The 144,179-nt window shown below is 44.2% G+C and overlaps 1 protein-coding gene across 1 annotated transcript; it reads right to left on the reverse strand.

The window, feature by feature from the left end:
- Positions 1-49,425: 49,425 nt before the first annotated feature.
- On the reverse strand, positions 49,426-115,099 carry Wif1 (WNT inhibitory factor 1). The gene is made up of 10 exons (XM_028869649.2): positions 114,566-115,099; positions 113,991-114,130; positions 73,726-73,834; positions 66,769-66,909; positions 65,265-65,360; positions 64,003-64,098; positions 58,475-58,570; positions 53,587-53,682; positions 52,942-53,037; positions 49,426-50,258 (listed from the first exon to the last, which is right to left on the reverse strand). Exons 1-10 carry the CDS (start codon positions 114,708-114,710, stop codon positions 50,137-50,139), a joined length of 1,137 nt encoding a protein of 378 aa, XP_028725482.1. The 5' UTR covers positions 114,711-115,099; the 3' UTR covers positions 49,426-50,136.
- Positions 115,100-144,179: the final 29,080 nt, after the last annotated feature.

Here is a 144,179-nt window from a genome sequence, read left to right on the forward strand (position 1 = left end):
GGAGTCGTGACTTTTAAGTTAAATGGATTCTAAGCAAACATTTACTTACAATTCTGGGTTTGCTTTTTACGAACGGGGTGACAGTCTAAGCAGGAAACTTAGAAGACGTTTTCAGCTCACTGTGCATGCCACGTTTCTGCAAGCAAGCATCAAAGCCCTTGGCACGTGATATTAGCAGAGAAAACTGTGCTAGCCGCCCTGTGACTGTAGCCATGCAAACAGCAACATTGTATAATCTCTGTCTTTGAAAACAATCTTGGGCTGCTAAAATCTTGCATGCGATCTAAAGTGTACAATGTTTCCAAATGAGCTGAAGGAAGCTGTCCCGGATAATCCCGGGGTCTGATCGTTTCTTTGCCCTGGTTTAGCTGCAGAGAGGGAAGCTCTCCAAATACACTTTGGGCACTTTCTGATCCTGAGATACTCTGGGAGGAACTATAAGGATCACTACCTCAAGGTGGAATCGGCCACACAATCTGCTGTCTGTTGTTCCTGATGTGGGCCAGGGGCTCCCACTGCCTGCTACACGACACACGAACGCTTGTCTGGTTTCTTGGCGTGGCTGCTTGTCTGGCCCTCCCAGATCCTCTCTGACATGCCTCTGGCCATTCTCACACATACAGAGCGATCTTTCCCAAATGACAATCGGATTATGTTTGTTAGTTGGGTCCTCTGAGGACAGGCCATGACAGGGCTAGATAGAAATGGGACTTCTTTGTTTATGTTTTTGCTTGAGAAGTTTCGACTCACCACTTTTTATTATTTTAATTAGCATACAAAACAATGGGCTTCATTTCAGCTTTTCTCATAGGCCTATGTCACCATGCTTTGTTGTTTACTTCCCTCCCCACTGCCCCCCCCCGCCCGCTCTCCCTTTTTTTTTGCTGTCCCCCCTCTCTTCTGCACGCACGTTCACCCTTCTGCTCTCATGCCACATGTACTTGAATCATTGCTCGGCCTGGCCCTGTGATATCTTTTATTTCTTTATTTATCATGGTCTTCTTTGTTGCCTTTGAACATACGAGAGGAAGACATGGGTAGAACACCCATGATACAGGCAAAGGCAAGGGCCTCTCGTCTGAAATGGACTCCAGTGGCCCAGGAATTAACCCCAAGAATTGACCAATGAGATTACATTTGTCAGTTAAAAAGCTTTCTGCAAAGCAAAGGAAACGATCAGTAGGCTGAAGAGATAGCCACAGAACGGAGGGGATCCTTGCCTACTGCTCGTCAGATAAGATTGGTATCTAGAACACACAAATGATGACAAGAATTAAATACCCAACCCACCCAAATCATCCCATTGATAAATGGGTTTGTGAACTGAATAGGCAGTTCTCACAGGAAGAAATATAAATGGCCAAGAAATGCTGACTTTGCACACTCCGTCTCACCCTAGGGTCGCACCATGCTATAATGAATTTGCAGCTCTTTCCTTGTACCATGCCATATTGAATTTGCAGCTCGCTCTTTTCAATGCGCAGAAACATGGCTCCCTTTAAGACTCACGTGGGAACTTTAAAAATTCTGGTGTCTAGCCCACACTCCAATTAAATTAAATCAGATACTCTGGGGGACGTGCTCAGACCACAGCGGCTTTATTACACTTATTTACTCACTTATGTGTGTATGTGTGTGGGCATACCCATGCCCCAGTGCACCATGGAGGTGAGAGAACAACCTTTGGGAGTCAGTTCCCGTCTTCCGCCAGGAAATGCACTCAAGTCATCAGATTTGGTGGCAAGTGCCTTTTTCCCACGGAGCCACCTTACCAGCCCCTCTGCTGTAGAATTTAAAGTTCATTGGGTCTATTGTGAAGAAAAGAACAATTCAAATGAATATATGCCCCTACCACATTGCTCCAGGAGCTTAGGGATTACACCAGTTGGCTGGTGTAGGCTGTGATTGGGAAAGTTCTGCTGAGTCCCTGAAATTGAACGCGTGGGAAAGGATTGATGGCTTTGGAATAATCGAGCACCGAAATGGGATGTGTACTTTATAAAGCATCTGCATGTGCAGAAAATATTGTCTGTGCAGTGTTCAGTCACATATGGGACATCTATATTACTTCCTCCCCAAGACTCAAGGACCACTGATGAAGAGGAGATGGAAAATTAAGAGCCGGAGGTTGGAGAGGACTGGAATGAAAGTGTCTTCCAGACATGACATGATGCCTGCCTGCACTCTGGTCTCACATCAGCTGTGTTCGCCTCAACCAGACCTACACAAGGTCAAGACCATCGACATTCCAGAATGGAGGAGGGAGGGGCTCATGGACCCCCACCCCTAACTGAGTGAGGAGCTGTGGACAGTTGATGACTTCTGGGAAGAGGGAGAGTCAGATTTCTTTCAGGATGTGTCTCCTTGTGGGTCAACCACACTCCAGGGGGATGGCTCCATGCCCATCAGTGCATGGACCGTATGATGTGGACTTGGTGGGATGTATGTATCTGGAAGACACAAAGTTGGGAGGTGGTGGAGTAGGTAGCAAATATGATCAAAATACATTCTATGTGTGTGTGTGAAATTCCCAAGGAATTAATAAAAGTATCACATTTAAAGGGTATTCAATAAATATTGAGGAAGTTAATCATTAGTCCAAGCCATATTTAGAAAAACTTCCTCTCCCAATTCTGTGTTAGTTGGTTGTGTGTTGGTTAAATGTAATAATTAGTAAAAGTAGGCAGTATGCTGTTATTATGTCAGGCACTGTTCTATGCTCTTCACCAGAATTACTTCATTTATTTCTCACATAAACCATGTAAGGTAAGGAACCCGAGGCAGAAAGTGATTTGTTAGTTTGTCCAATTCATCACTGCTAGGAAGAGATAGAGTCAAGATTTGATTTAGAGATCTTGGGCCATAGCTCATTCCTCTAACATTCTCGCTAGACAAGCCTGAGACTCTGCCTATAGTCTGCAGGACCATGTAAAAATTCTGGGCTTCTAATGCAGCACCAGGGAGGCAGAGACAGAGGATCCCTGAGGCTCATTGGCTGGACAGTTTAGCCCAACCGGTGAACTCCAGGCCTAGACCCTGTCTTGAAGGAGGTGGATGATGTTTCTGAGGATGGCCTCTTGGCTAAGGTTGTCCTCCTGGCCTCCACACATGTGCGCACACACACACACACACACACACACACATACAAATGTGTACATATACAAACACGGAGGGAGACACACACATACACACACACACACACACACACACACACACAGAGAGAGAGAGAGAGAGAGAGAGAGAGAGAGAAGATCTGACTTAGAAAGTCCAACTTTCAAGTCCAGATGGAATCGCTCAAGATGCTAAATGTCAATCCATCATACTATATGTATGACTCATGGTAAGCACTCAGAAAATATTTCTTCCTTTTTTTCCATTCTTTTTCTTTCTCATCTCTTTCTTCTCTTCTCTGTCTTCCTCGCCACTCCTTCCCAGGGCTCTTCTCTTTACTTCAGATGGAAATTGCATGCTCCACGGTGGCAACCCCACTTCTGGAACTGTGGTTGGGAAAGATGTGGAAAACTGGGTGCTCCTTTCCCATTTTCTCTGGCTGTATCACGCAGAAGGAAGGTGTGCTGCCGGGCCTAAAGCAGGGGTCCTCAGCCTGTGGGTCGCGTGACCCCTTCACAGGGGTTGCCTAAGATAGTCAGAAAACACAGATATTTATGTTACAATTCGTAACAGCAGCACAATCACAGTGAGGACGTAGAAACTGTGTTCAAGGGGCGCAGCATTAGCGTGGTTGAGAACCACTGCCCTAAATGCTTCGGATGCTTAATCTATCCTAAGCCAAAACGAGGTAGTGTGAGCTCAGTGACTCATGGATCGATTCCTTCAGTTTGAAGCCATCTCCTGAGGACGTGAGAGGGACATGGACCACCGATGAGCCTCCATCCTCGCTCTGCCGGCTCTCACGTTGAAGAGAGAGAAGAAGGAAGTTTAGCGGCAGAGTAGAAAAGTAGTTTAAACAGGCCACAAGATTTTGGTCCAGGAAATTTACAAATCTTCAACAAGTTATGTAAAGCAGAAGAAAGGAAATGTTGTCTGACCTGCACATATTGGACTGATTGAGAGGCGAAGCCAAACCTCGTGTCAGAGCGTTTAATAAAACTTCCTTTATTGCAGTAACTTTTGCAGGAGAGTGTAGGGCTCCCCTTTCTCTAGGTAGCAAAACTTTGCCAAGAAGCAGTTACGCTGTCTGCCCTGGCCCAGACAGCTTCCTGACGGTCAACAACCGCTGGATTTCACATTTGGTTGGATGGAATCTAGAAAGGAGAAGCCATACAATGCTGTGTTTGCCAGTGTGATGGCAGGACTTTGGGTCTGTCTGTAGCCACTGAAGTTGTTGACTTGGGTTATCTGTTAATTCCTTTGGCTGAACACAAAGTCTGGAAAACCATCAAATACAAAAGGGAAGGGTCTGGACTACAGCATAAAAATAAATAGTAAAGGGGAAGTTGGACAGACATGTGGCAAAGCTCTCCAGAGCCGTGGATGCTGCCTCGGTGAGCAGCCAAGTCCGGCCTGTAAAATCCAGTAATCAATTGTAAGCGACTTGCAGGAAATGCCAGACTAAGGATTCATCAATGCCATGTGTGGAGCACCACGCACCACTCATCAGTCTGGGAACTGCGTGAAGCCACCTTTTGTGACTAAAACTCCTTTCAAGTTCAAGGTGGATTAAAAGGATGGAAGACCCCGCTTGGCATTTTCCTTGCGGTGACAGCCCCGAGAGGCTGTGAAGTAAACGAATTTGGAAGATGGGAGATTTTTATGGCTCGTGGACTTCCCACCAGCTACCCCCCAAGATAAAACATGTCACTCCGTGAGCAACAGAATCCCAGAGACACAAAGGCTTTCTGGCAGGGACAACTTCTAGACTTTTCTGAAGTTTCCGGAGATCGTGAGCGGGAGGTACCACGAGGGAGGAGTCGAGCCATCCAAGGACAAGTTCAGCATGAAAGAAAATCAGTATCAGGGATGGCAGAAGGGGAAGAAACTCCAGAATTGCCAACTGCTCATTCAACAGAAACTGGCTCCAGAATCTAGTGATTCCAAAGAGGGTGAGCTAGGAGCCCAGACTGTACGGTTATTCTAGAGCCACTGTGGATAGAAATCATGACATCAAGTCGGAGTTCACAGTCTTTTCTATACGGCAGCTTTCTAGCTACTGGGGAGAATAACGGAGCGACCTGTGACTTCTGCCATGGGCATGGGCATTATTCTGTCTTTCTGTGATAAGATGTAAATGCCTTTTATTTGGAGGGTGGTGTTTCTCATCGTTTATTATGAAAAAATATTCCTCAATTTAAGTATACAATCATATCATCTGCAATTAGGGATAATTTCACATTTTCCTTTCCAATTTTTGTCACCTTTATTTTTTTTCTGTTGCCTTATTGCTCTAGCTAAGGCTTCCAAGTCCTATGCTGGATAACAGCGTAGACAATGGGAACCTTGTTTCATTCCTGACTTGAAAGGAAAAGTTGTAACTTCTCCCCATTCATATAATGTTGGCAATAGGCGTGTCAAGTATAACTTTGATCATATTGATACATGTTACTTCTGTTCCTAGTTTTATGGAGACTTCTGTTTTGAAGGGGTGTTGCGACGGTGTGGTATACACACACATGTGTTCTGATGCATGCATAGAGACCAAAGGAGCCTGTTTGGGGTCCTGCTCTGTCTGCATTGAATTCCTTCGAGACACACTTAGAACTAGGTTGGTGACCAGCTCTAACTGAGTCCCCGGGATCCTGAGTCCCCAGCCCCAAGTGCTGGGGTACAGGCACACCCTACTACATCCACCCTTTTACATGGGTCCTGGAAATTTGATCTGAGATTTTGAATGTTTGCACAGCCAGTGTTCTTACTTACAGAGCCACGCCCCTCCCCCCAAGTCTGTTTTGGGGCTGCATTGCCTTTATTGATATGCGTGTGTTGAACCATACCCTGTTTCTGGAATGAAACTACTTGATCATGGTGCATGATCATTTTAATATGTTGCTGAATTTGACTTGCTAATATTTTACTGAGAATTTTTATGTCTGTTTATTTTTTAGAGATCGGTCAATAGGTTTTTTTGTTTGTTTGTTTTATTGTGTCTCTATTTGGTCTTGATCTCAGAGCAGCACTGGCATCACAGAATTAGTTTGGTACCATTCCTTCTTTTCTATTTTTAAAATTAAAAAATTATTCTTTGAGTATTTCATATATGTGTGCAATCAAATATGACCACATCTATCCCATCTCTCCCTGCTGGTGCTACCCCAGTTTGCCCCCCACCTTCATTCCCCCCCACTCTTGCTGATAATTCACTAAGCCCAGTTAGTGCTGCCCATACATGCATGGGTGTGCAGCCATCCGCTGGTGCCCGAGTGCATGGGTGTGCAGCCATCCACTGGTGCCCGAGTGCATGGGTGTGCAGCCATCCACCGGTGCATGAGTGCATGGGTGTGCAGCCATCCACTGGTGCCTGAGTGCATGGGTGTGCTGCCATCCACCGGTGCATGAGTGCGTGGGTGTGCAGCCATCCACCGGTGCATGAGTGCGTGGGTGTGCAGCCATCCACTGGTGCCTGAGTGCATGGGTGTGCAGCCATCCACTGGTGCCCGAGTGCATGGGTGTGCAGCCATCCACCAGTGCATGAGTGCATGGGTGTGCAGCCATCCACTGGTGCCCGAGTGCATGGGTGTGCAGCCATCCACCAGTGCATGAGTGCATGGGTGTGCAGCCATCCACCGGTGCATGAGTGCATGGGTGTGCAGCCATCCACTGGTGCCCGAGTGCATGGGTGTGCAGCCATCCACCAGTGCATGAGTGCATGGGTGTGCAGCCATCCACTGGTGCCCGAGTGCATGGGTGTGCAGCCATCCACTGGTGCATGAGTGCATGGGTGTGCAGCCATCTACTGGTGCATGAGTGCATGGGTGTGCAGCCATCCACTGGTGCATGAGTGCGTGGGTGTGCAGCTGTCTGCTGGTGCATGAGTGCATGGGTGTGCAGCCATCCACTGGTGCATGAGTGCATGGGTGTGCAGCCATCTACTGGTGCATGAGTGCATGGGTGTGCAGACATCCACTGGTGCATGAGTGCATGGGTGTGCAGCCATCCACTGGTGCCCGAGTGCATGGGTGTGCAGCTGTCTGCTGGTACCCGAGTGCATGGGTGTGCAGCCATCCACTGGTGCCCGAGTGCATGGGTGTGCAGCCATCCGCTGGCGCATGAGTCTCTGTCTAGCCTATGGAATAGTTTGAAGAACATTAGTTGTTAGTTCTTTAAAGGCCTGGTAGGATTTGGATGTAAATCTGTCAGGTCTTGGAATTTTCTCTGTTAGGAGATTTTTTTTTAAAATCACATATTGTTTAGTCTCTTTTCCTCTCTCTCGGTCATCTATCATATCATCTATCTATCTATCTATCTATCTATCTATCTATCATCTATCTATCTATCTATCTATCTATCTATCTATCTATCTATCTATAATCTATCCGCCTGTCTGTCTATCCATCTATCTGTCTATCAGTCTGTCTGTCTATCTATCTATCTATCTATCTATCTATCTATCTATCTATCTATCTATCTATCATCTGTCTATCGTCTATCTATCATCTACATATCATCTATGTATCTATCTATCTTCATCATCTATCTATCTATCTATCTATCTTTCTATCATCTATCTATCTATCTATCTATCTATCTATCTATCTATCTATCTACCTATCTATCTATTCATTTAAGGAGATGGGGCATATGCATGTCAAGACACGCATGTGGAAATCAGGACAGTTTGCAGAAGTTGGCTTTCCCTGTTCATTATGCAGACTCTGGGGCTTGAACTCAGGTCCTCAGGCTTGGCAGCAAGCACCTTTGCCTGCTGAGCCATCTTGCTGGTCTCAATAGATTCTTCTTTATTTTTATTTATTCTTCTCTTCATATGATGCATCCTGACCGCAGCCTCCCCTCCCTTCACGCTTCCCAGTCCCCCCCCCTCCCCCAGATCCACTGCTCCTCCATTTCCCTTGAGAAAAGAGCAGGTGTTCCAGGGATATCAACAGTATAGCAAGTTGCAAAAAGACTCGGCACAAACTCTCATACCAAGGCTGGGTGAGGCATTCTAGCTATAGATTATGATACATTGAATATAATGATTGTCTTAGTCAGGGTTACTATTGCTGTGATGAGATACTATGACAAAAAGCAAACTGGGGTTTATTTGGCTCATACTTCCATATCACTGTTCATCATTGAAGGAAATCAGGACAGGATCTCAAGCAGGGCAGGAACCTGGAGGCAGGAGCTGCTGCAGAGGCCATGGAGGGGTGCTGCTTACTGGCTTGCTCTTTGGTTTGCTCAGCCTGCTTTCTTATAGAACCCAGGACCACCAGCCCAGGGATGGCCCCACCCACCATGGGCTGGGCCCTCCCCCATCAATCACTAATTAAGAAAATGGCCTAACAGGCTTGCCTACAGCCTGATTTTACTGAGGCATTTCCTAAATTGATGTTCCTTCTTCTCAGATGACTAGCTTGTGTCAAGTTGACATAAAACTACCCAGCACAATGATATGTAAATATATTCTGAGATTTTTCTGTTTCTCTTGTATAGATTCTTTGTAGTACAAATATCTCCTTTTAAACAACACTGCAAAACTGGGGAGTTTAAGACCATTTAAAAGCTAACAGTGCCAGGCGGTGGTGGCACACGCCTTTAATCCCAGCACTTGGGAGGCAGAGACAGGCGAATCTCTGTGAGTTCAAGGCCAGCCTGGGCTACCAAGTGAGTTCCAGGAAAGACGCAAAGCTACACAAAGAAACCCTGTCTCAAAAAACAAAACAAAACAAAACAAAACAAAACAAGCTAACAGTGTAGGGGAATGCTATCTGACCAATACAATGACAGCAATTTGTGTTATTTCCTTTCTAAGTGTCTGCAACTTTGATAACCCAAGAAGAATACTAACAACCATTAGTTGATTCCCTTTTATATGTATTAAAATTGAGTTGTTCATAATTTGATTTTAAATGAAAGTTTGTTATCTATATTTTTATCAAACAATGTCTTTTGTGCTTATTAAGGACATTTAAGCTCTGTGACCTATAAGCATTTTCTCCAGTGGTCCATGCTTTTTGTTACTATTGCTTTTGTTGATGTTTTAACTAGATAAAGCCTTACTTCTAGCATGTCTGTGTGTGCACACAGATGTGTAGAGTGTGTGTGTGTGTGTGTGTGTGTGCGTGCATGTGTGTCTGTGTATGTAGTGTGTGTGCTCCTTGTGTGAATTTATGGACAGAGATTGGGGTTGTGGGTGTCTTCCTCCCTTTCTTTCCCCCTTATTTTTATTCTGTTGTTTTCATTTACCATTTATCTGTGTGCTCATTGATATCTTAATATCAACACTCAAGGCTATGGCCTCCTTTGTAGAACTGTCTTGGATGTTTCCCCAAAGTTCTAAGTTGTCCTTTCATTTCTATTTGACTCTGGGGATTTAAATTTTCAAGTTCTCCAGTGACATGTTTAGCATTTAAGAGCGCATCCTTTCATCTCTATGGATGTGTTCAGTTTATGCTGTCTCTGCTGCTGGCTTCTAGTTTTATTCCACTATAATCTTTTTTTTTTTTTTAAAAAGACATTATTCTTATATTTTAAAACTTAATCGATGTGCTTATTATTATCTACTTAGCAGAAGTTCAGAGCTTAGAAGAATGTGTCCTCTATAGCTCTATAATGGAGAAGTCTATGGATACTATAAAGTTCTGTTGACCTACAGTGCAGTTTTTTTTAAGAATTATTTATTTATTTATTTATTTATTTATTTATTTATTTATTTATTTATTTATTTATTATCTATACAGAAGAGGGCGCCAGATCTCATTACGGATGGTTGTGAGCCACCATGTGGTTGCTGGGAATTGAACTCAGGACCTCTGGAAGAGCAGTCGGTGCTCTTAACCTCTGAGCCAGCTCTCCAGCCCCCTACAGTGCAGTTTTTAACTCAGAAGTCTCTTTGTCAATTTTTTTTTCTGTCTTTGTCTAAATGATCTATCTGTCGGTGAGATTAAGTATTGACATCACCCATTACTACCCAGTCTGGACTAATCTGCCCAGCAGTGTTTATCTCAGGAAAATTGGTGCATTAACATTTGGTGCATATATGTTTACAATTGTTACATATTCTTAAAGGAGTGCTCTCCTTGGGAACAATTACCTTCTTTATCTCTTCCTCCCAATTAAAATTTTTTTCTTTTTATTTCTTTAATTATGCGCATATGTGTGTCTGTGTGTGGGTACGTGCATGTGAGTGCAATGCCCCTGGAGGAGGTCAGAAGAGGGTGTCAGACCCCCTGGAGCTGGAGTCACAGGCAGTTATGAGCAACCTGATATGGATTCTAGGAACTGAACTCAGGTCATCTGGAAGAGCAGCAAGTGCTATTTATGAGTCCTTTCTCCAACCCCTCTTCAGCCTGATTCAGCTGAGTTTTGCCTAACATTGCTAGGTGTATCGTTTGCATCCTGGTGTTTTCAGTCTGTGAGTGTCTGTACAAATGAGTGCATTTATTGTGGACAAGAAATAGTGGGATCTCATTTTTCAATCCGGTCAGCTAGTATTATTTGATTGGAGAAACTAGACCACCAACATTTATGATCATTTTTGAGAGGTGGTGACTACTTCCCATCATTTGTTGTCTCATGTTCCCGATCAGCTATAGTGTTTTCACATTTCTTTGGACCCCGCTTTGTTTTAGGGACTTGCTGGTTTATTGAGTTGGCCATGATTAGTTCCTTCTCAGTTCATCCTTGTGCCTCTGTCCCCCACTCTGCCCTCTTCCTCCGTGGGTAGATTCCCATAAGTATCTCCTGCAATGCTGCCTTGATAATTACGGATTGCATTTGTGCTCGTCTGGAATGCTTTGATTTATCCATCGATTTAAGAAGACAATGCTACTGGATGGAGTTTCTTGGTTGGTATTTATTTACTTTCAGGGCTGGAAACACATCGTTAGACCTTCCCTTGTCTTTTAAGGTTTCTGCTGAGAATCCAAGTTGTTATCATGGGGTTGCCTTTCTATGTGAGTTAGGATTTTTGTTGTTGTTTTTTGCTCACATCTTTTAATATTGTTTCTTTGTTTCATGGCCTCAGCATTATAATGTGCTACGAAGAGATTCTTGTCATGTATGTGTGGGGTCCTAACTGCTTCTTCCTATTCTTGGATAGAGAATTTCCAGATTAGGGAAGATCTCTCCTTTAATTTCATTGAATAGATTTCTCTACGCCCTCAGCTTCCTTTCTTTTTTATTAAAAGAGCCTTCAACACCCACGGTTTCTTGCTGTTTTTTTTGTTTGTTTGTTTTTGTTTTTTCTCACGGTCACGTCTCAGAGTTCTTAGAAACTGTGGTTATTGCTTTTCTTTTTTCTTTACTAATGCCGGAATATAGTAGTACTTCAGATTTCCATACCTGATACTCTTTCTTATGTTTGGTCTAATCTGTTGGTGAGGATTTCCATTACTTTTGTTTATATGTTTGTTTGAGTCAAGTTTTTTATTTCCAATATTTTTGTCCCTTTTTGCTCCCAATCTCACTTTGTTTTTCTCTGACTTCATCATTGGTGTTGTAGACTGCCTCTTCTATGTTGCCGACTTTCTCATGGCATCTTGAATTAATTTCCTTATTTCTTTCATGTACCCCTTTCCTTTTTGAAATCATCAACCATTTTTTATTAATTAAATTTGTTCTTTGATAATTTCACTCGTGTGTGTGTATAATGTGTTATGATTGCTCTCTCTCTCTCTCTCTCTCTCTCTCACACACACACACACACACACACACACACACACACACACACACACACGCACACACCCCGCTTCTCTAAACTCCCTCCCTATTAGTCTCGTTCATTCATTTCTTCTTGTTTGATTTGTGCCTCTGTGAATTTTGCTGGGCTGTCTATGTGGTGGGATTGGAACTATCTGCTGGAGCTTGGTGGGTTCACCAGTAGATATGCAATTGGAAACAATGGCTTCCCCGCCCCCAGAGTCCATACCAGCAGCCATAGTTCATCAGTAAGGGGAAGGGCCCCATGAACACCTCCCTGGTCTCTGCGAAGTCATTAGTCATTTTGAGAAGTAGACTTTCTCATTCAGCATTTCAAAGATCTCAGTATCTTTGGATTTGGTCATTGAGGAGTTCTGCTCGTTAGGGGGTCTTTGTGTTTTCATGTTTCTGTATTACAGTTTGTTCATATGCTGATTTATGTCTCTCCTGGTTTATTTGGGGTCTTCTTAGAGTGGAACTTACTCTTAAGTGTTCAATCTTTGTGCTGTTCAGAGAAGAGAAAAGAAACTCCTTTAACAGCAATAGTACCCGTATAAACTGATCACAGGACCTCTCCATGGTGTGGTTAACAGGAAGGTTTTTTATTGTAGATAAGAGAGAGAGAATAGCCAGAGACATCTGAAAGAGTCCAGACCGAGAGAGAAAGTAGTAGACTGAACTTGGTGTACAGACTGGACCTGGGCAGGAGCAAAGCAGAGAGAGAGAAAGGAAGACAAAGAACGGGCACATAGACAAAATAGCAGGGTTATAAGGAGAAGGAGCAGGTGCAGGGAGGGAAGCCCATGAGCTGGAGAAGCTTAAGGTAGGGGAGAAGGTGGGAAGGGCTAGGATGTTAACATGAACTCTGAGATGTGTAATAGGTACTTGTGATACTGTGTGGTCCTGGGTGCCAGTACGTGCTTTGGTATACTAACAGACTCCACAGAGAGGCCTTAGCTCCTTCTATCAGTGATAAGGGAAATGGCTCCTTTTGGCAGATGGGAACCAGCTTCACGAGTTCCTGAGGAATGTTGGCTTTTGTCTAACCATCAGATTTTGGGGAAATAGAGTTTCCTCTGAACCTGACACTACCAAGCTTAGTAAGATGCAAACGATGATATTCAACTAACAAGCCACAAATGACCATAGAATGAAAAACCACAAAAATATCATAGAGTGTGGGATGCTGTTAAACATTATTTACAGCAAGTTAGAAATCGTCAATGAGCGACTAGAGGAAGAAAGAAAACAGAGATGAAGCAAGGGTAAGTCAAAGAAAGGAAATAGAAGATCGTAGAAGACTCTTATGAGGAGAGAGGAATGGATCAAGAGGGAAATATGCATTATGAGTAATGAGTGTAGGGGGGCTGCAGAGATGGATCAGCGGTTAAGATCGCTGGCTGTTCCCATAGAGGACCACAGTTCAGTTCCCGGTACCCACATAATGGCTCACAACAGTCAGTAACTCCAGTTCCAGGGGACCTGACACCTTCTTCTGCCCTCTGTGGGTACCAGCCACACAGGCAGTGCACATTCAAATGTGTAGGCAAAATACTAACATAATTTTTTTTAAAAAGAATAAGTATGTAGACAAAAATAGGAAGTGAAGTATCAGAATAAGAATGAAAGAATACACATGCATTTTTTTAAGTGCAGTAAAATCGAACTATTACTGGAAATGTATAAAAAAGAAAAAAGGGGAAGTATTAGGGTAAGAACAACAAGAAACCCGTGACTGGATCAGCTTCTAAAAGTGGACGGGGTGGGTCAGCTGCAGCTAAAACCTCTTGTTCCTCCTACGGGTTAGAGTGGCGTGGAACCTGGCCTGCTCTGGCTGCCTTCACTTTAGGGGCTCCGGGTTCCCTGGGCCGGAAGGATTCTCCCCCGCTCCTGAGTCTACACACCCTGGAGTAGTTAATCATTTATCTAGGCAGCAGCATCCATGTGTGTTGGGAGACATTGTGCTGAGAGCCGTGCAGGAGGACCAGTCTCTGCGCCTTGGAAACCTGCTCAGCATGAACCGCTTTGAGGCTGGGTGAGGCTGAGGAACCAAGTGCCTTTGATTGGCACGTCAGAGTTCTCCCAGAGTCAGTGAACCTAGTGGCGGATAGGTGGCTCCAGAGGGGGCCATCTGCGACTTCGGGCTCAAGGCTGTCATCTATCCATCTATCTAACTCCCACCCCCTCTCTCCCTACCTGTCTATCTATCCATCTATCTTTCTATCATCTATCTATCTATCTATCTATCTATCTATCTATCTATCTACCTACCTATCTACCTACCTACCTATCTACCTATCTACCTACCTATCATCTATCTATCCATTTTTCTATCATCTGTCTATTCATCCATCTATCTTTCTATCATCTATCTACCTATCTATCATCTATTTATCATCTATCTATGTATCTATTTATCATCTACCTAAAATATTACAAGATCACAAATGTTAGTGCAGAGAAAGGTATTGCAGAGGAAATAAGGGGCTGGAGGGCAGGTTGCAGGGTTTTTTTTTAAGATTTATTTATTTATTATGTACACAGAAGAGTGCTGCGGCGAGCTCCTCGGCCAGCGAGGAAGAACGACCACCATGCGAGGATCCGTCTCAGAACACACTTTATTGGAGCGCCTCTTGATTATGGGAGAGCGGGAGGTGAGGGGCCCTGAGGACTAAACTGCAGCTGCTTATAAAGGGAATCAGGCAAACGTGCCGTACTGTGATTGGGTCCCGCCAGAATGCTAGCACGGGGAGCCACGGGATAGGCTGAGGACATAAGGCCAATTACCATACTCGTGCATCATAGCCAAATATGGAGTTGTTTACAGCTAGGCTACCAGGAAGCCAGCGCCATCTTAGAATAGCGGCTCCCTACATCTCCCCCCTCTTTATTAATTAAGCCGCAGGAGAGAGTATAGGTCTGATTTCTGCAGCACAAGTATTTCATCCGATCAGGCCCCACCTCATGATGTGTTGACCGATCGAGGATGAGTTAACTGTGCATAATTGCCTGCATACCTTCCCGTGTGCAATGGACTAACCAGTCCAGGGGTGCAAAGGCTATGCGTGTGACAATGGTCCACATACCTTCCCAAGTGCAATGGACTAACCAGTCCTGAGGGTGCAAAGGCTATGTGACTCCATATTCAGTCAGACTTGCTCTCCTTGAAGGAAGGAAAATGTCCTACACTTCAAGTGCAGTGCATGAGCCTGGCATCCTGTGCTTAATTGTCCACACACCTTCCGGAGTGCAATGGACTAACCAGTCCTGGGGGTGCAAAGGCTGTGTGGATATTAGGTATCTGGGGGGAGGAGCCACACTCCAAAGCGGCCAATGCTTGAGTGATAATGCCCTTGTCCTTTTTATACGTGCTCGCAAACGGCAGACCAACCACAGACAACATGCATCCTCCAAGGCAGCATGCCAAAATTAAATTCTATCTCCCTTAAACCATCCATACCCAGCCTTAGTCAGGGGGATACAATCCCAGACTGATCTAACTGGAAACATAAAGATCCTCTCTCGGGAAAGATATGGTTTTCTCCTAAGGTCGCTTATACCATATCCAAATTCAACAAAAAGGAAGATTAATTGCACTATTGGGAGTAAAGTATCTGGGAAAGACTTTTGCGTTATGTTGTATCGGCATCGGCTTTGGGAACACAGACAGTATCCCCATCTCTGTTCCATCATCCCTGGCTGCAGGCTCAGCAGAAGCATCAGCAGGCTCAACCACGGAGGCATCCTTGATGACTCGCGTCAATCGACTCGGTACCCAAATTGGATCCTCCTTGTCCTGTGGAAGAACACAAACAGCTCCCCTGGATCTCGATATTACGGATCCGGTCCATGCCATTTGTTATTTAACACATCTTTCCACATCACTTTTTCCTCCTGACAAGGAGGTGCCACAGTGTATCTGTCAGCCGCTGAATCGCCAGCATCATTCAAGATTAAAAATTGAGAGTAAGAGTGCGAGAGATATTTTCTCTCTGGGAGAAGCATGCTCTGCTATCCCCCATTTTTGTTTTTGAATCAGTTCTTTAATGCTTCTGTTGGCTCTTTCAACAACGCCTTGGCCTGAGGATTATAGGGCAGGCCTAACGTGTGCACTACTTGGAGTTGTGCACAGAAGGCACGGAATCCGCGAGATGTATACGCGGGGCCATTGTCTGTTTTTCATACGCTGAGGCTTTCCCCAGGCTGCCCATGCTTCTAGGCAATGAGTCTTGACATGAGTTACCTTTTCTCCCGTTAAGGGTGTGGCATGAATGACTCCAGAATAAGTGTCAACGGATACATGAAGATATTTTAACCTTCCGAATTCAGGAATATGAGTAACATCCATTTGCCATAATGCATTCGGTTTGAGTCCTTTAGGATTCACACCCACATGAGGTGGATGAAGGAAAGTAACACAGGAAGAACAGGATTTTACAATATCTCTTGCCAGATGTCTGGGAATGGAAAATTTCTGTCTTAACGTATTTGCTGGCACATGATAAAGTTTATGGAATTCTCTAGCAGACTCTACGGCATCCGTCACCACCAAGGCCAAGGATCGAGTAGCACGATCAACCAGATCATTAGCCTGGGACATAGGCCCTGGAGCAAGGTATGAGCTCGAATGTGCCCAATGAAGAATGGATGCTCCCTATGCAATATACAAGTCTGTATCTGGTGAAGGATGTTAGACACCGTGCTAGTATGCTTAATAGATGCTGCTACCTCAAGGGAAGCAACTGCATTCACCACATACTGCGAGTCTGAAAACAAATTAAAAGGTTCTGGGAATCTATTAAAGACTTCCAAGACAGTCTGGCACTCAGTAATTTGCGGGGCATCAGGCCGAAAATGAAAAATAACAGGTTTTTGTCCTTGAACAACAAAAGCACCTTTACCAGTCTTAGATCCATCAGTAAATATTGTTAATGCAGAAATTATTGGCACCTTGGAGGTGATCTTTGGAAAATAAACTACATTATTATTAACAAAAGTAATCAACTCATGTTTTGGGAGATGGTTATCAATAACATTAGGGAAGGCACAAGTAAGTATTGCCCAATCATCTACTGTACCAGCCAAAATTTCCACTTGATCCTTTGTATAAGGAATAACTAATTTATCAGGCATTTTGGAAAAATGTGTTAAGCTATATTTCAGACCAGTCAATGCCTGAGTAGTGAGCCTAGTCAATAATGTTAAGGTATAACTGGCCGTTACTCCATAGGCTCGAGCAGCCTCAACCAGGTCTTTTAATTGTTTATATGGCACAGGTTCATGATATCTGTTGTTTGTTTGCGGATCTTCAAAGACTGGAAATGCGGACGCTAGCTGCGTCCAGGTGTCTCTCCTGATAAAACGACAACTTTCACCTGTTTGCAGGCACGAAGGTGTTGCTGAGGGTGGATGTGGTCCCGAAGGCGCCGTTGGTTCCACATTCACCCCAGCAGAAACATTATAAGGAGGAGGTCGCTGCCGCCCATATCTCTCTTTTTTATATTCAGCGGCAGCCTCCTCTAAATTTTCCTCCTCATCTGGATCCAATTCATTGTCAGCCTCTTTAGGCCTACTTAAGTTCTCCCCTTTAAAGTCTAATTCTGATAGACTATCCTGGTGCTTAATTAATGCCTTGTGTCCCTTTTTACTGATTTCCACATTGCGTTCTTCCTTGAGACATGCATATATGAAACAGCAAAGAAGAGCAACAATTGTCATAGGAATGAACACAAAAGCAAGCACAAATGGATTTATCCCAACCATCAGCATACCTGGAGAACTCACCGACGCCCTCGCCGTTCCTGGCGAACTTACCTACGTCCTCGCCATTCCTGGAGAACTCACCGACGTCACCGTTCCTGGAGAACTCACCGACGTCACCGCTCCGTGTGCTGAGTTCTGAATCCTCCTCGACCCCTCACCTGGTGTCTGAAGTTTCCTTCCCTTCCCGGGTTTCGGCACCAGTTGCGGCGAGCTCCTCGGCCAGCGAGGAAGAACGACCACCATGTGAGGATCTGTCTCAGAACACACTTTATTGGAGCGCCTCTTGATTATGGGAGAGTGGGAGGTGAGGGGCCCTGAGGACTAAACTGCAGCTGCTTATAAAGGGAATCAGGCAAACGTGCCGTACTGTGATTGGGTCCCGCCAGAATGCTAGCACGGGGAGCCACGGGATAGGCTGAGGACATAAGGCCAATTACCATACTCGTGCATCATAGCCAAATATGGAGTTGTTTACAGCTAGGCTACCAGGAAGCCAGCGCCATCTTAGAATAGCGGCTCCCTACAGAGTGCGCCAGATCCCATTACAGATGGTGTGAGCCACCATGTGGGTGCTGGGAATTGAACTCAGGATCTCTGGAAGAGCAGCCAGTGCTCTTAACCTCTGAGCCTTCTCTTCAGCCCAAGTTGCAGGTCAGGGTAGGAGTCATTTAGGAGATGAGATTATGAAAAGGATTGAAGAGGTACCCAAGCTGGCCATTTGAACATGTGGGAATGTGTGTTCCAGGTGCAGGCACTAGCAATGGTTAAGGTCAGCATGGATGGAGGAGATAGAGAATAGGAGAGCTATAGGAAGTGAGCATGAGAAGCTGTAGTGGGGATCATGGTTTCTATTTTTTTTCCTGGGCTTGAGGATTGAACCTAGAGCCTTGCATAAACTAGTTAAACACTGAACTATGCCTGTGGTAGTTTAAATGTAATTGACCCCCATCATCTCACAGGGAATGGCATTATTAGGAGGTGTGGCTTTGTTGGAGTGAGTGTGGCCTTGTCAGAGGAAGTGTGTCATTGTAGGGGCGGGCTTTGAGGTTTTCTGTGCTCAGGAAGCAGCCCAGTGTGTCAGTTGACTTCCTGTTGCCTGCAAGATGTAGGACTCTCAGCTACCTCTCCAGCACCATGTCTGCCTGCATGCTGCCCTGCTCTCTGCTATGATAATGGACTGAAGCTCTGAAACTGTAACCGAGCCAACCCAATTAAGCATTTTCTTTATAAGAGTTGCCAAGATCATGGTGTGTCTTCACAGCAATAAAAACCCTAACTAAGATGATGCCTCAGCCCTGTAAAGATATTTCAGAGACGTTTTCCCATCAGAGCTTTAGCTATTTTGATCAAGGTGTATTCAATGATGCCTTTTACCCCTGGTATTGAAGACATTCAACTGATTTAATTTTTTTGTTGATTTTTTTTAGATTATAATAACATCATTTTCTCCTTTCCCTTTCCTCCCTCTAAACCCTCCACATACCACCCTTGTCCTCTCTCAAATTCATAGCCCTTTTTCTTTCTTTGTTACATATGTACACATTTGGGCATTTATACACACACACACACACACACACACACACATACACACACATACACACTTACACACACACCACACACACACACATACACACACATACACACACATATGCACAGTTTGTACTATACTGTTTGACTGTGTTTTGTATATATGTTTTCAGGTCTGACTATTGGGTTTGGCATTAGATAACCAATGGGTACTCTTTCCTGGGGAAAAGCATTTCTGCTGCTCTCGGCGTTCCTCAGCTGCCTGTAGTTCTCAGTCTAGGGCTGAAGCTTCATGAGCTTGCCTCTTCCACATTAGCGTGTCTATAGGTGTTATCCTTATTCATATCCTGTTTAGGCAGCCGTGTTGGTGAGACTCATGGGTGTAGCTTCTTTGACAATTCTAGGAGACAGTCTCACAGCAAACTTCCTGTTCCTCTGGTTCTTAACCATCTTTCCACTCTTTATTCTGCAATGATCCTGGAGCCTTAGCTGCAGGAGTTGTGTTGTAAATGTATTCCTTGGGACAAGATTCCACAATTCTGTATTTTGATCAGTTCTGGCTTCTGTAATGGTCTGTATCTGTTGGAAAGAGAAGTTCCTTGATAAGGGGTGAGGACTAGACTTATCTGTGGGTATAAGAAAAAATATTTAGAATGTAGTTAGGGGTTATGCTGGGTTTAGTAAATAGCTCTAAGATCTGTGGCTTGACTAGACCTCAGCTGGCTGGGTTTCCAGTACTAGGTATGATTTCCTCTTTGAGCAGGCCTTATATCCTGCTCAAAGAGGAAATTAGAGAGCTGTTGGTTACCATCAAGGTGTGTGCCTCTATTGCATTCTTCAAGTTATCATGCTAGTCATTGTGGTTCATAGGCATTGTAGCTAGGTAGGGCTACTGGTTAGTTCCCTCATTTGGAAGCTTGTATACCTTCTAGTACCATGAAAGCTAGACATCAGGCAGGAAGCTTTCAGGTCAGATCCAGCTCAGATCCTTCAGGTCCTGTGTCTGAAGTACACAGTGCAAGAGAACACATGTGCATGTATATCCACATACATGTGTACCCACAAATATGGATATGCATGCACACACACACACACACACACACACACACACACACACACACACACACTATAACATATCTACCAGTGAGTTTATGCAGCATTGGAGAGTAGTTCAGACAAGTACCTGGAATGAGTTTCCAGAGTGACCATTAGTTACTGCTACCATTTAACCTTAATGTTAAATAAGAATGCCATTCATTTGTTTAGACAATAGCATCTGTTACCCAGAAGCCCCTGCGCTTTGGGGCTGAGTGCGGTGGTCAACCCTGCAGAGATTTTTCTCTGCAGGAACATGAGAGACAAAAGGGTCCCACCTTCCACCTCTGGGCGGCAATCAAGGAGGCGGCATAAACAGCCTCTAATGTTTTGGGAGTTGCTTGGATAACCTTGACCAACAACTCAATAGAGGGCTTCTCACGCCTGGTGTTGGGATTTTCGTTAGCTCTTGCAGGGAGACAATGTCAGCCCATGTTGGAAAATTTCACTTAAATTATATATGTATATATCTACACAGACTTGCATATTTTATAAGTATTTTAGGTAGGTAATAGGTAGGATGAGTCTTTATGACTGTTTTAGACATCCTCGTGCTATTTTATTCTCCTTCTGTATCAATTTATCTTTATTCCCCCCTCCCTAATTAAGGATCCCACGCCACTTATTCTACAATCTCTCTGAATGTACCCAATTGTGTCTGATTCATTTCTGAAAAAAAACTTAAAAGTATTAGGGTCTGGCGAGATGTCACAGTGGGGAAAGGTGCCTGAGGACCCACTTGATAAAAGAAGACTAATCCTCACAAGTTGTCCTCTGACCTCCCCCGGTACCTCAGCCAGTGCACACAAAACAAGCAAGAAACAGAAGTTGAAGCAAACAGACAAAAACCACTTGGGGGGTTATTTTTTTAAGCATGAGTCTGCCAAGTGATAAGGTGGGACAAGAAAAAAATCCCTTTGCCACTCTGACTTCCTGAAGTCGATCTTCATCCTCGATTGTGGCGTTGCTAGTTTGCGTTTGGGTCTATGCGTAGTCTGTTGGCAGAGTATCAGTCAGTTAGGTTGGGGAGGTTGACTTGAAGCCTGTGTTCCAGGAGAGAAAAATCTCACAGGGCCAATCCCTGGTACGTGAGCAGGCTTTCTGGATCCCATTACCTGTGGTCGAACACCTTGCTCACCCCTGATAAAGTGGGGAGGGGCTTGGTCCTGCCTCAACTGAATGTACTAGGCCTAGTTGTCCCCCCATGGGAGAACCTACCCTATTGGAGGAGGGAATAAGGAGTGGGATGGGGGGAGGTGGGGAGGAGCAGGAGGAGGCATGAGAGGGGAATCTGTGACTGGTATGTAAAATGAATAAAAAAAAAATCAAAGATGCCATGAAAAAAAAAATCTCTGCAGGGTTGACCACCGAATTCAGCCCCAAAGTGCAGGGGCTTCTGGGTAACAAATGCTATTGTCTAAATGAATGAATGCCATTCTTATTTAACACTAAGGTTAAGTATGTAACAGTAATTAATGGTCACTCTGGAAACTCATTCCAGGTGCTTGTCTGAACTACCCCCCCCCCCAATGCTGCATAAACTCACTGGTAGATACTTTCTAGCATGTGTGTGTGTGTGTGTGTGTGTGTGTGTGTGTGTGTGTGTGTGTATGTGTATGCACGTCCATATTTGTGGGTACTTATGTATGTGAATATACACACACATGTGTTCTTTTGCATGTAGAAGCCGGAGGCCATCTTTTACGGTCATTTCCTCAGGCACTGCCTTTTTTTTTTTTTTTTTTTTAAAGGCAGAGTGTTATGGGTGACCAGCAAACCCTGGGGAATCCACCTGTCTCTGCCTCAGCCGTGCAGAGATTACAAATGCATATCACCATGCAGGGCCAACCTGAGTTCTGGGGGTCAGACTCAGGTCTCTGTTCTTCCAAGGAAGGGATTTCACCAACCGAGCCACACCCCTAGGCAAATACTTTACGTCTTTGCAGCTGGCTTCTCTTCCTAGCACATCTGATGAGGAAAAACTGAGCGGGGACCACTTGCCCAGTTACTATCATGTTCGTCCCCTGGGCCACATCTTAGAACGTTATTCATGTCGAGCTTGTTTTCCTAAGCTCTGGGTAAGAAGCCAGCTGACCGCCTGAGCAGTTACCTCCTGTCCGCAAAACTCCAGCATCTCACAGAGCATGTTGAACAGTGAGGAGTTTGCCCTTCCGTGTTTGTTAGAGACCAGCTTTGTGCGAGAGCATGTTCTGTCTAGTGTAATCCACTCGGAAGGTGGATTAATGAAATTGCGAAGCCTTCTAAACATGATACACCTCTTGGGGCAATCTCACACGTGTTAAAATTGTTACAGACATTTCCTCATCCCCACAGTTCCACACTCCCGTGTGTGTGTGTGTGTGTGTGTGTGTGTGTGTGTGTGTGTGTGTGTAAGGGAAAGGCATTCTGAAATCAAAGTAAGCCTCTCTTGGCGTCTGTCAAGTCCATGGCATGCACAATAGATCTACATCAAGCTGCATTTTGCAGGACAAGGGTTTGCCCCACACCAGCACCGCCTGGGCTCCTTGTATAACTGCACTGTACATCAGCACACAGTCCCAAAGGCTCCCACTGGGCAGTTAGTTTGTTTGTGTCTTGCTGAGCACTTTTAAGGTTGTATTTGGAGTCGTTTGCCTTTCCATCTCCTTGAATGCCATGAAGCAGTTTACTGGAGCAGAACTGCTTTCATGTGCCTGCCACTCTCCTTTCCTGGCTGCGTCTTTGGTAGTGTGGCTCTTGGCGTGTGCCGGGAGGCTCCGGTAACTGGGCAAGCCATTAGGAGAGCCAGACAAATCTCTGTCTCTCCAGCCAGGATTCCCTGGCTCCTCCACACAGGACCGGCTGAACAAGGAGGATCGTGGAAGAAGAACAGTCGGCCACTTCTTTCTTTAAAACAACTTAGAGCGGTACTTAAGCTGCTGCCATTTTAGTGCCAAAGGCAAGATGCTTCAAAGAGCCAATGCCGGGAAGAGAGAGAGAAAGAGAGAGAGAGAGAGAGAGAGAGAGAGAGAGAGAGAGAGAGAGAGAGGTCAAAATGGGGTGTGTCCCTCCTCAGGAACTGTCCATCTTGCTTCATGTTAGGATTTTTATTTTTAAAATTATGTTTTATTTATTTGTTTAGTGTGTGTGTGTGTGTGTGTGTGTGTGTGTGTGTGTGTGTGTGTGTGTGTATCACACGGGTTCACGCGCCGCAGCGTGCCTGTGGAAGTCCAAGTCCAATGTTCTGGAGTTGGTCTTCTCTTTCCACCTTTACATGGGTTCCAGGGATCAGACTCTGTTCCTCGGGCCTGACAGCAGGCACTGTCGCCTGACGGGCCATTCTCGCCAGCCACTACCTCTCTGTAAGTCAGGCTCTCAGGTTATCCGGAACTTTCTGGGCTATAGGTTGTCTGCCTAGTGGGCCCTGGGAGTCCTTCTCTGGTGCTGGGAATACAAACAGCCACCGCCACTCCCGGCTTGTTATCCAAATTCTGGGTGCTGGACACAGGTCCCCATGCTTGCCCAGAAAGCACGTTCCTGAGGGAGCCCTCCCCCAGCCTCCACAGGGGTCACTTTGGGAAGGATGTCGTCGACCTGCCGTCCTCACCGGACACGTCGTCACCTTCCTAACCCCTCGTCCTCCCTACTCTGCTTCTGCCTGACAGCTCAGGAGCACATATCCAGGCTCCAGAGTGAGACACGGCCCACTGTAGAAGCTTCTAGAAATCTCCACTTATGTTCCAAGGGGCTGGTTTTTTGGGGGGAGGGTAGAAACTGAGACAGACACCTCTTCAGACATCTTGGAAACAAATGACAGGTCGAGCTGGAGTTCTAATGAGAGTCTGGGATGAAATTTCTTCCATCCTGGAAAACTAAACCAGTGAGGGGAAAGTGAAAAAAAATATCTAAATATAGTTTATGGACACAAAAAAGAAGATCTGAACTAGCAGGACTAGGCAAGAGCTCAAAGGCAAATTGGAGCATGGATTCAGCAGGCACAGGATCAGATGAAATACACTTTTAAAGCTTCTCAAACCTCTGGATTTTGTTGCTCTTGAACGCAATTGAAGAAATGGAAAAGGCAGGGCTGCAAGTTTTCTTGAAGCCAGGGGAGCAGACACTCTCGCGTCTGGCAAGCTAAACTCACCTCCGAAATGGAAATGTAAGAGAAAAGGAGAACTGTGTCCACACATCACACCCAGGGGCCAGACAGCGGCCTAGCTTCACCCTTCATCTCTGGAGACACCATGTGGGGTCAGTCGTGGGGATGATGCTAAGCCCTTGGTGGTGGTGGTGATATGTTCCCCTTGAGAGCTTCCAGGCTTCATGTGGGATTGAGGTGGAGTATGAAGGTGGAGTAGGGGGAGGGGGAGAGAGGGATCCCTGGGGATGAAAGAGGGTACTGCATATCAAACAAACCACAAGAAGACAAAAAAGTTTGGATTCCTTAGAGACGTTTCAACATTTTCAAAACAAGTGAGGGAGGGAGGGGAAGCTCACCAAATGTACCGCCCTTAATTTAAGGTAGTAAAGATGCTGTTTCCTTTGTATTGTGCTTTCTGAAGGCCGGACTAATGGAGGCTGATGGAGGCTTTTGCAAATAACACTGTACTTAATTTCTCAACTTGCTGGGGCTTGCCGCTTCCACGGGACGTTTAGGAGGAAGTTGATATGTTTGCTTTTCGGGTTCATAAGAACAATCAGGAGGGCAAGGAAGACCGTAAGGAGGACTAACAACGTGGCTGCTTGGCAGTGACCACATGTATGAATGTTGACAGATGATACCTCTGGACGTACTTCCTGGTCTGTACAAGGAGTGTGTAGTATTTTCTGGTGATGAGATGTGTGACAAAGGGGACTGAAAGAGAGAAAGTCTTACTTTGCTCCTAGGGTAAGGGTCCAGTCCACCATGATGGAAAAGCCTCAACCGTTGGCCACACGTGTCCAGTCAGGATGCCCAGAGAGAAGGATGCCGGGGCTCAGCTCACTTTCTCCTTTTGATTTAGCCCAGGAACCCAGTCCGTGGAAGGTTTAGGATCAATCTTTCCATGTCAGTTAATCTGGTCTAGAAATTTCTTTCCAGACATGCCCTGAGGTTTGTTCCCATGTTGATTATAAATCACATCATGTCATCAAGATTTACCATTGTATCGCTGGATCCACTGAACTTTGGGTTCTGGGAACTCAGATTGAACATTCTGGAGTTTCAAATGATCTTATTGCTCCCCGCTGGTAAACAAAACCAAAAATTCTTACTTAGTCATTTCTAGTAAATTTCACAAATTCTCTTTAAAAGAATATATCTCCATCTATCTATCTTTTTATCTACCTACCTACCTATCTACCTACCTACCTATCATCTATCTATCTATCTATCTACCTACCTATCTATCATCTATCTATCTGTCCATCTGCCCGTCCATCCATCCATCCATCCATCTATCCATCCATCCATCCATCCACCCATCCATCCATCCATCCATCCATCATCTATCCATCATATCTTGTTTTTCACGGTTAAAGGCCTGTAACACATATTATATCCATGTGGGTCCTCTTCCCATCCCCGACTTTCTCCTGGTATTATCTCACCTTCTTTTCCCTCTGCTCTGCATATGATTGCCAGTAAGATACAACTGGGCGGTGGTAGCGCACGCCTTTAGTCCCAGCACTCAGGAGGCAGAGGCAGGCAGATCTCTGTGAGTTCGGGGCTGGGCTGGCCTCCAAAGCGAGTTCCAGGAAAGGCACAAAGCTACACAGAGAAACCTTGTCTCAAAAAACCAAAAAAAGAAAAAAAAAGATACAGCTGAAACCCTTGGGAGCAGTAAAAGTGTGATAGGAAAAAAGGAAGGAAAGAAAATAGAAGACCAGCAAGAGGGACACAGGATGAGGAAAGGTTGATGAAGGGTGGAATTAGAACCACCAGGGGCCTTCGGGATCATGGAGAAGGGCTCTACCCTCATGGGCTCATCGGAGCTCCGGGGCCTCAGACTACAAAAGGAAGGGGCGATGCTTCAGCTGGCTTAGCCGCGAACCCATCTGTTTCTTCTTGAACCCTGCGGAGATTTGTGTGACGCAAACACAAGAGTGGTTCCATCTGAGAGCTTCCACCGCGGGAGTGGGGTCTACTGATGTAAGGAGCCACAGCACCATGGGACCTTCCAGAGGTCTTCCTGAAGGCCTCCCATGAAAGACTCGGCGGAGACTGGACTTCCAAGAAACACGTAAGTTCAGAATGCTGTTTAGATCCGTGGCTAAATCTCACTCCACCACGGCTCCGCTCACGCTTCTATTTCAAACAACACTCACGCAGGGTTGACATAAGAGAGCTGCAACACACAGCTTCTAACAGGAGTGGGTGGGATCGCCAGGCGCCCCCTGCTGGCAACCGTCTTCAGCAGCGCCTGCTCAATCGTGGACTGGCTGCCAAGTCCACCACCCCTGTTTGTTAACCAGGGTCTTAGCACTGCAGAGAAGCCAATCCGGATGACCTGCGCATGGCGGCCACCTGAGAGCCTTGCGATCCTGTGAGTACACAGTTCTGCACCAAATAGCATTCACTGAAAGCTGACCAGGTTGAAACTTCATGTAGCTCGTACTTGCCTAGCGTGAGCAAGGCTGAAGTTTGATTTCCCCAACGCCGTAGACACAGACAGAAGAAAAAGTGGGACATTTTTTTGGCAAAGCGAAGCCTTGTTTAATGTCATGTGGGTGTCAGCCTTGGCTAGGGGCTTGGAAGGAGCAAGGGGACTTCTACGAGCTGGACATACTCTTCCTTGATTTCAGTGTTGGCATCCTCAGCCTATGGAGATGATAAAAATTCGCCAAGTAGTATGATTATGATTTTATGCCTATGAGCATATGTAACAGTTCAATTAAAATGTTTTTCCTTAAAAAAGTGCCTGCCTTAGGGTCAGAGTCCATCCTTCAGCACAGTGTTCATATCATGGTAATTGTCTCACCATGGTTTCCGGTAGGTGCTTCCCAAAGGCTGACCGTCCAGTTCATAGGCAGTCACAGCATGGCTACGTCCTCACAAGGAGCCTAGGAGAAGAGCTTTGCACACACTCTTCTGTGAGGGTCTGAATCCTGGTCACCAGGACTCCATTGTCATGACCTCGTCACCTCTGAAAGGCTTCGCCTCCGACACCCGCACACTGGAGGGTGATGGACTTAGGAAAAGACACTCACCGCATCATGGTAGGTATCTATAGTCACGAAAAGAACTGCTCTGCTTTGGGATCCTCGCTCCAACCACCCATCTGTCCTCATCCTTCAGAAACACTGGCTTCTAGATGAGACGCCGCTGAACATGCATGGTTCACGGACGTCAGCTGGTGACAGGTCAGTCGTGTTGCTGTGTCCCCCTGGCAAGGAAACTCGGTGGACAGGTGCTTGGCCTTTTAGTTCCATTAAGCACAGGATAAAAATCTAAGTCTTAAGGAAGCCATTGCTAAGGACAAATGCACACCTTCTGGGTTGTTGAACGCCATTGTTGCAGGAAAAGAAAGAAACCCTAGAATCAAGGGCCAAGGCCCAGGGGCTCTGAGAAGGCTAAAGGAACTTCTCGACTGGTGCTTTCTCACTCACCGGAGAGAACGGATGAACCTGAGATTTCCAGGAGAGCCCACTTCCCCGGATTCTATTGTCACTATACAATTTACTAGTTCTTATGTCTAAAGTGGACTTAAGATGTTTTTTTTTTTTTTTCCAAACAAAAGCACATTTAAAGAAAAGTGATAGTTGTGATGTAACTTTTTGGAGGACTCTCTAAGGGTAAGTTGCTGACTCAGTGTTGTATAAAACTGAGGACATGACTGCTTTGTGGTTGGGTTGGAGTGAAAGTTTTTATTGTAGATATGAGAGAGAGAGGGAGAGAGAGAGAGAGAGAGAGAGAGAGAGAGAGAGAGAGAGAGAATGGGAGAGCAGAGAGAGGGGGAGGAGGAAGACAGAGACAGAGAGAGAGAGGAGGAAGAGAGAGAGATAGAGATATAGATAGATAGATAGATAGATAGATAGATAGATAGATAGAGAGAATGGGAGAGAAGAGAGAGGGGGAGGAGGAAGACAGAGACAGAGAGACAGAGACAGAGAGAGAGAGACTGAACAAGAAAGATAAAAGAGTGACCATAGCCAAAATAGCAGGGTTATAAGGAGAATGAGTCACTGGGGTGGGGGGAGCCCATGAGCTGGAGGGATTTTAGGGTAGGGGAGGAGGTGAGAAGGGCTAGGACGTTAGCATGGACTCTGAAATGTGTACAGGTACTTGTGACACTGAGGGAGCCTGGAGGCCAGCATGCTTTGTGACAGCCATCGTGTCTTTGGCCAGCGAGAAGGGAACTGACCCCTCGGTAGAGCTTCTCAGGTTCCTGAGGCTTGCTGGAATTTGTGGGAAACCTGACAAACGTCACCCCTCCCTGAACACATTGCCTGCAGCAAAGCATTCCCTCGCTCGCTCGCAGGGTCACTGTGCACTGCCAGATCCAGGAAGTTTACGGGGACGCGTCATGACCGGTGGGGGTTGGGAGGGCGACACCTCAGGCTCCCTTGTGTTCCACCAACTGTCCCAGTAAAGCCCTTTCCCACAAAAGGTACAGCTGAGAACCTTGCTTCACCTCATCCTCCTCCAGAAGCCTGGAGTCTTTTCCTGGGCTTTCCCACTTGCAAAGGTCACAGGCCGATTGCTCAGAACAAGGTCCCTCCACGTGAGCTTCTCTGATGTGGTGGTAATAACCTAATATGTCCTCAAAAGCTTATGACAGGTCTGGGTGTCGGCTGACGGACTTGAGGGGAATCATATACTAATACGTTTCTCACTGTGATGAAACACCCAGCAAGAACCAACACAAGGGAGGTGGGACTTATATGGCTGACAGGTGAACGAGACGCTGTGACCCATCATTTTGGGAAAGGCATGGTGGCGGGGGTGGGGGTGGGGGGTGGTCATCTTGTCACAACACATTAGCAGTCAAGACGCAGAGTCAACCGGAAGTAGAACCAGGCTCCAGAACCTCTCGGCCCACCTGCAATAACACACTCGTCCCAGCAAGGCTTCATCTCAAACAGTGTCTCCGGCCAGAGACCAGGTATTCAAACGCAGCCCATGGGTGACATTTCACTTTCAGGCCACAACAGGAAGTGAGTGGGTCCCGGGCAGGATGGTAGAGAATGAGGTGGGCCTGGCTGGAGGCAATAGGGGGGTGCCCTGAAAAGATGCCTTGTTTCTTGTCTGTTTTATGTGTAGCTCTCCACTCTGTGGTTGCCACGGGCCGATGAACTCTGCTCTGTCAAGCTCTCCTCACCCTAGTGCTCTGTCCCACGCCAGGTCCATTGGAGCCAGACAACCAAACACTGAAAATCTCTGGAACCGAGACGAAGATCTTCCATCTTCTCGAGTTGTTCCAGGAACTGGCTATCAGGGTAACAGAAAAACAAAAGCTGTTTTCTCATGAATGAATTTTGAGCGATGATTTTTTTTATTGTTATTAATTAAGTGACTGCAGAAGCAAGACACATCTCTCTCCTCACATGCTCTCCGCTGCCACCAGATGCTAATGTGTGATATGACTCACCAGAGGTCACTTAGTCAATGCGTGACCTGGCTTCTTCCCTCCATCGGTGTTAACTTTATAATCATAGTCATGTGGGAAGAAGATAATTTGAATCTTTGTAAATGTCACACTCATCATCACTTATCAATTTATTAATTTGTAAAGCAACTCTGTGTAGACTGTGGTTCCCTTCTCCTGCGTCGGAAGTGGATTATAATTCATTGCCGTCCTTCTTCACATGCTTTAATCATCACCATAGTTGATCTCAGTCGTCAGTTTACCTGGGCAGAGAGAGAGCTGGGAAGCTGGGAAGATACATGTGTGTTTGGAAAGGTGTTTCCAGTGCAGGTTATCATGTAGGTTAGCAAACAGAGGGGAAGTCCTCCTCTCAATGTGGGTGGTGCATCCATGGACTGGAGGGTGAAATCACACTAAAAGCTGAAGGAAGTGGGGGGGGGGCTCCGATACGAGCTGGATTCCTCTTGAGGTGACGCTGTTTGTTACTGCCACTGATGCCAGAGACACCGTCCAGATTATTTAGTCTTTGAACCTGGACTCCAGGAGTGACTCTCCATGGCATTTGGTACCATCGGCCTTGAGCTGGCATTCCATCTTTGGTCTTTCCTACTCTGAGGCTTCTGGATTCTTGGACCGAACAGCCACTGATTTCCCTGGCTTTCTGGCTACGGATGGCCCGCTCCTCAGCCTCTGATCATGGATGCCAATCTAACGGATCCCTTCGTACAATCACATGTATAGGCCGCATTCCTCTAGACCATCGGTTCTCAACTTGTGGGTCGCAACCCCTTTCACACCGGGGTCACCGGAGACCAGTGGAGAACACAGATATTTACATTATTCATAACGGTAGCAAAATTACAGAGCAGCAAAAAGAATGTTATGGCTGGAGGTCACTACAACCTGAGGAACAGTATTAAAGGGCCGAAGCATTAGGAAGGTTGAGAACCACTGTCCTAGACCATGTAACCAATATAACTGCCTTCTAGTTTGGTGAGTAGATCCACTCCGGGATGAATAGAATCCTATTTCTCTGTCCTTATCACTCTTGGAGTACAACCTTATTTTTTTCCAGTGGGAGTTAACTGTTTCTCCAAGGGGGCCACGGGTCCACATCCACCCACATCTCCATCTTAATTCTCCATCTTGCTTTATATGGAAAACGTCAAGTTTCTAGATGACCTCTGATTCTAGCCAGACGCCAGCTAATATGAGAGGGTTCATAATAATGGTAACTCTGTTCCTCATAGCTTATGATGTTCTGTTTCGGTGCCCCCTTGGTACGTTTATTTATTTGTTTTTGAGACCGAATCTCAAACTGTAGCTCAGGCTTGCCTGAAACTCACTAGGCCCCAAACTCGGGGTAATCCTCCTGCCCCAGCATCCTACTGCCGTGACACTGGCTTAAAAACAGCAACACAAGAAAACAAACAAAACACTAGTTATAGGAGATTGAACACCAGACTGTATCTTTCCTTAATAATCGAGGAACAGCTATGCTTCAAGCCAGTAAGGAGAAATACCTGATTCCCTTTTCTACTAGTTTCAGAAAAACACTTACCATAGAGGTTTCATTTCACCCTGGCTGAGGGCAGTAGAAAATATAGGTAACAATTCCGTGACAGTAGCCGAAAGTTTGGGGCTTTGATTGTAATTTTCAGCCAGGGAGGATGACTGAGGATCAACTTGTCAGCCTTTATCCTACCTAAAGGGTGCTGGTCACATTTAAGATCCTGTCTGCTTTGCTGCTGGTGGAGGGTGGAGGGGGGAAGGAGTGGATTCTGTGCCCACTGACAACTCCAGGGAGGGCTGGAGGACGCTTCAGGGGCGGCTTCCTATACGGAACACAGCATCGCTCCCTGAGTTTCCGGCCGTTTTTCACCTTTCTCTATGTCAGAAAGACCCTACTCACTTGAGGGCTGTTCTCAGGAGTTGGGGCACTTATCACCATCACCCTGCAGGAACTCCACGAATCTAAAAACTTTCCAGAAGGTCCCAGCTTCTACATATTCCACTGCGTCCCCGGAAAGCCAGCCTGAAGACATAGCCTGTAACACAGGAGCCTTTGGGGGCAACATCCACACATACGCCTTGTGAGCTGTGTGGAGGAAGGCTTCCACCACAAAGAATATCGACTTTGACTTCAATAAAAATGAAAATTTAACTTCAATTGTCTCTAAATGTGTAGGGTTTATTTTGTCATTACAGCAGCTAATTATTTCCCGGTACTTCTTTTGTGATCCAGCAGGTGGATGGGTAAGCGAGAGGACATTTGCTTTGTGGATTTTATAATCCTGTTTCACTCTATCCCTCACTGTCTCCTCCTCTACCCCCTCATTTCTTTCTTCTTGTAATCACATTTGAACATTCCTTGTATTTTGGAGGGAACTAGGGGAGGAAATGGGGAGTCCTATTCGAGTCCTGTTCAAGTTTCCAAGGCCAACCAAGACCTCTACTAGACTATCAGGGAACTGCATGCCGTGGGATTTCGAGAAGTTCATCTAGTATTTCCCGAGAGTTTGGCTTCCTTGGAAACTGTGGTGAGGAATGTGGTGATCAAACTGGATAATTTCTGGATCTCTATTCTGTGATCATAATATCCAAAGACTCAACTTCCATCTCTGCAAGAAGAAACTCTCACTGCGTCCCTTTTCAAAACATTGAATTTCGTATAAAAGCTTAATACTAACTCTTTCAATGAACCATGACAATAGGAAATCTTTGGAAAAAAAACCTGTTAGATGATTCAACTTGCTAAAAACTCAGATAAAGACCTAAGGAGCCAATGGAGGGAGGGGAAACTCTGGATGGGCTGTAATATATGAGAAAAGAATAAAAAATAAAATAAAATAACCAATCAGTCCTTTTGTCAAAAGGCCATAAATGTCGGAAAAGTTAAAAATTGCTGTAGATAGAAGAATCTAGCATATTCAAAGTAGGATCTTTTTTCTTTATTAAAGATTTATTTTTAATTTTAATTATGTAAAGAAGATGCGGTCCTCAGCGGTCAGCCTCAAAGGAATGTCATACATAAAGTTCATGGGTAAATGTGCCTGATGCTCACGGTTGGGGGGAAGCCGCTTTAGTATTTAGTATTGAGCTTATCTGTGGAATGTGTTCCTGGGATGCTGTCACGATTGTTCCTGATGCCTTTTCTTCACCTTGCGGGTCTTTGGGAGTTAAATTATATCTTTTCTGCAGAAGGCAGGTTTAACCGCCTTTCCTTAGTTCTATTCAGGCCAGAATGAGGTATCTCATTCCATGTGCCCCACAGTACTTCCTACCGGCGTGCGTCACAGCGAACGTTCCCAAATGACCCACCCTCCCTCCTTCACTGTGTTTCTTTATATTACTTGGTTGTGAGTCTTGCCTTTATAGCCGAGCCACCTCTCCAGCCCTTGTTTCTTTAAAATAACTTGAGTTATGTGTATATTTGTGCATGTATGTGCAGGTGCTGAAGCTGCAGGTGTGGGATTCCCCTGCAATTGGAGTTACAGGGGCCTGTGAACTACCTGGCGTGGGTGTTGGAATATGTGTGGTTCTCTGCAAGAGCGGTATGCTTCCTTGGTGGCTGGACCATTATCACCCCAGCTCCCAAGGGTTTGCCTTTTGATGCAGGGACTCCATCTACAAGGTTGGCGTGTGGTACAGGACTAGATGAACACACAGATACTCACTTCAGCAGCCTCTCTGGCTTGATCCAGATGCTTGTATTGGAAGATCGAGTTGTACAAAGATTTCCTTTGGCTCCTTAGAAAAGGGTGGACTCTTTGGGGGAGGAAGGGTGTGTTTTCTGGGAGACTGTCATATATTTTGTGGAAATCTTTCTTTTGGGACCCTGAAAAACTTTCACTTTGTTGTTGGCCATTGATCTGTATACCCCACCACCACCACGACCACCACCCCCCCACCCCCCCACCCCGCCACCCCCCCTCCCCGCCACCACCACCACCACCACCACCACCACCACCACCACCACCCCCGCCACCACCCCCACCCCGCCACCCCCGGCAACTCAGATGTTCTTGGCTACTGATGGCAGAAATCCTGCTACAAGTTGAGTCCTATAGGAACTTAAAAGGAAACGTGTCTCTTGGGAAACTGTTTTCTGCCATTCCCAAGTGGGCCTCAAGCAACTGAGGACATCAGGTCCCGACACCAGAATGAAATTAACAAGGATTGCCCAGGAGGAGGACGGGGCATCTAAGCGCAGGCGACTGGGTCCAATGTGGGTGCTAATGAGCTGTTTTACACGATTCTGGCAAACTTAGCGAGCACTCCGAATTTTCTCTCAAGGTGTCATTAAAATCAAATGATTGTGTCATTTTGAGTACCCATTGACGCTGCAATTATCCCCGTCTTTTGTAGTGACTTTTGTGGTTAGATTAGGCAATTCTTCTCCTGCCTGGGTAGATAATGTAATGACTTTTTAATCATTTGTTTTCTACCAGCCGAATTGTTTCCATGATCCCATCAGCAATTCTTCTGTAGTGACTCCAGTGGGTTTATTGAGCTCCTGGGTGATTAGCCATATGGACGAGCTGCAGGCTGCTCACTACAAATCCAGCCAGGGAATAGCAAATACCTTGTATTTCCCCTGGAACCCAGAAAGAAACTAATAATTATGATGGGACAACTTAGTGCCTTACATTCGTCATAGAAAACATGAAGAATACAATGTGGTTATGATAATTTTTTAGAGAAATTGCATTTACTGTTTTATTCCCATATAAAAGTAATACATTGCTTTTACAGAAAATTTAGAAATACACAAAAAATAGGAAAAAAAACCCAATCAAATACACTTGTAACTTAGCAGCTTACTTAAAATCATTTGTGTGTGTGGTGGTATTCCCTTATGGTTTTCATTTATTTTTTCTATTGTCTATCTAGCAATCATCAGTCTATTATTTGTATACTATCTATCTATCATGGCTTTATGATCTACTTATCATCTCTCTCAATTGGTTGAATTTTCTCTCTGTATAACATTAGGGTCATACGTTACATCTAATTTTTTCTTTTGTTAGCTGGAGATTTTCACCTGACTTGTGTGATGCATACGAGGGCTTCTTGGAAGTCACGGCTGTTAGTGATTCCATAATTGTCCATTATTTTCCTTTCTTCTCCAAACACTTTCTGAGAGTCTACTACGATCAAGTGCAGGGCGTGGTGTGACTTGCTTATGTATTTCTCTGTCGTTCGCGCATCTCAATCCCTTAAAAGTATCCCTTGCTCTTCATTTCAATCCCTGCACCTGAGAGTCTAAGCTTGTGTCCTTTATGGTGCCCTTGGAGGCTTGTCCCCAGCCGTCCTCTGGGGCTTCATCTCCTCCTCCCTCCCTCTTGCTCTGGTCATCCCAGCCCACACTGATCTTTGACCGTTTCTCTAATTGTCACCCGGGCTTGTGCCCTGGGCTTTGGAACCAGCTCTTCCCCATCACCACCCAAAAAGCCAAGCAGCCCACTTTTCAAGTGTCCTATCTCCTTCAGTGAAGCGGCTTCTTCCACCTCTTGCCTCTGATCTCTTCACCTCACATAACCATCCTTTATTTGTGGTGAAACTCGTTTTGAAATTATTTGATCACTAATACACCCAGATGTTCAAATATTTGTCACAATAAGCAGCCATTAGTGATTTAATTAAAACCACGTTGTATGCCTCCAACTCCTTTGCTCAAAGCCTTTATGTGCTTCTTATGTGTCTCCAAATAGAGTAGGGTGTAATTTTTGCCTCTTTTGAAAATGGAAACACACTGTTTAGACTCCTCTTTACTGTCTATAATGCTGCGTTTCTAAGATTGATCAACATTTCCATAGTACTTTGTATTTTCACTGCTGCACAGTAGTCTCTCATGTGCATATATCTTATTTATATATCCAGTGCCCCAGCCAGCGGGGTCTTCAATGGGGACCTGAAGGGAGGTCTGGGAAATGAGAGGGACAAGAGACACAAAGAATGAGAGCAAGACAGGATGTCTGATCAAGCTCCAAAATTTTATTTTCCTCTTAAGGCATATATAGGCGGGGTGGGGGTGGGGCAAAGGAGGGTGCAAGCAGGGAGGGGACTTTAATCATGGGTTGTTCAGCCAACAGGGAATGTTGCTATGGGGATTATCTATCTATTCTTGCCTAATTGCCTAACTGCAGCTCATTCACCTGATATCTGAGAAGAGGTTCTGGTGCTATGGAGAGTTAAGCAAGGCCTAGATCTAGGAAAAGAGGAGAGAAGCCCAAATATGGCGGCATGTGTGTCAAGGGTCGCTTAGGCTTATGGCGCCCGTCATCCAGTGTTGTGCAGATGGACAATTACTGGTTTAAACAAAAATGCCACTTCCCTTCCGTATGATTCTGGAAGCATCATACACCCCACCTCTCTATGGTATTTGCCTGGGAGGAATTGTGGGGTGACAGAGCATGTTCAGGGTCATGTGACACTCCTCTTCAAACTGGCTGTATCAATTTACGTTCACATTAGCCATGCAGGGGATTGTAAGGGGTGCAGTTCATGAGTCACATTTTGAACTATGCCAGAATGACCAAAAAAGCCAAAAAACCAAAACCAAAACAAGGATCTCGTTGTCAGTTGAATTTGTCTTTAACCGACACTAACTAAAGACATGAAGGGCTCTTCCAAATGATTATTGACTGTGCATCTTCCCACTTATTTTCTTTGTACCTAGAGACAGAATGACAGCCACCATTCCCACAGTTCTTGGTGGACACTCACTGCATTCTGTGTTCCAGCCATCTACAGGTCATGCTATCCCTCATCAACCTTATTAAGAAGTTACCTCTGCATTTTAGGGGCCCAGGTTTAGGTTATTAATAGAGCATGTGTTACAATCTGACTTCCCCTAGGTGATGGCTTTCATATCGTCATAACACATGACCTGCAGTCTGAGATAAATCTGGAGCGCTGCTAAGCTGCAGTTTAGTGGCAGGTATCTAGTCACTAAAGTCTGTCTTAAGGCCCTTTTAGAAGATGTCACCAGTTGTTCTCTGAGAGAAAAAGTCCCAGAGTTTGTCTCTGGTGCCACCTTAGCTAGCAAAATAAGACTATGGTGTTTCTACTTCTGCTTAGAAATTATCAGAAAAGATGATTCATTAAACACAAAACATTGCCATTGTCTCATATGGAACACACAAATGCTTGCTGAACTGGTTCACTGAATTGGTTCAAACTCTGGAAAGTTCTTTCAGACAACTGGCAACAAGAGACTCTAAACCTCTGAAAGGTCTGTCAGCTTTTCTGAGAGACTGCTGTAGGAGATGTCTCGAGACTGACCCATGGAAAGGCACCAGCTGATGGTCATTGGGTTGACGCCGCTGTTTGGCTATCATGAACAACAGTGCTATGAATATTTATGTGCAAGTCTTTCTGTGAACATATGCTGAGCCCTCTACGGCTCCTGGGACTTGATCTGACTGGGGGTCATAAGGGGGGATGAAGAAAAGACTGGGTTCTCTAACAGAGAGGCTGTCTGGGAGTGCAGTGTGTTTGTTGTATCCAGTTGAGCGGGGAGGTGGGGTTATGGTACACAGATAAACAAGTAGGCGGAGTTATCTAATCTCTGTAGGGAAGAAGCCTCCACGCTGTAAACATCCCTGGTAGGGAGAACGCTGGGGTGGACATTTTCTACATACACTATCAATATCCACACAAGACCGTGGCTTTGCTATCCCTCTGAGCCTCACCCTGGTGGGAAGCCTTCATCATTTCCCATGGGTCTAAGACTAGGTCCTTGATGTGGTCATGCCCATATCAACCATACACATGTGCTCAAGACGTCCTTTACTTAGGACTTCCTCTGCTCCCCAGAAAGATAAGTTCAGTTAAGAGTGGAATTGCTGGGTCATATGGTCGGTCTACGTCTAACTTCTTTGAGAAAGTGTCACGATGTTTTCCAATGTGGTATATCATTTTATCTTTCTAGTGAATGACTTCTTGCTAGGAATTCTATCTTGGTATGAGTTTTATCTCCCTCTATAGGCTGGAGGCTTCTTGATGACAGAAATCCTGCCTGAGACCTAACTGTCAACCTGAAATAGGTTCCTGCTTGCTGAGGATGTGAGCTATTGTGGACTAAGTGGTGGTTCCAAATATGTGTTCCTAGTGTGATTCTTGGAACCTGAGACTATGGACCTATATGACAAAAGACATAATTAGAGATCTTGAAGAGGCTATTTTGGAATTTAAAGTGGGTCTTAAATGCCACCACAAATATTATTAGAAGAGGACACATTAGAGATTTGTAGTGGGTAGCCATTCCAGCTTTGATCTGGAAGTTCCAACCCCCATTGAGGCTTCAGTAACTGTCACACCTACAAAGCGAGGCCAAGAGAGGACTCTGAAGACCCGAGATCCAGATGCGCCGCCTCTCTCTGTTCCTGGATCCTGGACGGTGGAGGTGGACCGAGCAGAGTTCTCCAGAGAACACCGTCGGACTGCGACACACCTTCCCCAGACCCTGCAACCTACCTATCCCTTCATTTGTAAGTTACGCCACTAAATAAACCTCCCTTTTAACTACGTGGAGTGGCCTTAATAATTTCACCAATAGGGATTGAACATGGACACACAGAAAAGAGACCGTGCAAAGAGAGCAGAGAAAGGTGGGTCCACTGTCGTCGGCTGCCAGAAAACGAAGGAGAAAAGGGACACGTTCTCCCCAAAGACCCTCCAGGCAGATGCAACAACACCTTGATTTCTGCTCATTGAAACTCCATCTGTACTTCTGTCCTCCAGAGCTATGAGGAGAAATGCGTGTGCTTGGAGCTCTGAGTTCGTGGTCAACTGCTATAAAACCCAATGCAGTTGCTAAAAGTGGCAGAAAGGATGGAGCAGATCTGAGAGCTAAATCATGGTGCTGACTGGGGCGGGGGCGGGGTGGGGGCAGGGTGGGAGGGGGCAAGGGGGCGTGTAGAGGTCACAGGGACAGAATCCCTAGCTTCAGGGTTAGCCTTGCTGAGGAATGAAATGCATCCATTTACCCATTAGCCATTCACCCTCACCCTCTGGAGCTGTGGTTTCTGCCTTTTACTGCTATTACTTGACTGTAGACTCTGGTACCTGGTACTGATATATACAAATATATATATATATGTGTGTGTGTGTGTGTGTGTGTGTGTATGACATAGATCGTAAAATAATTGGAAAGAAATTAGCCTTGATTAGTTGTTACTTTCAAAAATAATTTATGAGATTATATTTGTAGAAATTCTAATGACTGAGCTCAACAACTAGCTCATTCATTTCCCTACAACTTTCAACTGTTAACTGTCTTTCTTGAACTGATGGACGTGGACTCCAGCTCACTTACTCTGTATTATGAACTGTGAGCAAAGCCTTGTCACCCTTAGGTTAAGCAGAGTGCATTAATTATACCGTTACCATGCTATTTCAACTAGTGAGCTCTAATTTATCAATGTTAAAAGTAGATATTTTTCCTTATTATCTATCAAGCCTCAGCACCAATGTAGAAACCCCCTGTCTAGTCCCCAAAGAAGACTGATTGCTGTTAGAAGATCCAGCTCTAAGGACATGAGCACTCAAGTTGGGAACAATATGAAGGGAAGGTTGCCATCTCCATCAGAGTGCTCATGTGACCAACTATTTAGTGCTTGGGAGGAAACTGTTACAGATACAAAGCCCAGCCAGGGGGACATGATGGCCACATCTAGCTTAAGGTGTACCGCTCTGAGACTTTAGGAGAAGACCCCACAGGGAGAGAATGTCGGACTGAAATGTAAGAATGAAAGAGAGAATGTAGAATCGCCTTTCTCCTGGCACACCATCCTCTTTACTGTTTTTTGAATGGTGGCCTTTTGTTCTCTGCCCACCTTTCCACCCTCAATTTAAAGCTGAATAATCTTAAAAAAAATCCTGTGGAGATGAAGGATTGGAGAAATCTCCGGAAGCACATTCCTGAGTTAAAGAAGCATTTTGTCAGGAGTCCACGGGACTCTTTACAGGATGGACGTCCCTCCTGCACTGTTGAGGTCTGGACATGAAGTGTCCTCTCGAGAGCTTTATCTTGAAGGCTTGGTCCCTAGATGGCAGTACTATTGGTGGATGAGTGTACCTCGCTAATGAATCAGTGGACCATTAGGAGGTACCCTAATTAGGAAATTATTATAGAGTCATGCCTTTAGGGGTGTATCTTTGTCTCAAGAACCTTTCTCTCTTTCTCTCTCTCTCCCTCCCTCACCAAACCCTGATTCTTCCCTTCCTGGATGCTGTAAGCTGTATTGTTTTCCTCTATGACATTCCAGCTTTACCTCAGGCCCACAGCAATGGAGTTAGCCAACCATGACTAAAGCCTGTCTTCAAAACACGAGCCAAAAATTAATCTTCCTTCCTTTCATTTTTTTTTCTTTTTTCTTCTGCTATTTTTTCATGCTGACAGAAATGTCAGGCCCAAAACATGCCCTGAAAATGAATGCATTATAAGGATCTGTTTATCCTTGTTTGGATAAAATGAATTTTTAAATTAAATTAATAAATTAAAATTTTTTAATCTAAGTTTTAAAGTGCTTACAAGCAACACATGGGGGCATGACTCTTTTAGACCCAGCACTTGGGAGGCAGAGGCAGGTGGATTTCTGTGAGTTCCAGGCCAGCCTGGACTACATAACAAGCTCCAGGCTAGTCAGCTACACAGTGAGACCCTGTCTGAGGAAAAAAAGTACTTATGAGAGTTAGTTTTCCAGTGTTCCTTTACCTATACAAATCTGGAATAAACCAATCAATTTCTCTTAAAATACACGGGGGGGGGGGGGGGGAAGCAAATTGCCTAGAACCAACTGATTTACAATTCAAACCAGAAGTTTCTTTGTGTTGTGAATTACAAGGTTCACTTCTCTTGGAGTTAGCTTCAAACGAAAATACTAGAGGAAAAAGTGTACTAACAACTCAGTCTCAGGGACTTCAAACTACTCAACTCGGGGAGTGCTCCCCAGGGAGTGCTCCCCAGGGAGTGCTCCCCAGGGTGCACTCCCCAGGGTGTGCTCCCCAGGGTGTGCTGCATGGGATTTTGTTCCCGGAAAATGCTTTTGGGGGAGAAAAAGGCATTTTTGATCAAGTAAGTTAGGAACCCAGCCCGCTGGTCCTCTTTGTAGATACACAGCACAGAGCCCTAAGATACGGACCCTGGAAGGGGCCGCTGCATAGACACCCTCCAGCCTTATCTGCTAGACATTTTTGACCCCAGAATCCTGTTTCCATCTAATTCCTATGAACATTTGAGAAACTGGCATTCTGAGGAACAGAATTTTGGTGTCTCCACATTAGTGTCTTCGGCTTCTACACTATTTCATCATCTCTAACAAACCCTAGCTCTCGGCTTGTCTTAGGATGTCTTAGTCCTCCTCACAGAGCAGTGTGGATCCACATTTCCATAGTCTCTTAAAGGTCCAAGATGCTCCTTCTGTGCTGGAATAACACAGGCAAGCTGAAAGTCCCCTTATCAATTCCTCTCTTCCTCTATTTTACCAGGAGTCTCAGTCACGCATGTGGCTAGAATGCCAAGCCCTGGTTTATGTCCCTGTAAAACCATCAATCGATAACGTGGCAAAAGCCAGGGAAGCTCCAACTTGCTTCAGTTTCAACCTGATCATATGCTTTCAAGGTCACTGTTTTCTTTAAAAGCACAACTGTCAACGATCATTTTCCCTGGTACATTTTAAAGTCGCTTACATGGAGGCCAGTTGTCACGGAATAGCCTGTGTTCCCATCCTGATTTCAGGGGTGGCTTACATGTGGAGCCAGGATGGCTCACCTCAGCCTGATGCTCTGGAGCTGTTCCTTCAGTCTGGTTTTGGTTTAGGAGAAAGGCAGTATGTAAGCCAAATAAACAAGCCAGGGCAGAATGTCTAAATGACCAAAAGCAACACAGCTTTGGAATTTTAGCGGAACACTGGCAGTTCAGTTCCTTCAACGTGAGCCCAGCGTTCACTGTTCAAGAGGGTGCCCAGTGGATGAAGACGCTCATGGTGGCCTTGTGTCTGAAGAGCCGGAGTTTGAGTCTTTCCAAAGCATGCTCCACCTTAGCCTCAAGTTCAAACTCTTAGCTACTAATTATCTTTAGAGAGAGAGAGTGTGTGTAGGGAGGGGTAGGGAGGGGGCAACTCATTTTTCTTTTTTCTTTTTAGTTTTGGGTGTTTTCTTAATTTGGGGCAAGACTAATTGGGGCTTTGGGGACATTTGTTATGAGGTTTCTGGAGAGTGTCATGTGGTTCTTCACTGAATTAAGTTTCTGTGGCTGGGATGAACTCATTGTCAAAAGGCATGGGATCCCAGTTCGGCCAGGTTTCCATGTTCCTGTGTTCTAATAGAGAACAGCAGCCAGAAGCTGGAATAGTCCAAACTGATCTTATTTGGTTATAATGGATTGTTCACAGAATTATGTAAAGTATCCCCCCTCCCATGAGCTGTAAATTCAAAACTACAAGTTTTCTTTTTCTTCCTTGAGCAGGAACCAAAGTTCAAAGACTTTCACTGACATGAAACCAAAGTCAATGAGTTTGGGCCCCTTAACTTGCCCTCTCTCTTCCTTCTGGTGTTTGGTCTTTGTGACGTTAATCCAAAAGACGTTTGCAACGGCCATTGACATGACTAGCTTGATGGATAATGAGTCTTCTGTTTTCAAGGCCTGGTGCTTACTGTCTGCCACGAAACTGAAGGTACAGTCATCCGGCCAGTGCCTAGGCAGAGGAAGGAAACTCCTTCAGACAGGTGCAATGCAATGACCCAAAATACTTGGGACCAGAAGTATTCCAGACTTGCAAACTTTAAAAAAAAAAAAAAAAAATTTTTTTTTTTTTTGAGCACACGTGATATGAGATCTTAGTGTTTGGAAATCAAGTTTAAACATTAAAAAAAGTTTCTTTGTGTGTGTATGTATATATGTGTGTGTATACATACATATACATACACACACACACACACACACACACACACACACACACACACACACACATACACACACACACACAGGCTGGCCTTGAGCTCATTATGCTCCTTAGTGACAGGATCCTGAGTACTGGGATGACAGACATTGTGCCCAGCTGGAAGATAATTCTGTATAATTTTTTCTGTATACCTTGATCATGGTGTGTCACGTGGAGTCTGTTGTGAGGTCTTTCCACTTGTGCCGTCATGGTGACTCTCCAAAAGTTTCAGATTTTGGATCTTTGAATGAGGAATGTTCAAACTATACACGGACTTAAGACCTTGCTGTGGATAGGGCCAGCTTCCTTTGGGATGAACTGTGCGTCTGTCTCCACAGGGTCCTGTGCTAAGCAGGACCCAGCATTAACTGTGTTGTGGTCTGCTGCGTCCATCATGAAACTGTTCATCCTGTTTGAACAAGGAGATCCACGGTTTCCTTTTGCTTTGGACCTCTCCAATGATGTAGCTCGTCTTCCTCCTGGGTTATAGCTGTCTAGAGCTCTGCTTCATTGTTCTGGTCTCCACCCCGACAGCCATAACATCAGGTCCAGCCTCAGGACCCAGCCCGGTGATGGACCTGGAGCAGAGAGCTGAGTATTTAGTCTGAACTGAGTCCATTTTCAGTGACTCTCTGCTGGATTTTGTGAGCTTCTCAACATCTGGGTAGCTTTTCTTGTCGCTCTTGGATATCTAGTTGGTTTGGACTTTGAAGAAACGTCAGGTAATTTTAATAGCTGAACATGATTAGGAAGACAGATCCATTGCTCAGGGGAAATACTGAAATTCCTGTGCTTATTGAAATATTTTTCATTTGTAACTTTTATATACTTATCAATTATAAGTCAGTAAGCAGGTGAAGAATCAATTTACATTTGGCATTTACATTAGTATCCGTAAAAATCAAGAAATAAGACGCTTATGGAACACCTGAGTATTTTGTTTTATGGTGTCAGTTTCCTGTATGGGGTTTCTATTTTTTTTTAATCTTGAGCCATATGGAGGACATTTGCTCAACGTGCTTATTAAATTTTTATATTTGCACCAGTTGTACAAACTGCCCAGGAATTATTACAACAGAACTCCAAAGACAGGAGTCTTCGGGCAGGCATTTGTTTCTTTCTTTCTTTCTTTTATTGCTTTCAGAAAAATCTTTTGAAAGGGGACATCTCTCATAGCCCACTTGAAAACTTGTTCACTCCACTGTATACCCTTCCGTTACCATTCAAGGTAGAAATGCTCTCACTAAATTGTACCCTACTGTGAACACTTGTGACTTCTGGAAGGATATGAAAAGAAAGAGCCCTGTGACTGTTCTATGTACAGGTTATTTGGAATGTCATGTAATACATGGCATTCTGGCCTTTTTCTGAGAACCTGTAGGGAATGGCTGGGGATCTAGTTCAGTGGTAGAGAATTTGGATAACACATGAAAGGCCTTGAGGTGAGCCACGGGAACCATGAGAACCCACAGGAGACATTTCTCTCTTCTCTCATTCAGAGAAAACTTAAGACCAATGTATCCAGGACCATTCTGTCACAAGGATAACTGGGGATGACTTGAGATGGGGAAGACGCCTCATTACCAATCCTCCTCTCAAGAAGCATGCTGAACGTGATTGAGAAGAACAGAGACCACTCGGTGTGGTGGTGGTGGTGGTGGTGGTGGTGGTGGTGGTGGTGGTGGTGGTGGTACGAATTAAAGAATGTGTTCAAAACCAAAACACTTAGTAAATTCTCCTTGGGGTAGTTGGCTGGACTTTACTGGAGACTGTGGTAGAGATAGTCTTGGAATAATGACTGGGAAGCAGAACCCTGAAGGAAACCTTCTTTCTCACCTCTTCTTCATACAGTTCCTCTGGAAGTGAACATGGAGGAGGACGTGTTTCCTTCAAAGGGTAGCAAGAGGCAGCTTTGCCACAACACGCACAGTCCCTCTCCCTTTTCCTATTTATTTATTTATTTATTTATTTATTTATCAAATATTTATTTTTGTTTCGTGTGTATGGGTGTGTCTGTCTGCCTGCATGTCTGTCTGTCTGTCTGTCTGTCTGTATGTATGTATGTATGTGTATCGTGTGCATACCTGGTGCCCTCAGAGGCTAGAAGAGGGCACTAGGTCCCCTAGATCTGGAGTTACAAGTGGTTGTGAGGTGCCTGACGTGGTTGCTGGCAACTGAACTCTGGTCCTCTGCAAGAGCAGCAAGTGCTCTAAACATGGGGCCATCTTTCCAGCCCCAGACCTGCATCCCGTAATCTCTCTTTCCTTTGTGGAAATGCTTTCTGTGGTTTACCGTCTGAGCAATGACTCTACCTTGTATTTGTGCTCATTGGGACTTCCAGCCTAGTCAGCTGTGGTTTTCTCTCGGAGGTGGATGGAACAGCTTAGAGGCAGGGGCTCATGCCTACCTTCGGACTAGCCTCACTCTTTGCCTCATTTTGTGGTGTAAACTTCATTTTATTTCCTCATTTTTCCCTTCATATTTCATCATGTGTGGTGGTATTGCGTTCCCCTAAATATTGTGCACCCTAATAAACTTATCTGGGGTCAGAGACAGAACAGCCACAATATTAAACATAGAGGATGGGCAGTGGTAGCACGCGCCTTTAATCACAGCACTTGGGAGGCAGAAATTCGTGTGTTCAAGGATACAGCCAAGCATGGTGACTCACGCCTTTAATCCAAGAAAGCAAGCCTTTGATCCCAGGACGTGATGGGAGAGGCAAAAAGACATACATAAGGCATGAGGACCAGGAACTAGAAGCATCTGGCCTGGTTAAGCATTTGGCCTGGTTAAGCATTCAGGCTTTTGAGCAGCAGTTCAGCTGAGACCCATTCTAGATGAGGACTCAGAGGCTTCCAGTCTGAGGAAACAAGACCAGCTGAGGATCCGGCGAGGTGAGGTTAGCTGTGGCTTGTTCTGATTCTCTGATCTTCCAGTTCACCCCAAAACCTGCCTCAGGTTTGATTTTATTAATAAGAACTTTTAAGATTCCTGCTACAATCATGCGTGCAGTCATGTCTTTTCAGACCTCTTCAGAGTTTCTTGCCCCCTTGATGCCTTAACTTTCCATCATTTTTACATTTTTTTTTCTAGTGAGGAGGGACTCATACCCCTAGCAAACATGTAGAGCTCAGAGGACAATTTACAGGGTTGGTTCTTACCTTAGTCACTGTTCTATTGCCGTGAAGAAACACCAAGACAACTTATAGAAGAAAGAATTTATTGGGGGCTGGCTTACAGTTTCAGAGGGTGAGTCCATGACCATTGTGGTGGGGAGCATGGCAGCAGGCAGGCATGTTCCTGGAACAGTAGCTGAGAGCTTACATTGGATACACAAGTATTACACACACACACACACACACACACACACACACACACACACACAGAGAGAGAGAGAGAGAGAGAGAGAGAGAGAGAGAGAGAGAGAGAGAGAGAGAAAGCACTGGGACTAGCATAAGCTTTTGAAAACTCAAAAACCATCCAGCGACACACCTCCTCCAACAGAGGCCACACCTCCTAATCCTTCCCAAACAGTTCCCACCAAATGAGAACAAAGCATTCAAAAATATGAGCCTCTGGAGGCCATTCTCATTCAAACAAGCCAAGTCCTCTTCTCCTACCTTGTGGCTTCCGGGGACTGAACTTAGGCTGTCTGTTAGCAAGAGCCTTTACTGGCTGAGCCATTTTCCTAGTCTTTAACTCTTAAATATTTATAGAGGTGTGTTATGCAATGACGTCCTTCTCCTCCTTCCCTGCCTTCCTACTTCCTGTATGAGTAACTTCATATGAACAAAACCAATTATTTTAGATCCTATACAGTAACAATCATTAGTCTTCATTCTAAAGCTGGTTTCTAGTGTTGTGGCTCTGCACATATTGACAAGGTAACCAAAGGTATTATTTTTGGATGAAGAATCATAATACACCTGGTAGCCAGGAACCCTCAACACTCAACTAAATAATAAAGGCCACGTATACATAAGTATCAAAGAATGCCGATTACATATAGAATCTAAAACCACCAGGGAATAAAACCACACCGAGCTAGACCATAGGCTCAGCCCGAGACCTGCACTCTCTCTCTCTCTCTCTCTCTCTCTCTCTCTCTCTCTCTCTCTGTGTGTGTGTGTGTATCTAAAGTGTTCAATATATAATGAGTATGATTCACTTATAATATGGTTAGTAATGAGCTAGTCATTGGCCTTGAGTACCTGCTTGTATTTGTATTTCCAAGTACCTACCAGGCATTTCCAATAAGACAATCCAATGGAACTTTAAACCAAACACCTCTGGAAACACTCCTGCCCCAGGGGTGTTCTTCTTGTGCCCTGTTTCAGTCATTGACACTGACGTTCCGGTGTCTCCCTATTGGGAACCCTATCTTTAGCTGGTCATCCAGCTCCTGCCTAGGTCTGAAACCTCTTTTGAGTCACTGACTCTAAAGTTATTTCAGGTATTTCTCTAGTTATGTGATGTGTCCTTTGGGATGTGTGTGTGCATATATATGCATAAGTGTGTGTATATATGCATATGTGTGCATATATATAAAACGATTTGGGGTTTGTGACTTGGATATTGAATATTATAGTTCATCTTTATTTTTATATTTTTTTTCTGCCCTTTAAACATTTCTGGCTTTTATGGTGCTCATATTACTCGCTTCCTCTTTGAGAAAGAGACAGGCCTCAAACTCAGTATGTGAGGTTAGACAGATGACTCACTTGTTACACATGCTTGCTGCTCTTATAAAAAGATTTCGGCTCCCAATACCTATGTCAGATGGTTCACAACAACCTGCTAACACAGCTCCAGGGGATCTGATACCCTATTCTGGCCTCCTAGTGTACCGTCCCCCTGCACATACTCAAACACATCTTTCATTTTGTACCCAAGGATGACTTGGAACTTCTGATTCCCTTGCCGCCGTTCTTGAGTGCCGAGAATACAGATGTGTGCCACCATGCCCAGTTTTCTGTGGTGCTGATGACTGAGCCCAGCACTTCACGTACACCCGACAAACAGTCTACCAACGGAGCCACATCCCCAGCCACCGTACCCACGGATTTCTAGTGGAGTCCATAATTAAAAGGGGCTGCAGATGGTCAGTGTAGATTACTTCAGTCTGTAATTTTGCGTGTCATCTGGCTTCTTTTCCTGTCCCTCATGTCCTACACCAAACAGCTGGCCATGCCACTCCCTCGCAGGAAGAAACCCTGTTTGATCCAGGTGATTTGTGAGATAAAGCCTACCCCCCCTCCCCCAGAGAAAGAGGATGAGCAGCATGCGTTGGGAAGCCGCTCTTTAGGGTTTTGGGGTTTCGCGGTGTGTGCAGGAAGGTGGAAAGCAGCCTGTTCTCACCTTGGGGTCAGACGGCACAGGTTAAACTCTGTGCCTATCATTGGTGACCTAGGGTAAATTTCTTACTGTCTCCATACTTGGACTTCCTCCCTACAGTAAAGGACACAGTAATAGTTGCTTTACAGGATAGTAAAATAACACGTTGGGTGCTTGGGGTCAGTAGGTTAAATGATGAATTAGTGGTGCTTTACACTTGTGAAATTCTGAAACCTTTAACCAGCCTTGGACGGCCTCCCACTGGTGGGGTATTGCTATGGTTTGTGGTGATCCCCCAAAGTTCTAACGTTGGTAGTGTAATTCCCAACACAACTGTCGGAGGGAGGGAGGGGGCCCTTAGTATGGTAGCCCGCAACGGTTTCCTGGTGAGATCTGAGCTTGCTTTACACAGTAGGGCTGCATTAGAGGATGGCTTGACCGTGTGCATGGTCACCAGGTGTTTGGGATGGTCTGCACTTGGCTGTGCTGGGGGGGTGGGGCGGTCTTTCACCCCACCCCTTGACATTTCCTTTTAAAGCCCTTTAGTAGAGCCAGAAGGGGCCGGTGAGTTTTGACTCAGGCCCTCCCGAGGCTGTCCTGTGTTTCTAACTGTCTCTCTCCTCTATATTTCTGTCTATATATTTCTCACTTTTCCCTCCTCAAGAGTACCCTGGGGGAAAAAGAGGGAGCCGGTCTCCCTCAACTTGGTAACCAGTGATTGCCTCCTGAGCCTCCCACCCTTTGCAAGTCATCGGTGAAGGTTCTTGCCCAGAACTGCTGTTTTGGCGTTTGGTTGTTGCGAACACAAGTTCAGCTCCCTCTTGCTCTTGTGTCTTCGTTTTTTTTTTTTTTTTTTTTTTTTTTTTTTTGGTTTTTCGAGACAGGGTTTCTCTGTGTAGCTTTGCGCCTTTTCCTGGAACTCACTTGGTAGCCCAGGCTGGCGTGTCTTCGTTTTTTGTCCTTGCGCCTTCCACCGTGACCTGCGGTAGCACGAAGGCTTGGACGTCGCAGCCGCATGCCTGCCGTCCCTACTTCCTAATCCATGACCCAGTCTCAGCTACATTAATAAAACAGAAAGCACAAGTGGAAACGTGCTTAGTACATCTCAGGCCCGGCAGATTTCTTGAAAGAAATGACAAGCTGAGATGCAACCTGAGTGGGAGTCTTGACGGCAGTGACAAGGTGCCCTGGGGTAGAGTGAGAGAGCTGGGGGGGAGGAGGGAGGAGGGAGGACGGAGGACAGAGGATGGAGGAGGGAGATTTGAAGCCAACCTCTTCTCTCTTTTGTGACGATACTAAGCACCGTGATATAGCAATCAACTTTATTTCCATAAGCTAGCAGTCACACAAAGACCCCCCCACAACACTCAGAAAATGAACGCTGCGCCTTTTTTATACATACAAACAGTTATAAAATGTTTATTACGTAAGAGCTGTGTTTCATTTACAATATATTATATTGCTTCCATCCAATGAAAAGACTTCATACATTATATTCCTTATTTCGTTGTGTTTACAATATATTATATTGTCTCAATGCCACTAACACAGTGTAAATTTTTTTGACTTTGTTCCCCCTCAAAACTAAACTGTCTAGAATAACAGTAAGGGTGAAATAATATTGTATGCACCTCAAGTCAGGGAGGGCAATTGAAATATTAGTTAGACAAATGTTCAGATATTTGACAATAAAATTTGAGATCCTGTAGCTTCAACGCTATTAACTGCTTTATCTAAACCCTTGTGATTTATGTATCATATTCAGTTTAGCCTCTAATTTTCCCCACCCTAATACCACAATGTGTTGGAATTTTGCAAATATCTGCCAACTACACACCAAAAAGACAAATTTTTAACCTGACCAACTGATGTAAGATCTGTTCCAAAGGACTGAAAGAGGAAAATCTATACCATCATGCTAGACATACTTAGAAAACCTAAAAGAAAGAGTAAATATCAGCCCAGTGATTTAAGACGAAGCTAATAAAATTCAGGCCAGTATTCTAAAGTGTAATGAACATCATTTGAACATTCGACACATGAAAGGTTAACAAAGGCTATGAACTTGGTGTAACGCGAACCGTTTCAGCTGGTGGAGTTCACCAGATGTAATTGGATTCAGGTGGATCCCGCCGCGCCTCGGCCTTTTTAAGTGAGGGCGTGCGCTGCTCCTGCCTGGCGCCTGCTGGCCTCGGGGCATGCAAGAGGCTGGCTCCGTACCCTGCAAAATTATTCACAGCTTAGAAGAAAAGAAACTCCAAGAACAGGCCCTTCAGATTCTTCATTAACCATTCGAAGGAAACCATTTTCCCTTTTTTAACCCTAAGTGAGACCGTAGTGACCACACAGGGCTCTCTGGATAATGGGGAGTGACAGGTTCGAGTCTCTGTTTACTAAAAACCCATTTTGACTTACTCCACTAGATCTGTTTTCCATTGGACTTGCCACTCACTATGTATTTTGGCTGTGTAGAAAGTCTCTCTCTCTCTCTCTCTCTCTCTCTCTCTCTCTCTCTCTCTCTCTCTCTCTCTCTCTCTCTTGTAAAGCAGCTTGACTTTGAACTCCTGATTATTATTCCTCCATCTCCCGAGAGCTGAGGATGACAGATGCACCTCACCAGGCCAGGGTTATTCGGTGCTGGGACTCAAACCCAGGGCTTTGTGCGGGCTAGGCATGCACTCTACCGAGTGAACTTTGCTTAGTCCTACTGTTTAGATGACCGAATGATGGAAGGGCTGGTCCCACACCGAGGTCTCCACTGCTCCTGCTGAGGCTTTGGTGACGGATTCTTTTCAATCCATTAGCAAACCAGCCTCACTTAGGTTAAAGCAGTTCAGCATAACAGCTTACAGTCTTTATACAGACCCCTGGATGAAGTTTATCCTGCTCATACAACAGCTCATACCACACAGGTGTTCTATTGGAATTAGGACCTTGCTCTGTGTGGTCAAGAAGAGCTATGATTTGAGCTGACTCCTACTGGTAGGATTTGTAAGTTTTGCTCCAAGTGGTCATCCATCCATCTCCAACTCTGTTTATGAAATGTGAGTCTCCTTTCTTTCCATTTGCGAATTTCTGGAGGTGCTGGGGACACTGGCTAGTTCTTTTTGCTTTCCTAAAATGGATCCAAGACAGCAATTATATCTTAAAAAAAAAAAAAATCTGTCTCCGTCTTCCTGTGCATCAGAGTCAATCAAATTCAACATTTCATATGTTCCTTGTGGTTTTTAAATGCAAGCATGCTGTTCAACAGCTATTGAGAACAGAGCCTCTTTGCTGAATGTGTTGCTTTGAATTGTCAGGATGTAGACTACCAGCTCTCGGAATGGTCAAAACACGAGCTAACAATGCCCTGGAATAAATCCCTCCCGTGCTGCCTGCCTGGCTTGCCACCCATGAAGCCCAACCTCCCTGCTAGGGTGGGAGAGCCCTAAGCAGACACAGAGTTGGTCTGTCTCCAGGACCCTCCTCCCCTCCATGATGCCTGGGTGCCTAGGACCTCCCAATGTGCCACCCCACTGGGAATCCGCTCTTTACCGGAACTCTGTGACTCAGAGCTTCCCCGATACCTCCCTCTAGTCAAAATAAACCCCATCCTTTCAGCTCGATTCTCCTCAGAGGATGTACATAAGAGCTGGGAGGCTGCTTCAGAGCGGGTTTGCCATTGACACACCAGGGCACCTCGCTCTGGTGCGACGCCTCGCTCTGAAAGGGATGCTGAGGGCGGATGAACCAGTGTGGTCTCCGCTTGGAGTGCCACGTGGTGGTCTCCTCATAGCTCTGTGACAGGAAGGCTCCTAACGGGCTTTCATTTTGGGATGGGCGACAGTACCTTTGTACCCAGCTCACTGGGCATGCTCACTGGGTTGCATGCGCCGCCCTCTGAAGACTGATCTAGAAAAAGACTGGATTTGGAAGCGACGTATTCAGATTCGTAGCTTGTTATTCTGGAGGTGCAGCAGGATTGAGATAATTGGTTGTAGAAGTGTTTTACGACCCAAACCTCCTTTTCCTTAAAGCAAGGCAGGCAGTGGTGGAGGCGTGCACAGGAGACTGATCTGGGTGCCAGATGGACTGAAATGCTGCCATTTTGTTGTTTGTTGATTGGCCCGCCCCCCATCCTGGACCCTGTTCCCCACAAGGTCTTTTCCTTCTGTTTGTTCATAGAGTCCCAATGCCTGGATTCCTGCTTAGCACAGAGGAGGGCCAGCAGTCGGTGCTGAATGGTGGATTTATCAAGCATCCTTTCATGTATAAAATAGTCCTATGGTTTATCTACATCACTAGTTCATTTGAGGGAGTCAGTAAATCCGAAAGACACAATATACATTAGAATGTTTTCCCAGGGAGGGCTTCTGTGGGCCTGTCCTTTCCTCCAAGATAACTCATCTAAACATTATATCGAATGCCACCAAAAGATCTCAAAAAATAAAACGTGTTCCGTATGATATATAAATTGATAAAGCTTGATTTCTGAAACCAGAGGGCAATAGGTACTGATGTTCATTTAATATCTTGAGGGTAGACTGTAGCTTAGAGCCCAGCACACTTGCCTAGCGAGGCTCATGGTGGGGTTGGATCCCCAGGACTACAGTTAAAGGAAGAAAAGGAAGGAAAGAAGGAAGGAGGGAAGGAAGGAAGGAGGGAAGAACTATAGTTAATCAGTTTCTTCCCTCAATACAACAAATTACTGAACCAGCCTGAATTATTAATTCGACAGGAGAATATCTGTGATGTTTTACAGATCTGGTGGCATTTTCCATGCCTTCTTCCATTCTATACCTGGTTTTGAAGTTGAAAGAGGAGATGGGCAGAGGGCAGAGAAATGGTCGCTAATGACAGAGCAGGTACGGCTGAGGTACAGGTCATCCGAAGAGCCCGCTCCCTAGATGGCCTCTACTCACTTTTATTACAGTGTCTCCCGTGCCAGCCTTCTCGACATTGGCATTTGTTGGGTTCGTGGCAGGTCCCGTGAGCGCCGCAGCCAGGCTCGCAGACCGCTGGAATCAGAGCAGAGCAAAGCTATTGCTTCCTTGATTTCCCTGTTTCTTTCTTTTAAACACAGCTATGTAGTTACTTTTCCTTTAGTTCTTTAGAATGTTAGTTTTGGCTTCGGTTATTGGGTATTTTTTTTTTTTGTCTAAGTCACTTTCCAGCCAAAAGTCAGCTTCAAAGTTGGAAAAAAAATATCCTTAGGACTGATCTTTCTACTAAGCATCCTGTTTCTCATACACAAAGACTCTCAGTGAGAGTTTTGAAACTACTGGATGGTGGGAGATTATTCCTTTCAAGAAATCCCTAATAGATGAAACAAACAAAATAAAAAAAGAAAGAAAGAAAGAAAGATTTCAGCTTGGGCATAAGTATTTTATATGCAGGCCCCCCCACCTGTGGTCTAATTAAAGGAAGCATATACATGGGGGCGGGGCGGGGGGGGGGGGAGTCAACCCTGATGTCCAGACAACACGCAGCAGGTTGGACATTATATCCAGAGAAAACACTAAATGCGCTTGCCCTGCACCCATACCGCCACCGTGTACGGTACTTACGCTTAGAACAGAGGTCTCCTTGGTAACCTTTGGGACACTTACATTTGCTTTTACCAATGCATTTACCTCCATTTCGGCAGGGTTGTGGGCATTTGCCTGCAGTAGAGAAGCAATTAGTTAAGTAAGGAAGGACTTTGTTCAACAGTAATTACATCTTTCAAAGGAGTTAACAAGGCTTTGAAAGGAGACATGCTTTGAAACGGCAGTCATTTCCATCCATTTTAGGTCTCTTCTGGCTTTAATATTGTTTTTGTTTTGGAGACAAGCTAATATGTTGATATGATTATCTGTATTATATTATATATTATATGAGTTATATTATATCATATTGTGCTATGTATAATGCCTCTTTTTCCATAAATGCATAATATGCTGCCAAATGCACAAAACATAGGAAATGCAAACTAACCCAGCTCCTGCATGCTTGTTTTTTCATACACACTGTTCTGGAGCCTCATACATGACTGACTCACTACATGAGCTTTTCTACACCTCCTGGTTTTTGCATACCCCTTTTTTTTTCTGGAAGTAAGTCTGTCTATACCCACACCTGATGACAGCCTGAGCCTGGCATCGTCTTTCAGAAAGCAAGTCTGCATTTCGGTAGCTTAACCGGGAGACGGGGACCTTGGGGACAGGAACGGGGGCATGAACAGAGTGCAGCGGAGAAGGAAGGAAAGGACAACACGAAGCGTGCTTGTGGGCCAGTCACCACGATGGGCAGCTGGACCCTGTCCTGCCGGTCCGTCCGCCCAAGGATTAGATCAGAAGCACATGAGAGTTGGCTGGAAAGAACAGAGGGGAACGTTTGTTTAGTGGCATCTGATGCCCGCTGGTTTATTGTCCTTTGGAGAGGACATCTTCTCACTGCCATGGTGGGATGGCAGCATGTAATGCAGAAGGACCCAGAGAAGCACCTGGGTGGGAGGAAAATGGGTGGAACAGGTCAGATGAGGGGACAGTTTGCTATAGAAAAGGGTGGAGTTCCTGTTGCCATAACAACCAATTTTTCTGGACTGTCTGAGAGCCTAAGGATACACCCTTCTCCCTGTTAACTCTGCATCGAATGAATATTGCTAATGTTTTCACAGAACTTTGAACCCTAGAATTGTAGAACCGGAACAGGACCAGAGATGCAAGAACTATGCAATAGTGTTCTCCTTTCTTAGGCTACAAGTGTTTATTTTCCTCTACGATCTAGAATTTTCTATTTAAAGGACAACTTCTTAGAAGGAACTGATAAGGGGCTGTTAACCCAAAGCTGAAACCACATCCTGCTGAGTGCATGATGATATCCCAAAGACAGCCAGCGGCCACGAGACTTCAGTAGTGACCCAGTTTGGGCTTTTGTTCTTGTTCTTTTCTTTTCTTTTTACTAATAAAATCATTAGCATTAACAAACTCACCTTTCACTCACTGATTTTTTTAATGACCAAAGAAAGCTTGAAACAAAGCAAACTATAATGCTCTTTACTAATAAGCACTGTTTTTAACAAAACAATTGAATTCCATGTGAAAACTGTTTTGCTACAAACACTTTAGTTTTTGCTTTTTACTTACCCCAAAGAACTTTGTTTACAAACTGGACAAAGTCATGAAGACAGTCTACACACAACAGTGTTGGAAGGCTAAGGGCTCTTCGATAGACTAGAATTCGGCTTTTTCCCCCCTAAAGCCCACCCCTCTCTTTCTTGAGACAGAATCTCATGTGGCCTGGCTGGTCTCCAATTCAATTCACTATGTAGCTAAGGATGGCCTTGAACTTCTTTTTGATCCTTTGACCCCCATATTCCCAGTGCTGGCTCAAAGGTGCGCACCATCTTAGACAGTTTTATTCAGTACTGGGGAGCAAACACAGGGCTTGTGCATGTTACACAAGCACTCTTGTCCCAAGGAAGCTACATTCTCAGTCGCAAAGACGACCTTTCATTCCCAGTCTCAAAGACCACCTGTTTATTGATCACTAAAAGTCCCCAAAGAGTCCCGTTTTTCTAAAGAACACCATTTGCAGGAAAGGCTCTAACTCCAAACTTCCGAAGAAGCATGTGACCCCAGCACAGCTGGATCAAGACCGCTCCATGTGGGATGATCATTACTCAGTGGAAGAGATACACTGCTTCTCCATGTGAAGAGCTGGTGAGCTCTGTGCTCCATGGGGGGTGGGGGTGGGGATGAACTTGGTGATGGGGAACATTGCAGTCTAACTGGTAGAGAGTTCTCCCCCTCATTCTATCGGTCCCGTCACGTTCTTGGTCAGAGAGAAATGAAGACTCTTAGGTTCATCTCAGCTGGGAGGGAGAATAGGAAGACCACAGGGGGAGGACAGGAAGGTCTCTCCAGGTTCTTACCCAGCAGAATATGAGTTTGCAGGGTGCTGTTAGGTCACAGCGAGTTCAATGACCATAGTATCAATAGCACCATCTGACGGTTTTAGTATTCAGAATACCCAAAGCGTTTTAATACTGACTTCTTTTGCCTGAGAATACTTTGCCGCCACATTATAGTGATTGGAAACAACAGGTCTACTGAGACCCCAAGGAGTCAACCTATTTGTAGAGGTGACATGTTGCCTGAGGAAGATTTCACTAAGTTTAAACAGTGTTTTAGTGTAACCCATGGAGGAGTCCTTGTAAGAACAATGCCAGACCATAAGGCATCTACCATGGAGTGAAGACACCCAGCGTCCTCCACCTGTGAGACCGTGGGATCACTTCACGCCGTAACTCTATTTCACAGACAACAAGAGGAAAGCGCTGTACAGAGGTGTTCAAGGGCTGACTGACACCCACCATGTGCGGGCCTCGGAATGTTGAGGGGTTTTTTGATTATTTTCTCCGACAGTCTAACTTTCTTTTCCTGCGCGGGGACAATTCAAATGTTCCTCGACTGATACGTGAATAAACAAATGAACTCTACCCACACAGCTGGGTGTTACTCAACAATAGAAAGGAGTGATGGACTGGCATTCTGCACCATGTGCAGTCCTCGATAACAATGGCCTTGAAGGAAAGAAGCTGAGCACAAAACGCTAACTCTTGTATGACTCCATTTATATGAGGTGTTTAGAATAGGCAAAACTAGAGAGAAAGAAGGTAGATGGATAGTTGTCAGGCTGTGGGATTATGAGGGGACTTGGGAGACATTTCTAATAAACATAGGTATAAACTGTTATTTAGGGGTGGTCATAATTTGTTCTGAAGCATATTGAGGGACAGCATAACTTGTGGATGTGCAGGATGATACATGTAAAATGCCGAATCTTATGGTATGTGAATTAGACATTCACTTAAAAAAAAAAAGAACAAATGGTTCAACTCTGCCTTTTGTCTGTGCACTCAGAGAAATTTCAACTCCAGACCTATGTCTGCTCCCCCACCCACCCACCCACTTTCTGGTAGTGTTCTCTTTCACAGAAAACAGGAAGTTTTCTAAAGGAATTGGAATAAAACTTGTGGCTGGATCTGTGATAAGTTTCAAAACCCTACATTTTTGGTCCAGTTAGAATTAACACACACACACACACACACACACACACACACACACACACACACACCAGAAGAGAGAGAAGGTGGGGGGAGGAAAGGAAGAAAGGCAGGGAGGGAGGGAGAGAGAGAGAGAGAGAGAGAGAGAGAGAGAGAGAGAGAGAGAGAGAGAGAGCCTTTGCCAGAGGAAAGTTCATAAACACAAGGCATGAAAAGGCATCCTTACATGAAATGAACCCACGAACAAAGACTCGTAAACAAAGTATGCAATGTCTGGGGCCGAGCACGGGGAGAAAATTGAGGGGGTCGGCTCAAGATGTCTTTATCAGGAAAGAGTAATTAATAAGAACAGAAACCACATCCTGACAATTAATTACACGTTCTATGGAAACTTCAGAGCTAGTCCATTTGAACTCTATAAAAAACGGTTACTTCATCGACTACTCATTAAAGTACAAAAACCCACAAATAAATTAGAGGTTGAAAGTTAAAATAGGAACTTAGCATTATTCAATTTGGAATCTACCTCAGCTTTGGGAACAGTGACGGCACCAAGCACAGCGGGGCTTTAGAGATGGACAGCTGAGAAGGACTGCCCTCGACACACACCTCCAAAAGGCAGAAGGGACCCCTCGCAGGCACACCTGACGGCTTGGGCGCCTGCCTGGACAGGTGCCTCCATGCTGGCTGTCTTCCGGGCCATAGTGCAGCTTAGACTGAACTGGCTCATTGCTGAGTTTCAAAGAGAGATCTGGGTGACAGGCAGCTGGTAGGTGGCGGGGCTGGGGCCACTCTTCAAGTATTGACGCATGATAGACCACTCAGTGTGGGCAGAGCGGGTGTCCGCTTTAAGTTCACAGCTCAGCTATTTTTTTTTTTTTAAATCTGAACACTCATGTAACACTGCTGTAGAAGACACAGGGATTCCCAGCACCCCATAAAGTTCCTCTTGGCCCCCCAACAGCAACTCCAGTTTCCACTTCATTTGTGTTTGCCTCTTGAACTCGAAGACCACGGACTCGTGGGGAGACCCCTTTTGTGCGTCTGCCTCCTTTTATATAATATATCCCTGGAGTCCCTCAGGTGGCTGTGGTGGTGTTTTAATTACTGTACACTGTTTACGTCCTCTTCTATCCTTTTCTCTTAGATGGGTCACTCTGTTCTAGAATATTAGTAATGATTCGTGGAAGAAAACCTTCCGTCCTTGTGGGGTATGCGCTGTCTTTCTTAGCCTTACTTTTAGACAAAGGGAGCGGTAGAGGAACTAGGAAACCACTGGCCTAAGGTTTCACACAAGGTCTCCATCCTTTCTAGGCTTCAGATTTCTCAGTGGCAAAAAGAAGCATGAGACAGTCTTTCAGGTCCCTTGCCCCTAAGCCCGGAAGAATGCTGAGGTCCATACTCACTCATTTCACACTGCTCTCCCTGGAGTCCTGGAGGGCAAATGCATTTGCCGGGGTAAAAGCAGGTGCCGCCATTAAAGCAGGTAGTTGAGCAGTTCGCTGTTAAGATGAACGACAGGGGGCGTCATTAGACAGGAAGCTAAGCCTAGCAAGGATTTCACTTAGAGTGAGTGCTATTTCTCCAGTCTAACGCAGTCTCATCTACATAATAAACAAACCACTTTACAGCTAAGAGAAAAGTTATAACCAAACACCCCATTATTTGACATAACCGATTCAAACCAGAATTACAGTCAAGTCACAAAAACTCCGTTTCAGAATGTAAGAGAGAATAGGATATCACACATTGTATTCATTCCTAATGAAAAAAGGTATAATAGGTGTGAAATAAAAGTCTTTTTGAATAAAAATGTATGTGCTAAAAAGAAGAATCTGCAAATCCAAGGTGGTACTTTTTGAAAGCATCAAGTTTGGAAGAAAAAGGGAGAAAACTTATTGGGGTTAGATAAAGAGAAGAGCGGTGTCAAAAGTGTCAGGGTCCAACCAGGAGGAAGCGACTCTCAGACGCGCGGAGGTTCGTTTTAACAAACGGCATTTAAAAAGGGACTGTCATGGCAGTTGGGGAAAGACTGGAGTAATTGCACTCAGAGAGACAGGCTGTGGACCCTGTGAGGTCCCAGGGATGGGGAGGAGCCATGACTGAGCCTGAGAGGTGACATGGGGGGGGGGTTCGACACAGCGAAAATCCAATTACCCTCCTGGGGGGATAAACGTGCTGTAACCCATCCCGAGTCCCTCCCTCTTGGTGCCAGTGTCTTGAATTTCACTGATCGTTGGCATTTAAAGTGGAGAATAGAGAAATGGGAAGAGGAAGGAGGAAATACTAGACTGGAGGCAGCTTGGCTCCTTCAGTAAGGAATATTAAAATGAGAGTTTGGGCCGGGGGTAGAAGCACGCGTTTGCGGTCCCAGAATCCAGGGAAGCAGAGACAAGGGGAAGTCACTGTCTTTTCTGGCTACACGGTGAGTTTGAGGCCAGCCTGGGGTATGTGGCTATCTGAGACCCTGCCTCAAAACAAACAAACAAACAAACAAACAAACAAACAAACCAAAGAAACAAAAACAAAGTCAAAACCTAAAAATGAGAGCTTAAATAAATTTCAGTCATGTGTCCTGGTTTTGTTCTTGAGTCATGTAAAACAGATGACTAAAGACTTCCAGTGTGAAAGTCAGAAAATTTAAAGTGTGTGCGCTTTTGGGGAAGACAAGTTCGATTAGAACGCTCTGCGAACCCCGGGCTTCTTAAATGCATTAAGGGGCATTCGAAAATCACAAACGCTTCCCAGATGAAGACAACAGTGCGTTGAGCATCTTGATGCAGAAATGAACACACAGTCCCATTCTGGGACAGGATTTAGAGTGTAGGAAATCCAGCCCTGTAGGCCCTCTCTTTGCTGCTTGGAGAGAGTGTTGTTAGGGCTGAGCAGTTGTTTTTATGTGTGAGTCCTGTCCCCGCCCCCCACCGCCACTTGACGTTCTTATGTCTTCCCAGAATAGGATGGGGGTGAGAGAACATTAGGATCAATGTTCACTTGGCCCATGCCCCTCCCTGAAGGCAGAAGTCTCTACCCCACCAGCAATTCCCAGATACCCAGCAGCTGCTTCCAAAATTACCACACAGAGGCTTATATTAATTGGCCAGTAGCTCAGGCTTATTACTGACTAGCTCTTACACTGAAATTAACCCATAATTCTTATCTATGTTTAGCCATGTGGCTTGGTACCTTTTCTCAATATGACATTCTTATCTTGCTTCCTCTGTGGCTGGCTGGTGACTCCTGACTCTGCCCTTCTTCTTCCCAACATTCTTAGTTTGGTTGCTCCACACATACTTCCTGTTTGGCTACTGGCCATTCAGCATTTTATTAAACCAATTTGAGTGACAAATCTTTACAGTGTACAAGAAGGTTATTCCACAGCATCTCCCCTCTCCCCCACCACCTTGCTGTTCACTGATTTGTGAAGGGCAATGGACCTGACAGCACACTTGAAATAGAACTTGTTAAATTTGGCTGCATAATTTGATTGCCCACCCCCTACGCCCCTTCTTCTTGAGTTAACATACAGCATGTTTTTAATTCATGACTCTCCTGTCTCAGCCACCAGAATGTGGAATTACATGCACCGATCCCATATCTGTCCTGACTAGTTTTATGTCAACTTGACACAAGCTAGTCATCTGAAAGGAGGCTGCCTCAGTTGAGAAAATATCTCCATGAGATCCAGCTGGAGGGCATTTTCTTCACTAGTGATTAATAGAGGAGGGCCCAGCCCATTGTAGGTGGGGCCATCCCTGGGCTGATGTTCCTGGGTCCTATAGGAAAATAGGCTGAGGAAGCCATGAGGAGCAGGCCAGTAGGCAGTACCCCTCCATGGCCTCTGCATCAGCTCCTGCCTCCAGTTTCCTTCTCTGCTTGAGTTCCTGGCCCGACTTCCTCCCCCGATGACATGGCAATGGAAGTGTAAGCCAGTGTTTTTTTGGTCATGGTGTTTCAGCACAGCCACAGTAACCCTGACTAGGACAACACTCGAGTAATTTGTCCTTATTCTTGGGACTTTCAAACTGCTTTTGCCATCCTGACCAAGGTTGTCAGCATTTCTGTCATGGTTTGGCTAATGGTTCGTATGCTCTAAGCTTGGTCACCAGAGCACGGTGTGGAGAAGAGGTGGGACCATTCAGAAGTGGGATCTGATGGAACGTGGTTAGCTCACTGGGATCATCCACCTCAGTAGTTCTTACAGGGCTGCCCAGCTCTCAAAGGCCTCTGGATGTGTCTTGCCGTGAAATCTCTCCTTCTAGCAGCTACTCCCACCATGATGCTGACTTCCATGTTGTGGTGTAGCCTGAGGCCCTCACCAAAGCCAGACAGATGGTCGCACTGAAACTCCAGGACTGTGAACTTAACTGGCCCCACTTTTTATTTATTTATTTTTTTTGTAAACACTGAGTCGAAGGCATTTTGTTATCGCAACAGAAAGCGAACTAACACCAATTTGGTTTTGCCGTGAACCAGAGAGGCTAACTCAATGTCACTGTGGCTGAGGGTAGATCGGCCAGGGCTTAACTAGTCATTTCCTAAAGTTTGTGGCAGATGTCCCCATGTGGCCGATGGACGTGATTCTTTAAAGTTTGTTCCAAAATATCGTGCTAAAGCCTAGCTCCGTGCCAGTAATTAAACCATTTTTCAGCAGCTCCATTTTCCTTCGTGGATAATAAAAGAATCTTTTGTTGAGCCAGTAAAAAAAAATATGTTTTATGTTCCCAGGTCTCCAGAGAGACCAAATGAAGTTTCAGCAGATTTTTCCAAATGAGTTTTTAAAAAATTACTAGAGTATAACATGGAGGAAAATCTTTCATCTGAAAGACAGAATATTCTGGAATATAAAATGTACTGGATTACAAATGTATATTTTTCCTTCATAACACTGAAGTATTTGTGACACTGTAGCATATATATATCTCACAATAGCCAGGGCGGTGGTGTGTGCCTGCCATTTCAGCCACTTTGGAGACAGGAAGATCTCTTGAGTCCAGGAGTTCTATGCAGTATCACACTATGCCTGTCAGCTGTCTGTATTAAACTGAGCATCAATATGGTGACCTCTTGGGAGCAGGGACCCACCAGGTTGCATAAGGAGGGCTGAGCCAGCCCCGGTTGGATAACAGACCTCAGTAGATCTTTCATCGAATAAGCCTGGGCAATAATGGCCACAGCTGGACAGACAGGTGTCAATAATCATGTCATTGATCCTGGCTGTGTGTCAGTTCAAGTCTCTGAAGGTTTGTTTTATTTCCAATAGTCTGTTATAGCCTGAGTTTTACTCCATTCCAAGAAATGCCTGGCTTTGTAATGGTAGAGATACCAAATGCTAAATCTGAACAAATGAAGACGCACTCTTGAGTAACTTTACTGACTTGCTGTTAAGAATGACTGCAGCCCCTAGGTTGTAGTCTTTAGGAATATGTATTTAAAATATTTTTAATCCAATGCTGTGGTTTCACAATAAAAAAAGATGCAAATGCTTTCAGATAGTATCTCATTCTGGGGATGGAAGACAGGAGGCAAAGAGGGAAAACCCATGACCCAACTTATCTGTTCAAGTCTCAGGTCACTTGGGAGCGGGGACCTGATTAGACAGTGAACGACAATGGGGTACAGTGGAGGGAATCCGTACCCCCAAGTACTGGGTCAAGTGATTCAAGTTATATAAACCTCAGTACGCTTTTCTGGGAGTGAAATGTTTAATGCTCTCCTGTCTCAAGGGTTGTCAAGAGTCTAATCAGATAATCATATGGAAGTGCTTTGTATAGCCCAAGACAACAAGACATGCCAATCACTCCTCTAATCATGCCAAGGACTCTTTCCCTAAAACTGTGCACGCACACACAAAAAAGCAAACCAACCAACTGAATAGAAATCTGTGCTGCAGTATGACTCCATGCTGAATGACTGACCCCTAGAGACACCACTTAAAAACAGTACTTGTTACCTATTTAAGGCATATTTTATTAATAAAAAAATCAATATTCTGTGGTAAATAGCATTATGGATATTAGGATACCTTCGTTCAATCCACATACTTTACAGAGTATTTAAAAAGGTTTTTCCAATTGAAAAGTTGTGGACCGGCTAAGTAGGCAGGGCGTTTTTCAGGGCCAAGTTTGAATCCACTCCCTGTGAGTGAAATCTGACGCATTGCTGCTGTGTTTAGAGGGAGGCACCTGACCTCTTATAAATAGAGTATTCAATGAGCCCTGTACAAGGTCATAGACGTTGGGACTTTAAGTCGGCTTCACTGCTGTTTTAACATAAAGTATCTAGGAAGGGGATGGTTTCTGCGTGGCGGCAACCTTCACAGCAAATATTAACTGTGCTGGAGTCTTGCTTCTTAGCTGACGAGAGGTGTTCCTGATCCCCATTTAGATTTTTCCTGTCTTTTCTACCCTATGGGGACCACAGATGGATGTTGCTTAAGTCACTGACCTGTATATTCCTGCACTGGAGCACTCTGGGAGTGAAAATAAACTTCTTCTGCTGGGTTAAGCAATACTCAAACTGGGGTTCCAGGTATATAGCAGTCGTCTTTACCCCACATGGCACACGGTGTTTACAAGGTGATAACATCATCTTTACCCCACACAGCATACGGTGTTTAGAGAGTGATGATGTTAAGAATGTGTATTTGGGAGGTTGGAGAGAGGGCTGAGTGGTCAAGAACACTGACTATTCTTCCAGAGGACAGGGTTTGCTTCCAACCACCCACATGGAGGCTTAGGACCACTTGTAACTCCAGCTTTGGGGGGTCCCATTGCCCTCTTCTGGCCTCCACATGAAATGTGCAAACACACGCATGCGCACGCGCGCATGCACGCACGCGCGCGCGCGCGCGCGCACACACACACACACACACATCTTGAAATAATAATAATAATAATAATAATAATAATAATAATAATAAAAATCCTGTTACCTTTGTCGCAGTTGACGCCATAGAATCCAGGCGGGCAGATACAAAACCCAGGGGTGACACAGAGTCCGCCGTTCATACATCGAGGTACGCAGAGAGCTTACAGGAGAGAGGGCTCTGATTAAGGCCAAGCCGGACTCTGCAGCAGCATCACTTTGCAATGTCAATGATTCCACCACTTACAACTCTGAGGTGGAGTCTGAAATGTTTACTCTTTAGATAGACAATTCTGCTATATATTAATTCAACTATTTTTCAACTTCTCAGCCAATTTCCTAGGCAAGAATTTTGACTTTGTTCTACTTAGAATGCCCGATTAAATCTTTCTCAGAATCAGGCCAGCCATGGTGGCGCATGCCTTTAATCCCAGCACTCAGAGGCAGAGGCAGGCAGATCTCTGTGAGTTCGAGGCCAGCTTGGTCTATATAAACAAGTTCCAGGACAGCCAGGGCTACACAGAGAACCCTGTCTGGGTAAACAAACAAAAAATGAAACAAAACAAAACAAAACAAAAACAAAAACTCCAAACAACAATAACAACAAAACTCTTTCTCAGAATCAACTTGACTATGATGTGATTTAAAAAAAAAAAACAAAAAACAAACAAACAAAAAACCCTGCAAATATTTTTTTCTCTGCCCCATTTCCTTGATCTTTAAACTCCAAGATAAGTGCACATAAGAAAATACTCTTATTTCTTAAGAGTAAAAAATATTTTTTGCTTACTCTGGTCAAATAAGTTCTTGGTACTTAAAGATTTGTGATTAATACTCATTTTTCTTTTCATATAATGGTCTCAAAAATACTTCTGAAATAAACGTACTTACTGCCCAAATTATTTTCAATTTATGCTGTTATAGCTTATACTCAGGAATGGGTTTAATTGTGAATTGAGCTATTTTTAATTGGAAGAACTTCAAATCAGTTGTGATGTTAGAACCTTACAACTTTCATAAGAGTATCACAAAGTACACTGTAAATATAGGCCGGCTGGAAGCTTGATCACGAAGAACAGAGGCCCTAGATCAAAGTTCTCTGGCCAAAGTTCTGGCCACACACTGCGTTAACAGAAACCAACCCATGGAAGTACGACTTTCCAACAGGTCTTCTGTGGCTATTTAAAGTTTCACTGATCCTTAAAACATTATCAAATAATAATAGTAAGTTCAAGAGATGTGTCACAGACAACAAAAGACCCCCATGGGGCGTCTGTGGCTTCCATGTTCATTGGGAAGCAAGCCAGGCTGGCCAACTGCCTTGCTCACCTTTCTCACAGTGAGGCCCATAGAACCCATCAGGACACTCGCAGACCCGCCTTTCGTTACAGAAGCCTCCATTTCGACACCCTCCGGGACACTCGGCTGCACCAAAGAGAAACAAGGCCGGCGTGAGACATGGACAGTCATTTATATTATTGATTGAATACCACAATCTTTAACCTTTCCAACCACATCCCTCGGTTCTCACACAGTTCTTCCTGCAGTTTTATTGACAACAGTGGACCATGCCTGAGGGGAGGAAAGTAACTTTTACTTTTTCCCTCCTCCGAAAGTATGCTTAAGTCTTTAAAGTCACACCAGAAGAGGGAGGGGCATTGCCTTTAATATTCACAGCCAGAGGCCAGGGGGTGGTGGTGCACACCTTTAATCCCAGCACTCAGGAGGCAGAGTCAGGTGGATCTTTGTGAGTTCGAGGCCAGCCTGGGCTACAGAGTGAGATCTAGGACAGGCTCCAAAACTACATGGAGAAACCCTGTCTCAAAAAAACAAAACAAAACAACAACAAAATTCACTGCCAGAGAGCAGATGGTTTTTCTGTATATGTTTAGAGCATTGACAGATTTCATAGTTAAAACTTGGTGCTGGCAGGGGGAAGAAGCTGTGCCCTTGTGGTTAGTGGGCACCCAGGGCATAGCAGTGAGGTGCTGAGACCCGCCTGATAGGGTCATTGTGTGGTGGTATTCTAATTGTACTGAAATGTGATTTTGATTGTATGTTAATAAATAAAGTTACCCGGGGGTCAGAGCTATTAGAGTCATAGCAAGAGTGTGGCGGTGGTGGCACACGCCTTTAATCCCATAGATCTCTGTGTATTCAGGGATACAGCCAGCATTGGAGACATATGCCTTTAAGACCTAGGGGGCTGTACATACAGACAGTGACGAGGCAGTCATGTGTTTGGGTTTACAACCAATGAGAAGGCAGAACAAAATACTATAAAAAGATGGACAGACAGGAAATAGCTCTCTTTCGAGAAGCTGGGACACTGCAGGAGGAAGGGTGAGATTTTAGCTCTGAGCTCTGACCTCTTGGCTTTCTCTTTTACATTGGTTCTGTGTTTCTTATTTAACAAGACTGTTGGTTACATCTACATCATTGTGTGATCACGACTTCTTGTCTTCTGTGGTTATGAACTGTGCCAAGCATTTGGCAGGGGCATGGGTAGTGTGACTTTCAACCAGGAGAAATGTTAGTAATGGTTGACACCTGCAACGAGGAACTGGAACAAGAAAGGTGACGTCTGTGGCGGTGGGTGACATACACTTGGGGACTCCTAAATGTTATGTCAGAAAATGGGGAAGAAGAGCCCGTGTTCGAAGGCACACTGGAGTCCCTATGTGGTTCGAAGCCTGAGAAAATCGAAGTCCTTGTTAATGGGCCCTGTGTTTACTCCCCCTTCCCTACAAAGTATACATACAAAGAAAAGAACAAAACAAGCCCGAGACTCCCCACCGCCAAAGCCTTCTCTTGAGTGCCTGTCCGAGCTCACCTTGTTGACAAGTCTTAAAGAAGATGGCATTTTGAGGGGTCTGAAGGATGGTGTTGCCTTCAGAGTTCATGACGATCACATTCACCTCAAATGCGGCCACGCCGTCCTGTTTGCCGAGACACGGGAAGCCAACTTGAACAACTGTGGGGAAAAGATAGTCCGTGAAATCAACCTAACCAATTGATCCTGGTGCTACAGGAATCCCAGGGAGACCAAGAAGCAGCAAAAAGGGTCACATTTTTTTTTTTTTTTTTTTTTTTTTTTTTGTGATTTTTGTGTATTTCTCCTGGAGCTGAGATGGCATTTTGATTACCCGGACAGTCTCTGTGGAACGTATGCATCGTACTAGGTGCTAAAAGAATGAACGATTCTTGGTAATTTGTGTTCAGCTAATGCAGAACTGGGCATATTTTGTTGATAACCCCCCCCCTTTTTTTTTGAGACAGGTTCTTGGCTTGTATATCTTTGGCTTAATCTTAGCTTGTATGTTCGCTTTAAGATTTTATTTTAATTTCTGCATATGTGTGTGTGCATGTGTGTATATGGGCCCATGTGCAGGCGGGTGGAGGCCAGAAGAGCATGTCAGATCCCAAGAGCTGGAGTTTACAGGCAGCTGTGAGCCACCTAATATAGGAAACAAACTTGGGTCCTCTTTAAGAGCAGTAACTCCTCTTGACCACTGAACCATCTCTCCAGCGCCATACCTTAAAAAGATGTGTGGGTTTTTTTTTTATTTCTTATTTTTTGGTCTGCAAATTAAAGATGCAAAAAGGAAGCATAACTATATTAATCATCATGAGACATTTATAGGTATGTTTACCCCGGTTTAGCCAAAGAGCCAGAAAAAAAAAGGTATCATATAATATCCATTTAGTAAGCCCTTGGAATAATAGCCCACTAGTTTATGTTTTATTTCCCTGGTTTGAAAGCAACAAAACAAATTCATTGATGATATTCTGCAACTCTGCCTGGACGCCAGTGGTGACTGAGTTAACCAGGTTGCTGTTTTCTCAAGGTACCTGCTGACATAACGGAGTGTTTGGTGGGCTGAGCTAATGTGGCGGGTAGGCTAGACCTCACGATTCAGCTTCCTGTGAATGTAGAGCCACTTCCTGTGCGTCTGTTGGGTGCTTGGCATGTCCAGGTATTGACGACAAAGCTACAAGGCATGACGTGGACACTCAAGTGTTTCTGCACAAAGAGGATGAGGAGGCCACCAATTCTCTAATGCAGGTCACTCGCTGGAATGGGCTAACCAGACATTGGCTATTGGATGAGAGAATGATTATGGAACTTTCCAGAATATACTGGATTATCATGCCACCCACTGAGAAAGACTGGTCTGGCTGACAATTAGACACCAGTTTTTCCATAAATAAATAAATAAATAAATAAATAAATAAATAAATAAATAAATAAATAATACTGCCAGTAAGTGTACGGAGAGCTTTTGCGTGGTGGGTATAGCCACCACGCACAAGCTTATATTAAAGCAGGACAAACCTTTTCCCTTTGAAGTGTGACTACACCTTTCTCCTAGGGTTAGAAGTTGAAAAAAGCTGGGAATTGCTCCCCTCAGCACCCAAGCTGGCCGTACTGTCTTCTTAATGTGTTTGCAGAACAAAAGTTCCCTTGCAGGCTCTGGCCTTGCCAGGAGATAGCAGAAATAGACTCGCGTCCTCAGGCAATGATAAGCCGCTTTTACCAAAGGCTAAGTGAAAACAAGTCCAGATGTTGTGAATTCCAGTGCAGTCTGTGCTGCATAAGCTAAACCGGGGTGAACGAAAACAGTTTCGGAACACTAAAACAGATTAACTCACATGGCATTCAAGTACACATCCGCACACAATAGATTGCATATAAACAACTCTCAGGGAGAAGTAAGCGAAAACCGATTCTAACTGAACATCCACCCCTTCCACACGCAGATGGACGTGGTTTTTTAAACCCCCAGAGCAGCCTCTCATGGGACCCACTTCCCTCACAAGAAGTTGAGAGGCGGCAGGAACTCAATTTCAAATGTCACAGGATTCTAAACTGTCCCCTGATTAGATTGATTTACTCAGTCGGTAAAGTAGTGCCTTGTAAGTATGGAGGCTGGAGTTGGAGCCTCAGGACCCAAAAATTCTGGGTGTGCACAAGCGGTGGACGTCTAGAAAATTATTAGTGGACTAGAGTACCTAGCACTAAGTGGGGCACCCATCCACTCAAGTGCCCTGGGAAGAGGGGGCAGGAAGGTCTCAGACATGGTGGGCGACTCCGAGGAACTTGTTTTCTGGACACAGCGCGGCGGTTGCACATGCCAACTTGCAGCCTGTGAGAGCATGCGCCAAGGCCTGTGCAAGCTCATGCCAGCCAAAATGCCCGGGATTGACGCAGGAGGTGGGCACAGAGTCCCATTCCCCAGCTGAGGACTTATTGGCAACTGATAACTTTTGGCAGAGGGAGAATCGGTTTTCTTTTAAGATGTGACCCCCTGCGAGGTGGACCGTGCTCCAGGACAGGCTCTACACCCAAGAGCGTTGGAGAAAAAACAAATTAGACTTGATGGGCTTTTCTAAAAGAGAGGAAGCGAGGACAGGAAGCTGGGTGGGCAGGTAGGTGGGGATGGACTTGAAAGAAGCCAGGGGAGAGGACATAAATATGATCAAAACAAGTTGTATGACATTCTCAAAGAACTAATAGAAATATCATTTTTTTTTTTAAATGCTGGGTATGGTGGCCTGTGCTTGCAATCCCCGCTTGGCGGAGGCAGGGACAGAAGGGTCCCTGAAGCTTATTGGATGGCTAATTTGGTGAATTCGCCTACTTTGGTGAACCCCAGGGCCATGACGGAGCCTGTCTCCAATTAGGTGGATAGTGTTCCCGAGGATAACAGCCGAGGCGGTTCCTCTGGCCTTCACACTCACACACGTACGTGTGCTCTAGCACCCCCTACCCACAGGAACGTGCATGCACACATACACATGTATATAAAAAGTATTCAGCGTAAGTACTCCATGCTTCCAGCTGCTGTGGTATTCCGTCCCTCAGCAAATACTGATCGTTTTTATTCTGGCCTGGAGCCATCAAGAAGATGGAATCCCTCCAACCTTAACACGTATTTAGAAACTTCTACACACTGGGTTCCTGAGACATACTGATGCTCTGTGACTTTCATGCAATGACTGTGTTCAAAGGGGCAAAGCCCTGGTTTTATGGGGGAAAATATATATATTATATAATATATATATATATATATATATTTATGCATATAACTCAGTAATTTTACTGAACCTCTCCACGGGTTGTATTTCCTGTTTTTGTTCTCTTCAAATGCCAGAAGGCAGGCGCTCCAGAACTGTTAAAAGATCAAGAGATGTCCAGGCACAAAGGCGCCCCGTGGGATAAGAGAACAGCTAAGCGGCTTGGGGGTATAAAACAGCGCTGCACAATAACGAACACTACCTGGATGCTTAGGAGCAAAGGCAGAGCGATTTGGCCACTTTTTTAATAATTCAAGGTGCCTTCCCTTCTCCCACTGTGGTGAGCAAGCTAATGAGGCTAATGAATCGCTGCCCCGCAACGATCTGAAACCCTCATAAACTTCTCACACCTGCGGTTTTGCAAACAAACCCGACATCTGCTTCTAAAAGAAAGAAAGGAAAAAAAATACACGTGCACACTGAGGTGAAAGGACTTAAGTGGGAAAAATGAAGTGTGTGTGCGCGCGCGCGCATGTTGGGGCGTCACTTTGTCAACAGAGAAAACCTGTTCCTCTTTTTAAAATCTCACCTTGACCCAAATGGTATCTGCCTTTTCCCTCTAATTTTATTATTTTTTATGGATGTGCATGTGTGCATGCATGTGTTCATACCTGTACAGGGAGAGGTCGGGAGTCGATACCAGCTGTTTCCCTGGGTTGCCCTCCCTCATGTTTTTTTGAGACAAGGTCTCTCAGTGAACACGGAGCTTGCCAATGGCCTAGACTGGCTGGCCAGCAAGGTTTGGGGACCGTGTCTCTCCACTGATGGGATTACAGCTGGGCACTGCCAAGCTCAACTTTTTGCCCGAGGTCTGTGTGGCCAGAACTTTCCCAAGAGGGACGTCTCCCCAGCTTCTAAGTTTTGTTCTTTTAGATTTCGTGGTGCTAGAAAGGGATGTTGAACTTAGGCACTCCCAGGGAAGGCATTCTCTTATCGCACACTCAATAACTGATGGGCTGATAGCCTCAAAAGTCGGATTTTACTAGGCACTAAAACCGGCTAAAGGGAGGGAGATGCGGGATGCAGGCATTAAGTTAGAAATTTAACGATTTGAGTTTTATGGGAGGCTCGGCACAAGTGGCCGATGTAATTACCTGAGCTGATGGATTTTAATGAGTTGCAGTGAGCTTCTGTTATGCGTTTTACTAATCAGAAAAAGGTAAGGGGGGAATTTGAAAATATACACTGGATGCTGAGAAGCATGCTATGTGTTCATTCTTGGCTTTTTTTTTTTAAAGAGGGGGGGAGGATCAATAAAAAGTTTATATAAAATTATCTTTAGCTAAAAAAAAATATCATATCCCATGGCAGATTATGGAGTGACCATATTCAAGACTTTCCAGAGCCAGGGTGTTTTGCTCCTCTCCGTGAAGTGGTAAAGCCCTGCGGATGCCATCTGAACGGAATCTACATATCCATATCTCTGGAGCAGGATGTCCATGTCCACAGGGTGACACATCTCAGGCCCTTGAATCTCCAGAACACAAACCCTCTCTCCTTCACCCCTGCAGATGGGCAGTGAACGCCCTGGGAGAACACAAACCCTCTCTCCTTCACCCCTGCAGATGGGCAGTGAACGCCCTGGGAGGCTGTTGGTCACAGCAGCACTGGGAAGATGATTGCAAAGAACCAAGACCCTTCTCCTCCTCTTGGCACCCACAACGGCTTTGATGCCCTGGATCTAAAAAAGACTATCTTCAAGTCTCGAGGTAGCAAGCCACATCACAGATCCGTTGGAAATGGCGGGCGGTAGCCACCCAGTCTCCGTGAAGGGGGCCTCAATGCCTAATCATTCTACAGATTCAAGTTAGCTCCTGAAGGAATTCTTACTGATACCTGAAAAATTTCTTATCACTCCTCTAGAAGAATGAGATTAAAAGTAGGAGTCGCTATCACTTATTTCAAAATCAGCCACAGCTGGCTCCGTGCATGGAAATGCAAAGTACGGGGCACATCAGTGGAACCTCTTCCATTAGGGTGACCAAGAACAACCTGGGGTGGGCTGGAGAGATGGCTCAGAGGTTAAGAACAACCCGGGCTACAGCTCTTCTTTCCTACTGCTACCGAAATAAATGTTGAAGTGGTCACGGTTGACAGCTTTCTGGAGTAGGACTTCAATTTTGAAACATAAAAGAAACAGGGAAAATTGCAAAGAAAAATAAGTTTGGCAATATGAATTTTATTCTCATCAATTAAATAAACAAACAGTAGCTTGACAAAAGCACAGTGAATGTCAGAAAAACTATTGGATGTGTGTCACAAGTTTTGCAAACTAATAACACTATTATCTCAATATTAAGAAAAATAAGGAGGCGCACTGATATTTCACGTAGTCTGCTAGATTCAGGGATGGTGTTCTATCCATCTTAGTAGGAAATTTTAAAAATCAAACAGTGTGAAAAGGCCGCTTTTCACTTTTTAAATTTGGCGAAGTAGCTAATGTAATGAGTAACTTGTGCTGATGAGATTATGGTGAGCTAAGCACATTCCCACACTACAGCCAGGGTACAAATAGAAAGAACCTGTAGGAAAGTACTCTTGGCATTTGAGCAGTTTCATGTTTTTTTTTTTTAAGTTAATAGTTCATATTATAGTCTTTACCACAAAAATATCACTTCCAACTGTCTATTATAATCATGAAGCAAGCGCCAAGAATTTAGCATACATAGTAATCCAGCAATGACCTTCTGCATATTGGCTGTTTGCTGAGCCTGGCATTGGGAGTCATGGAAAATAAGACACGTGGGGCTCTTCCCCTATAGCAGCGAGCATCTTTTCAGTTTCAAAGGATATTTATCATGATATTTATAGCATAAAAACTCTAAAAAATTCTCATTAACAAAAACTGAGGGGATGGAGAAACAAATTATGGCATATCCATAAAATAGAATGTTATGAACGTTTTATGTCTTACAAGGGTAAGAACAACTTTTGGAAAGACCTGTCAATGGCAAGCTTGTCATGAAGTATCCAATGTAAGAACACAGTCCTTGAAAACAGGACTAGAAGGAAATACAGGGGCACTTTGTGTTTCCCCAAACCCAGAAATCCTGGGCTCTGGTCTTGACTCTATTACTAACATTTGACTTTGAACAAATTGGTTAAGCTGTGAGACCCTTCATTTTTTTAAGCTTATAAAAACAGAGCTGTAGTTCTGGTCTTAGTGTGATCAAGTCAGCTAACGCTTGAAAGGGTATCACACAAGATGGAAAGCTGGAACCAAATCACACACACAGTTTTCTCAGCCAAGCAGGATGGTTCTATCCGGAAGCTTGTGTTGATGTCACTCGGTTCCCTAAAGGTTTTCTGACACTACGCTACCTTTGGGGAACTTTTTCCTGGTTGTCCTTTGCCCTCACCCACTTTGAATCTTTGTCCCCTTTATGTGTACCGTACTAATCCACACACACTGGCTGAACACATCCGTCTCATCAGCCATGTTTCTTTTCTTTTTTCTTTCTTAAAAAAAAAAAAATCTAGAATCATTAATGAATGGGCTATCTTGGCCTTTTAGGAAACTGTGAACCCATCATGTCTTTATTCTTATCCTAATCCTTTCCCTGAAGGATAATGACAGAGCTGCCCTCAATGCAACAGCTCTCCTCAGGAAAACATCCCATAATCCCTCTAATGGATGACACATGAACCTTATATATCCTCATTTCCATTAAGACTTATGAACAAACTTTTCTCCAAAGCAACGGCCACCCACCTGATGCCTTGTGAGGCACTGTTCCCAGCAGAGGGACATTGACAGTTGGGTCTGCCATGATGCCTTTATCCAGGGAGCGAAGAGACAGGAACTCATAGAAGTATTCGGCCTATAACAAAAGGCATTGCCAGTCAGCACCAGGGAAAACAGGGTGATTGAGAAGACACTTCTTAACAAACAATCCATGTGATGAGAGAGCAATCATTTTTCCCTCTGGGAACTCAGGTGTCCTCAACATCTAAAATATCACATAGGCGTAATTCACTCTCTTCGATGTATACCTATGGAATGGGACCATGGTTGGAGGGAAGAGAACCCCTAACATGCTCAGAGCATTTATTTAGAGCCTGCTCAAAAGGTCATTTAACTTCAGCAATATTATTAGTTGCCGTCTGTAGAAAGATTTGGAGGAAAAACAGAGGGACAAGACATATCAAAACAATTAGTGACCAACCCTTGGAAAGCTCAATTCAGCAGCCTGAGCCATTAATATGTATTTTTTAATTTGACAGGAATCTTTTGGTTAGAATTGGTAGAGCTGTAATAAATACTGATTAATGAGATAGAAACCTAATGGCAAAGAAGACACTTAAAGACCAAAATTTAAGGATCCTGCCATTAAGTTTGAAAGGTTTATATTTAAGGTCTCAATTTAATAGAGAGAAGAGCCCAGAAACCCAAAACAAAACAAAAACATTGCAATGTCAACAAGCCATAAACTTTACAATGTAAACAGTTTCCTTTTCCCACTATGTCAGTAGTTAAGAAAAAGTCCTGCTACTCGGGTAACCATCAGTATGGAGAACTGATGGACAGTGTAACCATGGAGCTTTGGTGCTTAGCATCTTTATTGAAAGAGTCTGCAGAGGCTGTGTGGATAGTGGTTAAGGGCAGCTGCTGCTCTTCCAGGGGACCAGAGTTCAGGTCCCAGGACTCATATAGGGTGGCTCACAGCTACCTGTAACTCTAGCTCCAGGGCATCTGATGCCCTCTTCTGACTTCTGAGGACACACACACACACACACACACACACACACACACACACACACACAATCTTCAGAAATGGTTTACGATCTTTCTTGCTTAGGCATGATGAGCAACTGTAGCTAGAGTTTTCCTGCCTTGCCCACAGTCAGGACAAATCATGGTCACCTGCCAGTCCCACAGTCGCTCAGACCCAACCAAGTAAACACAGAGACTTATATTGCTTACAAACTGTATGGCCGTGGCAGGCTTCTTGCTAACTGTTCTTATAGCTTAAATTAATCCATTTCCATAAATCTATACCTTGCCACGTGGCTCGTGGCTTACCGGCATCTTCACATGCTGCTTGTCCTGGCGGCGGCTGGCAGTGACTCCTTCTGCCTTCCTTTTCTTTCTTTTCTCCTTTCTGTTAGTCCGGTCTATACTTCCTGCCTAGCCACTGGCCAATCAGTGTTTTATTTATTGACCAATCAGAGCAACACATTTGCCACAGCAAGCAACTAATAAAGAGCACACACACACTAACATGTGAAATAGGTAAGCTGAGTGGTCCTGCCATTATCCAAAGAGATAGCTAGAGTTTTGGATGAGTTAATTACAGAAATGAATTGTAGTACAGACTGAGTGAGAGGGTTTTTTGAAAATGGGATTTACATCAGCATAATTTTGATTTTATAACATGGAAACTATGAAGACTGCACAGAACTCATTCAAACCACTCAATTTTAAGTCGCTGGATATTGATGGAATTTCAGCTCCCTTAGAGAGTCTGTCCACATATGCAGTGAGCTAAGAAACGCTCCCTGGATTCGTGGAGCCGAAAAGCAACTTCATTAGCCAAATCCCCTTCTTTGGCTTGTGGCAATGATTGAAAAGCCTCCAGAAGATCACGATGCTTGTTCCTTTGGAGAGTGACAGGGTTGGGTAAATTTATATTAAGTTCATCTGCTAAAGGGAGAGGGTCAGTTCATGAGACAGATGATTGCTCCCCTATGGAAGGGAAGGCGGAGATCTGAAGGAAGCCCATGAAAGCGATGCTGTCGGGAAAGGTAATTCAATTTGCAACGAATTCCTTTGAGATAGAGAATGAATAGTATTTCTGTCCCTGCAGGAAAAATCAATGAAAAAGACTCCGGTTTCCATAGATCCAGGTGTTTCCAATGACTTCTATCAACTGCACCCCCTCCCACTTCCACTCCCCCCCCCAGCTCTGCACTTCATAGTGTTTATCACTAAAACATTTGATTTTAAAACACAGTTAAAGTGGCATTGTGGAAGGACTCAGTGCTGAATGCCGTTATAATTAACTGTATTCTAGTTATTTGTGCCACCAAGGATAGATAATAAAACAGCAAGTAACAATAGCAGGCCAAATCCTGGTGTAATACACATCGTGTGTCCCAAGTCCATGGGAACACTTTATTAATGGGCTCTGGAATGAAAGTTCAGAACAGGGTGGGTAGAGCAGGAATCCCGCAAAACCAAAATTCAAATCCTGCTTCGTACATTGCCCTTTGCTCCTCCATAAGCACGTCTTGGAGCTTTGTCGCTTTGGAAATTAAACCTGTCCTTCTGTGTGTGATATGCTTACCAGTTCCATTTGTAAAACTTCAAGACCATTTTGTAAAAGAAACTAGAGTTTTCGCCTTTAAAGTGGTTTTATTAGGAAGAAGAAAGCTGATGCATCCAGATGAAGGCATTACTGAACTAGAATTGATAATAACTACTTTTTTTCTGCTTCCTCCACACTTTCAGTATGTGGTTCTATTAATTTTATAGCGGAGTTTAATTCATTAACTTAAAAAATAAGCATGGGATCCCTGTCAGTTCCGTGTGGCCAGTGATAGACACTAACTCTCTGACTGGATCTCAGTTGAGGGCATCTGTGCTCAGACAGCGCTTCTTGGCACAGCCCCTGGAACGTGAAAGAACAATAAACATTAGAGATGCTTTTGAATCTTTCTTCCAAAAATTTTCCAATAACGCTGGAAGACGGTGGGTCTGGGAGTGTTTCAGTCGGGTCCTGGAAATGCAACTTTAAGGAACGCTTAGTTCTCCACGGCATCACAAAATGCAGGCTAGGGAGGTGTGGATCTCTCAGGTTCATTATCTTCTAACTCACCTTAGCGTGACTGTAGAGGAGGTTGGTCAACACTCCGACCTTATCTCACACTATTAATTTCAGGGTATCGATCTAATTTCTTGGATGGTCAGTAACACATTATGGCTTCCTTACTGCAGTTCTAATTCTGTATCTAAGACATCTCCAAGCACAAGTTTCTTGGAGTTTATCAGCAGAAGGTAGCTGTTGGAGCAAACTTTGTCTGTTTGCCCTTCTTACTGAGGACAGTAATGGTGCTCAAGTCTCTAAAATATGTAATTTCCTTCATGCTTGTTTTTTTTGTTTGTTTACAAATTTTTGATTGTGTTTTAAATTCCTTTTTATTTATTTAGTGTGTGGTGGTACACAGTACATGTGGAGGTCAGGGGACAACTTTTGGGAGTTGGTTCTCTCCTTCCATCATGTGGGTCCTGGGGATCAAACTCAGGTTGTCCAGACTGGCTACACGAGTCTTTATCTGCCGCCTGTCTCACTTGTCCCATATTTATTTTATATATGCGTGTATTTCCGAAGGAATCTTTCCCACTTACTCTTTCAATTGCTTCTTAAATATTCTAACTTGAAAGTCACTTAGAAATGAACCAATGTTTTGTTTGATCTTGACACTGACTTCTTTGAAAATTTAACTTACCACTGTAAAGAAGTCTACCCTTCACTACCATGTAAATAGTTCTACATATATATAAAATCATTACCACAACAGAGAGTAAATCTATCCTTCACTTAAGTCATAAAATGGTTGATCAAATGAATATTTGATTTAGATTTATGTCATATTCTAACTTCTAGACAGAACTTTCCATTTTTACCTTATTTATAATATAATAAATATTCCTAGACCCCAATCTCTCCATTGGAAAAATTTATTTGGAGGCAAATAAAACCCAATTTCTATGCCAAAAAGAACAGAGAACTAGCTTTAAAGTTTGGGAACAAGTTTCACAAATTACAGATTTATTACTTAGATAAAAGGAATTCAGAACATGAACTGTAATGGCAGAGTTATATTGGAAACTGCTATTAGGAAAAAGTACATTTCGTTTTATTAAATAACATTAGTGGAAATTCAGGTAGAGGCAAGGAAGGCAGTTATTTGAGAAATACATGAAAAGAGTGCTTTGTATTCAAACAAAGAATGGGTCTATTCAGGGGAATAATTAATTCACTTTTAAATTAAGTTGCTGAAAAAAATTTTTTTTTGCTGGACTGCTTTGCCACACAGTGAAATATTTTGTGTGTGTGGAGAAATATAAAAGGCACCCAAATATTATCAAGGGAGGGGTGCTGGAAACCATTCACCTTGCGTCCAATTGACTTGGCTGAAATTACAGTCACTCCTTCCAAATAGATGAAGACATCATTTACACAGCAAATTGGAACAACTCAGAAGGCCTTTGGTCTGAGGCTCTTTGGAGGGTAGACAGAGAGAAACAGAGACCCACGCTAACTATGGGAGGAATCTAGTGTTTCTTTTCTACCTTTGAACGTCTGGGCTTGCAGTGTATACTTAATCTAATAAGCATAATAATTGAAAAAAAACCTCCGGGTCAGTCTTTCATAAAACCCTGGCCCCCAAACCTTCATTGACCTCCATCATGATGCTGCCCCAAGTGGCCATTGGAGAAAAGCAAAACTCTAAAGGTATCATCTTTGTTCCAATGAACATTTCAAACTTGCACAGACACTAAAGCATATGACGGGCAGTGGATTCAAATTTTTAAATAATCCTTGCTGAGTGTTTACTACACCCCAATCACAACTCTCAGAGGTCTCTACTGTTGCCATAACAGTCTACGATGATTATAGTGTTCAAAAGAGTTCAGATTAGCAGGGTCCTAGGTATGAGAAGTATAAAGGGATACAAAATAGCCCCGGGACTGTATGTGAAGGGTAGGAAGACAGCTACTAAAATAAACAAGGTTAAAAAGCCCAACAAAATGAATAAGCATGCCCAATGCTTAAAATAATCTGCCGCCTGCATGTCTAGACCGAAAGCTGCCAGACTTCTCACTCTTCTGAGTTCCTTTGGTTAACCTCTCTGGAGACGTCATCCTTCAAACTCCGAACTCACTTAACCTTGGGTTGCATCACCACTGAGTCTCCTCCCACTCGATTGCATCACCACCTTCTCTCCACCCACTTCCTGTTTTCCCTGCCCATTCTTATCAGCTCTTCACGCCTCTCCTCTGATCCTAGCAAACCGCTAATAAGTAGCCTCCACTGTGGCCATACTTCAGTGACTTCTCCTCTGCCAACCTACGAGGACTTGTTCTTTCTTCCTTTTCATGTTCTGCGTTGATTTTACATCCCCTTTTAGGCAATGGTGATTGTGCTGGTTGAGTGAGCATCCCCTAAAGGACCAGGGTGGAGCAGCTGTAAGGATGCAGCCTTGCGGGAGGTCTTTGGGCCATGGGGACACACCCTCAAGGAGAACTCTGATCTCCTGCCCCGCCCCCACCTGCTTCCTGAATTGACACATGAACAGTCAACTTTACCTCCTCCTACCATAATAGGCTGCCCTCTCTAGAGGCCCCCCATCCGTGGACTTGACTCTTCAAAGTATGAGTTAAATAATTTTTTCTTCCTTAAAAGCCACTAGCCTTGGATATTTTATTGTAGCAACGTGGATGAGCTGATAGCTCAACATGTACTGTCAACATCCTTCTACCGAAGTACAGAACGTTCTCTCTTCCTGCCACGTGTCCATGCTTATACTTACGAAGCCTGGTTCTTTATCTTCCAAGGCTGCTGATTTCTGCAGGCCTGACAAGGGTCCTGTCCTTTTTCCAATAACAAAGACCCTGCACTTCCTTTGTTGTCCTTTCTTGCTATCTCTCTTCTCTTCGTAGCTGGGCACCGGAACATCACCCTCCCTTTTCCTGTGCTATCTTTCTCTGTGTCCTTTGCTTTTATCCCACTCTTTCAACTCTAACACAACCTTTTCTTTCCCGTATCGGCATTACTATAAAATTCTTCTTGCCTTCCTTTTAAAAACACCTACCACAAAACAGAACTGCCATTCTCATTAAGAACGTCATTTTGCCATGTCTCAGTCCTTCCCTGATGCTTCTTACGTCCAGGATAAGGTCCATAGCCTTTTCGGTATCTTCACCATCTGGGCCAAATTTCCTTCATCTCTTATTTGTCAAGGGGTGTCACCTTCTGGAGTTCAACAGGCACGCTCTATTTTCCTTCACCTAGCCTGGGTTCTCTGGTCTTCAACCAGCATGCTCCTTAACACATACACCATTGTGTAAATCTCATTCAACTGTTCACAAATAGAGGTCGTTTCTTGTCAACTAAATAGAGCTTTTGTTGGTGGTAGGGACAGAACCTAGCTTTACTCATTCTATGTAGGCACTTGACTACTAGGCAAAGTGTCCAGCCCCTGGCAGTTGTGGATTCCTTATGGATAAGAATGGAATATGGATATGTTTTTCTCCAATAGATTGTTGGAGACTCATGCACAAAGTACTTGAAAAATATTTGGTGAATGAGTGAGTGAGTGAGTGAGTGAGTGAGTGAGTGAGTGAGTGAGAAGGGACTAGAAACACAAACCCACTGCATTCCAGAACATGTCGTGGTGGCATTAGCTTCCGATTCTACTTCCTGGCAGAAGCTGTCTGTTGTTTTGACAATCACTAACTTATTTTGTGGGTCCAAGAACTTCTCTGACTTTGCTGCGTGGTCATTCTCTGCTGCTCACGTAGAAAATACGAAATCATTTTTTTTAAGGGCAAACAGATAAATATGGACATTGGATAGCCGGCTACTCTGTGTGTAGGTTGTTGCTGTTTTGTGCTTATTCTGGAACAAACCCTTGGCAAGGAGACTCAACAGAAAGAACATAAATGGGTAGTATAAACAGAGTCTGGTTCTAAAAAGTAACTGTGTCCCCATGCTCTTCCGGTTCACATTTCCCACTGAGCGCTCTAGCCACCTTGCTTTCTATAACTTTCAATCTGTAATTGTAGTACTGCTTGGAATTGTGGGATAGCAACAATGCCCCCTCCCGGGCCTTCTTTTGCAACTGGCTTTCAGAAGTGTGTGTGTGTGTGTGTGTGTGTGTGTGTGTGTGTGTGTGTGTGTGTGAAATCCAAACAAGAAAAAGCACCTTTCCACGCAGAATAGTTACTTCATTAGTTCACTAATTGGCATTGAAAGGAATGCTGCTGCTTAGGGAGAGGACACCAGGCCGCCAAGTTCTTCTGTTCTAGTAATCATTTTTATGCACACCAAACCAGACCACAGCCGGTGACGCTGGATGCAGCGAGTGAAGTTATTGGAATAAAATGGTGACATTAAAGCTTAGAGTTCAAGTAAACACATCTGGGACCAGGCGAGTTTTGTAAACTAAAATTGGCAAGGGATCACACAGTTCGGCTGCACATAAATCTGAAATTTCTAAGACGTTTTCCTCCTAGCGCTTGGAATCACCGCTGCTTCTGCAAACCAGAAACAGACCTGGCTATCTGACAAACCGTTGGCTGGTCGCTCGCTCTCTTTCAGAAGTCCTCAAGATGGGGAGGCAACCACGCTAGGCTGATCTTTTGTAGTGAATGATCCCAAAGTTAAGGTGTCTGTTTTTGGCGGGAAGGGAACCAGAAAAATAGGAAAGAAAGAAAAAAAAGCATTGGGTAGTAGAAAAGACTTTTCCCAGTCTGTCTCAAGGCCAAAGGAAAGAAGAAATAACTAAAATGTGGTTGTGATACTCCTCTCTGGGGCTGGAGGCGTAGCTCATTGGCGGGATGCTGGCCTCCCTTTGCTGGGACGGAACTCCAGAACTCAAGCAACAGCAGATGGAGCCCGGTTCTATGCATGCCTTTCAGAAGACTGCCCGTGTTTCCAGTGGGAAGGACAAGGCAGGCATCCTTGGGCTTCTGAGTGCTTATGTTTCCCTTCATTCGCCAAGCTCCAGGCTACTTGTTACCTACTCCTCCGAGTATGCCAGATTCAATGTAAGCAAGTGTAAAGTCAGGGCCAGTGCTGAGCTGTCTACAGGCTGGACTTGGGAGGAACAACGGCGCTGGGTAAATAAAACATTGGAAGATAAGGGAGCTGAGAAAGAGAAATAGTGTATGTGTGGTCTGGTCTACTCGGCACTTCAGAGACTAGGAGAACATGACTGCATAGACACTTGGGTAATAGGTGTAAGTAGCCCCCCAAAAGGCAAAATGAAGATTGCATTTCTTGTTTCTACGTGACAAATGCGTAAACACTCTGCAGGTGTGTGTTTACTTCACCCTAGTGATAAAACATGTTTGAATCTTTTAACCAACTGAGAAACATCAGGAAATGTTCTCAGTGATGACTTTCAGAGTATTTGAAACAAGGTCATGTTTTCCTTAGTTTTAAGGTCTAGGTAGTTTTCAAAAATCCTTTAATATGTTTTTATTGAATCCACATGGACAGTATTAACTTGCTTCTTTCATTAAAAAAAAAAGACAACAAATAGATTTTTTTTTTCTTCTTTAGCTTTGGCAAATATTTTTCAAAGCGCTTTGGAGAAAGTCATGGGAGCTGCCGGACTTTAAATATTTTGCTCATGAAATTGAAATTTCATATATCAAAATGCCATCTACAAGGTAGTCTCTGATGGTTAGCTTGTCCTGTCCCTAAAACCCAAACAGGAAGAGGAAAGTGTCTGTGACCTCATGGCCACACAATTCCGAGGGCTGCTTTTACCGCAGGTTAAAGGACTACACATTCATGCGACACATTTCATTTTACACTTTAGAAAAGGCCGTCGCCTAGAGCCACTTTTTTTTTTTTTTTGGTTTTTCAAGACAGGGTTTCTCTGTGTAGCTTTGCGCCTTTCCTGGAGCTCACTTGGTAGCCCAGGCTGGCCTCGAACTCACAGAGATCCGCCTGGCTCTGCCTCCCGAGTGCTGGGATTAAAGGCGTGCGCCACCACCGCCCGGCTAAGAGCCACTTTTTATGTTGACATTTTGAAACATTTTAAAACCGTCTATTTATCTTGTGTGTCTATGTGGGGGCGGGCATGTTCCGTGTGTGTCTATGTGGGGGCGGGCATGTTCCGTGTGTGTCTATGTGGGGGTGTGCATGTTCCATGTGTGTATATATGGGGTGTGCATGTTCCGTGTGTGTATATGTGGAGGCATGCATGTTCTGTGTGTGTATATGTAGGGCCATGCATGTGCCATGTGTGTGGGAGCATGCATGTGCCATGTATGCATGTGGAGGTCAGAGGACAACTTGTAAGAGCCATTTCTCTGCTTCCACCGTGTGAGTCCCAGAAGTCCAACTCAGTTGTCAGGCTTGGTGACAAGCACCTTTGTCCATGAGCCACCTCACATCTCCCTAGAACCCCAACCCCCAATCACCCTCGTACTCTAGTAAGTTCTTCTACCCATATGGTATATATATGTATGTATATATATATATATATGTATATATCTGTATATATACACGTACACACACACACACACACACACACACACACACACACACACACACACACCACACGTATCTATATCTATCATTCATCCTGTTTCTGAAAAGGAGAAACCGATCAAAGTGATTTCCTGAGCAACACTGATGACGAAAACCCACAAACCTGAGATCCAGTTAGGTTTCTGTGGCTAACTCTGATCATCCCTCAAGATCCTGCAGACTCACTTAGACCTGTGTAGCCAGCTCCAAACGTCCCCCGAGATCCCCGAGAAGCCCTGAGATCTGGCTAGATCAGTGTGGCCAAGTCCGGTTGTCTCTCAAGGTCCCCAGGTAATTCTCTGAGACAGCGCCGTCTCTCTCTTTCCTCCACAAGTCCATTGTTTCCCCCAACCCCCTTGCTTCTCCCAACTCCAAACGGTACCCGAGTCAGGGAAACAGTGATGACCCACAATGAACTGTTTGATCCTCCTGCCAATCATCCTTTCAAATGGCGCGCAACTACTTTCCATTCCGCAGCCCCCGAGCCCGGCCACCATCAACTACGTCATCTTTCCTCACGCAGACAAATGTGGTGAGAAGGTTACCATGCAGGGTCTGTCCCTCATTCCATCACTTCCAGAAGAGTCTGCAGTCACACGGCCTCCACTTTCTCGCTCATTCCTCTTCCCACCTCACTGTGAAGATCTGCAGTCTAGGAGGTCCAGTGAGCGTGTTCTCATCTTCATGTCCTCTGAAACTTGTTTTTCAATAACTAACCCCTCTTCCTCGGCTTATAAACAGCAGCCATCTTTTCCCTTCCTTCTCTAGTTACTTTAATGTGCCTTCCCTCTTTAAAACAGTACCTGAGATAGGAGTCCTGCATGTAGGTCCATGCATCCTCAGAATCTATGCTTTTGTGTCCATCGGTATATGAACATTTTTCTCACAAGAATGAACCCTAGTTTTTTTTTTTTCTCGTATTCTTAAAGGAGCATACAACTAAAAAAAAAAAAAAAAAAAAAAAAAAGTTAACAACTACGACCTTACTTAGCTTTTGTCCCTGAGGAGTGTGAAGTTAGTCTCTCATCCGATAATTTTTTAAATCTGTGACTGTGACAAAGTGACTCAGAAATGCACATGGTGATCCGAGGTGCGCACTGTGGTCTCAAAAATTTGTATTGTACAGTCCTAGCTAGCATATGCAAAAATAAAAATTATACAGTTCTAGTTAGCATATGCAGGCAAAAGTAGAATTTTCCTTAGCTTTAAAATAAGTGAGCTAATACTATTGAACTATTAATTTACAGAAAATTGAGAAGATAGATGAACAAGCTGAACCATAGCACAGACACAATTTGACTACTGGAAGTAGACTGTTGACCTGTAAATTTTATAGGGATAGCCTAATTTCTTTAGAAGAATGAAAAACTTGAAGTAATTTTTTTTTTGTTTGTTTTTTTTTTTTTTCGAGACAGGGTTTCTCTGTGTAGCTTTGAGCCTTTCCTGGAACTCACTCTGTAGCCCAGGCTGGCCTCGAACTCACAGAGATCCACCTGGCTCTGCCTCCCGAGTGCTGGGATTAAAGGCGTGCGCCACCACCGCGCGGCTGAAGTAATTTTTTTAAAGGTGAAAGAGGGAGGGGAAAGCTATTGCTCAAAAGAGACCAAAGAGGGCCCGAGAAAATGGGCCTTATATGACATTTGCAAGATATGAAAGGAAATTTAAATGCTAGCTGCGTGTTTCACCCTATTAAGGGGTATTTTTTAAGCTCTTAAGCTCCAGAGATATTCATCCACTGAAATATTAGGGACCAAGAGATGCTGCTGCAGGGGATTGGTTTAAAAGACTAAATATAGATGAAACAAGACTGGCCATGAGTGAGAAGTAATTCATTTATTCATAGTATGTTAATAATCATATGTTTGGAAAGGTCTTCTGTATTGGCTTCTATATTGAATGAATACTCTTTAATTCATAGAGAACAACATATCACAAATAATCTATATTAGCTTATTTATTCAGGTTTTCATGTTCATATTTACCTAGTTGTATTGATAGAGATTTTTCAAATCACAAAGACAGCAATGAAGTGTATGTTTAAAAAGCAAAAAGTAGGACTGGAGAGATGGCTCAGTAGTTAAGAGCACGTAAATAAGACTGCTCTTCCAGAGGTCCTGAGTTCAATTCCCAGAAACCACATGGTGGCTCACAACCACCTGTAATGAGATCTGGTGCCCTCTTCTGGCCTGCAGGGACACATGCAGGCAGAACACTGTATACATAATAAGTAAATAAATCTTAAAAAAAAAATAAAAAATAAAAAAAAATAAAAAGCAAAAAGTAGTCAAGTGTGATAATACACACTGTGGTAGTTTGAATGTAATCCCCACCCCCATAATCTTATTGGGAGTGGCACTATTCGGAGATTTGGCTTTGTTGGAGTGGATATGGTCTTGTTGGAGGAAGCACGTCACTATTGGGGCAGGCTTTGAGGTTTCCTATGCCCAGGATACTGCCCAGGGTCTCAGTAAACTTCCTGTTGCCTGTAAGATGTAGGACTCTCAGCTACTTCTCCAGCACCATGTCTGCTTGCACACCACCATGCTCCCCATCATGACAATAATGGACTGAACCTCTGAAACTGTAAGTGAGCCACCCCAATGAAATGTTCCCTTCATAAGAGTTGCCGTGATTACGGTGTCTTTTCACCGTGGTAGGAACCCTAACTAAGACACACACCTACAATCCCAGCTACTTGGGAGGCTGAAGCAGGAGGATTACAAATTTGAGAACAGCCTGGGCAACTTAGCAAGACTCTATTCCCTAAACAAAAAAAATTTAAAGGAGCTTGGTGATGGAATGCTTCCCCGGTACAGGTGAGGTTATTGGTTCGAATGCAGCATTGAAATGTGAAAGTACAGGGTTGAGTTGACCATGAGTGTTGCCAATGGGGTCCAGCATCGCATCAGCCAAGGGAAGGGCTACAGAAGAAGGGTTAGTCCTTCCCTCTGGGAAATTCTGACCATTTCTCGCCTGGACTTAAGGAAGTGAGAGTGTGTTCTCTTCAAAATACATTGACATTTCATCCTATACAGCCAATTTCCTATATTTCTAGGTGATTAGAAAGAAATCGCACGTAGACAAAGTATTGTTGTAGTTAAATCGTATTGTGTTTAGATTTCCAAAAACCTGTTTGTTTCTCACAGGCTTTATCTCCCACTTTAGCAATCAATTTTGGCCAAGAGCTCTGAACACAGTAGAGATTTTAAATCAGTTCTAATCAGTGACAAAGACAAATAACAAATGTTTCAAATTGAGACACAAAGGGAAGAAGAGCATTCAACGGGTCTTTCTTTGTCCATTCCTTCTTTCAATTAGGCAGTGGATTCTTACTGAACCCTTTCAATTTGTGCTGGACATGACTTTGGGTATCACAGTGGCAAGTGATGAGGTCAAGTCCTGGTCTCCAGAGAACTTACCCTCCATGTGATGAAGAAGAGGATGGAAATTAAAAATAAAACGCCCCAGTGGGCATGAGCCGTGGGCTACATGGGAAAGCAAAGCGGAGAAAGGCAATAGAGGATGAAAGTTGGCATGGCGGGGGAGATGCTCTCTAGAGATGAAGGGTGTGTGAAACACGGCTTATGAGATGGCAGCTTACCAGAGGCTAGACCCAAGGGTATCTGGGGAAAGGCAGCATCACAGAGAGAAGAGTGCAGGCTGGGTCTCTGGAGGTGGGAGCACGTCTCCTGATATGTCCAGGAAACAACATGGAGGTTCTGTGGACTGGATGGACGCCCTGATTACCAGCATCCCCGAAGAGGAAGCAGCTACTCAACACAGGCAAAGGATTGCCCACACTCCCAGTGGAGGAATCCAGAAAAGCGACCTTTTGGGGTTGCTTTCTTTCCATTCTAAACTGCTTTGCGGTCAGAGGACACGCCGGTAGTCACACACACCCTGCTCCTTCCCTCTTGATTCTTTTTCTATGCCTTAGCCACTATCTAGTCCTCCAACTGTGAGAAGACGGAAGCAGCCTAGAGAGACGCATCGACCATACTGCCTCCCTCTCACTCCTGACTCCACCAGCTACAGCCCAGGCGGGGAAGACATGTCAACTCGGAATGAAGACCTGAACAGTTGTTGGGCCAAAATAATGAGAACGTTTTACCACCTGAGGCTTATGAGAAAATCTCAGGATGGACCCAAGGATCTATCCCTACGCCCAGGGAGGAAGCAGCCTGCACTGGAGGCCAGGCCAGCTGCAAAGGAGCCGTAAGGTTGCCCGTGTGATTACACACCATGGCATTTTGCTTATTTAGTATCATGGTTTTAAGTCCACTTTGGTCCTTATTTGAAGATGTTAAGAGCCAAGGGGAGGAGGCAGATTCTCCGTTTGTGATGTTAGCCAATCCCACAGTCTCCCTTTGTCGTTGACTTAAAGCATGCCGGCATGCCAGCATGCTAGGACGGACCGCAGCCGCCTTTAGACTCTGACTTGTTATGTAAGTCGCACAGTCACTTTCTCATTTCTGAGACCTGAGCAGTTCTGTAAACTCCTCAAAACTTGCCATTCCTTTCCCTAGCCGAGTCCCTAATTAATCATCCCTCCTCAGTTCCAGGAGAACAGTGAGTGACAGTGCTTTACAGTCTCCCGACGAATAGTTCTGAGTCAAATGTGAGCAGACACCCTGGTTAGTCAGGCTGATTTATTTAAAAAAAAAAAAAAAAAAAAAAGACGCATTAAAGCTGAATCAACTGTCATCTTTTAGTGACGACTGTTGATCTGATGTGATGAGAGAAAAGTCCGCCTGCATGGATAGGTTGATCCGGCTCCCGGATGGTTGAACGTCGTTAACTCATACAGACTGATTCTGGCCTGTGTTCAAACTTCTGAGCCTTTGTTCTCGGGGCTCCAAGGATGGCTTTGAAGTCCTAACACACCATTACCAAAGAATAACCTTTTGATTATGATCTCATGAAAGTATAATCCATAACTTACATAAGTTAAAACCATGGCAAACAGTGACGGCCCTGTAATTGGACCTTTATGAATTCCATATGTTACAAGCTCTCTGTTAGCTTACAGTCCTGCATGGGATACATGTCTCTTCCCTGAATACAGCTGCTGAACTTTCATAAAAAGCAATGAGACTTTTCACAGCTACTGCCGGCCATCTTTAGACCCCTAGTTTGGGTGTGGGGCCTTAAAGGGCCAGATTCTTTGAAAGCCTAAAAGGATAAATATTTTCTCTCCTATTCAGAAGATACTCATTTGTACAAAATTATTTAAGCAAAGCCAGTGGCCTTTTAATTAGTTGCATGGCCTGTGTGCTTTCAAAACTACACTGGGAAATAAAAAGACTTCTCAGTAAATAATTGTTAGAAATCTATATGAAGATATATTCACTTAGCAAAGATGTGCTCTTATGTAAAGTTCTGCAATAATTTGGACCTGGCTAGGAAGTCCAGAAGTAGTGATTTAGGTTTTTCTCTACCTTCTTCCTTCTCTTTCTCTCTCTCTCTCTCCATCTCTCTCATTAAAAATAAATGACCTTATATTAGTGAATTGGAAATGGGTATGTCTGGCATAGCTTAACTGCCTCCATTTAGGGAGGAAGGGCAGTCAGTATGAAGGAAAGGACTTAGGGGGACAGGAAGCAAGCCAGGTCCTCACTAGTGTGAAAACAAAACCATCAGTTTTTGATCGATGGGAACAAAAAGTCTGAATTGCACCAACAACTGATAATAGAATAAATATATACATACATACACATATACATATATATATATACATATATATATATATATATATATATATATATTCTGTTATAAGGAAAGGTTAGTCTCCTAGTTTTGGATTAAATATCAGACCTTTAAAAAGACATGAGTACTAAAAAGCCAACAGCAACCAAAAAATGGGCCGAGCGTTTCTTCTGCCTTGGTCCCCTGCCCTTAACACCACCTGTGACCGCTACTTTCGACCCACCTGCAATGTCACCTGGGCGAGTTTGGGTACCGCTAATCATGGATTTTCTTTTCTTTTGGAACATACTTAAAAGTTGCAAACACCAAGGCCAGGTGGCGGTAGCGCACGCCTTTAATCCCAGCACTTGGGAGGCAGAGCCAGGCAGATCTAGCCTGGACTACAGAGTGAGATCCAGAACAGGCACCAAAACTACACAGAGAAACCCTGTCTCCAAACCCCCTCCCCCCCCAAAAAAAAAAGTTGCAAAAACCAATTTTTAGCAGCAGATGTATATAGGTCTCGAACCCCGAATTCAAATCAGCAATGCTAACCAAGCATTAGGGGCTCTCCTTCCCCTCCACAGAACCACTCTGCCTGAAAATCCATCAGTAGCTTTCAAATGAAAATTGGAATCACTGGCTTCCAATGCCTTCCTTGCATCTGCGCTGAAAATCTGACATTTAGCCCTGTTCCTCCCATCTGAGCGTCATTTCTCATGGCAGGTGCTGTAGCCATCAACCTCTTCCGGTGTCCCCCTTATTTTATTGAGCAAAGACTCATACGGTACAAAGCGGGGATCTAAGAGGATGATAATTCCGGAGGGGCCAGGGCTTAGGCTCTTAACTATGTTCAATTTGGCTGCTTTTAAAGAAAATCCCAGTGAGCTTATTAGGGTCTCCAGTTGTGACGGAAGATGACAGGGCCATAGGAGAAGAAAAGAGACTGATTAATAGGAAAACTGATGCACACAAGTCAGGGAGGCTGGTGTGACCTGAATCATAATTCGGTGGATGTGTGGAAACAGAAAAGCTCTGAGAATGGAATCTCTTTTGTTCATTATCTTACTCATAAAAAAAAAAAGGAAATTTACATTGGTCAGCTTCAGTATTGGTTTTCATGGCTTTTTTTTAATATCTAGAAGAACAACCTAGACATTAAAAAAAATGGTCAGAGGAAGTAGAAAGTACCAGACCAAATTCCAAATAGATGTTTCCTCAAAATAAGGGTCAGGGAATAATAGAAATAGTTGTGCTTATTTCAAAACTCAGTCTCAATTCCTTTCCACATGGCATGCTGACTGATGAACAGTTAAACTTTTCCCATCCTAATGGATGGCTCAGTCAGTCACCAGTTACATACAGATCTATGTTTAGAAGGTATACATACTGGATAGTGATTTCTTTAGTCTTAGAAACTGATTCAAGGTGGTTTTTTTTGTTTTTAATGACATACACAAAATAGAAGGACATTCAAAAGCCAATGGCTTCCCTTAAATTGAGTAGGTTTAAATACTCTGGAGAGACTGATTTCCAAATGTTCTTCACTCGTTAAAATACGACACCATTAAAAACTGGTAAGAAATATCATGGGACAAATACGCTTACTGCCTAGAAGAAAGGGGGAAGAGGAAGGAAGGGTTGTGTTTAACTCTGAACTTGGTGGCTTTAGAGAGAGAACTCATATCCAAGAACCAAAGTTCCAATAAAAATTCAGAGAAAGGCAGCAGAATACAAGAGTGAGTAAGTATGTGTTGACATAATGTCTTCCTTCCTCCATGGATAGTGGATAAAAGATAAGTCAATCTATGAGCACAGGCTTTGAGAAACATGTTTCCACCAGGTCAGGACAACTTCCCAAAATCATTAAAAGCAATGCTATATTTAAAGATGTGTTTATCTATCAAACAATCTTGTTTTTTAAAAAAATCTATATTTGATGAGGCTGCATTTGTGTTTCAGGGGATCTCAGAGAGTCTTATATACAAGTCATTCCTGACAGTGTCCCTGTAGGGTAAGATGGTAGATCATGACACCCCAAAGCTGGAAAGATTCTAGGAGGGCACAGAGGGATGGATACTAAACTCCAGATTCAAAGCCTACCCAACACTCTCCCATGAACCACCTCACCTTCCTGCTCATGTTTCCATCTACCATTGCTGGCTGCCTTTCATAGCCTAGACACCGTGCTGAGTAAAACCCACCATGGCCAGAACAGAATAGTGACTGCCTTCAGCCCACCCAACTCTTGCTTCAAAAATGAGCACTAAAATTCACACAGGCGTGTGTCTGTGTGTGTGTGTGTGTGTGTGTGTGTGTGTCTGTGTGTGTGTGTGTGTGTGTGTTAGGCTGACCAATGAGCTGAGTGGTGGTGGCACACGCCGTTAATCCCAGCACTCGGGAGGCAGAGCCAGGAGGATCTCTGTGAGTTCGAGGCTAGCCTGGGCTACCAAGTGACTTCCAGGAAAGGCGCAAAGCTACACAGAGAAACTGCTAAGACACTTCATTCCACACGCCATGGGACTGTTGAGCTGGGATGCGACGATACTGCACTTCCTCACAGCCTAGAGGTTAAGGTTGAAATCAAGTGGAGAGCTTGGTTCTCTCTGCCTGTCAGGAAACACACTCTTCCACCAGCTCCATTTGGTAGCAGTCTCTGCTAGTTCCAGAGGTCTGTCATCATGTCTAATGCTTGTTTTTCTCCTCTGAAAAACAGGGTGCTTGAACTTATGCCTAAGGTTCCTGACCTTCTGGAAATGTGTAAGTGCTTGGCAATCTTCTCCCGTGTTCAGGTAAGAGTCCTGCGCTTTGCGGCATGGAGCAGATATAGTTGCTCTTGAATACGTGCCTATGAAGAGAATTGATAAGCTCACAGTTCTTGAAGCCTGCCATATTAGTTCTGTTCTAGCATGATCTAATGAGCAATCTCAGAAACAGAGGTGAAGCTGGAAATCGAGTGTTCATACACCCATGGAGACGCTCTGGGCCTTTATCAGTTCTCCCCATGTAGATGGATATATAGATGAGTTTTGTAGCCTGTGGATGAGACAACTTAGAATAAACCAGTGGAATAGCTGAACGTGAGTTCTCTCTATCCCGACTGCCCTTTGCCTTGGATGGTCACACGTCTACACTGTGTGCTGTGCTCATGGCTACCACAGGGCACGCCTCTCTTTGAAGTGAGCGTGGAAGGAAGATGCTCTGCTCAGAGGCCAGGGGCAGATCAACAATCATTGTGTCTCCCTACCAGGCAGGCCTCAGATTCCTGAGTAAACTTAGAGGAAGGGAAGGCTCAATCTTGCTGCTGGTCCTTTTGCCTTCTGAGTGTTCTCTCTCTCTCTCTCTCTCTGAAGACTCTCCCACATCCTCTCCCTCCTCAGACAGCTCACTAGGCTCTAACTGGCAAATGTGTCCTTTCTTTGTGGGTAGAGCAGAAGAAGGGTAGTAGGAAAGGGCCCAGCTAATGGAGTACTGTGCATCTGTACACGCACACCCCGGCCTGCCTTTCCCTTTCTGAACACCCCTAGAGTCCATTTCTTTAAATGAACTATTCTTTTTGGTTAGTGTATAAAAGAGTAGATTTCATGATGACATTTCATATGTCTGTATCACTGTACTTCTCTTATTTTCATCCCCATGACCCTCCATTCTCCTCCCTCCCCATCTGCCCGTCTCCTTTGCCCCGCCTCGGTGAGAGAAAACATGATATTTGTCTTTTTTTATTTCACTTTCATTCTTGTTGTGAGTGTGTGTGTGTGTGTGTGTGTGCATAGTTCCCTCATATTGATAAGGTATGATTGATAATAAGATTGATAAACTCCTTCTCTAACTGGCCTTGAACTTGTGGCAATCCCCTGCCGCCGCCCTGGAGAATGGAAAGTCACAGGGGTGAGCCGCTACATCCGGCCCCATTCTTCCTCTCTTAAAAGGTTGCTGCTGTTTTGGTCATTGATGATGATGACTCTGAACCTCGAAGGTTCAAACATGACACCAGCGCTGCTATTGCCTGGGTGCTCTCTCTCTGTAGCAGTAATTCTCCCTAAATGCTGTGACCCTTTGATACAGTTCCTCACGCTGTGCTGACCCCCAACCATAGAATTATTTTTGTTGCTACTTCCTAACTGTAATTTTGCTACAGTTATGAATCATAATGTAAGTATCGAATATGCAGGGTATCTGATAGATGACCCCTGTGAAAGGGTCGTTCAACCCCCAAAGGGGTCGTGACCCACAGATCGAGAACCACTGCTCTAAAGCCCCTTCCCCTGAAGGACACCCCCACAGCCTTGTATAACAGGAGAGAATTGCCTCCCACACACTGATCACTCGCTGCCCCCTACAGCATGAAAATCCGACTGAGCTGAGTTTACCATATCGGAACAGAAATACAGGTGTGTATCAACAACCCCGGGACCAGTTGGAACGCATCTTGTAGTGTATTTTTTTCAAGATCATTAAAAGAATACAAAAAAAAAAGAACATTTCTTTCACACTTCTGCTGCAGGTATATGGAGTAGTAGCCATTATAAGTTCAGTGGTAATTAATGTGTGTGCCAAAAAGCCCGTGTGTGGGTCTGGAGTTTTTGACACAGAAATTCCACTTCTGGAATTTAGTCCTAAGGAAGTAATCCCAATGTGGAATCAGTTTTATATACCATGCTGCTCTTCATGGTGTTATTTACAATAGTGAAATATGACACATAATTTAGACAGGAGAACGTTTAAATATGCAATGGGATGTTGCATAACCTTTTAAAAAATCAAGTTTACAAGACATGTAGGCAATTATGTAGGAAAGTGATGTATCCTTAAGCAGCCAACAGAGAAAATTGGACTTGCTACCTTGTTAGAAAAATGGTACTCAGATGAGCACTGAATTATTCACACTTTCCTTGGTGAGTTACGCACGTATGACTTCTTTCCTTAGTCTTCCTTCTCTTTTTCCATATTTTCCAGAAGCCTTTAGGGAATACAGTAGTTTATGATGGAAAAAAGTAATGCAGAAAAAAACTATCATGATTCATCAAAAGAAAGAGTTATACCCAGGAAGCGAAGGATGGTACTCTAATGAGGTCCAGTTTGTGTTCTCAATGAGTAATGGGTTTTGCAAGTTTTAATTATTACAAAGACCAGTAGAGCTTTGAAAGCCGTTACTTGTAACAGGAAGACGAATCTCAGAGTTCTTAGTCCTTTGCAAAGAGCCAAGCCAGGAATAAGCATGGGTGTCTATAAAGGAGACATGATTTGGGGATGGTTTTGAAGGATGAATATTAATAATAAGGCTCTTCTGTCTTCTTGCCTGAGAGTTTCAGCTCCTAAAGTCATCTCATTAGTCAGACTGAGGGAGTGGAGCTGGGCTAACACAGAAGACACAAAAGTTGTCTGAATAGAGTCGAGTCGATTTAATGGGCCAGCGGTGTTTTGAAAAGTTACCTCTGCTTTATCACTTCGACAAGTGATTGTACTGTCTGAACTGTTTCTGTTTTTTTGTCATCTGAGTTCAAACACAAGACTAAGAACAATGCAGAAAAGACACCGACTAATAAGAAGTCAGAGGCATTTTAGACCAGAAAGAAACCCCCTTATGCGACAGACGAGAAATCAAGTGGAATACTTGTCTGAGGTCCCAGCTAGCGGGTGTGGGAGCTGGGCTCTAAGCCAGGCCTCCTGAGGCCGGCTCAGTGTGACGTTCTGAGTTCAGAGGGTAGGGCGCCATTCACTTACAGTGGAATTTGGGCATCGTGCCAGCACACTCCCAGCTTGGGATCTGGCAGCTGATCTTTCTCTGGCCCCGTGACTCCCACCTAGCTCTAACAGCTCATTAATACCAAGAGAAGAAAAGACCCTACTTCTTCAGCTGTCTTCGGTGTGTCAAGTACTTGGTACACATTATGTGACTGCATTTCGCTGTCCCTGCAAAAAAAGTGAATTATTGATTTCATTTTAGTACTTGAATATGAGGCCCCGAGAGTTAAAGTTAATCAAGACTTAGCCTCGATCAACTACTGTGATCTCTGAATGGTTTATTGTTCAGGGCCTCTGGAGAAATTGAACTAAAAGGAGATCTCTCTCTCTCTCTCTCTCTCTCTCTCTCCCTCTCTCTCCCTCCCTCTCTCCCTCTCTCTCTCTCTCTCTCTCTCTCTCTCTCTCTCTCTCTCTCTGTGTGTGTGTGTACACGTGTGTACATGATACAGATGGAGACAGAGGCAGACAGACAGACACAGAGACACAGAGATAGACACACAAAGAGAGAGAGAGATTAGAGAGATTAACTCACATGAAAACAGAGTCCATCCATCCCAAGAGCTGCAGTTGGCAAGCTAGGAACCTAAGGGGGCCCACACTCTCATTTCGTTCTGAAAGACAGCAGCTCGGCAGCAAAAGTCTCCTTGTTCTGTTTGGGTCATCAGCTGTTTGGATAGGGCCCACTCCCATTAGAAAGGCCAATCTTCTTCTCTCTGGCTATGGATTCAAAGGTTCATCTCACCCAGACACATTCTCTAAGAGATACCCACAATAATGCCGGGCCCGTCTCTAGGCACCTCATGGCCCTTGTCAAGTTGACACATAATATTAACCATGGCACCTCTTGGCCAGCATGCTCAGGCCTAGACTGGGTGAAAGATAAGCCACCCCTACCCCAGGGTATATGTTTAGAGAGGCACCCATCCCCTTGGCTCATACAGGCATCCTGAGTACCTCCCTGGCCCAAATTTACTTCTGGCCCAGTGTCCTACCCAAACAGGTAGATTCCATTACCTCTCTTCCATTTGGGGGCCAGGGCCGGGCGTGGGGAGACAACTTTCCACAGTCAAAGAAATACCATTCAGACAAAGCCTTGGGTATGCAAAGCCTTCCAGGGAACTTGTAGCAAAAGTAAATTTAAAAAAAAAAAATGTCTGCTGGGCGGTGGTGGCACACGCCTTTAATCCCAGCACTCGGGAGGCAGAGGCAGGCGGATCTCTGTGAGTTCCAGGCCAGCCTGGTCTCCAAATCAAGTTCCAGGAAAGGTGCAAAGCTACACAGAGAAACCCTGTCTCAAAAAAAAAAAAAAAAAAAATGGATGTCAGTTGTTTCCTTTATATCGAATGGAATGGAAATCCACTGGATTTTCAACTGAAAATTATTGGGTAAATGCCTGGTAATTGGAATAATATTCATTAAACAGGCTTCTGTTTGTTTTAATTACAGATAAATGCATTTTAAAAATAGGGTCCATTGTAGCCCAGGCTTGCTTCAAATTCAACGTATAACTGAAGGTGAACTTGAACCTCTGATTCTCCCATCTCTAGAATCCGGGTGCTGTATGGTGATATTTTATTTGTACTGAAATGTGATTTTATTTGTATGTTAATAAATAAAGTTGCCTGGGGGTCAGAGCTAATAGCAAGCCATAGCAGAAGCTGGGTGGTGGTGGTGGTGGTGGTGGTGGCGGCGGCGGCGGCGGCGGATGGCGGCAGTGGTGGCGGCGGCGGCGGCGGCGGCGGCGGCGGCGGCGCATGCCTTTAATCCAGATCACATGACAGACAGATCTCTGTGTGTTCAAGGATACAGCCAGCATGGAGACACATGCCTTTAATCTCAATACCAACCATAGATGACCTGGAGGTCTGTATAGATGGGCAGTGACAAGGAGGTCATGTGGTTGGGTTTTCAACCAATGAGAAGGCAGAACAGAAAGTCAATAAAAGGACCGACACACAGGAAGAAGGTCTCTTTCTGAGGGGAAGGATGGCAGCGGCAGTGAGGGGTAAGAAAGGGTTTTTAGTATCAGCTCTTAGCTATTGCTCTGACCTCTTGGGCTTTCAACTCTGCATTTGACTCTGTGTTTTTATTTTAATAAGATGGTTCATCTACAGTGCTGGGATTATAGACTCGGGCCACCTTGCCTGGTTTATGAAGTACTACAGATCTGGACCTAGACCTTCATCCCAGCGAGGCGTGCACTTTACCAACTGAGCGACCTTGCCAGCAGGCAAAAGCATTTCTTTAAAATCATAAACACAAGTCTTTTGTGCATCATACAAAGATCTACAACTATTGAAGTTTAGGTTTGAATTGCTTTCCTTTTGGCTAAACACCATTCGTGATCAATTACTGGTTATTCTTCCTGTTTGGATAGCTAAAATTTCGTGGGTGCATGGTGAAAACTAGTCATTGAGAGGGCTGAAAGGACTTAACGAGATAACATACATGAAAGTGAAATTTAAACTATGGCAGAATAAAAACGGGGGGGGGGGGTGTCTACCACGATAAGAATATAACCTCTTAGCCGGGCGGTGGTGGCACATGCCTTTAATCCCAGCACTCGGGAGGCAGAGGCAGGCGGATCTCTGTGAGTTCAAGGCCAGCCTGGGCTACCAAGTGAGTCCCAGGAAAGGCGCAAAGCTACACACAGAAACCCTGTCTCGAAAAACCAAAAAAAAAAAAAAAAAAAAAAAAAAAAAAGAATATAACCTCTTTTTGTCTGTTTGTATTTCAAGACAGGGTTTCTCTGTGTAGTTTTTGGTGCCTGTCCTGGAACTCACTCTGTAGCCCAGGCTGGCCTCGAACTCACAGAGATCCGCCTGCCTCTGCCTCCCGAGTGCTGGGATTAAAGGTGTGCACCACCACCCCCCACATGATAATATAACCTCTTAATCTGAGAGAAGCGTATCCATTTCTACCCCTAGAGTTATAAGTTGATGCTTCCTCAGATTCCAGACAGCATGGAACATGTAAAAATAACCCCCTGAACTCAAGGATGCAGATATTAAAGAAGCCAGGGAGGTTTATTATTACTCAACGAAAAGGAAATCTTCAGAATTAATGACAGGCATCCAATCTGGAGACAAGTGGATCGTGCATCCATTTGGCTTCTGATCTACATCTTTCTCAGGTGGTTCCTTCATGGTGATATCAAACCCATGCCCTGCAGGTGACCAATGTGTGACCTAGAGAAAAATTACACAATTTCCTTGGACCTCATTCTTCACTTGCACTGGCGGTAAAGAGATAAAAATAAAATTTCCAACCCATAGAATCGATTGAAGTGTTAAGAGAAATAGTCCAGGTAAATTGCTTAGCTCACCCACAGCTGCTGCCCAGTGGATGTCAGTTATGGTTATCAGGATACCATTAAGTCGTACGAGATCACTGATTTTTGACATCCTGGCCAGCAAGATGGCTTGAAGGATCAAGGCACTGGTTGCAAAGCCTGACGATCTGAGTTCGATCCCCAGGTCCCACCTTGTGGAGGAAGAAAATCCACTCCTGGAAGTTGTGCTCTGCCCTCCACACATGCCCCGGGGCTTGCCTCCCCCCCCCATACACACACAAAATATAATAAATGTAATAAAAATTAGAAAAAAAATCCTAAAAATGGCAAATTCAAGTAAATCATCAGCCAAGTTATGAAAGTCTCTTTTGATAATGTCTGGTCAGGATGCTGTCTTAAAACCATGCAGCATACAGTGGGATACCCTGTAGATGAGTGCGTTATAATATTCAAATAATAAAAAACAAAGATTCAGGAAAATATTGGTTTCAAAGAGCACAAGCTGCAATTTCATCATGGATTTTGACTACCTAATTGTATATCCTGGTTCTACTGTTGGCTAGCTGCGGCCTCAGGCATGTTATCTAACCTTGTGGAACTTAGTTGTTGTTTTGTAAAATGGGGATAATAGTGTGGTTATGGGAAGTAAATTAGATTTTTTTTTTCCAAGACAGGGTTTCTCTGTGTAGTTTTTGGTGCCTGTCCTGGATCTCGCTCTGTAGACCAGGCTGGCCTCGAACTCACAGAGATCCTCCTGGCTCTGCCTCCCAAGTACTGAGATTAAAGGCACGCGCCACCACCGCCTGGCAGTTTCTTTGGTTTTTAACCTCTTCCTTTTCCTTCCATGGCTCCTCCTTGTAAGGGATTTATTTATTTTTATTTTATGTGTACAGGTGTTTTGTTGCATGTATGTCTGTGGCACCATGTACCTGTCTGATGCACACGGAGGCCAGTAGAGAGCGTCAGAGTCCCTGGGGCTGGAGTTACAGATGGTTAGGAGCTGCCATGTCACTGGGGGAAATCGAACCTGTGTCCTCTGGAAATATCAACCGGTACTCTTAACCGCTGAGCCATCTCTCCAGCCCCCACCTTCTTCTTTATCACACAAATGTTACAGAACAAAAGATGCTTTCAAATTCGTATAAACTAATTTCCAATTCTAGCAAACAAACAAACAACTCTTTGTTTATCAGAGCATAATGAGTCAAGTGCTAGTGAGTTCCATCCTGGGAGAATTTTGTACTTTTCATAAAAGTATACAAGTCCAGGTTGAAGAAATATAAAGCTGATTACACCAAGTAGCAAGTTTGGCACAGAGAAAGGACAATTTGAAAGGAAGGGGAGCCTAGGGTCCAGTCTCAAATGAGAAAGAGGTTAAATGTTTACCCTCAGGCTCCAGAAACAGGGAGCAAGATTGGAACCAGGGATTTTAGATGGGACCTACCCAGGCATCCCAGCAGAGCTCTAATTGGGATCTGGAGTTTGGATGTGCTTCTGGTTGTCTGTGACACCCTCCATCACCCATGGGAGGGTAGAATTGTTTTTTAATGCAATTGCTTGGAAGACAGACAAAGATTACTAGGAGAATTAAGGCCCAATTCTAATGCTAGGGCTTGACATCTCTGGGGACCTGAGCTGCAGGAGCAGGCTCAAGGTACCAAGAGACAAAGCTCAATGCCAAACCATAGATGCCTCATTTTTTTCTCCCACGTAATGGCAAGTTGCTCTGTGGTCACAAAGGCCTGTGAAGAATAGACCCCAGCTTGGCCTGCTGTGAGATCACTGCTGAAAGAGTGTATAACAGCTTGCCCAGGCCTGGGAAGCAACCTGGCACTGTGATAAGAGGTCAAACATCTCCATCCAGGATGGGGCTTTGTGGAGCCATGGTAACAATTCAGAACTAGCAGATCCCCGCTGCGGAAGAAGAAGCAGAAGAAATTAAACTACTTGAGGGTGTAAACGCAAGTGGGATTCTGTATACCAGTGGTTCTCAACCTTTCTAATGTTGAGACCCTTTGGTACGGTTCCTCATGTCATGGTGACCCCCGACCGTGAAGTTATTTCATTGCAACTTCATAACTAATTTTTCTACCATTATGAATCGTAATGGAAACATCTGTGTTTTCTGATGGTCTTAGGTGATCCCCGTGAAAGGGTTGTTTGACCTCCAAGGGGTTTGTGACCCACAGGTTGGGAACAGCTGCTGTAGAGGCTGGAGCTATTCAGTTTGTACTAGGAAGACAGACCATGATCCCTTATGAAAAGCAACTGTGTTTGACACACACACACACACACACACACACACACACACACACACACACACACACACACAAACCTTTTAAAAGCCCCCTCTTTATGAGAGCCCCGCCACTGGACATGTTCCATCAGAGCCTATGCACTGAGTGCTCTGACACTTTGGGGTAAGGTTGGAGGAGCCCTCCAGTCTCTTCCAGCTGCTGACTGGCTCCTTCGAATCATACAGTAGTCAGAAAAAGCAAAGCAAATATCAAACGCACATTTGACCCCTCTCTACATTAGAGCACTGTTAAAGCCAAAGAAGTGGGTCATTAAGATGTAATGGAATCATTCCTGTCTTTAGTTGACAACTAGTCAGTTCTTGAATATACATGAGCTATAATAATACTGGTGGCTAAAATGTGATCAAGTTTATCTTCCAACAACGCTAAAGGTGTTAATGAGCTACTGAAATGAGAAGCACACAATGCAATACTCACAGGGGTCTATTAGCCGGAAGGCACCACATCTAAGGCTCAAAAAAAATGTCAAGGTGGAAAATAACCCCCAAGAAAAAACTTCACATTGCTTTAAGTGATGGCAACATAAACGCAATCTTCCATTCTAATCAGCTTCTAAGTGGAAATAGAAGTTAATATGATAAATTATTAGTAATTAATATTCATTAATAATAATTAATATAAAACTGTAAAACCAAACACTGGAGTGTTCTACAAGTCTGCAGGGGACCCTCTGGCTACACCAGAAGTAAAAGATGTCCCCTGGACTTAGCTTCAGAATCCTCCTAAGTGGTCCAACCATAGCCAAGACGGACGTGGTCCTTGGAAACAAGGCACCTCACCAGGTTTGTTCAGGCTCATCTCTGGCTTCCACAAACTGGTTTGTCATGAGTAATTTCAGATGGCTTCCATAGGAGAGCTGATTTGCTCTGCCCCCTAGTGACAATGTTGACCCTGGTCGTGTCCATGTCCAAGATTTTATGACAAGTGGAAGGCAGAATCCACGAGGATCAAGGCCACGCAAGTCATGAAGAGGAGCAAACCTTGTTCCTCATACTGTGTCACAGTTTTATGAAACTCAAGACACAACCCCAAAGGACATCAGGAGTGCCATGTTGAATTGGCTCCCCCTCTGCCGGGCCAATGCTCCCTCCCCAGGACTTACTGTGCCTTGCTCATCCTGAAATTGAAAAATGTTTAGAGTGTGTTGCTATTACTTTGGGTCATATCTGTTTCCATATTGGACTGTGAACTCCATGAGAGCAATCTTTACATTCATTCACTCTGATCTTAGTGTTCTTCATAGGCATGGGCATTAGGTAGGACCTTAATAAACATTGACCTGAGGTCAAAAGAAGGGAAGGAAAGGACAGGAAGGAGTCAGCCTTCAAAACTTGGTATTTGCCATTCACATCATGTCTTAACTCCAGTTTCAAATTTTCAAGGCTCTAACAGACTTTGCCACCTGGTGTGAAGTATACCCACAGGTTCTGAAGGAATTGAATTGTCTTCGCACCTCAAATGCTGATCCTCTGATTACACAACTATCCACTAAGTCACCTGACGTCATCTTCTATCGCCTTGTTTCCATTAATGCCATGTCCAGTTAGTTATACTGAGCAAGGACAGGAATCTGCCCCTCCCTCCACTGCTTGCCTGGCTTTTGGCCCTCCTCACCTCTGGGACAGCTCATCAAATAATTTCCGAAGTGTCCCCAAATCTCCAGTCAGACTTCCATCTGTCCAACATCACCCTCCCCATTCAAACACCACACTATTTACTTTAAATTTTTCAATGCCCACTTCCATTCGTTGTCTACAAGTCAACTATGGCATGCAGGTAACTATCATAGCCTTTCCTACGCTTACTTTTTCAGACCCACATTCCTCAGTTTCTATCCTATAAGCTCTAGCCATTCATAATAATTGTCATTCTGCACACACACCAAGGATTCTCACGTCTGTGCACCTTCCTATGGGTTCTTCATGATAGCTGGAGTGCACATCTCAACCTCCTTTGCCTTGACCACTCCCTGCCTCCTCTGCGTCTTTCCAGATGCCGCTCAGACCTGACCTGCTTAGCCATGTCTTCTCTAGAATGTAGACGCTTGTACATTTATCTGGGGCTATGATCTCATAGCGCCTGCCTTCGCATATCCACAGAAACCACAGCTGCCCTATTTGGACTCCTTTGGAAATGGCGTGAAGGAGCTTTCTCTGAACAGGGTAACTTTGTGTCCGAGTATGAAGACTGAGAAGTGAAATGTGGGCTGGATTTCAGCCCCCGCTGACCTCTTTGATTAGACTCTCAAGTGCAAAGAAACATTTTACCCACGTTGACCCTGAGAACGTATCACCATTGTTACAGTCGCCTTAGGAATGTCTGTGTCTTTCCTGTAACTGGTGACTTCTTGAAAGCAGTTGGAGCAATTAAAATGTGTGTTTCCTGGACTTGGACACAGAAAGCGTTGATGTGTCCTTTGAATTGTTGATTTTTGGAATGAGTAGACATTCCAAAAACTATCAAAGCAGATATGAAGGTTTCTGGACCACAAAAAAAAAAAATTATGCTCCTTATATGCAGAAGTATTTTTTAGCAGTCTGCTCTTAAGTAAATAACTTGACTTTTTTATACCTCCATGTCCTTTTTATAACATCAGGAGAGCAAGGGTGCCTACCCTTAATGCTTTCAATGTCCAAGTTCTCCCCCAGGCTGCTGCATTCCAACACTTAGTCGTCCGTCGTCCCATCCCCCCCCCCCCCAGTGGCTCCATTTTAGGGACTTGTAGAACTCTTGGAACTGTGGGCTAGCTAGCAGAAGTGGGTTTGGGGGGGGGGATTTTGAAGGTGGTATTTTCTTCTGGTTGTAGCTCTGCTCCTCAACATCACTGGTCCAGATGTTCCAAGATGGGAAGGGCTTCTGTCGTCAGGAACTCCACTAGGCCAAGAATGAGCCAAGATAACCCCCTCACAGTAACGAAAATAGCAACTAGTGCAGTACCATAGGGGTGTTCTGAGGATCTGGTGAGAGGTGATCCAGAAAGGGTTCACAAGAGTTCCCAACAAAGATTTGACTCAAAATTGGCTTCTGTTTCTCTAGGTGCTGGCAATGGACCCAGGGCCTTGTGGATGCTAGGCAAACAGTCTGCCACTAAGCTACATTCTAGGCCACTGTTGACTATTATTATTATTGACCCAGACTAAGCAAACAGGGATCCTCATGAAAATGCTTTGAAACTTAGCAGTAAATATAACCATATTGGAGGGACGAATCTTACTGCCTTGTCTTCCAAAACTGGAGCTTGAGCGTGTGTTCTGTATAAAGACACAAGTTACTATTCATGTTCAGTGACTGAAGATGTTGGACTTTAGAGATAGACCCACACTGGAGAATTTGGTAGGGTTTAGATGTAACTGAAACCACAGCCCTGATCGATAGAAGTGCCAGAGTCCCTGATTGGCTGTGTGACCTCTTTAGTGTTTCTCCATTTCACCTTGACCAAATGTCTAGCCTCTATGGGCCCCTCCCTAGCGCCGGATCCTCTCTTCTGCGTGCTAAGGCCCAGACTCAGGCAGAATGTGCTTCTCTCCCAGAACTCTCCTGACTCTCCTATTGCCAGCCCTTCTTCCTAAGCCTTACTCCTCCCCCGACCGATTAGTTTCCATGAACATCCTTCCTATTGTCCCAAGTCTTCCATAGACAAGCCACACCCTCCTGCTCCCCCAGCCCAAACCAGCTGCTTCCTCCTCTGTGTTCCCAAAGCTCTGTGGTCACAGCTCTGTTTAGTATTTACACTGGCGTACTAAGTTTAAGTACTTTCCTAAGGGGCCTGGGCTTGGATCCTGCCTTACTCTGCTATTTATTAGTGGTGTGATCATTGCCTTTCCATGCCTCAGTTGCCCTTATCTGTGCAGTGACGGTGATAATTAGACATGCCTCCTTTATTTGTCCAGCATAGAATTATCAACCATGCGCTAGGAGCCAGGATGTTACACAGTAAACACAACAGAGCTCTTGCTTTCGTGAACTTGCGTGGAATGGACAGCCAGGCGATTAAAGCCAAACATAACCAACCAAGCACCCCCGCCCCCATCATTCTCAGGTGAGAACGAGTGCTCGTGCTCGGGAGGGAACAGAGTGTTGGCTGTTGTCGGAAAGCCTCTCCAAGGAGGCACCATTGACCAGAGGTGTAAGAGAGGGTAGTCACGAGAGGGCCATGCAGGATTCTGAAGGGAGCACATTCTGAGCTAAAGGAATTTCACGTACGAAAGTCCGGAGGTGGGGAAGGCAGGCACTTCAGGGTGGTGTGTGTGTGTGTGTGTGTGTGTGTGTGTGTGTGTGTGTGTGTGTGTGACAGAGAGGCTGAAGGGCCACTGAGTGAGGCAGAGGAAAGGACAAGTGACCCCTTATTCTTAGCACCACAACTTCCAGATTTTTATCACCTCAATTTTTCTCCAATCTGTTTTCCCTCCCCTTCATCCACGATCTCCTCTGCTCCTAGATGTCCTTGCAGCTGAGTTCTCCTCAACTTACTACCAAGATAGCATGAGGCTGTCCAGTACTCTGTGCTTCTTCAGTGGCTGGTGGGCCGTTGTCTATGGACCAAGCCCCAGAGGCTGTCACCTGATGGACCAAGTCACCTAGGATCAATTCCTACCCCACTTCTACGTCATACTACACACTCGAGCCACCCGAGAGACCAGAGACCCAGACAACCGTGTTTCTGGTCTCTGTGTCTCATCCCAAGCTGTTTCTTGTGTCCTCTTTTTGCTCGGTTAACTCAGTAAGCAGATGTAGTTTTGCCTCTGCGCTCATGTGATTCTTTGGGGATGCCTCAGAACTTCTGCAGCATCACGTTCCACATTCCAAGTATCATCAACGTGACCTGTTTATACTTCTAACTTTTTTTTAACATCTCTTTTTATTTTTATTTTTTTATTTTATAATTTAATTTTACATATCAGCCACGGATTCCCTTGTTCTCTGCCCCCCCCCCGGCCTTCCCACCAGCCCACCCCCCCCATTCCCATCTACTTCTGACTTTTTAAGTAGGTGCTCAATTTTCTGGAGGGTTCTTGATCATGTATTTCTCCCAAAGCATGCTCTAAGTACCGGCCAAGCCACAGAGACGATCGCCTCTCTTTTCTCACACCGTTAGCTTAAGCTCTCACCCATAGACTGTTTTGTCTTGGGCCATACCATGCCACTGCCCTGGTGAGATTTTACTCTGAGGGCTGGGTTTTAAACGCTGCCTGACCATTTCCAAGATTCGTCAGATTCACCCGTTGAGGTGGTGGGGATAGGAATGACCCCCAGAGGCTCATGTATTTAAATGCATGGTCTTTGGAGAGTGGAGCTACTTGACAGGATTAGAAGGCGTGGCCTTGTTGGAGTGGGTGTGGCCTTGTTGGAGGAAGTGTGTCACTGGGGGGGGTGGGCTCTGGGGTTCCAGATGCTCAAGCCAGGCCCAGTGTCAGTCTCTCTTCCTGATGCCTGCAGATCCGGATGAGAAGGCTCCTTCCCCAGCACCATGTCTGCCTATGAGATACCATGCTCCCGCCTTGAGGATAAGGGACCAAGCCTCTGAAACTGTAAGCCAGGCCCCAGTTAAATGCTTTCCCTTCCAAGAGTTGCTCTGGTCCTGGTGTCTCTTCATAGCCATAGAACACTGACTAAGGCATCCATAAAATCCCAACCAGAGATAAAATTCACAGCTCAGAAGTACCATCCACATGACTGAGGGAAACAGGGAAGAAGAGTAACAGTTCTGGAATTTTACTGTGTCTTAAACGATAATAAATTGGAAAAAAAAAAAAACCCCAAATATTAGAAGATTCAACCATATGTTAAATGAATCTACACACAGTGTTCAATTTCCCATTCTTTGAGTAGGAAGGCTACCTGCCAGACTTGATTACTGCCCTGTGTCTACTTTTCTTTGTATTTACAGGATAGTTGTAGAATTGAAAAGGCAGACCACCTCACTTGTTTTCATTAAATTAACACACTCTTTCCTTATTTAAGTTCCCCTTTGTAGTTGAGACTCCATTAGGAAATTTATTTATTATGTTCTATACCCTTAAAAGGCTATTTTAAAGATTTGTTTATTTTCATTTGTATAGGTATATGAGTGTTTTGCCTGAATGTATGTATGTGCACTACATGCCGTGGAGGCCAGAATATGGCATGGGATCCCCTGGAATCGGGGACATTTGTGGGCCACCATGTAGGTGCTGGGAACCAAACCTGAGTCCTCTGGAAGAGCAGCAACTGCCCTTAACCACTGAGCCACCTCTCCAGCCCCATAGAAGCTATTTTTTTTTATAGTTTCATGTATATATCATCAAATTCGGGGTGGGGGGAGGAGACAGGGAGGAAGAAAGACAAGAGAAGAGAAATCATTGTAAATTCTTCCAAAGGCTCCTAAGAGAAAAGAGCTGAATTCAGGTGATGGAGAAGACATCAGCCATTCAGCAGATAAACAAAATGTGCTCAGTGCATCCCCAGCACAAATGTGCAAGATAATGAGTGATGCCTCTCAAAGGAAGGGAAAACAGATGAGAGACAAACCACATGAGTGGTTTCTACTTTCTATTCCTTCCCACCACGCTCCCTCCTCTATCTTTTGACCTTTAACTCTTCTTCATTGGGTGCCCATTACCCTTCAGATACGAGGTAAACTCCTGCACAGTCACGAGGAACCTGCCTTCGCCTTTAGGACCTCCAAGCATCTGGGAATCCTAACTTTTCACTTAGTATTTTTGTCAGTGACTGATCTGACTCATCTATCAGGGAATTAATTCACACAGCACCTGCTTAGAGAGACTCACTCCTCCCTAGAAGGAAGAGGGATGGATTTCTTTGGTGATCTCGGTCTCCATGGGAGAACAACACCCATTCCTTCAGGTCCCTAGGCATGTGACCATGTTACTCTCATATCACTTGAGTGAGTTAGCTAGACCACTGTGGTCAACAACGAGGCCCTGATCCAGTGAGGCACCCTCTGGAGCTCACATCACAGAATGAGAGTCACTGTCACGAAAGTCAGCTTCCCCATACTCATTTCCTCCACACATCCCTCTTAGTTATCAGGGGTAGATAGATTAAATGAGCTTAACCTAAAACTAAAGATGAGTCTGCTTCACCATAGAAATTTAAAATACCTTTATTTGTGCAAGCAATTCAAAGTCAGGACCAAGCAGAAAGGATGCCAGTGAAGCGTTTGTTTATGCGCTTTCACACCGCCGTGGAAGGGAGACATCACAGAGTTTACATTTATGCCATGTAGACCTCTACAGAACCAGATGTGGCTCTCAAGGTACCTTGCAACTCATCTCCTCTAAGCTATAAAGCCCCTCCCCCTTTTTCCCTGGCAAATGTTTGAGAAAGCTGCTGTTTTCTATCAGCAGATACAGCAGATGGCTGGCATATGCCTGCTCTGCTAAATGAAACGGGATCTCGGCAGAGTCACTCTGATTCCCACTGGCATGTCCACAACACAGCACAAACGACCAGGGCACAGCGGAGTCTCAGCACGAAAGGTTTAAAGTCGTCCCTTTGAGACGCGTACCTCCTTTAAAACAAAACAAAACATGTCCACGGTAGGGAAAATGTGTTCACATTTTTATTCTTTTGAAGTAGTGGAACAGGGGTCCCAAAACAAGGCATCTCCCTCATTTGGTGATGTAAAGACACACTAACGTTGGAGGGTAAAGTCCCAGGAGTCCTAAGACATGCAACCAGTAGGTTGGAGCTGCTCAAACAATCCTAACTCCGTTAGGAGAAAACGTGAACAGGGGTCTAAACAATAGTGCTATCATAAATGTGGGGTTGCAAAGGGATGCTTCAGAGTGTTCTTATGGTGAAGCAGGGGAAGGCCTTTGGAAGATAGAAAGCATGTTCTTAAATTAAAATTCACCCCCTGTTGCTCTTCTTTGATTTTCGTCAGGGGGGACAGCCCCCCTTGACTACACATCTCTGGAATGCAGCCACTGCAAGGGGAAACCCGAGGCTGCAAAGGGCAGCTCACATTTCACGGGGCCAGTGTTGCATCATCTCAATACTGCCTTGGGAACAGGCTCTCTGGCGTGGTGACTGCACTTGACTGATGGAATGGACCATCTAGTTGTTACTGCCGAAACGTATCTTCACCATCATTCTCTTTTCTTAAAAGCCATTAGCCCACACCTGAGTTGACTGTCCGAGAAGTGGCCCGGTTTCTGTTTTCATCCTTTTTCAATGGTGCTTTCCTCCTTTTAAAACTGAATCCTGGGTGTGACTGACTGGACTCATTTATAAGGCAAGTCCGTACAAAGATGTCATGCTTTCTGTGTACTTTATTCACTATTATTTTAAGTGACTAGTAACTAATTAGTAATTTCAATAGTTCAAGACTGTTTTTAGTTCATAGGGAGCTAATGAGGACCATTGATTCATTTATAGTTAATTTTCCATGCTAAAAGTGCTTCCTTTGATACACTGTGACTTCAGCATATTTATCATCTATTCTTGTTTTGGGTGATACAGGGGAACTAACCCCCAATTTTTTTTTGTAATCAGTGCTTGACTACTGGGTTATTCATCCCATCCAATATTTTCTATTCTCAATGGTCATGCGTAACAGAAGAGGAGGGGGTCGGGGAGATGGCTCAGTGTATAAGAGCATTTGCTGCACACACCTGGGGACCTGAATTCATATCTATAGAAGTGTAAAATGCCAGGTGTGGCTGTGTGTACTGGGTGGAGACGAGGGTTTCTGGGGACATGCTGGCTCTCAGCCTGGTTCCAGGTTCTTCGTGAGACCCTGCCTCAAGGCCTGGACAGGGAGTGATAGTGCAGGACACACGATGTCCTCTGGCTTTCGCCCATGTGCCCATGTGTGCTCACACTATATACTTAATAATAATAAGTTTTAAAAACCACAAAGGAGCGTGTTTCTGCAGTTTAGCCTGATAAAGTCAAGTCCTCTAAAAATAGATACATCACTCGGACAGCAGGCATCTTAAAACATTTTTCAAATGACCACACCACTGGTTTCTAGTGGCTATACGAACTGACATGCTGTGCATTACCAAACACTTTCTCTAAGATCTGGACCACCTGGTTCTGATGACTAGAGCTTGCTCCACAATTCAGATGATAGATTTGAAGTTCATACTGGTGGATTATCTCCACCCAAAGCATCTCTAGTCCGTGGACAGCAATTTTACCCCAGGCCTTGTTGTCCAACTAAGAAATTCAGACTTTTGGCCATAAGAAGAACGAAAGTCAATGTTGATGGCTCAACATGATTCCATGAACTGTGGCCACCCACCACCACCCCCATAAAAAGGAAAAAAAGAAAGCGACATCTACTGTGGATAGCTGTATGCTGTGAATGTGTTGCTCTGATTGGTTAATAAATAAAGTGATGATTGGCCAGTAACCAGGCAGGAAGTATAGGCGGGACAGAGAAAAAGGAGAATTCTGGGAACAGGAGGGCTAAGTGAGGAGATGCTGCCAGCCGCCACCATGAGAAGCAACATGTAAAGATACTGGTAAGTCACAAGCCACATGGCAAGGTATAGATTTTTTAGAAATGGCTTAATTTAAGATGTAAGAACTAGATAGCAAGAAGCCTGAGCAATTAGGCCAAACAGTTTAAATAATCTAAGCGTCTGTGTGTTCATTTGGGTCAGAATGGCTGTGGGCTGGATGGGACTGGAGAAAACTCCAGCTACAAACACCAAAATAGATACATCCAAAAATAATAAATAAATAATAAACCTCATTAAGTACTAGATTCATAGTGTCTTAATGTTGGCTGTACTATCATTAGAAGATCAAGTCTTTGTCAGCCTTATACATGAAGATCTACTCACAGGAGTTACAGCTATAAACCTTTTTGGCCTTACACCAGACTCGTTCATATGGAAATCAGCACGGATGGCCTAAAGTTAGAATTCAGATGTGTCTAACCAAACTTCCCATTAAAATTTTTACTTGAAAGCCTTGGGGTTTAGGAAGTGTTATTTTCCAAATAAAATGTTTAATTAGTGCCTAATTTAGAAAACCAAAATGGTTGTTTATGGTCCCTGCCTGTCTCAGATTTAAAGAACATGAATAAGGCATGGACACATTGAAAAGTAACAACTGTTAAACAGTTGTACACAATACTAAAGGGCTTTTCCCTTCGTGACTACAAAGCCTTTCAGCCTAAACCTTTTGCAATGGAAACTCTTCTCAACTAAAAGCCTTTAGAAAAAGACCGGCCAGTAAATGAGCGTTTTATATGGATGAGGAAATGGGGGCAAAGGTTCTTCCCCCCTGCATTCCCCCCACCCCCCACTCCCCCTACCCTCCACCCCACCCCCACCCCCTCCCCGCCAAAAGAAATGAAATTCAGGTAGAATGATTTCAGGCAGGGAAAGCCTTCAAAAGCAGATTTTTGAGGACCTCAGAAGCTGGTGAAGTCACATAAACATTAGTGAGCTCTCTGGTCTCTATAGATGATTGTCTATGAAAACCACTTATTCTGCCATTTCCTTGAGTGATGTGTAGTATAGACGTGATATGGGAAAATAGAGATTAAGTATTTATGACATAGAACTTCATCCAATGTGAGTTTGAACCCATCCAATATAAACTCATCCATTCGTACACATCTAATGTGAAATGAGTTTTTAGATGGCAGAGCAACACATGCTGACTGCTGGGAAACCAAAATGTCACAGGATGTCTATGACCAGTGCTTACACTTTAGAAGATTGGACGTTGGTCAGATGAAACTTCCTGTGACTGACAACCTATTTATAATGGAACCAAACAAAATGCACTATATCACAAACCAGTTTGTTATTAAGAAATTTCCCATGGCCTCACATGATGCCTAGACTAGCCATGTTATCGATTCATCATATATTGCTGTGACCGCTGGATCTCTAAGTGACTTTACAGCTACAGCTACACCTATATTCATGTTCATAATGGTTTTCTTTTCTTTTTTTCTTTTTTTTTTTGGTTTTTTGAGACAGGGTTTCTCTGTAGCTTTGGAGCCTGTCCCGGACTAGCTCTGTAGACCAGCCTAGCCTCGAACTCACAGAGATCCGCCTGGCTCTGCCTCCCAAGTGCTGGGATTAAAGGTGTGACGATTTTCTTAAGATTGGTTTCTGTAAAAAAAATGCCCCACTGTAAAGGCTACATTCGAACCTCTCCCCACCCTGGTGGGACTGTCGTGCCAGGAGTTTCATGATCTCACACAATGTTAAGAGTCTGCATAATTCCCTCCATACTGAAAACACTTGCATGAGACCTGACCAGTTTCCTACAGGAAAATGAAGCTCTTTGCAATTCCCCTGGAACTTCTCTGGAGCCAATCATGGGGTACGCTTTAAATGGCTCTCTCGACACTTTGGGTGACTGGACTCAAGATTTGCTGGAAATAGATGATTCCTTGTTGCTTTTACTAGGTCTTGTATATTAAAACAAACAAACAAACAAACTTGGTCCACATGTTGTTAAAACAGCTGAAGCTTAAAATGTAATGAATCAGATACGTTTTTTGTCTCTGCGGTGTTGAAATGTCTAAGTGTTTGATATCATTTGGATTAAATAACTAGATAATGGGGTTAACTTTTCATTTTTCATGTTTTGATGTGGTTTGGCTGTAGCTATGAGTGCCTTTCAAAATACTTAATTGATACTGAAGTCATTATTTCTCCCATCTTCATGTTCCCCTGGCATTTCAAAACGTATGGTGCTGGAATCACGTTATTTTAGGGAGCAAAATTGGTTATATTTAAATAAGATTTTAAAATACATTTCTTTTGGCATTGCAGAGTTCTCCCCCATGCTACACTCTCCCATACATAAGGAAAACACACATCAGATGCTGTGTAATGACCTGCAGTTACCTCTCCACAGAGAACGAGGTAACTTCTTGAGGTGATAACGCTGTTCTACATAAAGAGATAAGCCAGGCATTTAATCGACACCTAAGCAGAGGACATAAAACACTAGACACTTCATCTTTAGCTGTTTCCCCTAGCCCCTTACAAGACAGTCGGGAGGTTGCTGACTGTGTGAATCTGTTTTATTTTCAGCAAGAAGGCAGTATTTGCCAATGTGCAGTGACAGGCGACAGAGGAGAGCATGGAACTGAGCCTTTGCTTGTAGCTCTCCAGAAGGCGTGCTTGTGTGTGTGTGTGTGTGTGTGTGTGTGTGTGTGTGTGTGTGTGTGTGTGTGTGTTGGGCAGCTTGGCATTTTCTACCATAATTTTTCAATTATGCGACCCTTTCACCTGATGGAGGTGGGTGAGTGTCGAACAGCTTCCTAAAGCTCTTGATGGATCCATTATTCTGAACAAGTATCTTTAAATTATAGACTGTTGAGTGCATAACAAGTGGTTAGCCACCAGTGAACAGATTTGGGCGAAAGAAAAGGAAACCATGAGAGGCCAGTTATTCATTAGTGATTGCACAATATTCTGAGCTAAACTGCACATAAAGTGTCTATGAAGACAGGGTTGCAGACAGGAAGAGAACAGGGGCTTCAGGGAATTCATCTGTGCAATGGGACCACAGGATCTATGACCGGGATCCACCAAACATCACCAGGAAAAGAACAGAGGCTTCCGTGAACACATCTGTGCAATGGGACCACAGCATCTATGACCTGGATCCACCAAACATCACTTAACAATAAAAAAAAAATGCACAGCAATAGAAACATTGAAGATCTGGATGTGATCTATTTTCAAAGAAGATTTTAAAAAAAAATAGAACAAACTGAGGATAAGAAGACAGCTGAAATGGTCACGCCTGCACTGTAATAGGCAATCCCAGGGAACCAAAGTGGTTTCCTGATTTAGCATAGTTGCTTTTTATAAAGTGTTGTCTTAATTGCATTCTTCTTGAAAATAGCTATTTAAGCAATTTTAGAATTAAAAAAAAACCTGAAAATGTGCAGTTAATTATAATTACAATGGTTTTCATAGTAGACACAATTTTTTACCAACTAATGAGCAGAATTTATTACTTACCATTTGTCCTCCAGACAATTGTGCCATAGAAATTAAAGTCACACAAGCATCCTATCCTTCTCAAATTAGAGGCCACTAATATTATCATGAAGATGTATACAAGGAGACACACAAAAGCCAATTATATGTTAAGTACTAAGAGGAATGCTTCATTAACATAGATTGGTTTTTCTTTTTTTTTTCATAGAAAAGAATTTTGAGTGGTCACTTTTAAAAAAATCAATAGTCTTTGACTTTTAGGGTTTTATTTTACTTCTTTTGAGTCTGTGAACCTCTACCAAAAATGTATGAACAAAACTCAACCTATCAGCCTTTAAAAATGTGTGCCAAGAATACTTACAAACTTATTTTGTTGTAAAGTATAAATAATGTCACAAATGATTATCACTTAGTATAGAACTTATTTTAAATGTTTTCTTAATTGTTTAATGATTATGGAAATACGGTGTTATGGATATTTGGGGTCTTTATATTCACAGCCTCAAGACACCAAATCTTATTAAAATAGGGATCGTAGCACATTGCCCCTTAGATTCTTCTATGAATTTGATAACTTTAAATACATTGGAACTGATCCCTTATTTGCTTTGGCAACCAGACAAAAACTGGTATAGAACTGTAAATGTTACTGCACCACACACCGTTATTGCTACTCACCACCGGAGACTAGAAATACCAACGAACGCTCTTTCTCTCTTATCAGAACTTACCTGCCCCGCAGCTTGCCAGGTAAAATTCATGGAGTGGATATTGACGGGAATGGCTGGCATTCTTTGTTGGGCTTTCCTGAAATCATGTGTGAAGGGGGCCATTTTCCCCTCTGAGACAATCAGAATATCCTCTTCAAACCCTGTGGTGTAAATAACACACAAACTTATCAAACCGGATGCATTTCGAAGAGACAGACGTTTCATGCAGAAGGCAAAACCCTGAGAGAACCAGGGTAGGTCATTGCTTTTCGCAAAGCACCTGCCTTTGGTACCAACATGAATAGAGTTATTTTCCGTCCATCTGTGGTAAGAACCAGGCTTGCTAACACACACAGTGGAGTCATGCAGTGCTAATAATGTTGGATTCCCCGTAAGCAACACCAGGATAGGAATGTTCGGTCGCCTTTGCTTCCCCGCTTCCCCCGAGAAAGAAACTCATCAACTTCCCAATGGAAGACACTGATTTTAAAAGGAGGGTGCAATCACCCTCGAAGTTAAGTTTTAAATCACACTCGGTGCATGCATGGAGAGACCGAGGACTGACTAGGAAGGAAGGTGCAAATGCCAGGCCTTACCTATGAGCACCCTCGCTTGATGGGCGTCGATCCACAGGTACAAGCTCTCCTCTGGCTGCCCGGCATCTGCTCGCAGGAGCAGCAGGCAAGGTAGGATGCTCCAGAGCCGGAGCGCCAAAGCTGGGACAGCACTTCTCCGGGCCATGCTGCTGCTCAGGACCTTCTCTCTGGTGGCGCAACTCCTGCCGCAGCGACCCAACCTGCGCTTGTGAAGTTTTGGGGTGGGGGGTGGGGGCGTTGGCTGCAGCTGGCGGGGCTGGAGCGGTTCCCACTTAAAACGGATAGGGCTGCTTGCCGACTCCGGTCTCCGGTGCGAGTGAGCCTGGGAGAGCTGGAGGGGAGGGAGCAAGGAGGGAGTGGATGCGCGGCCACACCGAAGGAGGGGGCCCCTGGAGAGAGAGAGAGGTCCGCAGAGACACGATGCTGGCCCAGCTGGCGGTGCCAGCACGTCCCGCAGTGCCAGCAGCTAGAGGATCGCACGCTGGAGGGAGGAGGAACCGCGGGAACGCACGGCTGGCACCGGCGGGCGAGCCCTAAGAGTTGGTGAGGTGCGGGAGGCCGCCACGAGGGGGCGCTGGGGCGCCGCGTGGGCGGGGCCGCGGTACCCGGGAGGCCAGGCTCGCTCGCGCCAGGTGACAAGAAGTGCGTGCTGCGCGCCCCGGATTGTGTGATGGAGAAAACAACGAGAAAAAAGCACCCAAAGGGATTTCTGGATCGCCCCTCGATCCTTCTCCCGCCGGAAGAGACATGTGTGGGCTCGATTGGCCATCAACGATGGTGATAACCCCGTCTTCCATCCCGGGGGGGCTAACTGAACGCACATAGTCCACTTTTACTTTCTGTGTGCCTGTCTGCAATTTCTGCCTCCTCTAGCTGGCGGTTGGCACTTTCCCGGGAAGTTAACTACGGAGACTCCACAAGCTAGTGGGCTGCTGTTGGAGCTGGTCCTCCAACAGCGGGGAGTTTTCATTTCTGCACTGGACCGATCGATCCCCGCTAAGCGGCGTGGGTTGTCTTCTTGATAACCCAGTGGCACCCAGAATAGTTCCCTAGGTCCTGGATGGGAGCTGTGCCTGACCGCCCCACCTACCCAGACACACACCTTGCCCCACGAGGGTAGGACTCTCATAACAAATTGGATTTGGGGGGGGGCAATGGAAATGGAGGCTTGTGCCCAATTTGGGGAGCTCGGGGACAAGACTGAGGGTCTTGTGGGAAGAGCACCTAGCTGGCAGGTGGCTTCCAGTCCCCTGCAGGGAAGGTTTTTGCCTCTTGCCTGACTCCTTGAATGTGCAGAGAAGGCGGAAGCAAACTTTTTCTTTCTTTCAAAAATACAGAAAAATTTCAGAGTAGGGAAAAGCTTCGTTTGTTTGTTTGTTTGCTTGCTTGCTTGCTTTTGCGCCCACTTGCTTTTCAGCTACACACACACACACACACACACACACACTGTCTCCACCTTACACACACACACACACACACACACACACACACACACACACACACACACACACCCCGCACGCACACCACTCCTGGGCTGCTGTTCCACTTCCTCCTTTGTAGAGCAGCAGGTTTCTCGGCAGGAAAAAGCAAACAGAAACTTCACCACGTTCAACAAATGCTGGTCACGTGCAGTTTCTTAAAAAAAAAAAAAAATCAGATTGATAGAAAGAAAGGGTGTATGTGTGGATGGAGGGTACCCAAGAAGACTCTCCATTGTAAACTGATGGTGAACTCCACGGATGTTTATTCCTTGTGCGGTGGCCACTGTTACCATTCTCGTTTTACTGATGGGGAACAAACTCTTTAAAAAGTCTGGTAAACTGACGGCAGATACTCAGCTGGTGAGTGACGGGAGTCAGAGTTCAAATCTCGATCGATCGCTCTGACTTCAAAGCCCCGTCCAGTAAGGATTCTCCCCCACCCCACCCCCCCATCATTGTTCTGAGCAAATCACAAGATCGTTTGTCCCAGAAGTCTCACAGCCACTCTTCCTTGAAAACAAAACATTTGAACTGGTTACGGCGGCGGCAGAGGCTATCACTTGAGCCCTAAGAAGTAGAGGCAAAGGCTTCGGAGCTCAGAGTGAATACAATCTACATACGGAGTTTGAAGTCGGTCTGGGCTACCTGAGACCCTGTCTCAAAAAACTAAAGAGCTTTCCTCAACATTTCGTTTTATTGTTGCAGTGAATATTCATTTTCATAATGTCTTACTGCATTAGACAAACTTAAAACCCTTTAACATTGTAAAGCCAGCGTCACTCAGTCGCAGGTAATAATTTTGAAACACTAAAATAGACGTTTTCTTTGGCTTGGAGCGTGTGGTTTTCGTCGAAGGTTTTTCCTCCCGCAGTATTATGGCTCAGTCCTCTATGGCTCTTGGTGCAAGGACGCCCTCTACAGGTTGTTCTTGAGAAATACTAGCTGAGAACTGGAAAAGGAATACATACATTCGGTCTTAAGAGAGCTTTCTTGGAGTGAGGATTTTCTGTGGCCGTTGTCTCTGGTGTTGAAACGACAACCTACCTTGCTATGAGGACATTTCCCCATTTTCAATAGTTATTTTGTTCGGTGTTGTGGCAAGCGCCTGTCACCCAAGCACTCAGAGGATAAGGCAAGAGGGTTTCTATGAAAATGAGGCCAGGTTAGGCTACTAGTGAATTCAAGTGCAGTTTGTCTCACATCATCATCATCATCATCGTCGTCGTCATCATCACCACCATCATCATCCCCATTGTTACTATCATCAATCCCTACATCATCATCATCATCATCATCATCATCATCATCATCGAATCACCATCCTCCTCCTCATCATCACCATCACCACCATCATCATCATCCCTACATCATCATCATCAACACATCACCATCCTCCTCCTCATCATCATCATCATCACCATCACCAGCAGCAACAACAACAATGGTTGCTTTCTGTTCTCTTCTCTCCAGCAGGAGACATGATATTGTATGTTTAGAGGTATATAAAAGTGTGATTTTAAAAAATTATTTGGTACTAGAGAGATGTCTAAGCAGGTGAGAGCCCCCGTACCCTTGCTGATCAAGCTTGAGGACCTGAGTTCAGATCCCCGGCAAACAGAAAGCTGGATGAGGCAGCATGCTGCTGTGACCTAGTGCTGAGGGGCTGGGACAGCTGCTGCTAGCCTACTGCTGCCATTAGTGAGAAGCCCTGCCTAAGGAAATAAGGGGGAACGTGATGTGTCCTCCCCTGCCCTCTGTGTATGAAGTGCGCGCACACACACACACACATACACCTGGAATTTAAGCCAGATGTGATGGCATGTGACACCCCATGATGGAAGTCCTCTGGAGGCTAAGGAGGAGGACCATTACCAGAGTTCATAGCTAGCTCGGGCTATGAAGTAAAATCCTGTCTCAAAGAAGAGAAAAGAAATCTGTGATTGAATAACTTTTAGATTTTAAGGAGGAAGGAACATACTTTGTGTATACGAAATCAGCTATTTTTAACAGTAATCGAGTGTATCTTCATAGGAAATCCGCCCAAGAGCTGAATTTTTATCCCCACCCCCACCCCCTTTAAGTCAAATATAAAGTAGACTTCATTTAGGATAGGTATGTTTTTACATTTTCTAGTTTAAAAAAATAGGATTGCATGATCAATGTTGGCTATAGTGTGTAGGAGTCGGTATATTTACTTCGAAAACTCTCCCATTTATTTCCTAGTCCAGGATGCTTCCTTGCTTTGTGTGATTCAGCCTTATCGTTTATAGTTGTAGCCTCATTTATTTGCTCATTAACTTAACTCACTCATCCAATAAGATTCACTAAACACTCACCGCATGACAGACACTAACCTAGAACAGGCAGAACAGAACTTGATGCCACCCTCAGGGCACCAGCGTTAGTAAAATGACAAGTACCCAACAACATATAAATATAAATAAGCAGAATATGGCAACTTTTGACAGAAGTTCAAAGATGAAATCTGGCATCTAGAATTCTGAACATTTTTTTTTCATTTATCATTCATTTAAAACATCCTTGGGAGTTTGATATGTGCATTGTCAGGCACAGAGCTAGGAAGGCAACTTCAAAAGAAAGATGAGAGTGATTTCCCCCTGGGGAGTTGACCTTTCTGTAGCCAGGTCCAGGCTAGAATTATCTTGGTAGCTACAGGTGTTGGCATGGAAACTGGACACACCAATAATACCTGAGTTACATTTGTAGCACACTCCTGTGGAAAGGAAGTCTCACAAAAAGAAATAAAAGAGAGCCAAGTATTAGGCATAATTTAGTTTTGTTTTTAGAATATATATATGTCATACATAGAATAATACACAGACTAGACTTATCTATCAATCTATGTTCATATTTATTTCTATATACCATCTGGAGGATGCTACACCGTGAAATTTCCAGTGGGCGTCTCTAGAGCATGAAAGAGGGACCAGAAAATGTCTTTCCCTTCATGGACTCCTGGGACCTTCCTAATAAGCTGCTCCTTTAGTTAAAAATATTTTTTGAGAAGAGAAAAGTGTTGTTTCGTTTGTGCTTCCCCAAGTCAGCAGCTGTCACCTGCCCAGGCATGCACCTCCCCTTACACACTTGATCATCTGAGGACTGCGCATCCCCACACATGACAGACGGCTCATTACCGAAGCACGCACAGTCTGAGCACCCCTCATCACCCCACCAGCAGTCTGGCTCTGCTCGTCTCCGGGGTGCCATTGCCAAGCAACCTTGCATAGCTTGTCTTCCGCAAATCACACCTAAAATGTCTTGTTTACCCATGCTGTTTCATCCCCATGATATTTTAACAAAACCATTTTTTTATGATAAGGGGGCAAATGAGAAATGATTCCACTGCCTGACATTAGAGGCAGAGTAAAACAAATTGGGGTGACTTTTTTTTTTTACATAAAATGTTTTAACTTTTAATTATGTTTTTTATCATAAAACAATTTTAAATGTAAGTATATTTCGATCATATTTTTCCTCTCCCCCAAGCCCTTCCGGATCCTCTCCCCCTCCCTAGACAACTAACTTGAAAGGTTGTTGTTTTTTTTTTTTTTAAAAAAAAAAAAAAAAAAACCAATACAATAACAAACTCTTTAAAACCAAGAAAACAAAATAAAACCACACACACACACAACCCCCCAAAAAACCCACCAAACTGTAACCAAATAAAAACACCCAAAGGAAACCGTGAAGTCCATTTAGTGAAGTCCGTTATATGTTGGTCAATTACTCGAGACCCAAATGGAATGGTTGATATACCCAGTGTCGCTCTATTGGAGAAAACGGATTCCCCCTCTGCCTACAAGTTTTACATCAAAGAGGAAGGATGCTGTTTGGGGGTTTTCCATTCATCCTCAGCATGAAACTTCTAAAGTTTTTTGTTTTTTTTTTTAAACACAGTCCTCACATTACACTGCCACCTGTGTTTGCTCAGAAGGAAAGAGAAAAATGAAACAAAACTGGCTTTCTTAAAAACAAAACAAAACAAAACACTGTTTCCATTCCTCATAGCAAGAGAACTGTAAGGACTGGGGATGCACGTCCCCTGTGTTTTTATAAGGTGTTTGGAACAGTTCAGGGCTTTGACTTGGCTGTTAAAGGGTCTTGGTTTGGTTTTGTTGTCGTTGGTCATTTATAGTATATTATGTAGCTTTCTGGAATGGCTTTGGTAAACATTAACATCTACAAATAGTCCACTTATTGTAGACAATTAAAGTAGCTAAGGGGGGAGATTAATAAAAGACTTTAATTTGGATAGCATTCAAATAATACTAATGTCAAAATGATAAATTAACAGCTCTTTAAATTTTTTTGCAAAACAGTTAATCTGTCAATTAAGCTACACATAAGTAGAAATAACCTAACATGTAAATAATCACTGACTGATACATATGCTAAGATTGTGAGGTTTAAATCAGTGTGCATGGTTTTCTAAAAGAAAAACCAAATAAACATTATTAGGTTAATGAGTTTGCTCATGTTAACTGCCACACAAATTGGGTGAAAATCAAATGACTTGAAACATAAAGCCAAAATCTTCCTTTGTGGATTGTAAACCGAACCATGGATTTGGAGGTGGGATGAAGGTAGCTCATGCCCAAACTGCAGTATTCCATCTACAGCACACTGTCAATCTCTGGGTATGCTCCTATGGCAACCACTCATAGATGAGTTTGCCATTCTGTCCACCATCAACTTAAAATTGGTTGTTTCTATGATATACATGTCTATATAGAAGGGAAGGGATTTGTGGAGGTATCAAAACTGTACTGATTATGAATACTAATAAGATGATTATGGAAGTGAGACTTCCTCTGTCAGCTATAATGGAGGAAATGCTACTGTGCTCATCACCCCATGGAAAACAACTAGAAAACAAGACAATATCTTTAATTGTCTTAAGACATTGGACAACAGATAGCACAATACTGTAGACTTGAAAACTGAAGGAAACAAGGTATTTAAGTGTTGGAAGGCATTGCTGGCTGGCAGAGGTCACAGTCTACCATAGCCTGGCAGCTTTCTCTAAGCTTGCAAACGTGGAGGAGTCCCTCCCCAGCAAAGCTTCCTGCTCCCTGCCCCAGCCTTATCTGGAGGATGTCTCCAGGCCCAGGATGCCTGACTTATATCTCAAGGGTGATCCTTGACACAGTTCCCTGCAAACGTTCTTCCCCTGAGGACCCACATGGTAATTAGGCGAGTGCTCTAGCCACGTCGATAGGGCCAAGCTTCCTCTATTCCAGCGACATGATAGAGTGCGCCACTCACTGCAAGGGTTTGTCCCCAGGCTCCCCTGTCCTATCTGTCCCTTATACTCTGGAATAAAGGTGAGCTGATTCACTGAAGTCTGACTCCTGGAGGGCTGTCTTCGTCCACACCCACAGCTGTCTTCAAGCCTGTTCCCTCCACCCTCGTGGACCAAGGCAGCCAATGATCTGGAGGAAGAATCGGAACCACATTCAAATCCAAAGGTTTTAAAGGCACATCCCTGATTACAATGTGGGGCGATGGAATCCACAGACAGCAAATATGTCTCCAAGGAGAACAAGATGGAACGGAAGCATTAAGAGTTCTAACAAAGGCCTTTTCTAACAAAAGCCTTAGAGGAGAGAGCTATGTAAGAAAAGAAAGCAAGGAGCGAGGAAGAGAGCACTCAGGATAAGACTCTTGCCTCTATGAAAACCAAGCTGAGAACACACGGACAGAAACTTCACATGGCTGCTTATGGTTGGGATACTGTAAGATGAAAAACCCCCAGATCTCCTTCAGAGCTAGAAGGAACTGAGCTCTTAACAAGCCATGTGAAGAGACCTCACTGAACACTGAAGGCATTGGGAGAGACTCTGGGAAAATACTTTCTTCTTTTTTTAGATTTATTTATTTATTATGTAGCGTGTTCTGCTTGCATATATGCCTGCAGGCCAGAAGAGGGCACCAGATCTCGCTATAGATGGTTGTGAGTCACCGTGTGGTTGCTGGGAATTGAACTCAGGACCTCCGGAAGAGCAGCCAGTGCTCTTGACCTCTGAGCCATCTCTCCAGCCCGGAAAATACTTTCTTAATGGTAGGATTAAGCTAACTCTATAGCAACGGTTCTCAATCTGTGGATCATGACCCCACATGGGTCACATATGAGATATTTACATTACAATTCATAACAGTAGCAAAATTACAGTTATGAAGTAGCACAAAAATAATTTTATGGCTGGGGGCGGGGTCACCACAACATGATTAAAGGCTGCAGCACTAGGAAGCTTGAGAACCACTACTCTATAGGAAATCTTGTTATACTGGGTTTACCCTAACAAAACTTCAGATTCAAAAGGGGCTTGGTGGGAGACTACTTGCCTACCACCTGTAAGGAAGGCCCTGAGCTTTAAAAAAAATAATAATAATAATAATCAAAAACATCAAGTTTATCTGCAAGTCATTCCCTGAAAACAGACTTGAAGGCTTTCAAGAGAGCGGGGGTGCTGATTCAGCAGTTGAAAGCGCTCTCTGCCACCCCAGAAAATCGGGGTTTGGTTCCTAGGACCCATATCATGGTTCACAACTGGCTGTCTAACTCCTACTCCAGGGAATCCAGCACCCTCCCCTGATGTATATCCACACATGCAGGGATAACATGCACACACATACAATTCAGAGACATTAAAGACACATTCTGAAATCTGGGCATTTGGAAGCTAACATTTACGATGTTTAGTGTTTAATAAAGTGATTGGCTATGTGAGGAAGCAGGAAAAACCAGTGCCTGCAAGAGGGGACAAGCAAGTCCCGTGTTGCTTGTTCAGACAAATGCAAGAAAGGGCAGAGACAACGGGAATCACGGGCAAGGACCGTCAGTCACTTTTTGATATACACTGAAGATCGTTGAGGAAGACAAATACAATCATGACAGAGAGCAGATGAGACGACTATGTAATTAAAACCTCTACCGTCTGATTCCCTTAGAGTCTTTCTTATTTAAAATAATAATCAAGCCGTGGTGGCACACATCTTCAATCCCAGCCCTCAGGAGGATCTCTCTGAGTTCAAGGTCAGCCTGGGCTACAGAGTGAGTTTTAGGACAGCCAGGGCTACACAGAGAAACCCTGTCTTGAAAAACCAAAAATCAATCAATCAATCAACTACATAATCCGATGGTCTTATGTTTGTTTGAGGGAGAATGATTCTCTTGCTGGGTCTTTTGTTTACTCCACCACTCATATTTGTCTTTTATGGTCAATGTTCAAATGCAGTTTGTATGAAAAGATTTTAAAGTGCCCAAATTGTAACTCAGTAGAGTAGATTTTTTTTCTGCTGTGGTGTCAATATTATACAATGAGATTGTATGAAGTATAGCCAGTTTGACTGTTGACACACAAATCACATGTTTATACATAAACTGTAGTGTTTTTTAAAGCCTTTATGCTGATAACTGCAATATCTGAAGTGAAAATTTAAAAACTTTCATTGAATTCGCTCAAGAGTAGATCAGATACATCAAACATCACATGTTCATATTTATAATCTTCAAGAGCAATTATAAGTCTTCCAACATAGATGATCATGAAAATCTCCATACTAGTACACAAAGAAAAGGTCACAGGACTTGAAAACATAAGTGTTTGAAATTACCGGAACTGAATCCTAGAAAAGGAAAAAAGACTTTGGGGGGGTGGAGAGCTCAGCGGTCTGTAAGACAACATCAAACAGACTTTCTTACAGGTGATTGGAGTCCCTGGACAAGGAAGAGCAGAAAGAGAGAGAATGCCAGAAACCTTTCCAAAGTAGATGAGAAGTGTAGTCATAGAGCCAAGAGATTCATTAAATCCAACAAGAGCGACATGAAGAAAATGATACCAAAGCACATGCTACTTGAATTACTAAAAATGAGTGAAAAACTCTAAAAGGCAAGTAGAGAAAGAAAATGTGTGTGTGTGTGTGTGTGTGTGTGTGTGTGTGTGAGAGAGAGAGAGAGAGAGAGAGAGAGAGAGAGAGAGAGGGAGGGAGGGAGGGAGGGAGGGAGGGAGGGAGGGAGGGAGGGAGAGAGAGAGAGAGAGAGAGAGAGAGAGAGAGAGAGAGAGAGAGAGAGATTCTGCCTGGCTGAAACTTTCATGATGCCAATTCAAACTCTAAAAAATCCAACCTAAAACTCTCTAGGTGAAAAGCCTTTTGAAATAATAGCATGCAATTAAGTGGGGGAAACTCGTCACCAGAAGACCCGCAGTATAAGAATTAAAGGGAATCACCATGCAAGAAGGAAATGATACCAGAGGGAAAGTAGACATGCTGAGCAGGTAGATGAACACAAAACCATCTTTTACCTTTTAAAAATTTCTTTAAAAAAAAAAAAAAGAGCTCTTTCAAGATCAAGAACAGCGCGTTGTGACATTCATCATGCGTTACAGTTTAGGATGCCGAGACAATAACACAGAGTGAGAAAAGGAAACAGATGTGCACAGATGTGCACTTCTGCAAGGTCCTTCACTGTTTGTGTGACACAGAACAAAGCTGCGTGCGATTCAAGCATAAGAAGACTATTTTAAATCCTAGGGGAAAGAAAAAAAAGTGGAGCAAAGCTAGTAACCGAGATTAAGCTGGATACTAAAAAGCATGTAATTAGTCAAACGGAGGAAATGAAAAAGAAGCAGACCAGATATGACAAAATGCTAGGGTCAGGGGTGATGGTGTTGCTAAACGCATGAACTTCAGGTATCTATACATTCCACTTAAAAAACAGAGATAATCAGACTAAAGTTTTAAAAATGAAGATGCAACAATATTGTCTACAAAAACGGGGTGGGGGAACCCTTACTTAATATTATCATTTGTGTGTGTGTGTGTGTGTGTGTGTGTGTGTGTGTTAGAGTGTCTTTTGGTGGACTTCTTTGTTCTTTTTGTTTTTAAGAGAGGGTCACATTGTGTAGTTAAGGTCAGCCTGTACCTTGATCTATCACTGAGTTGGCCTCATAGGCATGATCTTTCCACTTCAACCTTCATGGTGCTGGAACCATAGGGGCAAATAGTGGAAAGAGTATTCTAACTATTTTAAGATTCATAGACTGACTCCTTCCCGTAATCCCAGCACTTCAGAGGCTGAGACAGGAGCATTGTGGTGAGTTTGAGACCAGTCTGGGCTGCAGTGTGATGATACTCTGCCTCAAAACAGAGAACAAAAACATAAAATGTCTCTGCTGAGTTAAAGGTAAAAGCTGGAAAAACTACACACCAGGCCAACACTATTCATAAGGATGCTGAAATGACTGTGGGTACCAGGACTCAACCAACTCCAGGACAAGAAAGATTAGCAGAGATAGTTGGTGATGCTGGAGATGAACATTTGGCAGTTTATTATGCTGGTCCCTCTACTTTGGTGAATGCTTGCTAATTCCTTTTTATTTTATTTTACTTATTTATTTATTTTATTGTTTTGTTTTTTTGAGACGGGGTTTCTCTGTGTAGTTTTGCGCCTTTTCTGGAATTCACTTTGGAGACCAGGCTGGCCTCGAACTCACAGAGATCTGCCTGCCTCTGCCTCCCGAGTGCTGGGCGCTAATTCATTTTTAAAAATAACATCAAAAATTAAAATGAGAAAAATATGCATTCAAAGGCTAGAGCTGCAGTCCAGGGATAGCGTCCTTGCCTCGCATGTACAAGGATCTGTGTTCAATCCCCAGTACACAAGAAAACCACACAAGTAAATAAAATCATAGGGAGTGTACAATCATTGTAACTGTCACTCATTTCTATTAATTTTTATATAAAAATAGCTTTTACTATGTTTTACATTAATAGCCTCATCCTCTAGAGATTAGCTCTTTCCTTTATTTTATTTATTTATTTATTTGTTTGGTTTTTTCGAGACAGGGTCTCTCTGTGTAGCTTTGTGCCTTTCCTGGAACTCGCTTTGGAGACCAGGCTGGCCTCGAACTCACAGAGATCCTCCTGCCTCTACCTCCCGAGTGCTGGGATTAAAGGTGTGCGCCACCACTACCCGGCTTATTTTTTTTAACTCTAGTCTTGAAACAGTGACACTTATGGGCATTCGGGAAGGTTCATATTTGTCTCAGAATGCAGATATCAGTTATGGAAATCTGTGAGAGGCTCTCAGCTCTTGGAGTTCCCAGAGTTACTACGTGTTGAAGTATTGTTGGTAGCTCATTATTCATATTTTTAATGCATCACATTATTTCCTCCTTTCTTTCTCCTTCCCTCCCTCCCTCCCTCCCTCTTCCCTCCCTCCCTCTTCCCTCCCCTTCTCTTTCTGCAAAACAAAGAAGCAGTTTGAAAAACTAGCTCATCACTTACATAACAATACAGCACAAGAGAATCACCACACACGTGGCATTTAGCAGCCTACAAAATAGATGTTATGAGTAAACTTCCTTTTGTCCTTATGTATTGTCCTCACAAGGGTTTCATATAATTTATCACAGTTAGATATTATTCCTAGCTTTAGGCACTTTTCTGTAGATAAGTACTCAGCTATCACCTTCATATTTAGAAATCAGAAACAAAATATGCCTATACATATTCTCTACTAATTCACCAATTATCACCTAAATTTCCATCAAGAACTGAGGACTAAACAGATTTTTGCCAAATTTACACTAGGCCTAGAGCATTTATAATAGCTTTAATATTTTGCATTTTTATGAAACAATACAAAAACATGTTTGTATGGTAATACACCAACATTTATTGAGCAAATAGCATATGCCAGGCATTTTCATGGACAGTGTTTTATTTGTTTTAATTTATAAGCTGGCTTGCTTGAACAGGGGTTTTAACGTGTTCTAAGAAATGTCACATGACTGGACTGCAGACATTTTCCAAACCTGGGGAGAGCATCCTTTCCCAGCTAGGGAAAAGGCTTGGCCTGCCTTCCTTCCTTCCTTCCTTCCTTCCTTCCTTCCTTCCTTCCTTCCTTCCTTCCTTCCTTCCTTCTTTCCTTCCTTCCTCTCTCCCTCCCTCCCTCCTTCTCTCTCTCTCTCTCTCTCTCTCTCTCTCTCTCTCTCTCTCTCTCTCTCTCTCCCCCTTTCACCTAATTTATTTTTGAGACAGGGTCTCACTCTGGAGCTCTAGCTGCTCTGGAGCTCACCATGTAGACCAGGCTGGCCTCGAACTCACAGAGATCCACCTGCCTCTGCCTCCCGAGTGCTGGGATTAAAGGTGTGAACCACTATGCCCCACATTTGACCCTCCAGATGCTTGCCCTATTCACATCAGTGGATCCTGTCTAGGCTAGAATTAACCTGGAGCTCTTAAAACCTTGCTAAGGTCTGTTTCAGCTCCATTACAACATCCTGGGCTGCATCAAGCTGGGGGACCTCCGGGGCACTGAAGCATGCCCTCATGACTCGGAGACTCCACCTTGCAGCATGCACACCAGGTTTTCTCCAGCACAGCACGCGGCTCATCGGTCATCTTCTGTTACATTGTCCCCACAGCTCGAGTCACTAGAGCCATGTAGGACATTTTGGGTACTCTTCCAACTCAAGGCCTCCGCAGCATCTTCTGTCCCCTGCATCTGTAACGCTCACTCTCGGACATTCACCGCTCTTGTCCCTCCACAGGGTGACCATGTGAAGCCATGCCTCTGCTCCTCCGTCTTCCTTTCCTGCTTTAGTTGGACCAAAAGTGTTTATTTCTACTCGTCTTTTATTAAGGCCATTGTTGATTCTCCCTTTCGCTAATCTCCCATCGCCCCACCCTCAAAACTCCCTTCTGCTCTGCCCACGGCTACATTCTCAGAACCCAGGACAGTGCCTCACCCTGGACTGAGACACGTGTCTGATGGAAGCTAAGAAACTAGAGACAGGCCTTCGGCGCGGGTGTGGGGATGATTTTAGGGAGACGGGGATAGTACGACATAGTAAAATTGGCAGTCGGAAGGGATAGTAGTGGGAGAAGGGATCGAACAGGTCATGGGGATGGGGAACAAAAGGCCGGAGGAAGTCTTAACAGACATGAAATGTGCATGAAGAAAGTACTTGGGAACCTAGGCTCTTGCAAATCAAGAACAAAAATATAATGAAAGCAGAGAGTAAAATATACATGCTGTTAAAGAGCTGGAGTGGGAGAGCCAGCTGACCTGAGCTCATGGGAGCTCACAGACTGGAGACTGACAGCGGGGGAGCCTGCACGGGACCCACCTAGGCCCTCTGCATGTGGGTGACAGCTGTGTAGCTTGGTCTGTTTGTGGGGCCCCTAGCAGTGGGACCAGGGTCTGCCCCTGGTGCATGAGCTGGATTTTTGGAACCTATTCCTTATGGTGGGATGCCTCGCTCAACCTTGATGCAGGGGGGAGGAGCTTGGTCCTGCCTCACCTTTATGTGCCACACTTTATTGACTTCCGTGGGAGACCTTACTCTTTCTGAAGAGTGTGTGTGTGTGTGTGTGTGTGTGTGTGTGTGTGTGTGTGTGTGTAGAGGTGGGGGTGGGGAGAAGGAGGTTGAGGGAGGGAATAGGAGGAGAGGAGAGAAGAAAAACTGGTTGATATGTAAAATAAATTTAATAATAAAAAAGCTAAGAATGGTATGGGTAGGAATGAGATGGGAAAGCAGGGGTAAAATAGGTTAACCAAAACTAAGGATGTAGGAAGAAGCCTTATGAAACCCCACTAGTTTGTAAGCTAATCATTTCACCAGATGCTTAAGACACCACTGTTGAAGACAATACTCTGCGAACAGGACTCAGAGAAAACAGTCTTGAATATACCAGGACTCTTTCTCCTTGATGGTTAGCTTTCATAGTGCTGGAAGGTGCTACGGAAGCTGCGGCTCAAGAAAAGACATCAAAGCTGGGCAGTGGTGGCGCACGCCTTCAATCTCAGCACTCGGGAGACAGAGCCAGGCGGATCTCTGTGAGTTCGAGGCCAGCCTGGTCTAGAGAGTGAGTTCCAGGACAGGGTCCAAAGCTACACAGAGAAACCCTGTTTCAAAAAACCAAAAAGAAAGAAAGAGAGAGAGAGAGAGAGAGAGGGGGGGGGAGGAAGGAAGGAAGGAAGGAAGGAAGGAAGGAAGAAAGAAAGAAAGAAAGAAAGAAAGAAAGAAAGAAAGAAAGAAAGAAAGAAAGAAAGAAAGAAAGAAAAGAAAAGACATCATGTGCTAGGCCCTGCACGTAATAACATCAACCTGTGAGGCAAGACGGCTCCACTTGTGTGGTAGCAGCAAGACTGTTCATGGGGGTAAACAACCGCTTTCTTGGTTGAGTTTGAGGCCACCTCCACAGGAAGACGTTTATGCCTGGTACTTTTAAATGTGGTCAAAAACATGGTTTGGAGAAGTTATAGGTCCTAAGAACCTATTGGTTTTGTTTTTTCTAACTGGCCATCGTGCTGGCTGTTTTTATGTCAACTTGACACAAGCTAGAGTCATCTGAGAGGAGGGAGCCTCGATTGAGAAGATGCCTCCATAAGATCAGATTGTAGGCAATCCTGTAGGGCATTTTCTTTTTCTCCTTTTTTTTTTTTTTTTGGTTTTATTTTTATTTTTTATTCATCTATTTATTTTACATCCTGGGCCACAGCCTCCCCCATATCCTCCCCTCCCATTTCTTCCCCCTGTCCTCCCCCATTCTCCCCCTCCCCTATTCCCACCTCCTAATCCCCTCTTCTTCCATCTCCATCCAGGAAAGAATAGGTCTCCCATGAGCATCAATAAAACATGGCATATCAAATTGCAGTAAAACTAAGCACCTCCCCATGTATTAAGGCTGGGCAAGGCCACCCAGTATGAAGAGTAAGATCCCAAAAGCCAGTAAAAGAGTCAGAGACAGCCCCTGTTCCTACTGTTAGGAGTCCCACAAGGTTAGCTTACAAACTAATGGGGTTTCATAAGGCTTCTTCACACATCCTTAGTTTTGGTTAACCCACCCCTGTATGCTACACAACTGTAACATATATGCAGAATGCCTAGGTCAGTCCTGTGCGGGCTCCCTTGTCCGTTCAGTCTCTGTGAGCCCCCATGAGCCCAGGTTAGTTGGCTGTGTGAGCCTTCCCGTGGTGTCCTTGACTCCTCTGGCTCATACTCTCCTTTTTCCTCCTCCTTTGCAGGATTCCTGTAGGGTACTTTCCTAATTAATGGTTGATGTGATGAAGGAATGATTAGTGAATGATTGTAGGTGGGGCCATCCCTGGGCTGGCGGTCTTGGGTTCTATAAGAAAGCAGGTTGAGCAAGCCATGAGGAGCAAGCCAGTAAGCAGCACCCCTCCATGGCCTCTGCATCAGTTGCCTGCCCCTGTTTGAATGCCTCTCCTGACTTAGTTCGGTGATGAACTTGTGTGGAATCATAAGCCAAACAGATGTTTTCCTCCCCAACTTGTTTTGTTCATGGTGTTTTATCACAGCAATAGTCAACCTGACGAAGACTGGCAGGCTGTTAAACTGCCTTCTAAACATACATACTTATCTCCATAGAGTTGTGCTGCTCTCAACCTTGGCCAGAAAAGCTTATTTCAGTTTGTAGTGGCTAATGCAGGCTCATCACTGCTCAACGTGCTGACAATAAGCAATTGTGAGTGAAATTGTGTGTGTGTGTGTGTGTGTGTGTGTGTGTGTGTGTGTGTGTGTGTGTGAAGCATCTCAGCCATACATACGACATCTCTATCAACTCCCCATCTGACCGAGGCTCAGGGAGCATCCAAGAGGAGGCAACAGAAAGAATTCAAGAGCCAGAAGATGGGGAGGGGTGGTGAGAAATGGCCTCCTCTGGATATGACATGGCTGTTACAGGAACTCACAAATAATCACAGCTCCGATTGTTTGCACAAGACAAACCAGCTAAAGATTCTAGCATGGAGGGAGAAGGGCTCCTTGGGTCCCACCCCTAACTGAGGAACTATTGGCAGCTGCTTATCAAAGACTATGGGGGTCCAGCCCCTCCATAGTCCCCTCCCAGGGTCCGGGAAGAATCTACAACCAGCTGATAATTAATCTTTGATGAAAAGAAATGAATCTATGTACATGAAACTCCTTAGTCCATACACTTTATTATTCTGGGTCAGTTCTCTCTCTACACAGCTTACACTCTGCTCTCATTTTAGCTCCTTTCTTGCCTGATTTCTCTCTACATTTATCTGCTGTCCCCTCTAGGTTCTATCTTAATTCCTTCATCTTAGTTCTGCCCCTTCTAGGTTCTCATCTATCTAGTTCTTTCCCCTATCAGCTCCTCTTTCATCTCCTTCTCTCTCACCTGGTTCTTCCTCATCTTGTTCTTCCCCATCTGGCTCTTCCTCATCTCCCATCTCGTTCCTCTAGTACTCTCTTCTAGCCCTTCAATCTAGTTCTTCCTTGTCTCAGTTTGTTCCTCTCAGGTTCTTACCCATCTAGTTCTTCCATTCTCTTTTCTCTTCTCCGTCCCCTCTAGGTCAATGGGATAAAATAAAACTGCCTTCTTTTTTCCTGTGGCTCCTATCTGTCCAAGCTATCTGCCGTTTTTCTGCAGGGTGGGGGAAAGTGTGCTGGGTCACTAGGCAACCTGTGTACAGCTAGATGCCTCTGGTGATAGTTAAAGGGAGATCTGAAAATAGAGGTAAGATTTGGGAAAGGAGGAAGTTAAGCTTAATTGGCACATTCGCCAGACCTTCTCAAACAGGTAGTCTGGACACTTAAGTCTGTTCTCAGAGAGTACAGAGGTATCTCTGATAAGGTACTTTCCTCCGTCTGGGGATGGACCTGGCCGGATGCTGCCAATGACGATAATTACAGGGAGGCTTGAACTGGGGTTCTGGCTGTGCATAGCTGTCAGTGACAAGGTTATCTAAATATTCCTTTAGTAGAGGGGAAATGGTGCCCAATCAATGATGGGAAAGCTACAATAGCACACAAGACACTCACAGCAGGAAACGGCTGATAATCAAAAGTCACTATCACCACAGCTCCTTGAGCCTCGGCTTGACCTCTGGAAGGCCCTTGGCTCCTTCCAGGTGTTAGCTTTGTCATCATCGGCTGAGATCCTACTTTGTATATTTTTGTGGCTGGCAGCAGTTGCTGGCTGAGGGAGAGGAGTGGGTCAGGGGATATAACTTTTCCTTAGGGGTGTGGCCACTGGTAGGTTTCCCAAAACCTACTGGATGGCTCCACACGCATGTGCGTAGAGACAACACTGATGGGATTCACTGGGTTAAAAAATATGAACAGGTAATAAAAATAAGCATTAAAAGCACAAACACACCACCACCTCAAGTTTCTTGTGGAAAAACGGCACGTGATGCTTCATGTTGTCTTAATCCCTGCCCTAGGGAGATGGGCAGGGGCCACTGCAAAGAGGACAAAACACAAATACATCTTGGAATCTGAACCTGCCATTTGTTAAAAGTACATTTTATGGCTTTAAACAGTTTTGTCATAAAACACTATAAAAAAAAAATAAGCCGCGGGGCCAAAATGTTTACTAAGTAGGATTGATTTCTGACTAAAACAGGCTAAAACTAGTGGAAGGAGGAAGTACTAAATCAAGGGGTGATGTTTCCAAGAAAAAAAAAATCACACCCCACAAAATGCCCCTAGGAAGACTGCCCTCTCTCCCCAAGTCAACTCAAATGTCAATACAACCTGCAGAAGACACTCTTACCCTTGGCCTGAAAGTGCCAGCTACCAAGAGTCCACAGCTGAGCAACACTCCATAAGCTTCCCACCAGCTTTTCTGTAAGGTAATAATACCTTTGATGTCCGACTTTTGATAACCGTTGCCTAGGTTACTTCACAGGAATTTGAAGGTCACCTTTGTCGAAAATACTGACTTTTCTACGAGGCCTTCAGATAGCGGATGGGTGACTGAACCGTGAGAAGAGGCTCGGCATCTGTGCCTTCAAGTTCTCTCGGACCCCTTTGTTCTCCTAACCCACAGGACAGAGCCTATTCAGCCCTGCATGTAGACACATTGTCCTGCCCTACAGTTCAGGGTGTGTGCGGTCTAATTGATGGTTATGATAAATGGTGCTGGTTACTGGCGGAAAAGTCATGGCCACGGCCACGACTGCCAGAGTTATAAAGAGGGGAAAGGAGGGAGCCAGGCCTGGTGGGGGAGGGAAACAGGGGATGAGGGGAGGGAGCAGAGCACAGAGAGAACACAGAAGGAGAGGGGTGGGGGTCCGCGTCCGGCTTTTTAAGGCGGGGATTGCGTGACCACTTGGCATAGTCGCCAGCGCCCGCTGATGATGTAAGATGTAAGACACAGGACCTCGAGCTGCGCATGTACAGAATCCTAACACTAATGCCTGTCGGAGCCATGAGCCTTTTTTCTGCTCTGCCCCTCATGCTTCTCATCAGCTCAAGCATGTGAAGTTGTTCATTCTTATCTTAAAGCCAAGAGCAAGACAGGAAGCCAGGTCATTTAAGCCAGATGACGACCTGAGCTGGGAGAGTAATTAAGCAGCTCCTGGGTGGAGTCAACCGCCATCAACCCATAGCCTTGAAGTCTAGGATACTTAGGCACAGAAGAAGAATGTCGTTTGAAAAACTGACCGTGACCAGTGGACAAAGAGGAGACTTTGTCCACACCAGAAAAGCGGTCAGCATCACCTGCCCCCTCTGCTAAGTAAGAATCCTGGTCATCCTTTAGATCAGTCTTAGCACCTTTCTACTTGAGACCTCATGCCCCAATAAAGAAGCCTCGCCTGTCTTGTTCATACTATATGGTTCGAGCTTATTTCTACTGTTTCTGTCATAAGACCCTATTGTCTGGTATCACTGCCATATATTTTTTTCCTCTGCGTAATTTTTCTAGGGTTATCTCCCTCTTGCATACGATAAATACATTCTATCCCACTGAGCATCTTGCTATTCATTTCCACCCGCAATTCTACATCTGTCATCATCTGTTGCTCTTAACTCCACTAAAACTTCCTCCTAAGCTCCCCTCAGGGAGAAAGGAGTGAGAGCAGATCATTCAACTCCTTTCATATAAAAGTAGATATATTAGGGCCGGAGTGATAGCTTAACAGTTCTTCCAAAAGACCCAAGTTCACTTCCCAAGCACCCATGTTGGATGGCTCATCACTACCTTTACCTCCAGCTCCAGGGAATGTGGTACCCTCTTCTGGTCCCTGTGGGCACCCTCACACAGTGGCACACACACATACACACATGAAGAAACAAACAAAAATAGAATTGTATCTATAAAAAGGCAGATATCTATCTGTCTGCCTTAAGTGACAGACAGATATCTGTGCATTTACATTCGAGGATTTGTATAGGCTTGGATATTAGACATCCTTTTTCCTAAAACATTTCTATTAGTCCACCCTGAGTTTCTCAGCAGCTGTCCATCTGTCTGTCCCACCAGGCTTGAGATGCCTACCAGGTTCTCTCTCCATGTGTTTTCTCTCCTCCCTCTCACGGTCTTCCTCATTATTATTTTCTACTCATTTTTCCATCAGATGCAATGTAGCCATTTCTTTAATGTATCTACTTCTGACGCTTTTTATTTCCAACTCTTTGATAAGATACTTTTCCCAAATGAAAACGGCAGTCCATCTTCTCTGATCACGAGACTATGTTTAGAACTGTGGTGACAGCTAGGGACATAATTTGTCTCCGATTAAAGATACATAAAGAAGGAAATGAGATTAAGTGGCCTGTCTGTGATAAAGTGTCTGGTAACCAGAATTAAAACTATGATCAGAACTCTCTTAATTTCTTAAAATGTTGATAAAGAAGTCCTGGGTTAGATAGAAATTGATATGGCATTTCCCAGTGGAAGGTAACCCCTCTCCAGCCTTGTTCAGATTTGCTCATAATTGTGAGTTAGCCTAACATTTTCCATTATATCAAACTTTAATAAAGGCTAAAATACCTTATGCTGAGAAACTGTAATTTTAGTTATATGGGGTGTGTCAGTTTCTATAATGGCAATGCCTTTGAGTAACCATAAGTTTAGGGAAATGGGTGATTATAGCCAAAAATCATATGGCATTTACCAGGAGGCAGGCACTAAGCAGTCTAGCTGTGTTAGAGTTAGCAACTCACACTCTTTGTGACAGCCCTAGGAAGTGAGCATTATTATCGTCTCCGTTTTTCTCATTAAGGTCTTGTAGTCAGTAAGTGGTGGAGATTGGTCTTTAAGCCAGGTGGACTGGCGCCAGAGTGTGTGCTCTTAATAATTTGTAACATGAAGAACCCATCCCTCTGTTCAATGCTTGCCACGTTCTGAGGATTCACTACCTGCCACACTATCCGAGGGCCTTACTTACTGACCGCTCATTCTTGCTGCTATCACGGGGGTGCCTGAGACTGAGAAGAAGAACTTGATTCCTGATGGTTCTGGAGGCTGAAAAAATTAAGGTCAAGGCATAAGCAAGTTCAGTGTCTGCTGGAGGTCAGCTCCCTGCCTCCAAGATGGCACCTTGAATATGGCATGCTTATTTTTTGAACAATAAATATGGGGAAAGGGAGCTAGGTAGTTTCTTTGGGCTATTTATTTATTTATTTATTTATTTATTTATTTATTTATTTATTTATTTTCGAGATAGGGTTTCTCTGTGTAGTTTTGGTGCCTGTCCTGGATCTCGCTCTGTAAACCAGGCTGGCCTTGAACTCACGGAGATCTACCTGGCTCTGCCTCCCAAATGATGAGATTGAAGGCGTGTGCCACCGCTGCCCAGCTTCTTCAGGCCATTTTATATTATCATGTATTTATGAGAAAAGGGCCCTTTCCCCAATTTCTTTCTAACTTCACCCCCTTTAATGTCATCAACTGATAATTAAGTTTCAATGCATGAATTTGGGGAGATTCAGACTATAGCATATGAGTTGTCTCATTTAATTCTTACAAAGCCCTGGTAAGGTGTGTAATATTAATGATGGTTTATAAAGATGGAACCTAAGGCTCACAGACAGTGAATACTCCTATCAGCATGTGGAGCTAAGAGACACCATGACCAAGGCAATTCATATAAAAGAAAACATTTTGGGGGCTTCCTTACAGTTCCAGAGGTTTAGTCTATTATCCTCATGGTGGGGAGCCTGGCATCACCTACATTAGGCACACTATTGGCCAGAAGATGCCTGTGCTGGCTAGTTTTATGTCAACTTGACACAAGCTAGAGTTATCTGAAAGGAGGTATCCTCATTGAGAAAATGCATCCATAAGATCCAGGTGTAGGACATTTTCTTAATTAGTGATTGATGGGGGAGGGCCCAGCTCATTGTAGGTGGGGCCATCCCTGGGCTGGTGGTCCTGGGTTCTATAAGCAAGCAGGCTGCACAAGCCATGATGAACAAGCCAGTAAGCAGTACACCTCCATGGACTCTTGCTGTGGGATGATGCTTTTGTACACTGGTTTAATAAAATGCTGATTGGTCAGTAGCCAGGCAGGAAGTATAGGTGGGATAAGCAGACAAGGAGAATTTTGGGAAGAGGAAGGCTGAGTCAGGAGACGCCAGCCTGCCGTCCAGGGAGCAGCATGTAATGGCACACAGGCAAAGCCATGGGACATGTGGCAACATATAGATTAACAGAAATGGGCTGAATTTAAATGTAAGAGCCAGTCAGTGGTAGGCCTGAGCTGATGGCCAAGCAGTTTTAATTAATATAAGCCTCTGTGTGTTTACTTGGGTCTGAGTGGCTTTTGGACCTGGTGGACACAGGAAAACTTCCAGCTACAGACTCTGCATCAGTTCCAGGTTCCTGCCCTGCTTGAGTTCTTGTCCTGACTTCCTTCAGTGATGGTCTCTGGATGCAGAAACCAAGTAGACCCTTTCCTCTCCAGCTTGTTTGGTCATGGTGTTTTATCATAGCAATGTAACTTTAAAATACCCTCTTCTGGTCTCTGTGGGAACACATGCTATACACTCAGACAGACAGACACAATTAATTCATGAATTAAAATGCCTGTGTAATGATGATAGAGCAAATAAACAAAATCTAATTGATAAAGAGCTCCTACAAAGTAGAAAAACAAAATAATAACTCCAATGACAAAGTGAAGAAAGGAAAGGTCTCCCCAGTAAGAAGGCAAAAGGACTAGCTAGGCATGTGTTTACAAATGAATCTAATTTGGGAGAGCCTTTGGTGTTGTTTTTTGTTTAATTTAAATAGTTTTCAAGAAGTTCACACTCAAGTACATGGAGTTTGACTTTGGAGACAAGGTCTTGCTGTGTAGCTTAAGCTGGTCTGGAACTCACAGTTCTCCAACCTCAGTCTCCCAAGAGCTAGGATCACTGGTGGGCATTACCACGCTCGGCTAATATCTCATTTCAGATGAACCGATGTTAACTTTTTTTTTTTCTTTTCCTGAGCTGAGGACCAAACCCAGGGCCTTGCACTTGCTAGGCAAGCGCTCTACCACTGAGCTAAATCCCCAAACCCTCGCCCCCCATGCTAACTTTTTAAAAGGACTGAGATATTGGTTTTTATTTGTAAAACTGAGGCAGACTTAAAAAAAAAAATCTTAGTAAAATTTAGCAAAAATTCTACTAGACCAGAAGCCTGAGCCACTGCTTGTAAAAGTGCCATGAGCTTGAAGGGTTTCTTCTTCATGAAAAACAGTGTAGTTAATCCCAGCACTCTGGAGGCAGAGGCAGGTGGATCTCTGTGAGTTCAAGGCCAGCCTGGTCTACAAAGTTCCAGAACATCCAGGGATACACAGAGAAACCCTGTCTCTAAAAACAAACAAAAAAGAAAGAAAGGGAGAGAGGGAGGAAGGGAGGGAGGGAGGGAGGAAGGAAGGGAGGGAGGGAGGAACAAAAGAAGCAATAAGGAGTTTGACAGCCCCATTTTCTGATTCAGAAATTCTCCATCTACGGATTGGGCAGGCTCTCTTCTGGTCCCTCCACTGTCTTCTGCACGTCTGTGGGTTAGATTCATAGGCTTCCTTGTTCTGCAGCTTTAAGCTGGATTTAGCTAATGAAGGCACTGAAGAAATGGTACCCAGAGGGGATTCCACTCTCACCATTCTGAATGAAGGCACTTCCTCCCTCACGCTCTCTCCCCTGAGGCACAGTTCTAGGAGGCTTTGTGTTTCCAGGCCTACAACTCTCAGACTTCAGCATGCCACAGTCATCGGGCAGCCATTTATTTTTCTCTGATTCACAGTATGATTTTTGGACCCAAGAATTGCCGTTTTTAAGAGGTCCTAAGTTCCGGGTGTTGCCAAGTGTGGCTTGTCTGAGGGACTAAACCAGAGAAGTTCAGGTTGAAGGGGCAGTTCCCTTTCGACCAAGCCTCTTCCTCTGCTGAGTCTCTCTTTGTGGCCTAATGGCATTGTAACCTTCTCCTCCTTTAGGCCCAGGGTGGTAAAGGCTCTGAGTGTCTCACCGTTCCTACCTCTTATGAGCAGTGCCTTCGCTTGAGTCTCTTGATTTGAATATATCACTGGTTTTCTGTGAAAATGCTGGTTGACCAAGTAGGGATTTATTCAGGGGAGACTGATGAAACATTATGCAATTATGGACTCCTAACTAGATAACTGGCACATGTTCATGATTCAGTGTTCAAACAATAAGATACAAACCCATATTTAACAGGACTACCCCTAACTTTGTAAGTAGGTGTAAATGCTGTATATGGCTCATGTAGATGGACGTTTCTCTCCCACCTGCCTGTTTCCAAGCACCTGGCAGTCACTTCCCAAATAATTGACTCAGAGGCTTAATATTCCTTATAAATGCTCAGTTGATAACTCAGGCTTATTACTGACTAGCTCTTACACTTAAATTAGCCCATAATTCTTATCTATGTTTAGCCCCATGGCTTGGTACCTTTTCTCAATACAGCATTTTCATCTTGCTTTTGTACAAGTTTGCTGGCAACCCTCTGACTCTGCCCTTCTCCTTCCCATCGTCCTTAGTTTGGTCTCACGCCTATACTTCCTGCCCGGCTACTGGCCAATCAGCGTTTTATTAAACCAGTTTGAGTGACAAATCTTTACAGTGTGCAAGAGGATTATTTCACAGCAGGTTCAAATTGAGATAAAATTGCACAGAGAAGTTAAGTAACAGTGGTGACCTACTGTGGGCTGAGGGAAGATTTTATGTTCAGATGTCTTTTTCTTATTGATAATTTTGAACTATAGATCCATATCTCATTTAGATTTCTTTCCCCCTTATTTACAACTCATTTCTGTACATACTGAGTATTAAATATGCTTAAATACAGAAGAACTAGAATTCTAACCATGAAATTATGTCACAGCCTTGTTTTATAGAACTCCTTTTAAATATGTAGCTCTCACAAGTACTTACCGAGAGTCTGTTCTGAAAGTATTTACAGTCTAGCAAGGCACATGTGATGGAATGCAGGCGATGAGAAAGAACACAGTTGGAATTACAGCACTGTAATTTGAGTCTGGGCTATGTCATAACTGTGATTAAGTGGTCTGTGAAATTTTTTGCAAGGGATGTAGTGGACCTAAATTATAAAGCTCAATTAATTAATCGGGGAACTTAGGGCTCTGTGGTATAGCAAGTATGCATTTACTGATTCAGACTTAATGTTCACCTACCCCTGTAAAGCTCCTCTAGTTCAGGGTAGACTCACATGTTGTTCTCACTACGTCTACATAATTACAAATTTTATCATATTGGTCACATGTAGATAAATATTCAAAAACAAGAGCTGATGGTTAAGACAGAGGTGGTCTTGTTCTTAAAGAGAAAATGAATATCCTTTACTTGCCTCTTAATTAGGTGGTTTCCCCTTCAAAAGGACTAGCTACCTTCTCAGGGCCTCCATGTCTGAAGACAGTGACTCTCCCTGGCTCCTGAGATAAGGGTGGGTTAGGTAGAGGGGGAGAGAGAGGAGATGGAGAATGAAGTTAGAAGGGGAAGTGGGGGAAACGGGAAGAGTTGGAGGGGACAGAATTGAGATAGATTGAATCCAAGCATATATTCATATAAAAGAAAATGTTTAATAAAATTCCCTGAAAAGGCGGCTTAGAAACGTATTCTTTATTAATTATGGAAGTCATGCCACAGAACATGCGGAGTTTAGAAGTCAACTTTGTGGAGCTGGATCTCCCTTTTCCACCTTTTCGTGGGTTCTGGGGGTCAAATTCAGGCAGTTAGGCCTGCGCAAAAAGTGTCTTTACCCTCTGAGCCATCTCGGTGGCCTGCTGTTTAGGAACTTCATTCATGGGAAGTTGAGTACCATGTGGAGTTGAGCTAGAGATAAAATCACGGAGAAAAATCACACCGTAGAAACACGACACAATAGTGGACTCATGGTACCAAGGTGGTATTGACGGAAGGGCTTACATCAAATTTGCGTATCTGATAAAATTAGACTGTCAGACTGAGGAATCAGAGCCACTAAGATACAACGGGAGATTTAAATTTTGTGGGTGTGATGCTGGGGCTTAACTTAGGACCTTGTATGTGCTAGGTGAGAGATCTACCTCTTAGGTACATCCCCAGCCCAAGATTCCCGTTTCTGAATTATCTGTCTTATCTCAGCATCTTCATGTTCTAGTTACCACACTACTTTACTCTTATTGGATCCCCTATTCGCCCAAATAACATTTGATATTTTATTTTCCCCGTTGTTTTAGAATATCTGCTTGTCACAATCTTGTTTATCTTCCCATGTAGTATGCCTCTATGCCTGGCCTGGCCAGTAATGTATCATTGTACTGTAGTATAAGCACTAAATCAGACTCTCTCTCTCCAGTACATAACCATCTGCGGTAGCCTGTTTGCAAAATCTCAAGTGCAGGAAACCCCTAACATCTATTTTCTTTGCCCATACTCTAAGGCTGCCTTTCTTGGCTATAGAATGATAGAACTAATGTCAGCTGATTACAGAATTCATCTTAAAAATGATGGTAAATGATACCATGAATGTTCTCCTTCAAATTCCTTCCACAATAACCAGAAAATATAGAGAATGAAGAAAATCTTCTATGAGTAATTAGTAAAATTTAAAAAAAAATAGTAAGATTCTGCTGAGAAACAAAATAGGACTTCCTACCTATGAAGTGCCGTTGAAATGTAACAACTTTGACACTCAATCGTTACTTACTGTAGGGGGACTCTGGCTTGGTGTAATAGTTACTTTTTGATTGTGGTGATGAAATACTCTGACAAAAGCAACTTATAAATAAGTGATTTATTTTAACTTGCAGTTCCATAGTGACAGAAACCATCACAGCAGGAAAGCATGGCATGGCTAGGGGAGGAGGAAGTTGTCTATTCACATCTTCATCCACACCCTGGCTTCAAAATTCACTGGAAAACACAGAGTGGCATCTCTACTTAGTGAGTTCCGGATAAGAAACATTAACACATTGATCAGTTGTTTCTTTTGCTTTTAGTAGAAACATTTATCTGTCAGCTCCAGTTATAGGAATTACATAAAAATGTGCTCATTATGCATAGGACTTTGACTTTGCTATCCAGATGAGCCCATGGTTAGGAAGACCCAATTCGGGTCTGAGGCTGCCATACACACAAACCACTGCCTTCAAGCATGTCTTTTTCAATAAAGGAATATTTAGAGTTATCTTGCCAATTTCTATAAAGAAATGCTAGGATTTTGATTACTTACAATGATCTCATATTTAACTGTTTTGAAGAATTTCCAGACTGTTGATCAAATTAACTCTATCATTTTATATTCCACTTGCAATTTGAGTATATATATGCATTTTTGTATACATATATATGCACATATATTCATTTATACACAGTTTATACATACAAGATTGTATATATATTCATAATATATATGTAATTTGCAAATATTATCTCCTATGTTGGGTTGTATTTTTGCTATCTTGATAGTATCCTTTTAAGGAAAAAAGTTTTTAAGTCAAACTCATAATTTTTTTCTCAATTCTGTGATTTGTCTTTGTTAGTTTTCTATTGCTGTGAAGAGACACCATGACCATGGCAACTCATAAAGAAAAACATTTCATTGAGGTGGCAGCTTATAGTTCAGAAGTTCAGTCTATTATCATCATGAAGGGGAACATGGCAGCGTGCAGGCAGACATGATGCTGAAGAAGTAGCTGAGAGTTCTCCATCTAGCAAGAACAGGAAGTGAACTGGGCAGTATCTTGAGCATAGGAGAATTCAAAGCTGGCCCCTGTGAAAGACCCTAGCCCTTTAGGCTTACACCCCCAAGCCTCAGGAAAAGAGAAACTTCAAGCACCAGGAAATGAGAAACTAAAAATCTAGTTCCAAGGGCCACCTGACTTAGCCATTGTTCAATCTCCCCTGCAACCATATAACAATGTAAAAAGATTTCTGTTAAGAGATGTGCTCAACTGTGACTGGGATAGTTGCAGGTGTTCCAGGAAGGACCACTGTGACCTTTGTGTAAACTCCACTCCCACCTTGATACCCCCCCCCCTTGAGGTTTCAGGAAGAATGTACCTGTTGACGTAACTGTACCCCCTCTGTGATCACCCTGTAACCAGACCATGATCGTATGAAACGAAATTGCATGGGAATTGTAATCTTGTGGGTTTTGTGGGTTTTTCCTTTATAAGCCCTTATGGGGCTGCAGTAAGATACGGCTCTTGCTCTTAGGAGCAGAGTTTGCCCTTCTATATAGAAGTTTAAATAAAAACCTCTTGCTATTGCATCAACTGGACTGGAGTCTGGGTTCTTGGGGCACCCACTTGAGACCCCCAGATTTGGGGTCCAACACGTGGAGTGACACACTTCTTTCAACAAGGCCATGCCTACACCAACAAAGTCACACCTCTTAATAGTTCTACTTCCTTTGGGTGCCATTTTCTTTCAAACCACCACATGATTTTAATGTCATATTAGAATATTAAAGGAGCTAATCAATAGTTGGTTGTTTTTCTCTTTTTACTCTTTTGGGGGCCCACCACCCAGTTCCCAAATAGATCATATAGGGCTTACTCTTTCTTATAAATCCCCAGCCTTACCTTGGCTTGTTGCTAGCCAGCATTTCTTAACAAATTATCCTGTCTACCTTTTGCCTTGGGGCTTTTTCCTTTTTTAACTTCTGTATATCTTTCTTTCACTCTCATTCCATGGCTGGTTGTGTGGCTGTGTGGCTGGCCCCTAGCGTCCTCCTCTCCTCCTTTTCTCATTCCTTCTTCTCTTCCCAGATTTCTCCTTCTATTTATTCTCTCTGCCTGCCAGCCCTGCCTATCCTTTCTCCTGCCTCACTATTGGCCATTTAGCTACTTATTAGACCAATCAGGTGTTTTAGACAGGCACAGTCACACAGCTTCACAGAGTTAAACAAACGCAATATAAAAGAATGCAGCACATCTTTGCATTATTAAAACAAATTTTCCATGCATAAGCAAATGTACCACGTCTTAAAATAATACTCCACAACACTAATCTAAGGTGGTGGAGAGTTACACCTTTGATTTCTATTATGATTTGTGCATGACTTGTCCCCCACAGACTCACATTTTGAATACTCAGTCCCTAGTTGTGGCACTACTTTGAAGGCTGTGGCACCTTTAGGAAACAGGACCTTCCCTGCAGAAGTAGGCCATTAGGACTGTCATTAGAAGATGATGTTCCCGCCCCCCCCCCAAAAAAAGTAAAGCAAACACCTATTATAAAAGGGCTGGAGATGGCTCAGAGGTTAAGAGCACTGGCTGTTTTTCCAAAGGACCCAGGTTCTATTCCCAGCACCCACGTGGCTGCTCACAACTGCTATAACTCCAGTTCCAGGGAATCTGGCACCCATGGCAAAATACCAATGATATAAAATAAAAATAAATTATAAAAAGTAAAGAAGATGATGCCCATGCATGGTTTTGATCTGTGCTCTATGCGAAAAGTTGTTTAAAAAGTGTCTTCTGCCACAGACACAACTCTCAAGCCTCCATGCTCCACTGTCCTCACCGTGATGAACCAAAACAACCTTTTTCTCGCTTGAGTATTTGAAGATGGTGATCCAAAACGAAATACTACAGAAAACCGTTAAAAGAATGAGGTTGTGGCTGTGATAAATTTGACAGCAGGGGGTGGGGTGGGGGGGGGTGTCTTCGTGCCTTTGGAACTGGTTGGGTCATTAGAAAACGTGGAAGAATGTGGAGCTGTTTGCTAGAGAAGCCCCAACTGTGGCAAACCTATGTCCTCTGTCTTGGAAATCGGAGTGAGAATGAATTCAGGAGTCATGGGCGGTTTACTTTGCTGGAGGAAATTTCAAGAAAGTCTCCCTTCGGGCTGTTGCGTCATTATCACTTGGTG

Source organism: Peromyscus leucopus, chromosome 18 (genome assembly GCF_004664715.2).
Source record: "Peromyscus leucopus breed LL Stock chromosome 18, UCI_PerLeu_2.1, whole genome shotgun sequence".
Taxonomy (NCBI): Eukaryota; Metazoa; Chordata; class Mammalia; order Rodentia; family Cricetidae; genus Peromyscus; species Peromyscus leucopus.

Bases quoted from the DNA above. Each gene is read 5' to 3' on its own strand.
- Wif1 (XM_028869649.2), bottom strand. From the start codon at position 114,710: ATGGCCCGGAGAAGTGCTGTCCCAGCTTTGGCGCTCCGGCTCTGGAGC. The intron at 114,131-114,565 runs GTAAGGCCTGGC...TTTACACCACAG, and splicing joins TCAAGCGAGGGTGCTCATAG to GGTTTGAAGAGGATATTCTG. The intron at 58,571-64,002 runs GTAACAGGATTT...TCATCTTAACAG, and splicing joins TGGCGTCAACTGCGACAAAG to CGAACTGCTCAACTACCTGC.